General features: G+C 36.2%; 4 protein-coding genes across 11 annotated transcripts; 2 read left to right on the forward strand and 2 right to left on the reverse strand.

Annotated features, from left to right (window-relative positions):
- Positions 1 to 19,082: 19,082 nt before the first annotated feature.
- SEC23A (SEC23 homolog A, COPII coat complex component) lies at positions 19,083 to 74,723 on the reverse strand. 2 transcript variants are annotated; one of them, XM_033108599.1, is made up of 20 exons: positions 74,372 to 74,723; positions 64,407 to 64,654; positions 62,613 to 62,670; positions 62,315 to 62,401; positions 61,175 to 61,411; positions 56,396 to 56,475; positions 55,469 to 55,613; positions 53,237 to 53,395; positions 51,987 to 52,102; positions 48,036 to 48,159; positions 46,453 to 46,533; positions 45,363 to 45,452; positions 44,008 to 44,114; positions 41,582 to 41,735; positions 35,701 to 35,778; positions 33,074 to 33,235; positions 31,054 to 31,140; positions 30,068 to 30,223; positions 28,315 to 28,380; positions 19,083 to 20,493 (listed from the first exon to the last, which is right to left on the reverse strand). In XM_033108599.1, the coding sequence occupies exons 2-20, from the start codon at positions 64,625 to 64,627 to the stop codon at positions 20,404 to 20,406; spliced, it is 2,298 nt and encodes a 765-aa protein (XP_032964490.1). In that variant the 5' UTR covers positions 64,628 to 64,654; positions 74,372 to 74,723; the 3' UTR covers positions 19,083 to 20,403. The 2 variants fall into 2 exon arrangements, with proteins under 2 accessions (XP_032964490.1, XP_032964489.1); XM_033108598.1 differs by lacking the exon at positions 74,372 to 74,723 and adding an exon at positions 68,514 to 68,863.
- A 987-nt stretch (positions 74,724 to 75,710) lies between these two features.
- GEMIN2 (gem nuclear organelle associated protein 2) lies at positions 75,711 to 96,478 on the forward strand. Of its 4 annotated transcripts, none has more exons than XM_033108601.1 (10): positions 75,711 to 75,944; positions 76,344 to 76,428; positions 77,847 to 77,936; positions 78,218 to 78,277; positions 81,119 to 81,232; positions 82,973 to 83,017; positions 84,245 to 84,313; positions 88,740 to 88,850; positions 91,378 to 91,436; positions 95,169 to 96,478. In XM_033108601.1, the coding sequence occupies exons 1-10, from the start codon at positions 75,808 to 75,810 to the stop codon at positions 95,206 to 95,208; spliced, it is 810 nt and encodes a 269-aa protein (XP_032964492.1). In that variant the 5' UTR covers positions 75,711 to 75,807; the 3' UTR covers positions 95,209 to 96,478. The 4 variants fall into 4 exon arrangements, with proteins under 4 accessions (XP_032964492.1, XP_032964493.1, XP_032964491.1 ...); XM_033108600.1 differs by having other exon boundaries at positions 75,716 to 75,944; positions 76,344 to 76,449; XM_033108602.1 differs by lacking the exon at positions 82,973 to 83,017 and having other exon boundaries at positions 75,714 to 75,944; positions 76,344 to 76,449.
- Positions 93,214 to 109,809, reverse strand: TRAPPC6B (trafficking protein particle complex subunit 6B). Of its 4 annotated transcripts, none has more exons than XM_033108607.1 (7): positions 109,398 to 109,809; positions 103,815 to 103,882; positions 102,981 to 103,098; positions 101,871 to 101,954; positions 100,147 to 100,240; positions 99,385 to 99,445; positions 93,214 to 95,336 (listed from the first exon to the last, which is right to left on the reverse strand). In XM_033108607.1, the coding sequence occupies exons 1-6, from the start codon at positions 109,476 to 109,478 to the stop codon at positions 99,414 to 99,416; spliced, it is 477 nt and encodes a 158-aa protein (XP_032964498.1). In that variant the 5' UTR covers positions 109,479 to 109,809; the 3' UTR covers positions 93,214 to 95,336; positions 99,385 to 99,413. The 4 variants fall into 4 exon arrangements, with proteins under 4 accessions (XP_032964498.1, XP_032964496.1, XP_032964499.1 ...); XM_033108605.1 differs by having other exon boundaries at positions 93,214 to 97,813; XM_033108608.1 differs by lacking the exon at positions 99,385 to 99,445.
- Positions 109,810 to 113,606: 3,797 nt separating this feature from the next.
- On the forward strand, positions 113,607 to 120,747 carry PNN (pinin, desmosome associated protein). Its single transcript, XM_033109219.1, has 9 exons — positions 113,607 to 113,797; positions 114,463 to 114,534; positions 114,921 to 114,989; positions 115,685 to 115,757; positions 115,867 to 115,961; positions 116,128 to 116,203; positions 117,237 to 117,392; positions 117,469 to 117,607; positions 118,315 to 120,747. The coding sequence occupies exons 1-9, from the start codon at positions 113,685 to 113,687 to the stop codon at positions 119,685 to 119,687; spliced, it is 2,166 nt and encodes a 721-aa protein (XP_032965110.1). The 5' UTR covers positions 113,607 to 113,684; the 3' UTR covers positions 119,688 to 120,747.
- Positions 120,748 to 127,745: the final 6,998 nt, after the last annotated feature.

Genomic DNA, 127,745 nt, shown 5'->3' on the forward strand with positions numbered 1-127,745 from the left:
GGGGAAGTTATGCTATTTTGGAAATCCACTGTACTATAAGGAAATGGAAATCCAGAGAATTAAGGAACTTAAAGAATCAGAACTTGAACCTAGGTCCTTTGGCTCTAAATGCTTTTTTCTTTCCATGATACTTGTGCAAAGATAGAGATTTTGTGTGTAAAGTCAGGCCCTTTATGAGTATCAAATATCTATGATATGCCTGAAATTTTAAATCCACACATAAAGACAAATACAGAACAATGAGACTATGTCTCTTTGCAAGAACAGAATTTTAAATTGAAAGTCTTCTCTTGGGAAGCAAACAATTCCAAGATTATAAGATAAGCTTATTTGCTGTGCCTTTGGAAAACTCCAACAATGGAAATGCAGGCATCATTCTTGCAGAAGACACAAATACACATCTTCCTACAGGTAGACCTGCCCTGAAATAACAGATGGTCTCATCCCTGCTCCTTCTTTGCCAAGCTTTATCCTCTTTGCTCTTGCCACACATGTACCCACATTTCTTCCCCTCCTGAGCTAACCTCTGCCCAAGAAACCAGAAGTCATCTGATGAATGGTGGTGACCTAGAAAGATTCTAAAACAAAACAGCTATTCAGAAAGGACATCAAACATCCCAGATGTGGAGTATGAAATACTGCAGAGCTCAATGACTGTTGAAGCACAAAGCCCAATGCCTTCCTCCTGGGGAAACTCCTACCCATCTCCCAAGAACCTACCTCATTCACCACACATCCATGACCTTGCCTCAGCACTCTATCCTCATACAGGACTCTTCTCTTAGCATGGATTTGGCACCGATATAAGGCCTGATGGCCTTAATTCAGTATTATTTAATAGTACCCATACCTTCACCATATCTCCAACTAGAATGTAACCTTTTGACATCAGTTTCCCTTCCTTGGATCCTCGCCCCTTTGTCACTATCTACCACAACAGTGGTCATTGTGACAGTCTATTATAATAGCGGCCTCCGATGAACCACAACTCCCAATATTCACACACTTTCCTCTGCTTTCCTCCCCTGCTTTCCTCTCTGTTCAATTAGGGCATATTTAATCATAAAATGCAGTGGAAGTGACACTGTGCCAGCTGCCAGCCTAAGCATTGAAAACTTCCGTTTTTGACCCTGTGCGAGTTCTGCGCTACAATGTAAGACATTGGGCTCCTCCGCTGTAGACAGAGCAGCTTATCTATCATCCCCGGGTCCCAACTCAGTCCAGCCCCCAGCTGACACACAAGTCGAATGAGCCACAGGAGAGACCATTAGTAAGATCAGCAAAAAAACTCTCCAGCTGAGCCCATGTGGCAGAACTATAAAGAAAATAAAGTTTTATTGTTGTAAGCTGCTAAATTTGGGGGTTTATCCTGCAATAATGAATAACTGAAACAGATACTTGGAAACTCTTTGACTGAATAAATGAATGAATGGAATTCTTGATTTTTTTTTTTATTGCTTTTGCTACAAAACTACCATAGCAACAAATGTGACATTAAAAACTCATAAAAAGGGAAGGGAAAATGCATGAAAAAGGGAAATGCATGAAAAAAAGAGAAAATAACATTTATTGAAACTTTCTATATCCTAAGCACTATACCAAGGCATTTTCACACTCACATTTCATTTTCTTAACAACCACTAACAACCACACAACCTGCAACCTGCATTTTTTATTGATGAGAAAACGGAAGCTCTGATAAGTGAATCCACTTGGCCAAGGTCAAACTGTTATAAAATGTAAAAACTTGGATTCAGATACAAACCTTTGTGCTTACAATGCCCATGTTGTTCCACCACATCATACTGCCCTCATAGATGCTCGTAGCCAGTGGGGTACAGCCATCAACTCCATCTTCACCACTGGTTTTCCATGGGATTTTGAGCTTCTTCCATGAACCCATACACTCAAGTTTCAGTTCCCTGTGGATGACACTACTAGGCTGACACTGTCCCCTCTCCCCTAAAATTCATACCAATTCCTGGAAGAGTTACAAAATGCTAGCAACTCCTTAAAAGATAGTTGCTTATTCCTTCAGGACAGTCTGGGTGCAAGAGGGTCTTGGGCTCAGAAAACCAGACCTGAGATGAGACTCAGTGATTCCTGGGCCAGATGTAGACCTATAAGGGCAGTATCCCAGAAGCTTAGAAGAGCAAGAGTGGAAGCATTGTGCCCCAGTCAAATGCATTAATGTATACTAATATCCTGGCACACCATGGACATGCTGGCTCAGTAAGTCTGGGTGTGACACTGATTAAGTATGCATTTTTGACAATCTTCCCAACTGCTACTGATGCAGAGTCAAGTTTGAAAACCACTGTTTGGGTCCACTTAAAAGGGGGTCAAATATATGGTGATGGAAGAGAACTGACTCTGGGTGGTAAACATACAATGCAATGTATAGATGATGTATTACTGAATTGTACACTTGAAACCTATGTAGTTTTGTTGACCATTGTCACCTCCAATAAATTTTAATTAAAAATAGAGAGAGAGAATCCACATAATTAACTGTATCATCTTTTATATACCATTGGTACGACGTGTGTTCTGAGAAGTAAACACTGACAGCTTTCCCTGAATTAGTTATATATATATCTGTCATATATATATATATATATCTTGACGTCTTCAATTCACTAGATGTCATCAACCATCTTTTTTTAATGCTGACTTATATAAAACCAGTTTAATATCTCAAAAGATAAGTTTTTAAAATCTCGGCAGTCATCCTAAAACTGGTACCATTACCCAGTGACAGGGTAGATGTAGGTTTGGTTCTTTGAACAGATACTAAAGTATCTTTACTAAAATATTTCCAGCTGATATAGTTCAGTAGATTTAAGAATATACATTGCCTTCACGGTCCTCTACTTTTCTAATTATATATAAAACATGTTATATATGACTTCCAGAGAGTAGAATCTGGTTGCCATCCTCCATAAAGCTGCTCCTATGTTTGCACTACAGTATCCATAAAACTGTAAGATAAAACCCACCACACAACTAACTGATAATTAACCTCGTGCCAGAAGCTTAGTGGAATCAAACAAAGCCCAAGTCATTGGAAAATGTACTGAGAAAAACCTATTTGCTGTTCACACCACATACTCTGGTTTGCATCGTGAAAAAGAAGCCACTTGGGGGAAAAAATACACAGTGCAAAAAAATTTTATTAACCTTTTTAAACCTTGTTATTAAAGTATGATATAGATGCAGAAAAGCTCATGTATCATAAGTGTATAGCTCATTGAATTTTCACAAACCAAACTCACCAGTGTAATCAGCACCCAGATCAACAGACAATTACCAGCTGCCCAGAGGGTGCCCTCAGGCTCCATCCCAACCACTACCCTAGCCCACCCTCCCAGGGTCTGAAGCTTCATTTAAAAATTCAAAAAAGATGTTTCTAGTCCTCCACTGTTAGTCCCCTGACTCAGAGTCCAAAAGGATGTAGCAAATGGAGAGTAAGGCAGTTGCCCTCTGTGTCTTTGGATACTTCTCTGTGTCAAACACAGTACCACACAAGACTCCCCTTCCATCACCGACCCCCCAAATCAGGGCATCCGGGTACAGACCGCAAATGCAAGAAAGTAATAGGATGGTAGTAGATCGGGTGCTGTAATCACACACAAAAAGTAATGGGATGGTAGTAGATTGGAGGAGGGGCTTTATCACTTTTGTGAGGAGTATAGTACATTGTTTTGTACACCTGAAACTAATTTAAAAAAGAAAGTAATGGGGTGGTTAAGTATGTAAATAGTGGTGGCAGGAGGTGCAGGGAGAGACTGGTGGCAACTAGTGTCTTCAGCCATAGGAACACTAAATGCTGGGGATTATAGTTTTTTTTGCGAATTATGGTGGTTTGCATATCACAGAATTGAGCATTAGAGATAGATGTCATGCTATTTGAATAAATGCCTACTTAGAAATGGGAAATTGGGTTGAAGTTTCAGTGCATTAACCTGCCCTTCACATTTCCTCTGAAAAAGGGATCATATCAATACATCTTTGGACCATATCAATATATCTTTGTGGAAGCTATGGAGCCTATTTACCCTGTCTAATGACAAATACAAAGCCTGGATGCATCTTACCTGTTCAAGGAAAAGAAAGAATAAAAACCAACATGAGTCTATGGAAAACAAATTATAGTATAGAGAAAAAGAGAACAATATTTCAGAGACCTGAGAAAAAGAGCTCTTTTTATTTTGAAAATAAACTCTTTTCATATTCCGGAAGAAAATTTCCGAATTCTGATTAGCCTTCTAAGTACAATATAAAAGAATACAATCTCTAACAAAGAGAAGAAGGGCAAGGAGGAAGAAGGCTGAAATGAGATGGTAAAATGATGAATGATTTCAAGGAAATTAAAAACACTATTTCACACAGCACAATTTTTGGTGAATGATTTGACAATATCGACTAGGTTGATTATATGTGTGCTCTATTAACCAAAAATGTCACAGGGATACCAGGAAACGAAATTCAAGTTAAGAATACTTCACTGAATACTGGACATTTGCTAAGAGTGTAGATTTCAGGTGCTATAATCAAACACAAAAAACCTGACAACTGTGAGGAGATATGTTCATTAGCTTGACTGTAGTAATCATTTCACTATGTACAGCAAATCACTGTGTTGTATACCTTAAATATATACAATTTCTATTTAAAAGTTTTTAAAGAATATTTATAGCAGCATTGTTTGTGTAGCCACAAACCAAGGACAACCCTTCACTGTCCGACTGTGGACAGGATAAGATGGTGGTTTACACAAACAGTGGAATAATAAACAGAATTGAAAGTGAGCAACTATAGCTACTCACCACAACAGAGATGAATGTCACAAATATAATAATTTGTGGAAGAAGCCAGACAAAAACTTTATATTGGTTGATTTCATGTATATAAAGTTCAAAAGCTAAACTACAATATTTAGGGATGCATACTTAGGTAGTCAAACTACTATAAAAAAAAAAGTACGTCAGTGATTATCGTCAAAGTCAGAAGAGTATTACCTTTGAGAAGAACAGAGGGTTTGTGCTTGAGATGAGGCATCTGGGAAGACTGGGAGGTTGCCGTGTCCTATTTCTTAACTGGAGCCGGTACACTCAGTTTATCCTCTTACAAGTTCTCAAATTCAGGATTTATACACTTTTCTCTGCGTGCTTTATATTTCATGACTTTAAAAAGTTTTAGAAACATATTACCAGAATTAAAATCTAGGTTGAAGGAAAAGACAGGTAAGAGAAACTTGCGTATTCTTATAAACTATAGGATACAGACTAAAGATAAAAACAATGAGAGGTAAGATGATGACCATGGAGAAAGAAAAGGGAGAAATTAACATTTAGATAACTGATATACTCAGAAAAAAAAATCCAAAATGAAACAGGAGGGGAAATGAAATAGATAATAATTGAGTAACATAGCAGGTACTAAGCTAAGTACTTCATGTGAATTAACTCGTTGAATTCTTACAAAAAACCCTAGAGTTAAACCCCATCATCCGTTTCCTCCCTTACAGTAGTGAGAAAACCAAGACCTAACTTTCCAAGGGTCGTATGTTAAGTGGGAAGCGGGAAATGGTAGCTACAAGCCTTGAACCTCTTGTCAGTAAAGTACTAAAGTCAGTCCTTTGAACCACGGTACCACACTATCCCTCATTTTATCTTGTTCTGGATTAAAAAATAATGTTCTGCAACATTCAAAACCAAAGGAGAGTGAAAAAAATCTTTGAAACAATTTTTAAATGATTAAAAAACATTGTGATCCAAGAATTTTATACACAGCCAAGTTCAAGCAGTAAAACAAATTCAGATATTTCAGAAAATATATGCACTCACATATAAATCTTTAGACATATATATTTGAAGACAGATTTCAATTGACCAAAAGAAGAAGCCTAGAAGGAGGTAAAAATGAGGGGGTAATAACAGAGAGAGATTGTTCCATAGCTCAGAAAATAACAGGTAGATTTAAATATTGTGGGAATAGTTTAAAAAGAAAAAATTAACTAAAGCAACATCAACACATTCTTGATAAAAACAGTATTTTTTAAAACTTTTACAATAATCAAAATTTAAAAACTCAGATTCCCTTAACAAAACCTCGGTGGGTGAAGGACAATAAGTAGCAAAAAGGTGGAATGTAGGTTAAACAGCTCTGCCATGGTAATCAAAGGAATGGTTTTACCCTTTAATGGTTAGAGAAATGTCAGTTAAAGAATGCTTTTGAAAACTTTGAAACCTAAGTACCACTAGCAGAATTTAAATATGTGTACATAACTATCTCCAAAAGAAGATAAAAGCAAGGAAAATGAAATCCATATTTCAAAACAATGGAAATACATAGAAATAGGAAAACATAACATGAAACAAGACGACAAAACTAAATGCACGTAAGTCACAGGGTTGCAGACTGAATCCAGAATTGCTGTGTTTAAGAGCCCCACCAAAAGCGAAGTGACATAAGTGGGATAAAAGTAAAAGGAAAGAAAAGTGTATGAAAGACACAGGCAAACAAAGAAGAAGTACTGATGAAAAGACTGATATAAAATTAAGAGGAATTTAAGGACAAATGCATTACATAGGACAATAGGATCATTTTATATTAAGAAGTGGGCCTTAGTACCAGAATAACAACCAAATCTTTATATGCTGACCAGAATTGTACTGAAATACATACAGGAAATAAGTCCTTAGAAATGCAAGGATACATTTTCAGCAACTCAGTAATAGTAGGAGACTGACATAGTAGGAGATCTTGACAAATCAAATAGAGTAAATAAATAAATGAAGCAAACAAGGACAATATTTCACGAAACACCGTAAGAACAATTAAATGGATATATACATCAAATTATATATCCCACAAGCCAAACACTATCTCCTAAGAACCTGCTAAGTAAAAGAAAAAAATCGAAGCTATCATTAGGATTAATTGAAAAATAACCAAATACACTACATATAAAAGGATATTGTATCACCAATGAGGCAGAGGAAAGTATTCATAAGCACTTTAAATATTAAGCAAGAAAGCATCAAAACAGATGAACTGATGACTTACAAGAAAGCAATAAAGCAAGTTAAGGATAAGCACGAAGAAGGAATTGATAAAAGAGGAACGTAATAAATAAGAAAACAGAAAAATATTAGAATTAATAAATAACCCCAAAGGTGGTTCTTTGAAAGAACTAATACAACAGGTGAATTTCCGCTGCATCTAACCAGGAAGTAAAGACAGAAGGTACTCACACAGGATCCGGAATCCAGATACAAGACATTTTTAAAAATAAAAGATTGTAACAGTTTCCAAAACCTGGATCAAACAATGAAATCATTTCACACCAGTTAGTCTAGGAAAACTCATAAAAACCTGACAACAACAAATGCCACACATGGGGCGGATGCCCTAGGCTAGCCTGCCGAGGGCTGCTTTAGTGTTGAGGTTAAGCAAGACTGGAGACTTCCGGTAGTTCAAGTTGCTATTATTTTGGTCTGCTGCCAACCCAGCAAATCGCCAGTGCAATGGGTATCGAAGGTGCAGGTGGACGGATGCAACACTCCCTACTTCCTTTGCTTTCCAGGTGGCACACTGGAATTTTGGTCCACCAAGTCAGAGAAATGCAGAACGGAGGGTTCCTAATTTTTTAATGCCCCCAGACGTTTCAAAATCGAGAAACAACTTTTGCTACTCAAGAAGACAAGTTGCCAGTGCCTAATGTTTGGATTCCACACCTTGATAGTCTTACTGTGCCAGCTCTGGAGCAATACCTTGTTTGCACTGCAGGATTCCAGGTGTTTTCCATTTCTGTCCACTCGGGATTTCCATGCCAAGACTTGGCCATCACCTTTCACAGAGTAACACCTAATACTCTGAAAGGTCTATTCAGGTGTTTAGTCATTCATTCATTCCTTCAACAGAGATTTGACAGCCTTTTATGTACCAAGCAATGTAATAAACCCTGGGAATACAAAAATTGGGGGCAAAAGTAACTGCCTTCCATAGGGACAGCACATTCTAGTGGGAAAACAGACACAGTGAAAAACAAAACACAAAACATAAAAAACTGTATAACTGTGTAGGTAGCTATGAGAGCAAGCCATGGGAAGTCAAGGAAGGTTTCACTGGAAAGGTAACTGTAAGAATAGCTACGCAGTATTTGTCTTTCTGTGTCTGGCTTATTTCACTCAGCACAAGTGGCAGGATTCCCTTTTTAAGGCTGGATAGTACTCCTTTGTGTGCATATAATAGTGTATACAGATTTTTAGATATAGTATATAAAATATATACAACTAACCCACATTTGCCACAGTACTGTATTGTATACTTGAAATTTGCTCAGAGGATAGATCTCAATTTAAATCTTCTCACCACACACACACACGTAACAAGAGGTGAAGAATTAGTTCTTTAGCTTGATTGTGGTGATCTTCTCACAATGTATACACGTATGAGAACAACACGTTGCACACCTGAAACACAAACACTTTTTATGTGAAAGGTAGCTCAATAAAGTTAAAAAATAAAGAATAAGCATGAACTCTCGAGCTAAAGAGGCTGCCTGTCTCGTCTCCCTCCCACAACCCATTTCCAGGTCCTGTCACTTCCACCTCCCTCCTCTAAGCATCGTTCCTCTCCCCTCTGCTCTCATTAGTTACACCCAGCATTACGACCCTTCAGACTTTTCCACCCCGATCATACATTGCCTTGCTTAAATCTGCCATCTTTATTTTATTTTAAAGAATTTATTTTATTTTAAAGACAGAATCCTCTGTCTTTAAAATAAAATCTAAACTTCTTAACCCGGCCTACATGGCCCTTAAAGATCTGATCCTTGCTTATCTCACCAGTGTCGTCTACCATATTGTCCCCGGTGTATTCACTGGGAGAAGCAGCAATTACCTAGTTGAAATGAACGCCTAGAATCTTGCAAGTGAATGACTTGTTAGATGTTCTTTCCGGTGGCAACATGGCTAATATAGTGCCAGGGCCGGGATGACAATAATGAGGGAAACAAAGTACATCTCCACTAAAAAATGAAGAAATCAGGGCCCTCCGAGGGCAAAGGAAGCAGGAGATTGGTGGTAGTAAAAGAGGGAGATTTTAGACATGAGTGTGAGGCTTTGCACCTTAACCCAACACCACAATGCTTGGTGGAGGAGATAAATGGCAGAGATTCTGGGTAAGTGTAAATCCCCCATCAAAAGGAACTTTCTTCCTGCCTGGAGTTCTATTCTAACAGGCAATTATAGTAGATAGTGGTGTGGAGAAGGCCTCGGAGAACAGCACATCTACTCAGGTGTACCTGGGTGTGGGCAGGGAGCTGGAAAGAGCCACAAGTGGTTTCAAAACCTTAATAAAGGGTGTAGCACACTGAGCAAGGGGTCACCTCTGCTTGAAGTGACGATGGACAGCCCCACAGCCAGCGGCCAGGGTGAGGACCGCTGGAGTTTAGAAAATCAACAGGACCAGTTTGAGCAGATGTGGGAGCCTGGTCAGTAGGGAGTCACAGTTGAGCTCTGCTAGAGCATCCAAGAGAAACAGCCCACACGTTACAGAAGTGACAGACAGTGAGGAAAAGGCTGATTCAGGCCAAAGACCAAATGGAATAGCCTCTAGACAGAAGACAGGGATGGCTAAATGATGTTTTGTTGGTTCATAAACTGGCCCTGGTACACACAGGGCAAGGAAAGACAGAAGAAAGAGACAGACCTCTCCAGATTGGTTGGTGGCAGTTACAATAAGCAAGGAAACTTACGAGGCTTGCCTTTGGTGACCTCAAGACAAGTAGATCTCTGCACCTGCCCGCCAGAATCTTAAGAGTTATACAGCAGCCTTACTGGGTTCCGTCACATATCCCGTCCGGATGGTCTCAACACCACCTTCCTCTCTCCTGACAGTGCCCTTGAAAATGTCTCCCACTCTGGGGGCGGTGAGCGGAGCATATGTGCCACAGACACAGGAGGTGAGGAGCCTCCAATTACCCAGATCCAGCTTTCGGGTCAACTGGCGGTCACGGCTTCTCCAGCACCTCCTCCAATGCCCTTCCTGATCTCAGGACCCCGCACAATCGCTGTAGGAATTTTAATCACCATCAGGGAAAGAACAGAAAAGGGCATGGATTCTGGAGCAAACTACCTGGACCTACATCTCAATTTACATCTCTACTTAGCTATGTGTCGTGCAGGGTCTCTGGTCCCACTCCCCACAAAGGAACGCAGGATATGGTGAGGCCAAAAAGGAACACCAACGGAGCCATAGATAGGGGATTCATACCACTATAGTCTCACTGGCCGCTGGACTGGAGATACAGGAAGCAGGAGCCACACGATCTGCAATCCGCCGTCCACTTCTCTGCCTGCCAACCATCCAACCAGTGTAGCTACAGCGGTTATATCAGTGGCTAATTGGCTAACTGGTTACAGCTGACGGCCAACTAGTCACAGCTGATGGCCATCTACTACCAAGCTAGCACCTTTCCACGTGAGGCCGAGAACCTGGAAACTGCTCTCTGGGGCTCTGTCCCCACACTACCCCTAAGTAGCTATGTGCTCCTGAGCACGTTATTTACCCAATCTGTGCCTTGATGCAAAATGAGAATAATAATATTGCCTATCTCAAGGTTATCCTTAGCACATAGAACAGTGCCTGGCACAGAGTGAGTACTCAATTCATACTATCAATTCCTATTGATCATATTATTCGTTTGCACTTCATGAAGCATTTGTTGAAATGAACCTGAAATGAATCTGTGACATTATTACGATCTGTACAGTATAATCTGACTTTACTATTTACCAGCTGTTCAAGATTTTATTATAAGGTCTTTAAGTCTTAGTTTCTTCATCCGTAAAAGGCAAATAATACAGGGTGCCTAACAGACAATGAAGAATCAGAGAGGAGTAAGTTTTCCCATGACAATGATGACAGCCAATACAGGGCATTTAATTGCTGCCAGGCAGGGATCTAACATATTACAGGCACTCAACCATTTAATCTTAACCAACCCTAAGAGGTAGGTACTATGATTGTACCCATCTTACAGCTGAGGAAGCAAGTCCAGGAAAGTTAGAAAATGTGCCCAAAGTGATTCTGCTGGGGCATGGGAAAGCTGGGATGCGAACCCAGACAGTGTCCCAGCGCCCGTGCTCCTAAACGGCCCACTCTGCCACCCTCTACTCTGCGTTTGTACTTTAAGTCAACATCCGTGGACTTTTTTCCTAAAGACATAGACTATATCTGTTTTTCCCTCCTTGCTAGATGAAAATACATTTGATTATACTAAAAAAAACAAATAAAACATCTCTGAATCTAAACTCTGTTGGATTACCCCTATTGGAAGTAGCAAGTATTCAAACCTTGATGCTTAAAAATAGATGAAACACTATTTCTAACGTTTACCAAAGCTGTTTCTCTCCACAGAAGGTCTCCACTCATATGACATTCTAAAATGCTAAAAACGTTCTCACTTTTGGTCAGTTTCCATTATTGAGTGAATTACATTCTCACACAAATTTTTCTGGTTATGCTTATTGTGCTTTTGATAAAGAATAGCGTCATGATTTAAATCTCTATTTAGGTTGTGGCCAAAATAGGAATGTGGCCAATATTCTACATGAAATTATAGGTCAAAAATGTGGTCATATCTGGAGATGCCAGGATGATGTGTGACCTCTAAATCCCATCCCACCCTCTCTGACTGTACTGTGGAATCCACAAATGCTGCTTTTAAAAAAATTGATTCACGGAGCAAATAAAAAATTTCATGTGTTTATAATTTTCTTCTGGGAACTCAGACTTTGAAAGCTTTTCATACATGAGGTGGAGCTAAATTCATACTTTCCAATTTTGTACCCTTTCAACAAACTATTTTTTACTTTGGGGTCCAATTATTTCACACAGGAGTATGGATTAGCTTTCAAAAATCAAACACTAAGATATGGGTGTTGATAGAAAAAAAATCACATAAAGAATTAGAAAGTTCAGAATTTAAAGTGGAGAAAGATAAAACGTCACTTGAGTTGCCAGTTATGTAGTAACTACTGCCTCCCTGTGGTGAAAAGGTGTTAGTGCCTCCAAACTATTTTCACCTCTTGCTTGAAATTTATCCTTAGCCTTTTCTGACATGTTTCTCTGAAATGTTTTCCTTCCTATTTTTATTATATCATCCTTTATTTTCTTCCTTTAGTCATTCTCTCCTTTGTTCACTGAAGGCTTATTAATATAAAAAACCAGAATAATTTAAATGTTCACTCAATTCAAAAGCTAGTTCAGCAATTCTATAAATAAGTAAAAAGTGAAAATAATACAGAGAAATGTAATGAAACATCTCGCAGCAGAAAGAAATAGCACAGAATAATTTTTATCTTTGGACAAGTTTTGTTTCACAATCCTTCTAAAATTTAATAGTAAAAAAGACGGCTAGAAATAAAATTCTAATATTAATTTTGTTAAAGAATTCAGAAATAAAAAAATGAATATACTCTAATGTATAAGTCATCTAACACATAGAAAATCTTTTATTGATTATTTGGAATGAAATTATAGTTTTCTTTCAAGGGAGGATAAATCATTAAATACCTCATGCCTCCCTCCCTGCAGATATCTGATTGGTAGGTTAGTTCTTTCTCTAAGTTTCTAGAATCAGCAATTGATATTTTTAGCACGAGGTGCTGCTGTATAAATCATTTTTATCTCTAGTCTATCAGCACTTATGTAACCTACATACTATTGCATATAAAGTGATTGAATGATGATATCTCTGAGTTAGTTTTCCTACAACTGCTGAGAAACACTCATTGATGTTACACAAGGTGTCATAGAATTGTGCAAAGGAGTATTCGTTTTTAGCCCAGACCCAAGCAGAGAGGGACTCTCATTACCAAAACCCCCCTCCCATGCCTATCGCCCACAAATCATCCCCACCCTGCAGAGCAGGCCCAGCAGACAGAGGAGGACATAACCTCACCACATTCTACAGAAAGCTGCAGCATCTTGTCACCATTCCCAAGGCAATCTAGGAACCATCCCCAGCTGGAGTTTGGGAACCTTCACACTAATGTTCCACCATCAGTGTGTCTCTTCCAATCCTTGTTTCATGTTTCCTCTCGTTACAGAATGGCTGCTACTCTCTGAATTTTCCTATTCAACTTTTAGAAGAATATAATCAGTCTAGTTAATTATCATGTCCTTACTGGGGAAATTTTTCATACCAAGTCACTTCATAGGTCAGCAGCCAGCCTATGGATTAGATGCCGTTAGGACACTTGATCCCATTCCTTTGCTTAAGGAAGAGACTGGGGCTGGCCACTTAGCTCAGCAGAGGGATGCAACCGGGGGGACATGGTGAGTGTAGCGGTGTGATGATTGATATGTCTACTATACTATGTTAAGGATTTATTTTTTTCACTCTGTAGAGGTAACTTTAGATTTTATTTGTAAGTGGGTTCTTATCTATGACAGAAACGGGGCCATATATAACAGATAGCATACATCATGATTAAACACATTTTGTGATTACACTCTTTTTAATAAATAAAAGTTAGCTCTGGACATATTTAAACATATCTCTATTTGACAATCACAGCTTCATAATCTATTTAATCATAACAAAATCCCCCATCATTCCATAGAATTCTCATTTTGTGGAAGGCCTTACAGAAAAATGGAGATTTTTTTCAGTTAGTTTCCGTCATTAGATACAGTCAGGTTCTTAAGGGTTATAGACAGTTAATGGTATCAGCTTAAAAGCGAGAAGTGCAGATGGAGAAGCAGATGTAGCTGTCACCCGTGGAGGCTGAGTAAGCACAGCAGGCGCCATGACTGTTCTTGCCAGACAACCAGCAATAAAAAAAAATTAGTTCCCTGAAATCATGCTGGACTTTAGACTCCAAATGGAAACTAATCATTAGAGTCATTTACAACAAGCCATGTCAAAAGTGTGTATGGCACTCAGTGAGTAAACATAATTGAAAAGGCCCACTGTAAATATACTGGGGGCGCCAAAAGAAATGTATACGCATGAATTGTATTCATCTTTTGTTATCAGTATATATTGAGTATTACAATTTTAATACTGTTTTCCCCTTTCTTAAAACATGTATACATTTTTGGGGCACCCTCTGTGTAAGAAGATGAAAAGATGCAACAACACACAAGACAGTGGTCTATTGATCTAGTTAGTTCAGACTGTCAAATTTATGTTTCTACCTCCAGGAAGATCCATATCTATCTAACCCATAATGGTTAGCTAACCAATTAATAAATACACCTAATGAGGAACATTTTATAACATGAGTTGGCAATCTATTTCATGGTCCAAAACAATGGGGCACATATTCCTTCAAATAATTAGACAATTGTTAATTAAGCCATTTCACAGTTTATTACTCAGGATCTCATTTTTCTCAACACCCCTATTAAAATCAGATTCTAAATATTATGAAAACCCAGGATTCAGTGAAAACTTTCTCTGTGGTTACATGATATTGTACTACCATTAATACTTCAGTAACTCAATAGCCTTTTTCATAGAAATACTTCCTTGCTGGAAAAGATATATCTGATAAATCAGTTGGTTTAATGTTCTCATTAAAAATAGAATTTTAGAATTAAACATTGCAAGACACCACACATGAAGGCATAATCCATGCTCAACAGGAGACTGCGTCTGACTCTGCTCCCAACCTACCTTGTTAGCACTTAGTAAATAATTAAATAAGAGCAGTGTCATCTAATCCCGTAACTTAAGCTGTGAATTCTGCGCTTGTGGTTCCCAAACCTGTCTCCTGATTCCAGAATGCGTATTTCCAACTGACTGCTGGACTTCTTCCTCTGAAAATCCCAAAACATGAGGAAAATGTTGCTTTTAGCTGAACTTGCTATGTAAATTGTGGTCCAGAAAGAAGCACTGGTATCACCAGTAGCTTGCTGGAAATGCAAACTCTCAGACTCAGTTTTAAACTGACTTCAAAATCTGCATTTTATCGGTACCCTCCAGGTGATTCTTACGCATGTTCCAATTTCAGAATCACTGCTCTGTGATTCTCTCTTCTCTGTTGAATTTGACTTCTTCACAAATGTTTTCAAACATGCAAAGTACTTGACCTATCAGCCTCTCACAAGGATTTTATGGAGATTAATTTTTAAGCCTCTGCAGATTACATTATTTTAAAATTTTCTTGAAGGCAGGAACTACCTGCTTAAAACCAGTAAGTAAAGTGAAATGTGATCTTTCCTTATTGGAGGTTCTTTAATCAGCACATTTATCACTTCAAAATGACATCTTTACTATAACTCCAAAGTAACCTCCAGATGTGTTATTCTTAGAAACATTTCTAATCCCTACAAAAATTGTGGATTTTATAGATTTCCCTATTTTGCCAAAACAAACAGTATAGTCCCCAGAACAGGTTAAATATATACACAGGATCATTCTGTGGCTGCTTTGCCCTACCTGTCAAGACAGTTGAACAAAATCTTTACACGGACTGGAAAATGGCGTCCCCCACCAGAGCAGGCCACATGTCCTGTAGAAACAGATTCACACCAGCAACGCACTTTCTCTACCGACAAACTCAGGTGATTGCAGCTGGGAAACGTACAGTTCTATTGAAAACTGGGAGCACAACGTTCTGTTTGGAAGCCCATTTCTAAATTAGCAAACCCTCCTGCATGATGGGCTGCTGCACTCTCTAAATGACAGTGTCGGAGTGCCAGATGGCTTTGTAGGTCTGTGGCTATAGTCCCTCTGAATACTGTATTGTATAAAGCAGATTTAAATGTCATCCATCAAACTGTTTGATATGTCACATATTAATCCTTCCTGGTTCACTAACATTATCTTTAAAAGAGTCCCTCGTAGCATTCAGCAATTTACAGATGTCTTGTTTTACTCGTCACTGAAAGTGTTCTACAGAGGTCAGATATCCAACCATCAGAGAGATTATGAGGGAATTCTTAACTTGAGTAAGGAGATAGTGCTTAATGACTTCAATGGACCTTTTTTGACTGCAAAATTCCACAATTTCTCAACTTTGTAACTACTTCTATATTCACGAGTGATAAATGTATGACTGTAACATCACGTCTTCCCTGAAATTCATTAGAAGACCATTTTTAGGTGGCATGGCCATTAAATAACAATTAGGCTTCTTAATTGGCCTGTACAAAAAAAATTTGAATAGTTGCAGTCTAAATCAGGCTTCAACAGTATGCAGTGAAACATTAAGCTCTGAAATTGTTCCTTGAAGATTGGCACACAGAAATTGTAGAGAAGGCTATTAACTATGTAAAAACAAAATGTAAGAAAATAGACATTGACATTGAAGAAAGAGTCACATTTTTAAGAATGCCAGGAAAGCAGCAAAAGATGCTGGTCGTACATGGCCAGAAGAAATTAAAAGAGCAATGTTCAAATGCTCTGATTGCTTTCACAGTAACTGGACATTTGTTCTAAGTCAATGGATCAAACAGTGTCAATGTTCACCGACATGCAGCCACTCTCATTCTTGCAAAAGAAGAAAAACTCTTGACGGTTTTCCCAAATGTAATAGAAATTTATCTTGACTGTCCTAGTTTATGTATTTCAGTGGACAATTTTTTGACCAAGAAGCTTTTGGAAAACCACTAGAATCAACCCTGAAGAAACAGTTTTAAAAATTTAGGAATTCATTGTGAAATGGGATTTTTATCAATTTCTACTAAGCTTATCTCTATGAATTTTCCTATTTGTGTACCTGCTGCTTCAAAGGAAAAAAAAATTTCGAAATTAATAAAAAGTGTTCTTCAATCAACTGAACGAAGATTGTAGAACATGGATATGCGAAAAGATCAATTTTTATGAAGTCTTAAGACAAATTTGCAAAAGGTTCGAACATAGTACATGTAATGTTTGTTCATTACAGTGAAAGGTCAGTATTTTTCCATAATCATAAAATACACTAAAAATATTAATGTTATTTGTTCCTTTTCATGTTATCTACCAGGCTTTCCCTTTGCTCCCTTTTTAATCCTTTTTTCCTTCTCTTTGATCAAATTACTTCTATTGCTTCTTTTCCTTTACTGGTTTGGAAGTTACATATTCTAGTTTTAATGTTATATATCTTGGTTTACTCTTTATCCTTAACTTTTAAAAATATGTAATTCTATGTTGATCTAACAAAGCCTAAAGTTAGTATTTCTATCCATCTTCCAAATGCTTCAGAAGAACTACCATTTACTTATTTTTTTCGAGGTTTCCTTAGGGGAAAAAATCCCCAATTTCCCACCATCCCATCCTCAACCCAAATAACTGGGCTTTATGTCAGTATAATCCACAGAAGGGGAAGAAAAAACAATCTGATTTAGTAATGTAACTTCACTATTTCATACCTGGTATTTCATATCTATTATTGTATTCACCAGATAATACATTAGACCTAGAGCACCTTTTGTTTCAATAGACTAAACAGAGGAAGAATAAACATAAGAATGTTTTAATTTCATAAGGTAAACTATTAAGAAGCAAACAGGAGAAATAGAAGCATCTGTAGAACTTGATAAACTGCTCAAGATGAATACAAATTAAGCACCTACGAGTACAAAATGTATACACGTATATTGGAGACATGGAAAATGAAAATAAAAAATGTAAAGATGGGCATTAGGAAGCAAATAATCCTAATCTGTCCGTGTTGTTTGAAAAATAACTGAAAAAACATGTTCATTTAAAATAAAACCAAGTGCAATAAGCCACAGCACTAAATTTGTAATAGCCAATAAAGAATGCATCTGCTTTTGCATTTAGGATCCCGAAGACCACATTTAGGATTAATGTGTAGGTAGAACTAGAGATCCCTGTCCATTGCTATCTTTTTGACTGTGTCCTCTGTTCTGCTTTTCTAAGGGAGACCTGGGATTCAATTTGATATGGAGTATACAATGTCACCAGGCCAAAGTGTTTGGAATTTATTATGAGGGCAACAGGAGTAACATGATCAGATCTGTATTTCAATGAATTGAAGAGAGGGATGGAGAAAAGCAGCAGACTGGTTTAGGAGGCTGTTTCACCAAACCAGCTTAGGTACGATGAAGATAGAATAACAGGAAGATAGAGAATAAATAGATTAGGGAGATACTGGAGAGGTAGAATTGATAAAAATGTTGAGAAGGGTAAATGGTGAAAATAATTCCTTGGTTTCTGGTCTACACTGGGCACTACATATTCATTACATGCAGTCCCTGAGATAGGGAATATGAGATGGAAGTTTATCAGGTGGGGAACTGGATAGAGAAAATGTCAGCTCACTTTTGGAACCAGTCAATAAAAACAAATTTACCCTGTTACACCAAAATGTAAGAGTGCATAGATGAGGTCTAAGGCAATTTTTAGAGATAGGTCACTCACTAAACGTGGTAGGTTCAAAAATGAATTCCAAAATAGTTGTGGACATACCAAAGCTTCTCAGTGCTACTAGTGATTTAGCAAATATCCTTTATCTACTCAGCATTAAAAGAGTCAAACATTTCTTCCTTCAACAGTCTATTTAAATACCTAGCAATTTAATAATAGCTAAATGATATACACAAATGATCCAGGGTGCTCTTTCCAATGGTAAGCTAAAAGGGCATGATGATATATTTGTTCATCCTTATCCTTTAAATCGAGATACTTTAGCATCTTCAGCTGTAATTAATTAGAAGTAGAGAACAGTTTAGGGGTAAGTACCAAGTTCACTCAAGATAAGAAATAATGCATTCTTAAAGGACATAAGGGGCCAGGCAAAGTAAACATGTAACATCATCAAAACATGGTAACTACAAAACACAATTCCTTATGACAAAAATTAGTAACTATTTTGGGGGCGAAGGGGTGGGTGATAAAAAATGTTCTAAAATTGTGGTGAATATTCTAAAACCCAATGAACTGCATACTTTAAATGGGTAAGTAGTATAGTAGTATAGTACATGAATTATATCTCAATAAAGCTGTTATTTTAACAAATGAATGACTTTTTAATCCACTAACAGCAGATTTACATGCTTTAATTTTACATTAGACTTCTCAGACTTTGCTAGATATCAAAACAAGGAGAAAACAGAGAAAAAGGATAGTTTATTGGTACTTATGCCTAGCACAATTCAATTCAAATAAAATGGAACAGAGCAATTTATTTAATCTAATTGAGTATAACATATAAACAATTTTTTAAGTTTCTGTCTGTTTTACCATCATATGATTGTGTTCATGCAAGTACAATCATCAAAACTGTCCTAAGCTTACATCATAGCACCACCTTTTATTTGATGTAAATTTTATTGTTAAATATATCTGGCTTTAGCAATGTAAACATTTGCTACAAGTAAACTTTAAAAGGTGAAAGTGAATGATATTAATGAATAAATCAAAACAGAATTCAGCATCACCACATGATATAATTCAACAACACATTATATAATACTGTTTCAATAAGAACCACAACTTAATAAATTTCACAAAATGGAAGCAGAAACAAAAAGTAATGTGTAAACTCCCAAAATAGTGTTAAAATACTGAAGTATATAGTGTAAAATATATCTCGGAAAAACAAGGGGAATAACAAAACCATGCTGTGAAAACCAAATTTGGTTTACTAGTTACAATAGTCATTTTTTACTATCCAAGGCTTTTTAAAATGCATTCTCACAAAATGGTTTGTTTTCTATCTGCCTTTTTTAAAAATTATCACGCTTAATCACATAAGTTGGGTACTTTTGGGAATTTCACATTTATTGTCAGTTGTGGGATTGTCACAAAAAAAACTTATATCTAAGCTGTTTTTCCAAGTGACCAAAAACATTAAATTACCTCATGAAAATTACCGTATATAAAGTCAAATAATTCCTAAACAAATAATCATAAAAATAAATCTGCCTTAACAGTACAGAAAAAGTGTAAATATAAGTGCTGAAAATCACAGAAAAATATTCAATGAACAGGCAAAATGTTCACAGTTATCATTACTATTGATGATTTTGTTTACTTTCTAACTGAAATTAAGAAAAGTTTTCGAAAGTCAGCATGGACATTCAGTGCCACTTGGATTTGTCTGCAAATATACAAATGGTTATGTCCCTGTAGTATATGGTACTCTATTTTTACTCTTTTAACATAATTAAGTTATAAAGACCTCAAATTTCCAAAACCAGTTATAATAAATACTGTGGCTAGCAAAACAATTTTGTTCTTAATGCTCTTACATCGCAGCTTAATCTACAAATGTGAACATTTTTCCATATGTTGTTTCAAACCACACTAGTACAAAGAGAGTCTAGAGAGATATCTCTGTTGGTTTCCACAGATGAACTGAAAAAGGGAAAAAATGGAAACTGAAATACTATTTCATCTTCTTCAACGCCCTTAACATGTTTAGCACTTCAAGCTGCACTGGACACAGCAAGTTTCTTCAAATGATCCATAAACACTTGTAAACTAACATCATCAGTGAGAATAGGTGCTCCAGACTCCTAGAAAAACAAAGATATTTGCTATGACTAAAACATAGTGTGATACCTTCAAATCTATCAGCAATGTATAAGCAAATGTTTAACAACCAAGGAAAGTTTATGCTATGAGATGAGATGACTCAGGATGGACAGAGGCCAGTCACCAGAAACATCAAACATGTGATGAAGTTTGGTGCTTTAAGACAGTCTAACGTGCAGGGATGGGAACAGAGGAGCTGGAGATAGAGTTCAAACAGGCACAAAGGATTCAATCAATCATGCCTACAGAAAGGCACCACCCAAAAAAACTCTGGATACCAAAGTTCAGTGGAGTTTCCCAGTTGACAAATACAGAAGGTGCCAAAATCGTAATACTCACTATATACTGATAACAAAAGATGAATACAAGTCATGTGTATATATTTGTTTGGCACCCCCGGTACATCAACGTGCTGAGAAGGTGACACACCCTGATTCCATGGGGAAAGGGCACAGAAGCTGTGTACCTCGGACCCTCTCAGACCTCACTCTGTCTCTTCATTTAGCTGGTCCTAATTTGTAACCTTTATAATAAAACTGTGATCATAAATAAGGTGTTTCCTAGGTTCTATGAGTTGTTCTAGTGAATTACTGAACTTCAGAAGGACATGTGAACCTCCTACACACACATGGATTTGTAGCCAGTTGGCTGAAGTGTGGACATCTAAAGTGCAGGCCCTCTTGTTGTGGACCGTGTCCTTTAACTTGTGAGGTCTGAACTAACTCCAAGTGGTCAGTACCATATCTGTATTGCAATTTACCTACTGGTGTTAGAGTAGGTCCATACTCAACCTACTCTTTAAAGTAGCGTTAATTTTCTTGAATGTATTGGTGCTTTCATCAGTACTAAGGAGTAAGTCTCCTTCTTGCACCCTGTTTACTAAAACTCCAACTGTACATTTTTAACAGAAATGCCAGCAGGAAGGAAGCAAACACATCATTTTTTAAATAAACTATGCTTGTAAGTTATTGAGCCATTTTAATTTATCTCTGCAGGTTCTATAGAATTAACAAGAGTTACAGAAAACTCCTAACTTCTATTTTAATGAAAACAGTGTTGATAGAAGGACCCTGGTAATCCAACCCATTAATAATGAAATTTTATTATAGCAAGAAAAATATTTTATATCAGGATTTTTAGATTGTTCACCTGATATTCAAGTTATTTATTATTAATTGACAAGTATGTAAAGTCTAAAACAGAAATTAAGTAATTTTCAGAGGAGATCAGCAAGTTAGTGGCAAATGTGAGATGAGAATTTATTAGCTCCTGTGGTTCTAGAATGGCATAGCCAGACATGCCATACCGCTCCTGAAAAAAGGAAATTCAGTTTTATTGTGTGTTTTTATATGTTAATTCATAAGACCTTGTAAACCTTACTAATGAAGGGAGGAAACAGCACTAGGATAGAGAGCTTCTTTGAGTTTGGAGCCAGTCTGCCTGGGCTCAAATCCTGGCTCTGCCACTCACTGCCTGTGTGACTTTGAGGAAGCTACTTAACCTCTCTGTCAGCTTCCTCATCTGTAAAATAAAGACAATAACAGGACCTATTTCACATGGTGGTTGGAATGATTAAGTGAGTTAAATTGTGTAAAGCAAATAGAACAACACCTGGCACACAGAGTAGCCATACAACATGTTTTAGCTGTTACTATTACCTCTTTTGAAAACTCTATTATTTTATAACACTGAAATACATTTCCTTAGTCTACATTTATAGTTAACACAGAGAAGCAAAGTTCTCAAGAATGTGACATCCTAACAATAACCTGGTAGCTCTTACTTTTTTCTTCCTATAATTATACCTGATATTTTTCATTTGTACTGATTTTCCACCTCAATTCACTCAACCCCAGATCTACTTTTCTAGTCAAGCCAAAAAATTCACATATGGATCTTCTAATTTATGTAAGTAGAAGATCTTATTTGAAATTATAAGTACTAATGCTCAATTCAAGCTTATCAAAAATTTGCATTGAGTTGATCTCAATCTTTTTTTTTTTCCCCAATCTTTCAAATGCACTCTTTTTCTCTTTGAAATGCCGTGTTTCCCCGAAAATAAGACTGGATCTTATATTAATTTTTACTCCATTAGGGCTTATTTTCAGGGGATGTCTTATTTTTTTCACGTACAACAATCTACATTTATTCAAATACAGTCATGTCATCTTCTCCTGGAACATCGTCATAACGTACTAAATGCGTCCGTCTGGCTGAGATCGTAACCGGGGCTTATTTTTGGGGAAACACGGTCTATCTAAGGTTAAGCAGATAGGTCCAAGCTGTATGTGATCTAGTACAGGAGGCACCACCGCAACAGAGGCCTCCAGCACATCACAAGCAGTGTTGCAGTGCTGCCCTCTTCAGGCCATCCATGGACAAAACTTACCCCTGGCTACTCGATTTTTGACAAAAAGAAAACTAAGGTTATTAGATTCCATAAAAGTTAGTGAAATGCTTGGCTATCAAGTTAATTCCCTACATTGCAATCATCAATTTAGCTCAATGATTTAAGATTCAGATTCTGGAGTCAGACAGGCCTTGGTTCAAATCTGGACCCTGCCACAGTTGGGCTACGTGATCTTGGGTAAGTTAATTAATCTATACAAGCCTCAATTTCTTTTTCTGAAAAGTCGGGTTAATAGTACCTACCTCATAGGAGTGTTTTAATAATTAAATAGGAGTGCATAAAAAGTTTAGCATAGTGACCAAAACATAATACCAATTCAGCTGATTAGTTATGATTATCTATGAAAATATTAACATAATTTCTGTTACAAAAATCATAGTTCAAGAAAAACCTCAGGGCTCTTGTCCATGCCTCTAATACCCCTACTTCCAGGAAGCAAAAACTAAACTTCAAAGTTTAAAATAGCTTTTTCCGCCTTCTGAAATACCTTCAAGGAGAGACTTGTTTTTTCCATTGACGAGGAACACTAACAGCTGACCTTTACCGACTATCACTGTGCGTTATCAAGCACGTATTATTAAACTCGGCAGCAGACAAGGAAGTGAACTCGAAGACAAGTTACGTGACTTGCAAAGTCTGCCTTTGCAACTACCAGCCCAGAAGGACGTCTCTCCACCTCAACAAGTTCTTTACCTGTCTCCCAACTACTTCTCCGTGTTGTAATTTCAACTGAGAAAAAAAACGAGGGACAAGTCAGTATTTCCACCAGCTAAACCACAGGTTTTTAATGCAGAAATTCAGCCACAGAGACATATTGTATTTGGTCTGCATAATGTGGGCTCACAAAATTTTGTTCACTGAATTACGCAAAGGGCAAAAGTCAGCTGGAGGGGAGGAACAGCTAATCCCTTTAGAAGATTCTAAAGATCCTCCCCACGAACCCTACACCACCACAACCCTGTACCCCCAGGTACTGCTTCCTGATACTGAGAATGTCAGGAATTATACTCAGCCAGCTTCACTCAGGTGTTACCAAAATGGCCCCTAAAGGTATTGATATGTGACCCCTGACAAATACTATTTAAAGTATCCTTTAACTTCCACTTTTCCATAGTGATTAACAGCCATTTCCGTGAACTTTATTTATTAGTGCTGTTTCTATTTTCTTTCAATCTTCTTAGCTAAGTCTAAGTTTCTTTGAAATTGTGGGATCCAGGACTGAAACCCATACTCAGATGACTACGTTTAAGTTTAATGGAAAGGCTGGTTTGTAGTACATTCTGTACTCCAAACTTCCACATCATAGTATTATACTTGGCTTTTTGATCCCACAAGAAGGAGAACAGGGTGGGGGTGACAGATTGTAAACAATGTGCGTTATATGGGCATACATTTTTTCTCTCACAGGTGCTACATTCCTTTTCCAAATCTTCCAAGATTAAGCTTCTTTCCTTGCTATAAAAAATCTCCTTCCTTTTCAGGACTTTTAGACCTTGGATCAATTTATTTATCTATATCAGAAAACTTCCTTAACTCCTAATCACCTCCATAAACCTCCCGTACTTTAATCTCTGTTCTCGTCCACATCCACTATATTCAATATATGCTATTTTAAGGTACTGTGGAAAGTCCAAAATGGAAATGATACAGTTATTGTCCTCGAGTAATTTATAATCTAACAGGAGAAATTAAGTACCATTAGAAATGGGTGGGAACAAAAGGGATGAAGAAGCAGGAATATTATACAAATCCAGTCACGCAATCAGAAAAGGTTTCATGGAATCAGTGAGTTCTGAATTGAGCCTTGAGGGATGGCTATGATGTGCCTAAGTGCTGACAGGGACAAAGGAACTGAGGTGGGAACATGTTCAATTTATTCAAAGTGGAATGGCAAGTCCAGTTTGGCTAAAATGACTAAATAGGAGCTAAAAGTAGAAAAAGTTATTTGGATCATACCATAAGGGACCCTCAGTAGCAATATAACAAGTAAACATGTGATATAATAGGGGCTTATTGAAGATTTCTAAACAGTGCTGACTTGAAACTGCTTCTGGGAAACCACTCTGGCCAGAGCCAAAATGGAGGAAAAGGCAGAAGCACTGACACCAGTTAGCAGGAAATTCTAACCAGCTATGTGGACAGTAACAAGGGCTCGACGTGGGTTAGTGACAGGGAAAGGAAGGAACGGACAGGGGCAATAGATCAAACCGTCTGTGAATAATTAGGGGCAGAAGGGATGTAATATAAATGACTAAGGTTCCCAAATGACTTGGGAATTGAGAAAATGGTGGGGGCCTCTGCAAAACTAGGAAAGTCAGGAAGAACAAGATAGTGTGAAAGACACACGTTTAAGTTGGGGCATGCTGCTTATGAAAAGTCTACAGGAAACTCAAGTGCTGTGCAGCACACAGTTATAGCAGAAATTCAAGTTGACAGCTCAGTGTGAGGCCAAACCAAAGGTGGAGATCCACAAGAAAGCTGAAGCCAGAGGAGTGGATACAATCAGCCAGAGAAACAGTGAAGGTAGAGACATCAAAGCCACATTTTCAGGTGCCTCTATATTTAAATGGAAGGGGCCTAAATCCCAATTACTGCTTCATTTATCTCCTACCCAGCCAGGACCTCAGTCTACTGTTTCACTCTGCTCTAAATTATTCTACTCCCTTTAGTGTCCATCTTCCTTAGGTCCAGTTCTAAATTAGCCCCCGAGTCTTTCGTTGATGCAATGCCTGAATTACAAAGCATGGTTAAAGAACATTACGGAAGCACGCTCTAGAAACTGTCAGTAAATAAAAAGGGCCCTCACCTCTGCTGTAAAAGCCTTTTATTCATCCTGTTAATTTCTTACATTTCGTATAGCTGTTTTTAATCTTTTCTATTTTCTATCTTTAACCCCAGCAATTCTCACTTTTAGCAAGTAATCTTCGATGAGTAAAAAGAAACAGACAACTACCCAATGTGAGCTTTCTCTCCACCTCAAAATCTGTTTTCAGCCTTCTTCTCATCCATTGCTTGTGCAGAAATAAATGTCCTGCCTCCTTCCCCATACTTTACTCCCGATACGTAGTGCTGGTGATCACACTGTCTCCTTCTGAGGACCTTGAACATCTCCAAGCCGTTCTTTTGTGTGCCTCCATTAGCTCCTCACATTTAGTCCACAAGTTCTGTACCCTAACCCTAGTAATAGTCATCCTTCTATCCTACTATTCAAACTCAGAATATTTCTGCAAAAGAATCATTTATACTTACAACTTCCATTTCTTCACCACCCACTAATCCCTCACAATCAATTTTCTACTCAACTACCATGTTAAAACCACTTACCACACCGGCCACAAAGGACCCCCTAGTCATCAAATCCATCTACCTTTTTTCAGTCTTCACCCTCCTATTGAAATAATTCTACTTATTGAAATAGTAACCATTCAAGTATCTGTAGCAGCTTGGTGTTTGTTACCCCCATCTTCTTCCTTCTACAAAGTCCTCCCTCACCTGTTATAACATGGTATTCTTTTCGTTTTCCCTCCACCTCTGATTATTTATAAAATATTCCTACCACTCATACTTCAAGGTTTTATCTCACGCCTCTTTTGCCTCTCTACTCTCTCCTTGAACAAACATCCACTGTGATGACTTTAAGTATCACCTTTCTACAGTCAACTTTTCCCTCCTTTCCCTGATCACCAAACACAAATTTCCAATAGCTGGCTCAATATGGACATCTACATGGTATCTCAAACTCAGTGTGTCTCAAGTCAAACATTTCCTCTCCATTCTCCCACTTCTGGCACCTGTTCTCCTTGTTACCTAGTTATCATTACTGTTGATGATTTTGTTTACTTTCTAACTGAAATTAAGAAACAAGTTTTCAAAAGTATCACAACCCCAAATTACTTTGTTCTCCCTAAACTATTTCTTTTTAAAAAAATTCAAACCTACAGACAGAAGTACAATAAATAGCACATACTCTATACCTAAATTCACTGATTAACATTTTGCCACATTTGCTTTATGTTTTTGTATGTTTTCCTTTTCTTTTTCTTCTTCTTGAATCATTTCTGTAAGTTGAAGACATCATGACATTTTACCCTCATACACTTTAGGATATATCTCCTAAGATCAAGGACAATCTCCTACATAACCACAACGCCATTATCACACTCAAGAAATGTGATAATACTGTACTAGGATCTGACATATACTCCACTCGAATTTCACAAATCATCCCAATTATAGTTCTCTCCCCCTCAAATCCAGGGTCCAAAGGTCCAATCAGAACTGTCTTGCCCTGGAGTAACTTTTATTTTCCTGGAACTTCTAATCAAGTTCCATTGCTGTCTACTATGGAAACACCTCCCAAATCGATTCCTTTTCACTACCTTGCATTCATTTCTTCTAACTTGGATTACTTCAATAGATGATAGCTTTAATCTACAGACTGCTCCCGATTAATCTTATCACTCAACTATATTATCAAAGACTCAAATTCACTCTTCTGTCCAAAAACATCCAATAACGTCCCATCATTTAACCAATAAAGACTCCTCAGTCCTCAACCAGGCATTCAAAATGCTCCACCACCTGGTCAGATGACACATTTCCAGCTTGTCTTCTACTGTTCGTCCCTACATGTACTCTACTTCAGCCATTCCACGCTCTACCTAGAATTCCCTTCCTCATGTAATTTCCAACTATTGGCTACAAATAATAATCATTCTAAAAGGAAATGTCCCTTTTTCTGAGCTCTTTTCTGATCACACACCCTCTCCTGCTGCCACCATGTGACCTCCTCCTCTCTTCCTCTTCTAACCTCTGTAATACTTTACATCTCTCTAAAAGCACATATCCCATTCTGCCTTGTATTTTAATTCCTTAGGTATGTATGTTTATCTTTAATAATAGACTACAAGCTCTTCAAAGGCAGCAATGATTGCTGTGTACACTAAAGTACCAATATCGATAAATGTTGATATATTGTACCAAGGGTAAAACATCTACCCAATTAAAATATATTAATAATGATTGTCCAGGCCTCCAGCCTCTCCTACTCAACTCCAGTCCCTACCTCTCCTGGCTGACTATGGCCTTTTGAGGTTCATGGCCTAGCATCAAGTTTAAATCATCACTTCTATCTTATATTATACATTTTATTGCTTTTTTCTCAAGGGTGTGGTGCTAAATTTGAAATATAAAAGAGTTCTACCTATTTCATATGATCACTTTTTTTCCTACGCTGCCACCAAATACTAATTCTATTTTCTACTCCTACTTTTTCATTACTTTTCCAGTAGAAAGTGTTACCAAATACATAGGAAAAAATGTAGCTCTCAGTGAAATAATAAACTATAAATACACAAAGAAATAACTTCCAAGATCTGCTATTTACACTTACCTGTCCCCAGGCATACATGTTATTATGAGTCTGTGAAGGGTTGACTTTTGAAAGCAGAAAACGGGCCTTAAAAGCAAAGAAATAACATTATCCATCAAAAATAGACTTAGTCGATATAAGTTAAACAAATACATTATGCCATCTAAAATCAATTTTATTTAATATGTTGTGGTTAAAATTAATCTCATTGAAATGTAACTTTTTAAAAAATGAACTAAATTTTTAAATATGTAGGCCACTATATGTTACAAATAAATAATAAATGCACCCTCTTCTCTCCAAATCATACATTTATATTAATAACAAATAATAAATTGTTGAATCTAAAACTAAGTATATAAAAATTATGTGTGCCACAATTATGACAAAGCTAGTGTGAAATTTACTAAACATTTGGTCTGAAAAATCATCAGAGGTTTGAAGGTCCAAAAAATGATAAAAATAAAAACCATGAAAATCTATATATTCCGTTTCTTCAAACAATGACTCTCGAACTTTTTTAAACTATAGGCTATATACTATGAGACAACCTACGCAACATTTTACCCGTCTGTCCACTATGCCTTATCAGAATTTAAAAAAAAAAAAAAAAACAGAATAAAAGAGGAAAATAGCACTGCACATGGTGAGACATCAATGAGAGAAACAGTCATAAATTATTATTTCATATTGGAAGAACACAGGCACTCTTACCGTCTGAAATTTAGTACCATACAAAATCTTTTTCTACTCTATATAAGTACACAGTTTAACACAAGATAACTGGCTCTAGAGTCAGAACATGTGGATTCAAATCCCACTTCCTCCATTTACTGTGTTTCTTGGGCCACAAGTAACCTAAGTCTCAGTTTTATTATCTGTATAATGGAGATAATAGGACTATTGTGACGATACAGTGAGATAAGGTACGTAAAGTGCTATCAGCTTGGCAAATTCTCAATACATGGTAGCTATTATAAATATAATAAAACCCTAATAATAATTGCTATCATTTCTGAAGAACAGTTACTGATATTTACTACCTACTTTGTAAAATTGTGCTAGGCACAAGGAACACAGCAAAAAACAAAGCATGACCCACCTTAAAGGAGAAGTCAAATAAACTTCTAACAACTTATAATCAATTTAATACAACTCAAAGAAGAATTACAAGGGAGAACTAAAAAGAGTTTTAAGAATGTGTGTTAAGGGGTCCAACCTAGACTTCGGAAAGGCCCAAAAGGGCCGTGTGTACATGTGTATGCATCTTATTTAATCCTCATAATTCTACAAACCACAAAGCCTTTTATAATGACAGTGCTTTCCTCTTACATGACATTTTCTACAAAACTGGAATGACAGAATGAGGAAAACAGGAAAAATTACATGACCACAAACTTCATATGCATAGACTTAATCAGGAAATAATGGCTTTAAGAAAAGTACACTACGTTATTTCCCGAGCTGTCCATGTCTCCTTGCTCAGCTGAAGTTAGCATTCCATGATGATACTCTCCTGGTTATGAGAGCTGGGCTGGAGGCAGAAAACGGGAGAAACTGCCAGCTTCAGGCAACTAGTCAATAATCTCATTGCTCCACTCTCAAAGCTAAGGCAGAAAGCAAGCATACCTTCTGCTGGATCCATCATCTCCTGCCTATCCCCTTCCTCTTTCGTTTGCCTGGTGAAGCTGTCTATTCAAATTAAAGTCAGAAAGCAGGTAGGAACACCTCACTGCAAAAGTAGGAAGAAATACACACAACTAACAGTACCTACCTGGCTACCCCCGTGTTCGGTGTCGATGTATCTTGGCATTGGAAACCGGGAGTGAAGAATCTCCTGGGCATCATCCACGGGGGCTTGCAGAAGGTGGCGGAAGTTTTCATATTCTGGCATGTCCTGGTATCCTGACTTGCGCCACTGGGCTATGGTCTAATTTTAAAACAATTAAAGGAACTATTATTTTTAATTTGTTACCCATCTGAAGATTTTAAAAGAAGGTATTTTTCAAAGGAAGAAATTTTCGGAAAAATAAGAAAATTATAGAATATTATTCCATTTATCTCAATTTTTAAAGTTAAGAATACTAATTTCTGTATTCTTGAGTAAATAAATGCAAAATTAGTATATTTCTTCTCCTTTAAAAATAAAAAATAATAATTACACCAGAAAACTTAAAAATCCTATGCTTATCAAATTAATGTTGGCTAAAAGCTATTTACCTAAGCTTATGATAAATGAGGGGAATTTTTGTTACAGACGATCTCCCAGAGACTTCTAAATTAATGACCTACTATTATGAAACATTTACCAATGAAGTCACATTCTGGCAAGATATATCAACACAAAAACTTTAATAATAATAGCAATAATATTATACAGATAATATACTTTTAGAAGAGCATCTGAATCAATTCTTTTATTAAGGTAAATGGCTCCAAAAACCATTTAATTAAATCACCCAAAAATTTAAGCATGGCTTAGTTTTAAGTTAACTGAATCAGTCAACATATACTCTATACCGTTTTATAACTCTGTATTTAATAGAGAACAGGCGTCTGCATTTCTGATTTCTCCTTTAAGCACATTAACAAGCTATTTGAAGACACAAACATTATCAAAAAACAAAAGAAAGAAGCAAAAAACCAAAAAGAAGCAAAAAACCTAGTGGTAAATAAAACACCAGCCACAGAGTGAAGGGAAAACATTTGACTGCACCTCCGTGCACAGCTTTAAATGCTTTAAATGCTAGGCCATCTTACCTCACCATGATAAATCAAAATCTGGAAGAATGTGTCCATGAGAAGAATACGATCTGCAAGAATGCTGCTGCTATCAAGGAGAACCGGCTAACGTGAAGGAGAAAATGAGAAAGGAGGAAGAAGAAAAAATAAATTACTCAAAGACACAAAAGATCATTCCAGGATCTATTCATTTAAATTTTTTAAGTTTTAAATTTATAACATATTACTTAAAACCTCTTGCTAATAGGAATTCCCATGGCATATTCTAAGTTAATTTTCTAAGAAGTCTCTAAACTGAGGTAACAATTGAAAAACAGAGTCATGAGAAAATCGAGGCTTACAGTGTGTACTGAGAGAGGAAAGGTGGGGTACAGCAAATGTGGAGCAGACGGAAAAATTGGGACTATGAAATGAAAGGGAGTGGCCTGATCTAATGACGTCAATTTGAGTATCACGTGCATGAAAATGGTAGTCAAAGCTAGGGGATTAGACCATATCACTCAGAGAGAGGGAAGACAGAGAAAAGGCCATAGATAGAGCCCTGGAGCGTGACAACACTTAGAGGTCTGAAAGGGAGAAGCCAGCAAAAGGAGACTGAGAAGAACGAGGTAGTGACTAGGAGGAAAACCAGCAGAACTGTAGGTGTCAGCGAAGTCTGGAGCAAAAGTTTCTCAAGGCGAGTCCTCCCTAGGAAAATACCACTGAGAGTTCTGGCAAGACGTACAACACTAGGAGCCTTGATAAGAGCTGTTTCAGTATGATGATAGGGGCAAGAGTCTGACTTGTACAGGCTAAGAAAATATGAGGTGAGAAAGTGCAAACAACAAGTAACTTAAATTCTGAGTTTAGCTGGGAGCAGGACCAGAGAAATGGGGTGGCAATTAGAAAAAATGTGAGGTTGAGGGTTTCTTTTTGTTTATTTTAACATGGTGCTGTTAACGCTTCTATGTTAATAAGAATGATCCAGACAGAGAGAAAAATTATAATGCAAGAAACAAAGAAGGTAACTCCAAAAGCAAAGCCTTAAGAAAATGAAGCTAATGGGATTCATGGAATAAATGGAAAGGTTGGATTTTGACAGGAGAGGCACTAGGGATGGTGGGATTCCAATTTTCTTCTAAACACCATTCTACATTTTCCAAATGTCTACAATTTACATATTTTACTCCGAGATTTTTTTAAAGTTATTTCTTAAACTTTCTTTCCTGATTCAAATAATTAAGAGACAGCTAGATCAACATGTTAAAAATACATTTTTTCCTAGAAAAGTAGAAACCATCAAGTAAGTTACTAAAACAATTATAGTAACAAAATAAAACATTTTACCTTCAATTTTTTACAAAATAGTAAATAAAGGCCTCATGAGGGATCATTAATTAAGATATTATAAATATTCTCTTTATACTGACTTTTCCAACAGTATTAATTTCAAATACACTGTTTTTTAAACTTACTTTTAAGTGGTAAAACAGATAATTTTGACTACAGAATGAAAATAAAACAGCAGTTTATTTGATAATAGGTTAAAAAATAAGTGGGACAGTTTGGTAAGGAGGCTAAATGAATACTTTATCCTTTTTCTAAGTATACATCTTTATGATCAACTGTATCTTATATTCAAAAAAGATTTGAGGAAAATGAGATTATATTAAAGCAAGAGACTTTATTCGGACACTAAACTCTGGAAGAAGCTACAAATTCTAGAATTATCATCACCCCCAGACACTGTTAAAGACATAAGAATCCTAAGCCCTACAGGAATTGAACAACCAAACGATTGGAAAAACTGATCTTAAAAGTCTCTTCCACTTTATTATCTCATTATTTTGTTAATGATTTCCTAATATGGCCTAGCATAATGTCTAGCACACAATAAGCACTCCTATGTATTTTTAAGTGAATATGTGAGCAACTTAAGATAATTATAATTGAATTAAATTCTTATATTTAGTACCTCTACTTGAAGAAAAAGTTGTTTCCACTTTTTAATGGCATAAATCACAGTAAAAAGCCAATTTTTTTTTAAAGCCCCTCTTACCTCTGGTGGTCCACTAAAAGAATACGCGTACAGAATAGGCTGAATCATGATTAGAGACTGGGTCAGATCTTGACGCATAAAATGGTGACGATAATATGAACTCTCATCAGGACTATTGTTAAAAATTTGCAAGAAAGGAGACCTTCTTAAATGAAACATAAACTGCAAGATAAAACGTGAGATAGCTTTTACTGATTTTCGTATTACAATAGGAGTTTACTATTATAAACAGCATTTGATTACAACTACTAAACCCACAGTGTAACCAGTTATAATAACATTCTCAATTGTATTCCTCAGAATCTTACTCGTGATATTTCAGTTACTTGAAAATATAATTCAACAATAAAAAAAGTAAAGCAAAAGAGGTGACTCAAAAGAAAAACAAGAACAGACAAAAACCTCTAGCTGAGTTCTAAGTTATTCAGAGGCTGACGCCAGTTGGTACATCATCAGCATTCTTTTTGTTCCTCATCTCTCTGGCCACGTCTCCAGGCTTTTTTATTACTACTCATTACCACCACCAAAAAACTAAGAGAACATAAAAATAGATTAGCAGATTTTCTACTTTTTGTATAGCTCCCAAAAATTGCACTGGAAAGGGCCTGCATTGGTTTATTTTAAAAGGACTCACATACACTCAATTTGTTACCTCTAAGTATCCTGCTTCCCCGAAAATAAGACCTAGCTGGACAATCAGCTCTAATGCGTCCTTTGGAGCAAAAATTAATGTAAGATCCGGTATTTATTATATTATATATTATATTATATCATATCACATCACATCATATCATATATTGTATTATAGCCAGTCTTATATTATAGTAAAATAAGATTGGGTTCTTGTATTAATTTTTACTCCAAGACACATTGGAGCTGATTGTCCGGCTAGGTCTTATTTTCCGGGAAACATGGTCGCATTCTCTACACTTTGTTTCATTTATTCTTTCTCCTTTCACTTTCGCCTCTTCCAGCACTCCTCATATGAAAGAGATCAGAAAGGGGGAGAGTCAGGCCGAATGAAGGAGAGCTACACTGTCCTGACACAACACTAAGACCCTGATACAATCAACAGGATCAGCTCCGAAGTACTCCCATTTGTGCCATTTGTCTTTTCCGTTATTTCTCTCACCTCCCTCAGTCCGCAGGTCTCAAGTACCTACATGTTGCTCCCTGGCCTGGGACTCGCTCCACAGATCTCTCCGAAAACATGAAATTCTCATTCCTTTTCTTTTGGTAATGATCCACAGTGCACTGACAGCCTCTCTCATCCCTTTACCACTTCAAGCCATTCCTGTTTATTCACAGGAATGTGTAATTGGTAAATTTGGGGTTAAATATGTGAGATGAAGATCTCCCTTGAATTTAGTCTATGCCACTTTTTAGAACATCATCAGGCTTTGAAAATCCAAAGACAGAAGTATTTCCGGGTTCTCTGTTCTCCATTTCCAGTAGAGGGGAAAAGATGGGATACCCATATTTCTCAGAATCTAAAAGCCTAAAGAGCACTTAATTAAATACTTGGACTAATGCCCTCACTCCATTTCCTATTAGTTTCTGCTATGCAGAGGCGGCCTGAAAATTCCCAAAACAGAAAGGGTTTTTGCCTGCCTTAAGATAAGTGGACTCTGCCTTTTTCTAGTTCTCCAAAACCTCAACAGAAGTTTAGGAAAGTCTCCCTCCATAAACAAGGAGTTTCTAGGTCACATATCAATGAAAGATTATCCAAAAAATGTAAGAGGAACTCTAAAAAGAAAGTCGAAGCTTTAAACAAAGTTTTCATGGTCAAAAATCAGAATTTCCACATCTCAATATTAATCATCCTCCCAGGCTAAGTTAAAATACCACCTTTTCTATAAATATGTATCCAACTATCCGTTTGGAAGGATCCTTTTAAGTTTACTTTAAATTCTGTGTATCTGTCACAGCATTCCTCACTTTCTGTTATGTGTTGTTTATGTATATTTCAGATTTCACCCTTCAAACTGAAAGCTCCTTGAAAATAGGATTCATGTCTGTCATCTTTATTCTCCCCCAGTTCCGTGCACACAGCACTTAGTTGAATAATTACCTCTGTTACTTATTATATAAACAACCTACACTTTGAAAAACATCTATTAAAACAACAGCTAGAGGGATAGATTCCACTGCCCAAGAGAAAAAAGTTTCTGGAAGATAAATCCAATTAGCTTATTTTCTATTTATCTGGTATGTCCCCATAAAACTGTTCTCCCGTGATGATACCATGCTGCGAGATTAGTTGACTGATAAAATTACTTCAAATGAAGTTCTTTTGGTACCAGTATACTTAGATCCCTTATATCAGATGGAAAGCTAATCTGCCCTATACCTAATTCTACTCCACAGTAGGGTTCTAGTATAAATTTCTACTCACCTGAAACAAATGACTATTTGCAAGGCTAACATAAAAATATTATATACTTTTTTCACTGACTACTCACAGCACAATATTAATTTCTTGAGCTATCCCAAAACTTAACTACCAAAAGAATAACCCAATATGATAGATTCTGTAAGATGAATAATAAAAGACAAATGACAAGAAAAATGAGACCCAAGGCTATTGTCAACACAAAGAAAAGAACATAAAACTTTTACTTACTCACCTGTGGATAAAGGGAGAAAGTTTCTGAAAATCTGAAAGAACTTGGATCATCTTTGTGATACTCTCCAAATTTCTGACACTGAATAAAATACATGTTAGTTATTACTTCCTGGCAGAGAATTAAAACTGTTGCATATACATATTCTATTTTAAAGTGTTATTACCCTGTAGGAGGCAAATACTTGATATAGGATAAAATTAGATTACTTATAGACTTACCAAGAGACTGATCACAACCAAAGAAATACTGAATTTCAAAGAAAAATTCAAAGAAAATCTGAATTTCAAAAGTAAGTAATACCCTGCTCCAATACAGCAACAACTCATCTTTACATGTCTGGATTTTTTTAAAACTATCTCTGATAGCTCTTAAATAATGACCAAAAGAGCTCAACATGTGCTCCCTAATATTGTGCCTAAGAAAAGACAACAGCCAATGACAGGAAGATACATTATCAAAATATCATAGTGGCACATAGTGGCACAAAATATCATATAAAAGCAAGTTGCTGTATGAAATTTGGCACACCAGAAGCAATACCAAAAAGAAGGACAGATTGAGGAAACAAAATCAGAGACCGACAAACTGGTAAATAAAGAAGAAACACAAAGGCAGAAATTAGAAGGAAATAAAGAAGACACATACTCTGGCAAGAGAGAAGAAAGTCCTCTATGATAATGGGACCAAAGGCATCTAAATAATTGAGAAAATCCACATGAAAAAGTGCTTAGCACAATGACTGACACTAAGCACTCAATAAATGTTAACTTCCTCTCCCTGTTCTTGAGCAAAGTCTCCGCTCTGAAAAGTTTTTATGTAACCGGTCCAGTTTCTGACAATGTTATCATAGTAGTTGCACATGATCCAGGGAAAAACTAAAAAGAAAAAAATAACAAAGGGCAAACTGATAGAAGTAGTGCCGAACTTTTGCTGGAATGTTCAACTATATCATTTATGTATGTATCTATGCCTTATAGAACACATAAAAGGGATAACTGATTTGATCACATTTTTGGCTTCCAGGAAAAGTCATTTCAGAACCAGTTATCCAAAAGATAGAAATGCTACAGTTGTAGAATGAATCCTCAGAACACAGATCTTGGTATATGGGAATAAGAGTTTGGCAGTCTTCAATGCCCCCTAATTATACATCACTGATAAAATTTACAGATTAAGATAATAATCTTCACTGTCTAATATCACAACCACCAGCTATGTAGCAATTTAAAGAAAGTAAAATTAAAGGAAAATTCAGTTCCTCAGTTGCGTTAGCCATATTTCAGGTGCTCCACAGCCACCTGTGGGTAGTAGTTCCATAATGGACAACGCAGACTATAGATATTTGCACCACTGCGGAAAGCTGTGCTGGACAGTACAAATCTGGAATATCAAATATACTTGAAAAGATCTAGACTATCAAATACATTGAAAAAATTTTGTGAAAGAGCCGACATGTCATGCATTACTCAGAAATATTGATCACATTATATTAGATACACACATTTTAAATTGCAAATTAGGCAAATCTGATATTATGGCTAATGATGACAACAAAAAGACTTTTATGCTTGGGTAACTGCGCATTTGGATATCCAAAAGGTTAATTTCCAGAGTGGGATGTATGTGATACTTATATCCAAAATTTTTGCTTTTATTATGAATTTTTTTCGTATCATTAAATACTCTATTACTTCATTTTTAATGGCTGACTAGCATTCCTCTTATTGATATATATACCATAACTATCTTAACTAATCCTTCATTATTAGCATTTACATTAGTCCTATTATATCTTTAGGATAAATTCGTAGAGGCAGAATTTCTGAGTAAAAGGTAGTTTTCAAAGTTCTGATATATATCACCAACTGTCCTCTATATATAAAGTTATACAGAGGTTTACAAAGGTTGTACAGATTCATACACCAACCTATAAGCTATGAAGCTGTCCATCTCCCTGAATACTAACCAACTCTAAGCATTATCCTGTTTTTGTCATGTTTACCAGTTTGACAGATAAAAATTGTTGTCTCGTTCTATTTTACTACTTTGATTATAAGATTGGCAATGTTTTCATGTTTACTGGTCACTTGCATTCCTTCTTTTGTTAATTCCTTATTCATGACCTTTGCTCATTTTTTGCCCAAATCTTACTGATTTGTAAAAACTTACACATGAAAAATTTCACATTCTATCATACATATAACAATAATAAACAAATGATATAGTCTATACTTTACCACAGATAACATAAAATTTGTATAATAAACACAAACATAAATTTCTAATCTTTCAGCTACTTCCTAAAAATTTTTCTAAACTTATCAAATGCCCTAGCATTAATTTATCATGAGGAGTAGTCTTTATTTAAAAACCCAGCCAAAACACTAATGAGAAAAAAAACTGATGCATAAAGGATCTACCAAAGATCCACTGTTTGAGTTCTTCAGAAGTAATATGATTGGGCAGACAAAGCAACAATAACACAGTTTTCTTGAGGTAAATGACAACACTGCAAGAAGGCTAGTCCTGTCTTTAACACAGTAATAATTTATGCATCAAAGCAGCCCTATGAAAGAGCCCTAAGGATCACAGTCTAAGCTCTGTAAGAAAATGGTAACAGTAAAAACAGAACAACTAAAGGGCTTGGTCCCACTGGTGTAGCAAGAAAATCCTGGCTGGGGTAAATACTACAAGGAAAGCCCTGAGTATCTTAAACAAGAGATATCTCCTGGGCCAGGTCTAATCAGATGAAGTGTTTATCCACTGGGCTAGCTGCACAGCTAAAGGAAGAATACAATTAATGGTTAGTGGGTAAACCAAAGGTCAAAGATGAAATAAAAATCAAATATCAATCTTAAGTTGTAAGAGAATGTCATTCAATAGAAAGGTCAAGAGTCAAAAAGGTAAGGAGCAAACCCATGAAGGTGAACACAAAAGTGACCCAAACAAGAAACAGAATGGAGGTGGCAAACGGTGTGTTGGTGCCGGTACCCTAAGTGATGCCAACCACGGGGAGCAAAGGCTTATATTTAAGGTGTCAGAAGCAAATGTGGTACCAGCACCAACCAATGTGGCCCTATAATGCCCATTATCTAAAAATCAGTTCTTAAATAGATGTTTATTTTAACTTAAACTACTCTGAATCATCAAGGGGAAAAAAACAATGATATTCACTATGCCAAATTAAAGCAAAGAACTTTGTTAGTATAATTTCACAGCTTTTTCACTAAGAAAAACTTATAGAAAAGTGTAGTACCTGAAAGGTATTAACCCTTTCTCTATTCATGTTGCTATTAGGTTGGTCCAAAAGTAATTGTGGTTTTTGCAATTATTTTTAACCGTTTAAACCGCGATTACTTTTGCACCAACCTAATATCATTGTTATAGGTGAAAATTCAACAGTATGGAATCAGTACAAAAAATGAAACTATACTTATTAGCTACTTAGAATAAGTTCTTATAACTAGGGTTCATTTGTCATCACCTGAAGCTTCACTTCAATTGTACACTAATTTGATTCAATCAATTAAAGAAAAGAATGTAAAGATCACATTCTCACCACTTCTACCATCTATGAGGGGTTCTTATTCACTAGGGTTTCTATAAGAGACTGAATTTTTAAAAAATGGTTTTTTGAGCTTTGCATACCAAAGGATACCAGCCACAGTGATGGACAGTTGCCAAGTTATCCTGTTAGCAATTTCTTTAGAAATCCTCCAGTCCCATGTGGCAGTATGCAGCAGGACTGTTCACTTGGATATCTTCTTTTTTAGTTTTGCACACAAGGGAGTCCACAGACAGTCAGTGAAAGTTGACTTGTACAGGAAGCAGTGCGGTAATCTGACAACATCAGCCTCTCCCTCTCAAATGACCTCCACCACTTCCTCTTACATACGGTTGCCAACCGACTCAGGAGAACAGAAAAGCTCTACTGTTGTGACAGAAGATCGGAGGAAGTTTCATTGTGCCCTGACTCACCTGTCCTCTAGTCCCAGCAGCCTTGCTGCTGCTGGAAACGCTGCAAACTGCAGAATGTGTAGATTAGAAGTGAAATATACTGTGAGGTTTCTGTAACTGTGTACCCTTTGCAAGTAGTTCATTTTGTTATTTACAAGCCCATTCTATTTTATATTTTATTAGTGTTTGTGTTTTATAAGCATGTCAGACATTATGACAATTTCTGAAGGTGAAGTGTGAGGTAAGAGAGAAGGATTCTAGAAATAAACCTACAGAGAATTCCGAAGAATTACAATCTTCTGAGTCATTTCACTACTCTCATGCAGCAAGAGACACAGAAAAAGTTCAACTTCACAAAAAGCTACTTATCAGTGATTTTTACATGGGCTGATAACCCAAGTTGTACTATTCAATTTTGTGTCATATGTAATAATCTACAAATGCAGTAATAGTTCCAGAAAAACGGAAAAAGCACTACAAATCACAGCCATTTGACAAATAAAAGTGCTGATTCCTTCAAACAGCTTTCAGAACCTCAGAACAAGAAAGCATTTGTTAAAGTCACATTCAGTGAGAAGGCTCGGGAAGCTATTTCAAAGCACAACTCATCACCCAGAAAAGAGAAAGGCACACAGTTGGTGAGAAACTAAAAAAGCCAACATGTAAAATTACACTAAGTCAAATGCTGGGACAAGATACAATCTGAGAAACTGAAAAAGTTCCATCTTAATATAACAAGTGAAAGTACTGATGACGTGTCACATGATGCAGAGAGCTTTGTGTAATAATAAAAATAAGAAAAATAACAGCTTCTCTATTCAGGTTGATGAGTCAACAGACTTCACCAACGTCATGTCAAGTTGCTAAATGATAGTGAAATTCAAGAAAACTTTTCTGCTGCCCTAAGGAAGCAAAGATCAAAATATATTTAATGTTCTATCTTTCTATCTCGAAACAAAAGGTCTGTCTTGGAGGAACTGTGTTGGCATTTGTACTGATGGTGTACAATCAATGGTTGACTCTATGACAGGTATTATGTCTCTTGTTAAAAAGAAAAAGATATGCTGATGCTGTCATAACACTGCTTTCTTCACAGACAGGTGCCAGGAGAAAAACACTCTTGGGGATTAAATGAAAAAAAAGCTCTGAATGATTCTATAAAAATGACTAACTTTATTAAACAAACACTAGTTCACTTAAGAATATTTTAAAAACTACATGAAAATCTAGACACAGAGCACAAAAGCCTCCTGCTACAAACAGAAACCCAATAGCTTCGCAGAACGAGTTCTCAACGGGGTGTTTGAGCTGAAGACTCAGGTAAGGAATTGAAGAAGCGCTTTCAAGGAAATGATAGGTCAGAGTTTGCTGAGTAAAAGTGGAACATTAGGAAAAGAACTTAAGCATTCTAGGTCATAATGTAAGTAGTAAGTTTCTGAAATGCTAACCATCATTATCAATAACTACTAACACACATTTTGGTAACTTAGATCTAAATAATCGAGACTTGTCTGTATTTTTCCATAATTGTATTGTGTATAATTCTTATATTCCAATGCATTTCTCTTAAAAATTTCCATTAAAATGAAAACAGAAAACTAAAACCATAGCAGTGAACAAAAATACGCAAAAAAAAAAAAAAATAGCAAAAACAGTTACAGTGATTTAGTATTATATTTAAAACTAATTTGGTAACAGCCAAAAGAAAAAAATAATAGGTTACATAATTGTCATTTTCATTTTAAGGAAAAAAGGCATTTTAGTTCACCAGAAAAGTAAATTCTACTATTCATTATTATGCCTTACTCAGCAACTTGATTCATTCAGTTACACTATTAACTACTTTGAAAGACATTACCAGCAACAAGGATTTACTACAAATAAAAGCAGAAGAATTTAGAAAAGCGTGATGTTCCCTTCTTACCAGTCGAATCAGCTGTCTGTCCAGCCACCTAAGCACATCTGGTCCTTCCTCTGTTTCTGCTCTATATATCGCCAGCCTGGCCATGAGAATGGCAGCTGCCTCCTGGTCAAAAGATGCAGCAATGCTTTGGATTTGAGTTTGAGCATCTGCCCAGCTAAAGAGAAAAGAAAGCAAAGAAATGCTGATGAACAATTATAATCACAGTATCATAGGTGGCTATCACATAGATTTAAATTAAAAAGGCACAGAAAATTTCTCCAATATTTCAAAATTCCAATGTTACTTAGAAAAAATAGCATTTCTAATGGCAGTTTCATTACAGCATTATTTTTCAGAAAATTAATCCAAACCTAATGAAATCTTCTACAGTAACTGTAAAGGGAGATCTCCAAACTGTTCCTTAAAACATGAAGAATTTTACCAAAAAAAAAAATAATAGCGTAGGTCTGTGCATGTACATGTGCACATAGATACACAAGTCTCTCAGAGTTTAAAATTTTATTTCTTTAATTTTGTAAAAGCAGAAATATGGAAATATAAAAACAAAGGTTTTCTGACAAGCAATTCTCATTTACTAAACTGGAAAATGAATAAAATATAAGAATATTTTTTCTCATTGGTCTTTTTTAATGAGCTGACAAGAGCTAGTTTACTTTTTTACATCAATTTTTAAAATTAAATTTATTAGGGTGACATTGATTAACAAAATTATAGGTTTTGAGTGTAAAATTCTATGTCATCTGTATGTTACACTGTATGTTCACCACCCAGAGTCAATTCTACTTCTGTCACCATGTATTTGACTCCCTTTCCCCTCTCCCACCTTTCTCTCTGGTAACCACTAAATTATTGTATGTGTCTGTGGGTTTTTGCTTGTCTTGTTTGTTGCTTTCAGTTTTATATGTCACATATGAGTGAAATCATTTGGTTCTTGACTTTTCCATCTGATTTATTTTGCTTAGCATGATATTCTCAAGATCCATTCACTGGTCTTTAATTCAATTATTAGTGATAAAAATTACATAATTAAAATTACTATGTATTCTTTTTTCTCCTTTAATGCACTGACTAAAACTAACTAAAAGTTAGTAAATGAAAATTTTAGTCTAAGGGATTAATTTGATATTATGTATAAAATTGCAGCAATTTATTAAATTATTAAACATATTCTATAAATCCAATCCAATTAAATTGATCCTGGGTAGATCCAGCAATAGTTCTTGTTTGTTCAACATTTCAGAGACAGAGTTTTGTAATACTTCAGTTTATCTTGGTTCTAAAGTACCTCACTTTAAGCAAGTCTGACAATACTTACAGACTTCTTGAAAAGCTGAACCACGTTTACATGACTCAAATATGTAAGAAATGATCCCAAGGGAATTCAGGCAGTGACATGTTCAAAATTCTTCTCCCTTCTTTCTCTAATTTAAGTTGATTTCAAATAGACAAACAATCTTTTAATATTTTCCAAATACTGATAACTGTGAATTATCTCAATCTGTGCCTAATTATTCCCTTTTGGAAACTGAACTGTATCAACAAATACAGGAAATAACTATGCTACACAAAATACTACCCTATGATATTAACTGTTAAGAGACGTTATCTTTTGTGGTCTCAACCAGTGCTAGTCACAGTGTGGTACGCGAACCCGGTACCAATTCTCCATGAGGTAAGAACGGAAACTGAGAGTGTTTAGAGACTTTTGAGCTCTTGAAGAAAATAATTTTAAGTATGATGAATCTAATAAAAATAGGGATTTGTATTTTGAATGATTTTTAAAATTTCATTTTCCTAGTAATTCATTTTATTGCATTTAATAAAAATATTAGTCTCCAAAGGATGGGGTGGTGGGGGGAACCACTGGCCTTCACCAGACAGTATGAGGACTGACCAATCCCACATCATCATTAGCAGACCAAGTATGTTCAAATCTTTTGCATTCCACACTCTCCCCCAAAAGTAGTACCCAGTCTCCAAAACAGATACCAAATAAAGGCTTCATAAATGAATAAAATGACTAATAACACTTGAAAAAATACACAATGATAAAAGTAGCTAAGAACTTTATTATCAATCAAAAACTAATGCTATTAATTACTGGACTATTATTATAAATAATGGATCATAATATTATTATTGCCAATTAAAGGATAATGATTCTTAGTTTTTCTCCTCTCAGGGGAATAAGGTAAGTAAAAGAATATTTTAAGAATGTGTCTTAGGAATAGTTTTTTAAATTGCTTTAAAGTTCTTAACAATGAATATTTTAACAAATAAGCTGGGCTAGAAAGAAGTAAAATGCTATTAGTCATATATGTTCATTTTCTAGCCAAGGATGTCACTTAAAATAGGAACCCAGCTTGGGAGCACAAACCAGAATAATTTTGGTATGTAAATTAAATCGGCTAACAAATACAACTTACTTCCTCGCAATGGTGGTCACTCGGATGCGTCTCTGCCCACTTGAATGCTGATACTGAGTCACAAACTGGATTGCCCCACGCCCTCCTTGAGGAATTGGAGCATTATGCTGTGTAAAAGTAAAAATAAAAACTAAGCAAACTCTATTATGTTGTTGTCACACAGTCACAGGCTTCATATCCTGGGTCTAATAGAATTCACTTTAGTATCAGTTAGAAGGACATTTTTCACAGTGCATACAAAACAGTTGTGATTTGCCACATAAAAGAGAAATGGACTTGGGAGAGAGGGAAAAAATGACAAAGGATAAGAAAAATGAGTCCAGCTAGGAAATCAATTTCAAGTAATATATAATTCAGAGGGATATGAAAGAACAAAATGAAGGGAGAAAAGTGAAGAAATTAACAGATAAACAAAGGTGTAAGTGAGGCAATTTTGCCTAATAGTAATCTATGGATAGAGAAACTGAGCTAAGTACTATTCCCTTATGTATATAAAATGAAAACACAACTTTTAGGAAGATAATCACATGATGAACAGATGACCAACAGAAAACCATTAAAAAAGAGACCAACAGTAATATATAGTAGTGATCCTCAGAAAGAAATAGCAAGTGGACAATAGGAAAACTTTCTTCATGCCCTTTGACAATAGATACTCTTGCTTTAGTTTTTTTGTTTGTTCATTTTGGTCAATAAGAGCCATTATCTTTTTCACAGATTTTAATTGTTAAAAAAAAAAATTCTTGCACCTGTCTTAGGAAGGCTGACTATTAACAGCTGATAGTTCATTTTATGCCTAATAACTATTGCAACATAAGTCAATAATTTATACATGAAATCATTCTTTAATATGATAATTTCCTTCTGCAGCAGAAAAAAAAATGGTTCCAAATATTGGAGTCTTTACCTTCCAATTTTTTTCTATGGATTTTGACATATTAAACTTTCTTGTAGGACTCATATCATTACATGACATATGTACCATGATATATGTAGTTGTACCTTGTGACAACTAGGAGGAGCTAGATACCGAATTACAAAAATGCATAGCTAGAACAAAATTTAAGATTTTATTTATGCTTCAATTTTATATTAAAAAAAAGAAAACTGAGACTAAAAGTTGGGTTGCCCAAGGTTGGGCATTTGCAGGTTTTCCTGATATCTCTTTTCTATTACAGTATGTCCTCCCACCAAGGAGCATAAGTTTGAGAAATAGAAAATGACAAACAAAAACTCCAAAAGAAAGTAAGCTTTGGGTCATATTTACTATTGAAGAATAACTATGAAATATTCATGGCCTAAATTAAGTACTTGTTCAACTACACATTGTTATATTCAAATATAAAAAGTCATACCTGATTGACAACCTCAAAATATATGGCTACGGTTGTAGTGGGACTAAGCCCACATATCTTCCATTGACAAGTGCCACCTGTTCCTATCTCCTGTAAAAATAAAACACAGTATGTCTAAAAGCTGGAAATACAATTTATCATTATAATATATACCAAGATGAAAAGAAAAAAAAATCTATTTCAAGTTTATACCTAATTCATTGAATGTTGAAAGATTAAGGTTTTTTTAAGACCATACAAAATATGTCATGAAATAAAATTAAGCAATTTTTACACAATATAATTATAAAATAATTCAAATTCTTGCTAAGGAAATTACAAAAGTACTGATATAAGTTCTTCATATTGTAGACTTCAAAAATATATACTACCATTTAATGAAGTAATTACAACTAACATTATCCTCCTATCCAACTATTTGATATGTGTAAAGAGATATTGATTTAACACATAATATATGCACATATGAATACAGGTTCTCTGGATCAGAACTACATAATTTAAGCAGTCTGATTCCCAAGAAAACTTGTAAGATATAAATTTTGACCATGCAAACTGATTAAAATTAATTTTTAACTCTGCCATTTTAAAGATGATTACCCACTTGGTGTTATTTGTCCCATCATCCTCTCTACAGCGGTAGTACATAATTCTACCATTTTTAAATGTATTCTACATCTACCAGGTGGAATAATAAAACATGAAAGGAAACTTAAATCTAGCTAATTTGGTTACTTTGTTGTAAATTCTACTAACAAAAAGAAATTAGGAATTAATTTTGACTTTTAGAAGTCTCCAAATTCCCAAATCACAGCACAAGGGGGCAAGGAATAACTTAGGAATAAAAAAATGAAAAAAAAAGACTGGTGACAATACAAAAGTTTTAATTTAGGGGTGGGTGGGAAAAAGCATATTGGGAAAGAGCTACCACAAACAGAGCTATACTGATGGTAGGTGAACCACAATCTACTGAAAAACTTAGTCCACACCATAATTTTGAAAGGAATGCAGTAGGCTGCCAGCCCAGGTCTCTGTTGGTTCTGCCCTGAAAATTAAACTGTACTTTCTTTTTAGAATAAAGGTGACTTACATTTTCAGACACGCAGGGTCCTTTAGAATTGAGAGACACACAGGGTCCAATGGCTCCTGAAACCTTTATTTCCCTTGAGGTCTGCAAAATAAGAACACAATAAATACACTTTGGTGTGCTCAAAGATAAGCTCAAATAGTTGACTATAAGTGTATAAGAATAAAGATATCATTCCACATGTAAAACTCATAAGACAATGAAAATACACCAATGTTAAAAAATAATCAATCAATGGGCACTTCCGTGTTAACTCCCAAATTTAAAATCTAGCCCTGACATAACTTTACCCTCTATTTCCAGCTGCCCAGAGGAGGTCTCTCCCTTTGGGAACTCCCCCTCAATTCAAAATCATACCATATCCAGAAGTCACATGTCCTAACCCAAAAGCTTAAACACCATCTTCTATTTTTTCTCCCACAGAAAATCTGTTACTGAGATTGGTTTTTTTCCAATCTCCACTGATACCGAAATTTAAGCTATTATTACCTTCTACCTAAAAAACTTAGAAAGCCTAACTCAGTTTTCTTACTTGAGATTGTTTTTCCTGACAAATCCTGAATTCTACTGTCAGACAAATTCTACCCAAAACACTGTTCTTCATCAACCTACAATGTTTCTGCTTACACATGCATCTCCAAACAACCTACACACAGACTTAAAACTACTGCCCTTACATTCCAATGCAAACCATCCACTCTCACTGGGCAGTTTTCCCCAACACACCACGCTGATTCTCACCTCTGGGCCTCTCCTCACACTGACTAAAACATAGTCTCTTCAACCAACATAAATTCTGCCATCTTTCAAAAACCAGTGTAAGTCGCTATCAAACCATTTATCTTCTAGGATAAATTGTATCTTGCATACATTCATTTTCTTCCCTAAATCTCTATAGCACTTTTATAATCTACTATTATTTCATTCTATCACATGTGTTAATCTTGTCTTTCTATCAAGACTAAGTTTCTTTATAAGCAGACCTGTGCCTTAGATGTCCCTTGAGATCACTACAATTTCTGAGCTTAATGCTGGACATATAGCGAACATTCAATAACATAACAAGATTAACAAGAAATATTTAATGAAATTCAAAATCCACACACTTGTAACTGACACTTAACCTTTGGTTTTTTAAAACTCAAATTTGAAATGAATGACAGAACTGAATAATATCAACAACCTACCAACCATAAAACAATTACAGGTTTCTCTTAAGTTAGATACCAATTCCCGCAAATAAAAAAATCTAGCACTAACATAAGCAAATTTAGCACTGAAAAAGATCGAACACACTTAAGAAGTTAAATCTTATATAAATAGGGTTAAAAAAGAGTTAAAACAAATTTTACCTATCTAATATCTTCTTTTCTAACAATTATTCAGAAATGCTCAAATAAAATTTCACTGTACATTTAATAATGACACATTTTTCTAATGAAGAAAATCTCTAACTCTGGATTTCAATATAAAATAACCACTATTTTTAAATCATATGTTGAATTTGATTAATGATACTTTAAAATAATGATCAAACCTATAAATTTCTCTTAAACATACCACACGTGTCAAGTTTTGGTTCTTACCTTTATTTCTAATGTACCACCAAAGCCCATTTTAAACTGTCCATTTATATCTTTGGTAAAGACTCTTTGAAAAGTTTGCTTGAACAAGGAAGTGTTGAAAGAGTCGCCCATTACCATGTATCCTCTGCATGGAAAGAACAAAAAGCAATGTGACACAAGTAGTGAGTTTGACACATGTTAAAAAAAAATTACCTCTCAGTTCTACTAACAAATTTTAAAGATATTTCCCAAAATGTGCAACATTATCATTAATTTTTAAAACTCAAATATATGAGACTACCCCCCATGGCACAAATAATCGCAATCCTGAGGGTACCTGAGTGCCTCTACTATTTGCATTTGTCCTCAGTAATTTAAAAAAAATTCTTCTTTAAACAAATAATATATCCACACATTACAAAATTCAAAAGATGCAAAAGAGTACACAGTAATAGATATGTTTCTCCTACTCCAGCCACCCTGCTCTCCATACTTGTGAAAATAACTAACACTTTACACCATGCATTTATCATTCTTAAAAACAAATACATGTGTATATGTGCATATGAATATATTGTCTGTGTGTGTGTTATATCAAACTTAGTTTTACACCCAGTGAATGAGAATAAAGAGACACTGAGGAAGAGACACTGAGTTGAATTTTGTACATTGACCTTGACCTAGAAGTACTGACAAGTTAACATATTAATTCTAACAGTTTGTATGTAATTTGTATTTAGATCCTTTCAGATTTTCTACTATTGCAAACATGTCATTTGTGTTATCGATAAACATGGTAATGCATCCTACACTAACGACAACTTACACCGCCCCACTTATCTGTTTCTTAGTATAGCAAACCTCTGTGAAAGAGCTCTCTATATCCTTACTAATCAGTGTGGCCTTTGGTCCAGCAATATCAGTCCGCATCACTAAGGGTCTTTTAGGAAAAGCAGAATTTCAAGTCCCATCCTTTGCATTCTAAATCCAGAATCTGTATTTTAACAATATACCCTGTGCTGTACACCTGGAACTAATATAAAATAATCCTGAATGTCAACTATAATGATGTGTATAGTTATATAGTCACTGGATGTAAATTATAGCATAGGGAATATAGTCAATGGTATTGAAATAGCTATGTACAGTGTCAGATGGGTAGTAAACTTGGGGTTATCACTTTGTGAGAGGTGTAAATATCTAATCATTATATTGTTTTGTACACCTGAAACTAGTAAAAGAAGAAGCAGCAGCAGAAAAAGAAAAAGCAATGAGCTAAAGGAAAAAAATATATATATGTATGTGTATGCATATATGCATATATATACAGACACACACACACACACACACATACATACACACACATACCCAGCTGATTTATACGTGTGAAAGTTTGAGAAGCTCTGGTCTGTATCAGCTGCTTCCAATCCCCTCCGCCTGTTCTTTTTCTAACTCGCTCTAAGTCAACGTTCACTGCTCTTAGGAAAGTCACCAATGACCTTCACAGTGTCACAGTGCACAATCTTACAATCTCAACCATTTTTATTGCTTTAAAAAGCCACTAATATTCTGACAATTCCCAAATTTATATTTCCAGCCCAGACCTATCTCCTGCATTCTAAATTGTAAAACCAACTGCCTACTCAACGTCTCCTCATGCATGTCTACTGGCATCTTAAACCAAACATGTTCAGAACTGAACTTTTTCCCAAATACTCTTCCTCCCAGTCTTATTCATTTAAATAAAAGGAAACTCAATCCTTCTAGTAGACACCTTTGGTTTTCTCAAACCCCAGATCCAATCTATCAGCAAATCCTCTACCTACTAAATATATCCAAAATCCAATCACTTCTCACCATCTGTGAGGTTACCACTTGGTATTCCTGTATGAGTAAATCCTCATATAATGTCATCAATAGGTTCTTGGAAACTGCAACTTCAGAAAAGTGACTATAACAAAACCAATTTTACCACAGGCTAATTGATATAAACAAAAGTTAAGTTCCTAAGGCATAATTCTGGTCACAAAACACCACTAAACTTCTTAAATAAAAACCCAAAACACCTCTAATGTTATATATTGAAATAAACGTGAACTATACATACATTTAAGAAAGATTAGTAAAAACAAGATAATTATAATTCCAACCCCCTCCTTATTCCAGTTCAGTCAGGGTCGTGGGTGGCTGGAATCTATCCTAGCAGCTCAGGGTACAAAGCAAAAGAGAACCAACCCTGGACAGGACACCCTTCCATCCCAGGGCCACACACACACTAGCTCAGACTGGGATATTTGGACACATCAATTCACCTGACTGCACATCTCTGAGATGTGAGAGGAAACTGGAGTTCCTGGAGAAAACCCACGCAGACATGGAGAGAATGTGCAAACTACACATAGACAGTGGCCCTGGCCAGGATTCAATTTTTTTTCTCATCAACATTGTAACAAAACAATGTTGAACAAAACCACATATTGGAGGATCTGTTGAACTCTACTGAAGACAAATGAAGTCAGATGATCCTTTCAAACATTAAGTCAGATCACATCACTTTCTACTAAAAACTTTCCAATGGCTTCCCATCTCACTCAAAGTAAAATCCAAAGCCCTAACAATAGTCAAAAGACCTTGTCAATCTATCCCCCTGACTTACCCCACTCCAGCTACTTTGGCCTCCTTGCTGTCTCTCAAATACCCCAGGTTAGGTTCTCAACTTTGCATTTGCTATTTGGAACCTTTTCACTCTTCCTTCATTATGCACATGGCTCACTCTCTCACTTCCTTAAGTCTTTGCTACAATGTCACCTTCAATAAGGACTTCCCCTCTCACCCTTTAGAACTGCAAATCCCTATCCTCATTTCCTGACTTATTTTTCTCCCTAACATTTATCACCATCTGACATACTATCTACTTTACTTGTCTCATCTCCTCTCACTAGAACTGTGCATCTAACATGTGGCTATCTAAATTTAAATGTTAATTAATTAATATTAAATAAAATTAAAAACTCAATTCCTAAGTCACACTCATCACATTTCAGTGAGACAACACAGAGAACATTTCCAATAAAAACATTACACCGAATGGTCCTGCACTAAGATGATAAGCTACATGAGGGCAAATTTTTATGTGTGGTTCACTGCTATATCTCCAATACTTTAAACAGTTAGATACACAGTAGGTGTTCATTAATATGTATTAGATTAATGAATTACAAAAATAAACCTGAGAAATGAGTTGACATACTAACAAATCAAATCTGGCAATATATACAAAGAATTATTCAGAAGTTAGATTCATCCCAGGAATGCAAGGTTGGTTTAACACATGAAAATTCTCTGTAATAAACTCAACAAATTACGAACAGGTAGGAAATTCTTCAACCTGATAAAGGCATTTACAAAAACCTACAGCTAACATCATTCTTAATGGTGAAAGATGGAATGTTTTCCCACTAAGATCAAGAATAGGGATATCTATATAGACAGAAAGTAGATTTGTGGTTGTCTAGGCTTGCGGTTGGGGTGGCGGGGAGTGGGGGTTGACAAAGGAAAAATGGGGAGTGACTACTAGTGGACAGAGTTTCTTTCTGCAGTAATATAAATGTTCTAAAACTAAACTATGGTGATAGTTGTTCAACCTGTCAATACACGAAAAAACACATTACATTGTACATTTAAACAGGTAAATTTTATTGTATATGAATTACATCTCAAAAAGCTGCTAAAAGATAACTGCAAGATATTATGGTAAGCTTTTCAAACAGACCTGTGCCTTTATAACTATATTTTAGAAAAAAATTTAAAGTGAGTTTTACTGAAAGGAGTATCAAAAACTGTTAATAGCTGTTGCCCTGGAGTGGGAAGATGATGACTGGCTTTTTTCCTAAACTGTCATTATTGTTTTATATTTGCAAACTGTCATTATTAGTTTATATGTGCAAAAATTGTAAAAATTCAAATACATACCCAGTAAGATTGGGACAGCATTTCATCTCCAGGAGACCTGTCTGATCTAATGCGCATGCATAGATATCAATAACATGACCAGTCGTAGCAGCTCGATTAGCCAATGCTTCAAAATGCTGCAAAATATTTTTTTATCAAATAAAATCAAAGTAATGTACAAACTTAATCATCCTATTTTTCCAATTAATATATCAAAATGATCTAATACTAAAAGATTAATCCATAATAATTTAAATGTGACTTGTTATAATTTGCTAAAATGTCTCAGAAAATGATACAATAACTTCTATAAGTCTGATACTTTCACATCCTTTTCTTTAAAAGCCATTTTTTCCAAAGATAGTAGTCCCCCCTTATCCACAGGGGATAATATAAACTCCTAAAATACGCTAAACTTGAAGACAGGCATACTGAACATCTTGCCCTCGGTACATAAATTTGGTAGAACAACAACACAGAAGTTTTTCCTGGCTAAATCCAACCCAAATAACAAAAACATCAAACATAGGCAAAAACAAAAGCAGTAAGATAAACAAATATGAAACATTTTTTGAAGCTCTAAAAATTCCAAGCTCAAAGGGAAATTAGGTGGCAGGAAAAAAACGCATCCATTAATGGTGAGAAAAATTATTTGTTATCAATTACACTTTAAAAAATATAACAATGACTATCAAAAACAAATGAGATAATATAGCACAACTAAATTAAAATTACGAACTCCAGAGGATTTTTTAAAAGGGGGGTGGGGGGGCATTAACAAGGAAAACCAATACAAGAGAGTCAAAAATCAACATTAATGAAAAATGTACTGTCACAAACACAAAATTAAAGTTACATAAACAGACAACAACTCACAAAAAAATAATAAGACCATTCAAGCTATGAAAAATATATATATCTAAAGTACAGCCTTTTGGAAATGAAAAATTAGAAAATTCAAGATATTTTTCCTTAATGGAAAAACATTCTTTAACGTGAATATTAAAAAAGGTGCACACAGGGTTTCCCTCAGGAGTAATCTTTAAAGAGATACCTATTGGTGTCTACTATTAAGTTCTTAAACATTTAAAACCAGAAAAATTTTAACTTAAATTATCAAATAGGAAAAACAGACTATTTCTCCAATTTTGAACAACAGCTACAGTATGACTTCGCAATATCGGATTTCTTATTGTAAAATATTTGTATTCTTCCTCTTCTATCAAATGAATTTTTCTAATAAGGAAATAAGACTTAAAAACCAAAATTACCTTAGTTCCCTTTTTAACATATTTGGCATTGTCTTTTTCAATGTCGTGCCATGATCTTATAGGTGTCTTCAATTCATCTCCAACCACCATTCCAGGCCCCTGAGTTGCTGGACCGCCGATGAACATCATGATACGAGCACCAGTGTTGGGAAAAGTACACTGTCAGAAAAAAGCAACTTGTCAGAGCGTTTAAAGAAAACAAATGGATGTACATTTCTGATAATGAATTCAGAGATACTCTTTCTAAAAAACAGGAAAGCATACATTTTCCAAGAAATAAAATAATCAAATGCTTAAAATTTAAAAACGAGGTGTTTGTTTAAATATCTTTCTCTTAAAATCCTCTTCTAAATAGTATACCTCCCAAATTTTAAAATAAAACCTGACCGACACCACTCTAACCAAGTGATCAAAGCTAACTAACATCAGCAGTAATAAAACAAATTGACATCATGGGTTCCCTGATGTGTTGCTCTAAACAGAACACAAATCAGTTCTGTAATATTCCTGGAAAAGTACATAACTTAAATGTACTCATTAGGAAAGATATGATAAACCCAAATTTAGAGTCATACTACAAAATAACTGGCCTATACCAGTAAAAAAACACCAATGTCATGAAACACAAGAAAAACTGAGAAACTAGTCCAGGTTAAAGGACCCTAAAGAGACACAACAACTGAATATAATGCATAATCCAGGATTTTCTTTTGCTATAAATGGGTATTATTGGGGTAACTGGTGAAATCTGAATAAAGTTTACAGATTAGAAAATTGTATTCCATCAATGTCAATTTCCTGATTTTGTTAACTGAACTACAGTTATGCAAAAGATTTTTTTTCTGTAATTAAGAAATACCCCCTGAAGTATTCAGAAGGAGCTCATGTTTGTAACTGACTTTCAAATGGTTTTTTAATATTTATATATGTGTTAGGGAGCATTTAAGATCTGGCTTCCTGGCAATTATTGTCAGTTTTTGCTCAAATAAACTTATAAAAATTCTTAAAATACAATAACAAAATTTATACATGTGTGATATATAAATAGATATCTATACAGATCTATATAAATATCGAGACAGAGAAGGACAAAGAAAATGTAATAAAACATTAACATTTGAGGAATCTGTATAGAAGTTCAATTAATCTTTGAACTATTCTCATAATTTTTCCATATGTTTGGAACTAAGTAGAAAGTTAAAAGAATGACAGTAACAGATTATAACTCACTGTATAAAACAGGAAACCATGAATCCATAGTGATGTTAATAAATGAATTGAAAGTTTGATGAGTAATGGAATATTTGCCAGTTTCAAAGATCCTCACCATCTAGTGCTTATTAATTACAAAGGGAGGGGAAATAAAGAGTAATTTTACAGTGGAGAACCTAACAGATACAACGTCAATGAGTGATCACAGTGATCATCAGTAATGGGGCGAATGAGAATCAGGTGCCACCTGATTGGATGCCACAAGACACAGTATTACTTCTGTGATATATGCAAGACCTGAATCTAATTGTGAGGATACATCAAGACAAACCTAAATTGAAAGACATTCTAAAAATCTTCCAGTGTCAAGATTATGAAAGTCAAGGAAAGGCTGAGGAACTGTTCTAGACTGTAGGAGACTCAATAGATGTAACCACTAACTGTACACTTCTGAAATAAATCTTTTTAGTAAAAGAAATATTGGAATAAACAGGCAAATTGAACGAGGTCTGAGAATTACATGGTAGTAATGTATCAGAGTTAATATTATGATTTTAGTAGTTATACTGTGGTTACATAAGAGAATATCCTGGTTTACAGTAAATACAACCGAAGTATTCAAGGGGTTGGGAACATTATGTCAGCAACTTAATATCAAATAATTCAAAGGGGGTAAAAAGTTCTTTGCAACTCTTGTATAAATTTGATAGCATTTCAAATTTTTAAAAAACATTTTTTAAACTCTCTTTTCTAATTATAAAGCAAAGATATGTGTGGTACAAAATTTTCAAATTCTACTTAAAAGTAAAATTCTCCTTATCCTACCATTGTTAATATTTGGGTAAACATCCTTCCAGAAGCCTCTCTATACACAAAAGGATATATTGCAGATCAAACGTTAAATAAAATCATGTACTTTTGCTCCAATGACCTGATTTTTTTTCACTCAACATTATCTTGTACATATCTTTCCATACACACATACACATTTACATCTCAAAACAAAGCTATTGTCACTACCTCAAGTAGTCCTACAGCTATGGAAAGTGCCACCCCAGAGGAACGCAAAGGTCTCTTTCCCTGTGGTACAGGCCAAGGGTCTCGCTGCAGTTCTCCCAGAAGATCTGTGAGATTCATGTCTATTTTCTGAACTGGCTGCAAGAATCTGCAAAACAAAGTTAAAGAACAAGCCATTTATTTGCGGGTCAGGGTTTAAGAAACAAACTGTCTACTTTCTTAAAAATAGAGAAAAATAATTTGAATACACGGTAGACCAATAGTTCTCAAAACTACTAGGTACATCAGAATCAGTAGGAGGGCTTGTTTTAACAGATTGCTGGTTCCAGAGTGTCATTTCAGGAGGTAAGGGGTGGGGCCCAGGAATGTGCATTTCAAGTAAGTTGCCAGGTAATGCTGACACTACCGGTCCAGGAACCACACTTTGAGTACAACTGCTATAAATGAGTCAAACCAACTATTACTTCAGGAACTGCATCTTTCATTTTCCAGCCTAGGAAGTTTTAAGGCTACTGAAATAATTATGAGAAGATACATCAACTCAATTTTAGTAATACCACCTCGTATTAGAGAGTTTAGGGGGGGAAGCTACCTCTAAGGGTAAGACGGCAAAATGAAAAGTTTCTGAGGCCCTATTATTGCTTGGCTGCCCTCAACCACAAAAATTAAGTTTTTTCTGAACTTAAAAACAGAAAATCAGGAATATATCAAAATTGAAGTAACCCCTTACATTATAATGATGAGAAACCAACCATTTCAGTGACATGATTCTGCCTCAACTCTTTAAAAAGTATACTAACATAACGTATATTCCTAAAAATATTTATCCATATAGTATTATTGAATGTCTATATTCAAGTTAATGGGATAAGATGCTTAAAATAGCTTCATGAACTGTCAAATTCTCTGCCATATTCAATTATTTATTACCTATTGGAAGGAGGTGGCTGCTGTACCTGAGGACCACGTGTTGCTTGAGTAACAGGTACTTTAGAGAGGCCCAGCATTTCCTGTGAAGAGATAATCTCTGTGATATCCATTTCACTACTCCTACAAAGATGTATCAACTATTTACCATCCACAAGGTGCTGTGCTAGGCATTAGGAACACAAGAACAAAGAATGCAAAGTCTCCTTCCTCAGAAAGCCAAAGGTCCAGTGGGGAGACTGTCATTTAAACAATAACAACACAGTGAAATAATCAAAAACCAAAAGTCTAAGATGCTATGTGAGCAAAGAGAGACACCAGCTCAGAAATATTTTTTCTAATTAATAGTCAAATTAAGTTACTGTGCAACTTAAATGTCTATATTTCTTAACTTGTATTCATTCATCCCTTTCAGCAACTGTTATCTCAAGTACCTGTTATGTGCCAGGCATCTAATGGTGAAAAAATATATAGTTCCTGACCTTAAGGAAATTAAAATCTGGTGAAAGAGACAGGAGTTAATCGAATATTTAAGTGTAAAATTTCAATTATTATAAGTGTTATGTAAGAGGGGTACACGGCATCGTATTAAAGGGGGACTATAAGGTACATATACTTTGTATATCTATACTTGTTAATTTTCGGACTTAATACCTAGCCAAACTGCCAGGTTTGTTTTGAATTTTAGAAGTGTGAATTATTCCTCTCTAAACATATGAAAATAATGTTATTTTACTAAAGTTTGGTTGAATCTAGAAACACTCAGTCATGAATAGAGTAAAAGTATGTAACAGAAAATCAGAACGTCTACAGATTTGCAAAGAAAAAGTTATTGAACTAATACTGCAGTATTTCCTACTGCTACCAGGCACAGCAACTTTGTACTGAAGACTTATTATGTGCTAAACTCTATATATATACTATTTCCACACACAACAATAATGAAGTAGATTCCTTAATCCCCGCTTTACAAATGAAAACTGACACTCAGAAAGGCTAAGTAATTAGCCTAAGATTACACAACTAGTAAGTGACAAAGCAAGATATTAATCCAGGTTTTGCTACAAAGCCCTATAATAGTTTACACTATACTGAGTATTCTCACTTACATTATTTTATTTAGTAGTAATAACAACGTTGCAAAGTAGATACAGTTTATAGCTTTCCGTAGAGCATGAAAAAAACAAGCACAGAGATCAACCCAAGATCACACAACTAAAAGAGTTTAAGATTTGAATCCAGGATCATTTGGGGAGCAAAGACCAGACTCCTTTCAACGAGATGGTTAGAGATGGAAGACAAAAACACTTTAAGGGAGCAAAAAAACTTTAGTCTGCAGGCATTCATTGTCTGTTTAAAAAATGCAGATGTTTTCTGTGTTATATATGTATTATATTATTTAGGTAAAATGTACTCTATAATCAGAACATTAAACCACTTTAATTGGGGGGGGTTGATAGTTTGATCTTTTTTTAATTTATTAAAGTTATTGGGGTAACACTGGTTAATTATATAAGTTTCAAGTGTGAATTTCTATAATACATCATCTATATAGCACATTGTGTGCTCACCACCCAGAGCCAGTTCTCTTTCCATCACCATATACTTGAGCCACTTTCTTCCCTCTTCTAACACCCTCCCCCCTTACCCTGTGGTAATCACTGAAGTGTTGTGGTCTATGAGTTTTTCTTTGTTTGTTTTGTTCCTTTGTTGCTTTCAGTTTTATATCCCACATATGAGTGAAATCATATGGTTCACAACTTTTTCTGACTTAATTCGCTTAGCATGATAATCTCAAGATCCATCCATGTTGTCGCAAATGGCAGTATTTCATCTTTTCTCATGGCCAAGTAATATTCCATTATATATATATACCACATCTTCTTTATCCAAGCATCTATCGAAGGACTCTTTGGTTGTTTCCATGTCTTGCAATGAACATAGGGGTACATATATCTTTACAGATAAATGTTTTAAAATTTTTGGGGTAGATACCCAGAAGAGGGATTACTGAGTCGTATGGTAATTCTGTTAATTTTCTGAGGAACCTCCATACTGTTTTCCAGTGGCCATTTACATGTACCCATTTACATTCCCACCAGCAGGGTTCCTTTTTCTCCACAACCTCTCCAATACTTTTATTATTTGTCTCGTTGATAACAGCCATTCTCACAGGTGTGAGGTGGTATCTCATTGTGGTTTTTATTTGCATTTCCCTAATAACTAGTAAAGTTGAGCATCTTTTCATATAGTTATTGGCCATTTATATGCCTTCTTGGGAGAAGTGTCTGTTCGTGTCCTCTGCCCATTTTTTAATTGTATTGTTTTTGTTGTTGTTGTTGACTTATATGAGTTCTTTATATATTTGGGGTATTATCCCCTTATCGGAGGTGTTCTTTGCAAATATCTTCGCCCATTCGGTTGGTTGCTGCATTGTTTTGTTGATGGTTTCTTTTGCTGTGCAGAAGCTTTTTAATTTGATATAGTTCTATTTATTTATTTTAGCTTTTACTTCCCTTGCCTTTGAGGTCAGATTCATAAAATTAACTCTGAGCCCCAGGTCCATAAGTTTAGTACCTATGCTTTCTTCTATGTAGTTTATTATTTCAGATCTTAGGTCCATTTTGAGTTAACTTTGGAATATGGTGACAGCAGTTAGTTTCATTCTTTTGCACATGGCTTTCCAGTTTTCCCAGCAACATTTATTGAAGAGGCTTTCTTTTCTCCTTTGTATGTTTTTGGCTCCTTTGTTGAAAATGATCTGTATGTATACATAAACACACAAATACACATACACACGCGCGCGCGCGCGTTTATTTCTGGGTTCTAAATTCTATCCCATAGATCTGTGTCTGTTTTTCTGCTGATATCATGCTGTTTTGATTACTGTCGTTTTGTGGTATAAACTGAAGTCAGGGAGTGCAATACATCCAGCCTTGTTCTTTTTTCTTAGAACTGCTTTGGCTACTTTTGTGATTCCATGCAAATCTGATTATTTTTTGTTCTATTTCTTTAAAAAATGCCATTGGGATTTTGATGGGGATTGCGTTACATTTGAATATTGCTTTGGGTAATATGGCTATTTTAACTATGTTGATTCTTCCAATCCATAAACACGGAATATCTTTCCATTTCTTTGTGTCTTCTTCAATTTCTTTTTAAAATGTCTTACAGTTTTCAGTGTAGGTCCTTCACATCCTTTGTTAAATTTATTCCTAGGTATTTTATTCTTTTTGTTGCAATTGCAAAGAAATTTTTTTTCGTTTCTTTTTCTTAAATTTCATTATTAGTATATAGGAATGCAATGCATTTTTGTACATTGATTTTATATCCTGCAACTTTACTGGATTTGTTTATTGTTTCTAATAGTTTTTTGGTGGCGTCTTTAGGGTTTTCTATCTAAAGAATAAATCACTTTAAATAAACTTACAATTTAAAAATAACAATAGCAAACACTTAAAGGCACATCCATTTAATTCTCATGACCACCCTATAAGAATACTATTAACTATTCTTATCTATCTCCCTTTTACAGATGAAAAAACTAAGGCACAGAGAAGTTACAACTTGCCCTCTTTCTCTCCTGTCTCATGGAAATACATGATCCTCCAAAGTAATCCGTTTTCTGTGCTCCTGAAGGAATCCCCACCTCACTGCCCTCATCTCACTCTTGCTTTCACAAACCCTCTTTAGTGTCTTTCTCTTCCGTTCATAAACATAATCAAGTGTCCCTCCGAAATGAAAGCGCTTTCACTCAGTTATCTCTCAGATCTCCACACTGTCACTTTCCTTACTTATCTTCCACAACCACAACTGGAAAGAACACAGACACTAATTTTCTCCACTTCCTTAAATGTTATTTCCTACTCACTCACTGTCTTATTCACTGTGCACTACCCTCCTCATCCAAACCTGCAAATTCCTCCAGTTGTTCTATATCCATTAACTTCAGCACTACTACCCCAGCCTACCAAGCTTCAAATTAGAGTCATCCTCGAAATCTTTTCTTTTTCATTTTGCGCTACCTGGGTGCCTCCGAAGTCTGATTTCATGTCTGTCTACTTTATGCGAGGTTTATGTACCATCTTCTAGAGTAACAGTTCTCAAGTGGGAGTTGTATCAGAAGCATTTAGAAAGTTTTTCAAAATACTTACATGAGCAATCCTACCCTCCCAACCACCTCCCAATATAAGCACATATTCACTCACTCTCTCATGGTCTATCAAAATCTCTGGGCAGAGAAAAAAATTTTGAAAAATGTTCCCAGATGATCCTAGTATGCTACACATAACTCCCCTGTCTTGAAAGCTAAAGCTTCGATTTGCCCCAAAGATAAAAATGTTGTACTAGTGTATGAAAAAAATATACATACTCATAGTTCTTATATTAAAAACTCTGAAGCCTTAAAATATTTCCCTTTGCCAAACATAATGAAAGTGTTTAGTTCTTAAGTAAGAAATCAAGACACGAAAGCTAATATTCTGTGGTTGCTTTCTCTCAGTCTTTAGCATGACTCTTCTATAAGACCTTCAAATCTCTAGTAAAATACTTTCACTTTTACTCTAAATGTTAAAGATACCGAGAAAAGCGCAAGATCTTCAATCTGTATGACAACGTAAGGCAACTGAAAGAAAACTGACACTAAATGTAAAGCCTCTGTTACAATTATATTAGTCAATTATAATAAAAATATTTTCTAGAAACTTATATCCAGAAGGCTTTTACACACATATATAGAGTGATGCTCACAGATAGGTGGAAACTACCAATCTTGTGGTTTACCTGCAGTTGTTTGGCAGACAGATCTTTTGTTCCTCTGAAGACATAGCTTTTTGAAATGCCTTCACATCCAAGTTCATGAACCTGCACCATTCTCCCAAAAGTAATAAGTCCAACCAAAGCTGTAGGTGGTAAAAGACTTAAGGACATCTGCATAGATTCTTTCAGGGCTTGTAAATCTTCATCTTCCATACAAGTATCAACCACATAGAGGAATATCAAAGGCATCTGAGGACCACGCTGTTAAAACATGTTGCCATAAGAAAAAAAAAATGTTGTTTTAGAAGTATTAACACTTCAGCACAATATATAAGGATCATCAATAAAGGACTAATTAAATAATTTATGGTACATTCATACAATAGAATCCTAATAAAGCCATTTCAGCAATAAAACAGGTTATATATGCATGGACAGACATCCAAGGCAAATCATCAAGTGAAAAATTAAGTTTAAAAACATTATTTACAGTTACACAGAGGAGACATTCATTTTTTATTATTATAGAAACTAGCCAGGCTGGACAAATTACTGACTGGCTTAAGTGAACCATATTCTGCTTTCTCTACATTTACAAAGCATATTATTATTTTTGATCTTAAATATAGAGACAATTACATAAAGCTAGTTGTTGCGAAAGAGGAAAAAAAATGATTTTCCTATCAAGGGCCAAAGCAACAATTATTTCATTAACTAGACTTGGGAATATATCATCATATTCCAGTATCATATTTACTGAGTATTAGGTTGATGCAAAAGTAATTGCGGTTTAAAGGGTAAAAACAATTGTGAAAACCAAAATTAGTTTTGCACCAACCTAATATTTGTAAACTGATCTTCTATCTACAAAGCAAAATTGGTCTTTTAGTGTTTACTGATCTACTCAATATAGCAAATCACACCATCCCATCTAATATCCTGGCCATCCACTAAATATCTACAACAGAAATTAATATCCTGTTTAAATACCTTGCTTAAAATGACCTTGAGAGGTTGAGGTCTTACCTTTGAAATGCTCCATCAATTCAATGTGAAAATCAAGAATGATGCCTTTTAAGTCATCTCAATTTAACAATTATTTTGGTATAAAGCAAATTACTAGATATTTAAAACTTCCTTAAAGATTTATTTGTATGTTCTTACCAGAACTACATATTCAATGCTAGAAAACTGAGGTAAAAGTTCAGCGGGCTGATTCAGTTCCGATATACCAGCGTAAGTAGGTGGAAACTACAAATAGAAAAAAAATTTTTTTAATGTAACAAATTATTTGCCAGAAAGAATAATGAAATTTTAAACTAAAGATAAATATATCCTGATCATTCAATTATTTTTAAAAATGGGTATTTTTATCATATAAAAAAAGATTTCATCTTTCTTTTTAAATATACATATTTAGACCAATATTACAGCATTAACATCTGCAATGGGGTTTTCTTACCTGATTCCTTTGATAACAAAAGTTGCAAGCCCAGAGTTTTGCTCGATAATCCACTTGACTGTTTTAAGAAAAGATACAATAGCTCATGTTTCAGTTCAATTTTACAATGATTCTAATCTCAATAAAATTTCTTTCTAAAACATGAATGCATTAACTTGATAGTCAAAGTGTTCTTTAAAAGCCATGTATTTTTTAAATGTTGTCAATACCTATGCCACACTTTAAACATATACAAGTTCACCTAAATGCATATTATAACTTTTAGTAATATAGCAAATATAGATAAAATTAAGATAATCCTATTTTTTTCCTTAAATGACTTAATGACTTCTACTCAGATCTAGAAAACATTAACTCAATTCAAAAATATATTTACTGACTGCTTAGTATGAACCAGGTACTATTTTAAGTGCTGGTGACAGTAAACAAGACAGCAAAGGCCCCTGATCTCATTAAGCATATATTCTAGAAGAGAAAGACAGGTAATAGACAAGTAGATACATAAACACAAAAGATACTTTTAGATAGTGATAATAGTTAAGATTAAAGAAACAAAGCAGGAATGTGACAGTGTGTTTGGGAGGGCTACTTTAAAGGAAGGCCTCCTTAAACAACTGAAGTATGACCTAAAAAAGAACTCAGGGGGCCGGCCCAGTGGCTCAGGCGGTTGGAGCTCCGTGCTGCTAATGCTGAAGGCTGCCGGTTCGATTCCCACATAAGCCCGTGGGCTCTCAATCACAAGGTTGCCGGGTTCGACTCCTTAACTCCTGCAAGGGATGGTGGGCTGCACCCCCTGCAACTAACAATGGCAACAGGACCTGGAGCTGGGATGCGCCCTTCACAACTAAGATTGAAAGAACAACAACTTAACTTGGGAAAAATCATGGAAGTACACACTTAAGTCCCCAATAAAGTCCTGTTCCCCTTCCCCAATTAAAATCTTAAAAAAAAAAAAACAAACCTCAGCCCCAAGAATATCTGGGGGGGCAGAGCAATCAAGGCAGAATACACAGCTATTGCACAAGTTCCAAGGTAGGAATAAGTATTAGTGTATTCAAAAATCTGAAAGAGGGTAAGGTATCATATAGATGAGAATAAGGAAAATGGATGATACAAGATGAAGGCAGAAATACATAGAGGCTAGATAGTGTAGGGCTTTAGAGGTCTTCATAAGGGATTTGGATTTTTCATTCCAACTATGGTAAGAAACTACTGAAGGATTTTAATAATCTGATACCATTTGCAAAACCCTAGCTTTTGGGTGAAGAGACTAGGGAGACCAGTTAGAAGATAATGAAACTAGCCAGGAAAAAGATAGTGTATTTGAAGTATTAATAGAGTATACTAACAGAGATGAGTATGAGACAGAACTAGTAATACTCTGGAGGTGGAATCAACCAGATTGGCTAGTGGTCTGGTCGGGGAAAGAGAGAGTAGAAAGAAGAATATAAGATGATTCCTGAAGTTCTGCTTATGCAACAAGAAATCATAAGATTTTTCAAACACCATAACATTTTTCAATTATGACTTTTCTAATGACATGAAATGGGTTGATACACAGCCAGTACCAGTATCTAGAGAATACTGATATAATCTAATGGCGTATATAGGGACAGTTTTACATTTGGTCTCTCAACACCTCACTTCTCCTCATTACTCTTTGGATTAGACTACCCTAATTTGAAAAAAATAACTACAAACAAAAACAAAGACATTTGTATATAAATGAGCAAGAAAGAAATTACATTTTTAAATCAGACTGTCACATTAGCTTTTTCTATACATTTTAATTACCATAAAGGATTCAAAACGGCACGGCAAGTGGTCCTACTACACAAAACAGGTTCATATTGAATAGGTGGTAAATCGGGTCTCTCCTTCAGTGGAGTAAACAGGGCTGCTACCGGAACAACCATTCTTGTAGCTTCTAGTCGGCTTGATGGCCAAACATTCCAACTAAATCGGACTCCATCGCGTTCTTCATTTTGTTGGATGAATTCCAAATAGGTTGTCATTGTAGAGCTTGATTCTTATTTCTGTAACTAAATTAAAAGACATTTTCAAATTCTTTTAATAAAATTGAAAATAAGTTTTTCCCACTTTTAGCACTATTAATCCATTAGAAATCATGACCAAATTAAAATACTTACCTCAGAAAAAAATTAGCAAGCAACAATAACCCCACTGATAACAAAACACTAAAAGACTCTACTGAACCCAATGCTCAGTAGGCCCAATAAGAGGTAGTAAAATTTACTACCGGGGGAGGGGGATACCACTCTGCTTAGGAGCCAGTATCAAGAAACACCTCCATCTTGTTACTCTCTACCTGCCTATCCAGGATGCCAGCTTTCCTACCTAGGCAACAATTCTATATCCGGCTCTCAAACTGCAACAGTGGTTAGTGATGGAAAGAAACTGTAAAAATTAAAGATCTGAAAGGATAATTTCAAGTGCTATGTGGCTGGCATAAGATTTGTGAGAAAGATGAAGGACATTAAGGACTGAAGAATTATGAAGGTACAGTACCAAAGCAGCCAATCTGGATGCTGAAGTTGTTAAGAACAATGACGGATGAGGAACTGATTCTCAAATACAAGTGAGGGAAGAAACAGTATAATTTGATAAAAGTATATGATACAATAATAACTTTAATTTTAGAAAAATTTTCAGATAGATTTTGATAATACGAGTTACAAAAAGTGAAGCTTAACAAATCTAAGTGTCTTAAGCAGCTAAGAACTTTTTCTTCTTTAAAAGAAATAATATGCCAATTATACCTCCATTAATAATGAAATAAGAATTAAACACTATTTCCTATCAGAATCTGAAAGACAAGTAGAGAATCTTACGCTAATCAACAGTAACCATGGGTTGTCCAAAGGTTGATAAAGAATAAAGAGAAATGTTAAGATAACTAAATTTGTTATCGTGAAGGTAAATATAGGAGATAGCTTTAAGAAGGATGGTATGAGCTTTCAAGAAAAAGTGGCTGTTGAAAGATAATGGTAAAAAGTGTCTGTTGAAAGATAGAGGGAAATTAGAAGATGCCAACCTCAATTCTAACACAGGGAACCGACAGGAGAGAAACCCAGTTTTCAGCAACAGCTTCCATGCTACAGATGTGACTATAAATTCTAGGACTATGCAATCCCTCTCATTATTTCTACAGACAATAAAGCAAATGAAGTTTTCTGTTCATTATTTAATTATACCTATAATCTAAGATGCATCTAAAATGCATCACCAAAAAGCATTAAAATATATCAGACCAATCAGGAACCACAAAATACAAAAAATGTTTTGAGTGATTATTTTCTCAATTCTCCAAGAAATTTTCTCAATTTCTCAAATACATTAGGTATCCGTAATACATTGTCTCAAAAACTGGTAAGTGAGGCTGTCACCTGGAAAATAATTCATAGTATTTGTCGCCAGTGATAAAATTTGAGGTTTCAAGCAAATATTAAAAATTTTGAAAACTTGTATCCACTACCTTGAGCTTTACAGTTTCCTAATAGGTAATGATTTTTTTGTTGATCAGTGATGATATGTGTTTTTTTTTAATATTGTATAATGAAACGTCATTATTTGAGAGATATACATTCTTCAGGGCAGCAATATCTCCCAAATGATCATGTCATGTTACAAAATCATGCATGGGTAAATGATCCATGCAAAATGCAGTACAGACCAATGGGTTTTAATGCAACAGAAAAGTTCACTTCTAAGGTTTCACATTCCACACTGCAATTAACCCTTGATTTCTTAATTAAAACTGTTCAGTTTTTGATATAATATCAAAGAAGAATATGCCCATCTGAAAAAGCTATTAAAATAGCCCTCCTTTTTTCAGCTACATATCTATGAGAGCCAGATTTCCTTCATACAATTTAACCAAAACAACATATCACAATAGATTGAATGCAGAAGCAGATATGAAAATCCACCTGTCTTCCAATGAGCTAGGTTTGGTGTATAGTGTGTGTTTGTTTTGAATCCTCAATAATGTTTAAAGGGTTCACTGCCTTTGGGACATTAGGGCTTAATTGAATCAGGGAGCCTAGTAGAGAAAGGCTCTATGAGACTTAGTATGAAGACATTTACACACAGGCAATAGGCAGGTTTAAGTTTCTACAACAGGTAACAATGCTGGATTGTAATTCCACTCCTTTTTATTAGGACAAACTAAATATCACCTGAGTGATACTTGAGCACAATTCCCTTCCTCTTTCTCACTATCTCTCTGCTCTAAGGTCATATTTGCTCCTAAATCACATTTATTTCTTACGTTCTCACTTTCCAGCAGTATTTTGAAAAACACCCCATCTGTTTCTTCTTAACTGGTCCAATTATATAGTCATGCAATTGTTCAATACTAAAATCACCAATTCTAGTATAAAATTTGCTAGGATTGGTCTCATATCCAACAATGACACACGTGAAATAAAGTCCTTTTAACAAACTAGCTTTTTTATAAAATGCCATTATTTGATAAGCACTCTCTCCCCTATTATGTTTTCATAAAAGCTTAAACCCAAATGAATATGACACAAACACTGTATTAACATGCAGACTTTAACATACTAGTCATTACACATTTTTTTAAAGTGGTACAAAAGACCATTCTAAACAAATGTGTCATTTTTCAGCACAATTTATAATCCGCGGGAGTTACTTTAGCTAGATAATTTGTCATGGTAAAACTAAAAGCAAAGCAAAGCAGTTATATGACTTTAACCTAGCTTATCTAATATACCAGCGCACAGTACTTTAAACGGCTTTACCTACGATAGTTTTTCAATATTCCCATTTTAGCCCTTTTATAGATACCTAAGTGAAAACCAAGTAAAATATAGTTCCTCCCAATCAGATGTATTTGTTAACAATTAAATGTGCCTGCTACTTTTTTCAGTTGTAAAATCCTCAATGAAGTGTCCTCAACTACTTCGGATGACTAGCTTTGTATTAGACAAATAACATCTCTGATTCTCAATTTCTCATCGATAAGATGAGGGCTATGGGCTAGAAAACTACAAGGCCCTTTTCTAACTCTAAAATTCTATGAGTCAATTAAAAACAATTGGACTTCCAAAATATTAAGACTACTGGAGAAGGACAAAAAGGAAACTTAACATGTATTTATATTTAAATCTAAAACATTTTTTAACCAAGTTAATTTGACAAGTTATCCCAGGCTTTGAAGAGTGGGGGCTGGGGAAGTTCAAGTGGAAACGTTAATTCGACAAACACTCTCACTAGTGGTTATGTGTAGGTTTACTATGACTTTTCCTTTCCCACCAAAACGGGAAAACACTAAGGCCGAATTGGAAGCACAACAGGTAAGATTGGTCAGATCTGAACTCTGTAATGAAGGCCCAAGGCGTCATCTTTTCTTGACTTTTCTCCCTTTCCCTTTTAACTCCCAAGGCCGAAGTACGGGTGACCAAATCACCTCGGTTCAAAGTCTAGAGCATTTCAGATCTGGCAAGTAATGAACCAAGAAATCCAAGTGCCCAGTAGCGATGGGCTGGGAAGGGCTGGGATGGGGAAAGCAGAGAGCCCCGGGGCGTGGGTGGGATGCTGGGCGAGATGCTCGAACACCCGTTTCTCACTCGATTCCCCCCACCGTGATCCAGGGGAGCTGGGTGAAAAGCCCCGGGAGAAAGAAGCAAAGGGTAGTAGGTGAAAGGGTGACAGATTCAGGGCTCAAGGCTGCCCCGCCGGGCCCGGGCGCGCCCCGCCTGCCCCGAGGCACCAAGAGAGCAGAGCGGGCACCACCCTAGGGACCCCCGCCCGCCAGCCAGCCAGCCGCCGCACAGCCGTCCCTTCCCCGCTTCCCGCTGAGGCCCGCGGCCCCGAGAGGAGCCGGGAGAAGGCAGTCCTGAAGTCGGTCCTTACCTCAGTGTCCCCTTACGAGACCCTCGCCTGTCGCAGACTCGGCCTTGCAAAATCAGTCCTATCCGCCGAGCTAAAGCAGCCGTGGCAGTGCAATCAAGGCCGGCGCCGCCCCGCCTCCGCCCTCTGAGCACAATTCCGCGGGGTCAACACGGCTGGTGCCGCCTCTGCCACGTCAAGGGGGCGGGGCGTGAGGAGAAAGGGCCGGGGTCGGAGCCGAGGGGCGGGGCGACCCGGCCAGGAAACTGAACGGGAGGGTGAGGACGCCCGCGGAATCGACCTCGGGGTGGAGACGTGGAGTGAGAAGGGGCAGGGAGCGTAACCAAGCTGGAGGTGCAGAGCGACAGGGGTAGGAAACTGTAGGGCGCGGTGCTGGACTCAGCGGAGCGGGCTCGGGGAGGGGCCGAGCAGGAGGGAATAGAGCGGAAGGGGCAGGGACGGACGGGAGGGGCGGGGCGACGGAGACAAACCCCACAGAGGGACGTGGATGGGGCGCGAGAGCCTGGCGGTGTTGGAGCTGCAGAGTGGGGTTGCGGAGTCGAGCGCCTTTCCCCTCTCCCCGGAGCTACTGCGGATCCCACCCTCTGCGGGCCCCAGGGAGAATTGGAATTTCTTCCATCGCCACTCAGACTCCTTTGCTCGCCAGGAGAAATGGAGACGTCCTCTAGGACATCCTCTCCTCTAGGGCCCTGATTGATTCCTAGACTACAAACCATATCTCCCCTTAAAAAAAACAAAGTGAGAAGTTCGTTTTTACACTTAGTGCAACGATATTTGCTGAACAGCTAATGTGTGCCAGGCACTGTTGCGGTGCTGGTGATATGACGTAGGCAACAGAGGCCAAAATTCCGGGTCTGTAAGAATTTACGTACTATTTGTGTATTCCTAGTCGGTTTACCTCTTTCCTTCTACACTGCCTCTGCCACCCCTACACACACACACACACACACACACACAAAACCACAATCTTTGGCTGATTAATCTTAATGCATTTTCTTCTCTTTTCAAGAAAAGAGCTGAGCAAAATGGGACACAAATAGGTTGGAAGATACTTGGAGCTTGGCGATCTAAGACGAACTCCATCCTTCGGTGAGGGGTTGCTCACAGAATTAATTCCGGATATAACAATACCTAAAATCCTGAAAAGCTTAGCCTTATAAGCATTTTACAGAATAGAAGAAATGATCAAATCCTTGTTCTTCAAAGCTTGTATTCATGAAAAGTCAGATACTCACCATTTTCTTTCTGTAATGTATATGCTAAGGTTGTTTGGTAAGGTAGAAGAGGAGTTTGCTTGTCAAAATTTTTAATACAATCCTGAAGAGGAAATGGAAATCAAAAGCCAAAATTTATAGAGGCTTGCAAATAAAGTGGGCTCAGTGGCTACCTTAATGAGGATTCTTGACAGAAAACACAGCAAGTAAATAGTTGTGGGCAATGGTATAAAGGTAAAATGAGGACATCTGCAAAAACAAATAAGATCCAAGAAGGAGTAGGGTAATTAGACACAGATGAGAGGATCCTCAAGGTATAGCACCTTTGGAAATTGTATTCATTTCATGGTCCCCAAAACGGCATCTTTTCCATCCAGCTCAGTGAAGACTAGGAAGTCATAATACCTTTCAGGTGAACAAAGGCTTTTGTCCCCTATTACAATGAAATAAATGTTAGGATGGGTAACAAACTCATTTATATCTGTCTTTATGTACTTTAGGGTGAATGAGTTTAAGAATTAAACTCTCAGATATGTCATCAATATCTATTGTACTGACCTTTAGTTTTCTGAGGGGTTTTTTTTGTAGTTCTATTTGTAAGAATTGATATTTCATGACTTTTATTCTTTCTTAGATGTCTTCCAAAGAACAAAGAGAAAACCCATGGAATTTTGTTAAAGAGAAAATAGCCATCTTCTTTGCTTGCTCCCTAATTGTAAAACATTTGTAGTTTTAGTTTTAAAAATGATCAATCCAAATAATTTTTGATTTCTGGGTTACCTATTTCCTTCCCATCATCTTTGTATATACAACTTCCACTAGTATTTGTCCACTTCAGAATCATCAAGTAAAATTATCCACATAAAGATCATGAAAGATGAAAAATACTGCTCTTAGCAAAACAAGATTGTCCCAGTTTCTCCATCTTAAAATGAAAATAACAATAGGACCTGCCACTTAGGATAACAATATATTGTAGTGATTAAATGAGAAATCTGTATAAAACATTTAGCCTTGAGAAAGAGAAAAGGAGCCTCTGAGAACCGGAAATTGGCCTGGCTCTATCAACTGGGCCTAGCTGTTGTTAGGAGCTGTCCTGGCATTCACAGTCAGATCACACTGTTCTCCTGTTGAATATACACCATTTCACAGCACACCAATATCAGACAAGGCCACTCAGTGACGCTGAAGGATAAAGACAAAAACAAGACCACTCAATAATCATATCTGAACTCAGACAAAATCAGGAAGATTGTCCAAACGACAGAATGACCACATACCTCCCTAATGGGGCTAATCTGAGTAACTGCTGATTCTTTACCAAGTAATACCAATAGTTTCCTTCTTCCTTGTACCTTCTATATAAAAATTATTAAGACACGTTCAAAAATTATTAAGAATTTGTCAAGTGCTCAGACGAGCTGGATAGAAAGCTGGACTACCAGGCGTCAGATAAGGCAATTAAAGCAACAACGAGCCAAAGTGGAAGTAACAGTGAAGCCTCTAATCACTTGTTGAGATTGCACAAGGAAGAGTCTAAACCTGGTGAAAGCGCTAACTCTCCCTGTTCTGTTACCCCCATGGAATGGCGCACTGGTTGAGGGTCAGGTGGATGGGCACAAATGTGGAAGTCTGGAGATCTCTCACTCTTGAAGAAGCCCCAAACAAAAAGCTCCTGCAGATTTATGGAATGGGGATGGAGAGGTATTAGGAATAGAAAAGTCTGGATACTGAGTCTGGAAAGTTTCCAGGTAAGGAGACCTCCAAATAGAGACACCTGGGCCAGGAATGCAGCTATGCATAAGAGCATGGCGGGTTAGTGGGGCCTGAGCCCTTGACTGCAATTCCCTTCAGAGACCGCCATGCACTGGCTGGATGCACCAAGTCTGGTGTGGGGAGGGCAGTTTTCCCCTGTGAAGCCTGCCAGGTAAAGCCTTTGTAATTGCATAAAGTCAGGCCTGAAAAATCACACATAAGTTTTTAACCAGGAGCTTACTGCTCAGAATTATCCCCATTTCCTGACAGCAAAGCTCCACTGTCCCCAAATCACCAAACAAAGCCCAAATCCTATAATAAATATGTTAGTTCTAACACCCTCTTACTGAGACATCTTCCAGTTTCAGTAATCATGTGACTAAGGAGTGTTCTGGTGGAAAGAGGATGCTCCATAAGTATTAACTATATACATACAGCTCCATTTCTCAGAACCCTGTCCAGCACCATCCATCCCCTACTTTCTATGCATCAACCATACTGACCTTTTTCCAATTTTTCCAACAGAACCTACTTCCTCCAGCAATTAAGGCCTTGAACAAACTCTCCTCTACCTGCTGAGACTGAATATACAAATGGGCAATGGTCAGACCATAAGTGGAAAACTAGAACTCCGACCCACAGTCTGCAGCAACCATCCCAGGAAATCAAACCAGTGTTCTACAGTAACTAGCCTGGGAAACCAGCCTGCAATAAGTCAAACTTACAGGAAGTCAGAGTGGTATCTCCAGCAACAATCCAAGAAGCCAAACAATAACCCCTGTAATAATTGTCCCAAAATAGTCAGGATTTGATTAATAATTGACAGATTTCCTAATTTTTTTCCCTGTTTCCAATTTAGGACCAACCAAAGAAAACCAAATACACACCCTTAACCAATTTCATAGGGTGTCCCACTTCTAAGTAGAATAGGGGTTCAGAGCATGCCACCCCAAAATATGCCACTTTGACATATTATTTTAAGTTAAAGGTACTTGGAAAACAGCAGATGCAAGATGGGTGCTTGGACCTTCCTTTTTCTTCCTGAAAGCAGGAGATAATACTCCCATGTGAAAGGTACACCTCCCTATACCAGAAGGAAGGAAAACATTCTTACCATTAGAAATGGAGATTCAAGGCCAAGATAAAGCTATACAAACAAATCTTATTCAACTAACCCTTATCTTCTTAGTTACTTTTCCAGAATTATAATAACTTCCCTAGCACAACCCCCTTTGTCATGTTACATGTTCACAATTTACTATTCTTTGTCCAACCTAGTATGTAAGCTTTGGGCCCTAACTTCTTTGGGCCTGGATTTTTCTTGTGAAGGCTCCCATGTACATGTTAAAATTACTGAATAGAATTTGTGTGCTTTTCTAATGTTAATCTGTCTTATATCAGTTTAATTCTTATGCCCCGCCAGAAGCCCTAAGAGGATAGAGGAAAAGTATTTTTACCTCCCCTATAGTAGCCCACCTCCAACTTCCCCAAGCCAAGAGCCTCCAACCAGCGCATACACAGTCTTCCCCTTTTTCCAGTATAAAGCTTTCCTACTCCTCTTCCTGACTTTGAGTCTTTGCCAAAATTCAAGTAGCAGTGGCTGACTCCCTTTCTATAGCAAGCTCTGAATAAATAGCCTTTGCTTGTTCTTATTCCTTAGTCTTCATTTATTTCCCTACCACAAGACTCCTCCATACCCCATCCCCTCAAGATTTTCCTTAATAGTTCTTATCACAGTTAACATTTAAAATTCATTTGTATCATTGTTTAACATCTCTCTGTCCACTAGACTGTAAGCACTAGGAGAGAAGAAGATCATTGTAATTCCCAATGCCTACCATAGTGCCTGGCACATAAGAGAAAACTGATAAATATTAATTGGATGACTGAATTAAATTTTCATGGTATAAAAAGGCAAGTGAAATTTTAGACTGTGGCCAAAGTAAAAAGAACTGAGAAAGTACGCTTAGAAGAAATTCTAGTGCGGTAGATATTGAATAGGAAGGGAAAGAATAAAATGGATGGCCTAAGCTGTGTCTCTCACTTGGAATGCTTCTTAAAATGTCAATTTCAGAGCCCCACATCCAATCAACAGAATCAGACCTCTCTGGAGGAGAGAGTTATAGAACCCAGGAGTCTGTATTGTAAATAATTTCTTCCAGATAATTCTTATATACACTAAAATTTGAGAATAACTGGGTTGCTTAAGGGGATATAAAACACAGCGACAAATTTGCACTTACCTGTGTAAGGATGACTTAACAGATGCCACCATCATCAATAAACAGTGTTGATTGTTCTCATAACCCTCATATAACTCCTACAACCAACCACCAATGTAAGAAATACTGAAATACAAAAAAATCTTTCCGTTGTAAACTGAGAAGTAACTGGAAATCTTTGAAAACGGCACCAGAAATAGTTCAGAATCTTAGGAATGGTTCTTCTTAGGGAGAGCTTAGATGAAATAGTTATTATTTTAAAAGTTCAGCTTTCCAAAAATTAAGCATTTTTTTCAGAATAACTTCATCAACCAAATATAGCTACTCCTCCGCTGTCCCATATCTTACTGAAACTATCAAAAATATTTAATTCAATTTCCAACTTATAACCATATTAAAATTTGTTCCAAAACTCGTTATTCATTCTTTTAAGTCAGATTAGTTTTGAAGTAACAAAAAGCAAAGCTTATAAATTTTTAATTTACTTTCCTCTCTCCTGAATGAATTCATGCCTGTGTATTTAAAATTTTAGAATCATTTCAGAATCATTCATTTATTACTTACGTCTTTTGTAAAATAGTGTATTATTATTTCCCAGAACAACCTTTGTTCATTCTGCTATTCCTCTCTTTTCTTCCTTCATCCATGTGTAGTTCTGTCACGTACTTACCAGTCGTATATATGCAGCCCAGTGTTAAGCATTGTTCCACTGGTCGTTGGTCTACTTGGTAATTACCTGTTCTTTATTTCCAGAAAAATGGGTGAGGGGAAGTGAATTGCTAATAAGTTAGCTTCCCCAAAAAAAAATATTTATAAGAAAACCCAGAAATAAAGTCGCTGCTCATTTTTTCTTATTTTGTTCTTGATTATTACCAAAAAGTTTGGGGATGGGAGTATTTCTCCATAATCCTTCCCTCTAAGTCTGTTTCTTCCAAAATCAGTAACATTTTTAACCAAATAACTTCTACTTTGACTGCTGTGAGGCAATGTCTTTCCATGTCTCCCAATTGCTTAGTAACCATTCATACACACTAAGTCTTTCGTTTTTAACATAAGGACTAGCCTCACTATTTATCTTCAATTAAGTAAGTTACATTCTGGTTTCTAAATCAATTGCTAAAGGCAGTGCTTTAAAAAGAAAAAAAAAGCAACGCCTTAGTCATAAATATAAACGTTAGAAATAAGTCAATTGTATTCACTCAGAGCTTGTTTAGAAAGATTGAGATAGAATATTTTCATTATTTCTTGCAATTTATGACCCAGTTAAAGTTAAACTAGTTCTGCTTTAAACAAAGCAGAACGTGTAAAATGGAGACAATAGTGTAAAATGGAGACAATAGTATTCGCCTCACAAGATTGGCCCTAAGATTAATAATGGTGATTTCTGGGTATTGGCATTAGCTTTATCCTTTGCACTACTTATATTTCAGCAAAGAGATCTTTCTGAGGGGGTAAAAAAAGCGATGGCTACTCTAGGAGTGATATTCATTTCAGACAAATATAAAGTGATCTTTGAAATAGCCAAGCACAAGAAATTCCTCTGGAAAATCGGTTTTTCGTTTACTCGGCGTCAGAAAAATCTGGGTTGGAACTGGCTCTTCCCCTTTGGGAAAAAGTCACGGTTGTAGTACTTAACCACTCTTTCGGTCGATTTTTCTCCCTTACGAAACCGGTATGATACCTACTTCAAGAGGTTGTAAAACTTAAGTGAGGAAATGTGACCTGTCTGCCAGGGTTTAAGAATTGAGAGATCAATAAAAGATAATTACAGTAATGTTGCTCATTAATTAAAAAAAAAATTTAAGAATCCCTCGCTACTAGGGATACCTAAAGGCTAGTAAGCCCCAGTCTTTACCCTACCTAGCCTTGGAAGAGAGAACAGGACAAAAGAGGGAACACGCAGAAACATCTCAGAACCACTCCCGCAAGGAACTAAATTCGCAGTCTTCCTTACACCACCGGAGCCTTAACCTTGAGACAATGAGCAGGTTTGCTCATGCGCATTAACACTCCCTAAGCCTCGCCGCTTGCTCCACTCTGCGCCAAAGATGCCTACTTGTGCGCCTGCGCTGTGACCTAAACGTGGGACTGGCTGGATTGGAAACTATGGCGTGGGTACCAGCGGAGTCTGCAGTGGAAGAGTTGATGCCCCGGCTGTTGCCAGTGGATCCCTGCGACTTGACAGAAAGTTTCGATCCCTCCGTACCCCCGAGGACGCCTCAGGAATACTTGAAGCGGGTCCAGTGAGTGATTTGGCTTGTGCGGGTGGGCTGTTCGTCCTTCCTGCTCCAGAGCACAGCGCCCGGTGCTTTGCGGGACCCCTAGGTTTGCTAAAGCCCCGCCTCTGTTCCGGTCCCCAACCTCCTGCAAGTTCGGATCGGAGCAAGATCACTTGTTAGCATTTTTAGGTGGACGAGTTTCAGTGAACTTAATTATATTAAACTTGATTATACATGGCAAGATGTGTGCTCTTAGATTTCCTTGCTTTCAATATAATTTCAGAAATACATTAATTAGTACCTCAATTGCAATTCTGAACTTTTTGTCTGATATCATAATAAACTTTAGAAATGGATAGCTTGTTTAACTGCAGATGAGCAAAACTCAATAGTAATTACATTTCTTGCATTTATTATTTATAGGATCGAAGCAGCTCAATGTCCAGATGTCGTGGTTGCGCAAATTGACCCAAAGAAGTTGAAAAGGAAGCAAAGTGTGAATATTTCCGTGAGTTTTATTACCCGTCAGGTGACTTTTTTACCACTACAAATGAAAAAAACAAAGCTGTTCCTATAGTATCCAACAGTATCAATTACGATGTAGGTCAAATTTGACTGCCCCTACGAAGTTAGACATTTGTTTGTATTACTTTTTCCCCTTCAAGGACAGTTGACATTTACTGCCGCCAAAGAGGCTTTAAGTAACCCTGGCATTCATGGAGATTTGCTCTTCATACTTTCAGGACATGATCCAATCCTAAAGAAGTCTTTAAATAGGTTACTTATGCTGTCCTTTATTTTGAAGTAACCTTTTTCCAGTTGTCTTCATAATTATTGTTGGACTGTTTAATCTTAGTGCAGTTTGCATGGTCTAATTTTCATTATGTTTTGTTTTTTAAGACTTAGAAACCCAAATATCTTACACTTTTTTTAGCTACTTGCACACTGTAAACATTTTCATTCATTTATCCAGCACATTTTTTACTAAGCAAGTAGGTTGTGCCAGGCACTAGAAATATAACCAGGGATGATGAAACAGAAAAGGTCCCTACCCTTGTGGAGTTTACATTCTCCTGAGGAAGACAGGGTAAACCAGCAAACAAGTGAAATAATTACATATTGTGACTATTGATATGAAGAAAATTAACATATAATGATCAATAAATAACAAGAAGAATTACTTTTCTTTTTTTTCAGGTAGAACTACTTTAGATTGTCACAGAAGGTCTCTCCCAGGAGGCAGTATTTAATTTAAAGTCAAAGGAAAGCAGCAGTTTTAAATTGTGATTATTCCTTTTCGTTTTATGTTCTAAGTAATTCCCTTATCAGATGTTTATAATTAGGAAATTTTAATATTTCATATAATTCCTTTTTAGAAGTTTTTAGTTGGTGGGAGATGATGTCTTATATACCTGGCTTTAAAAAGTGACCTCACAAAGTTTTATTTCAAGGCAGTGTGTGATCAGTTGTGAACTGTATGCTGTTTTTGGAAAAAGAAGTAGACATTTTAAAGTCAGATATCTTAAATTATTTGAGTACATTCTGACTATACCAAAATTTTTTATCTGGGATATAGCTCTTTTTTTTTATAGCAAACTGTTTTTGCTGTTATAGAAAGGTAGGGCTAGATTGTGTCTTCAAGACTCATATCATTTAGATTTCTTAGAAACTGCAACTGTAAACCATTCCAGATTGCTGTTATTAAAGTGACTCTATAAGGATCTTTTCCTAACATTTTAAACTCACACAGAAATAGTAAAATGAAATTCCTGCTCTTTTGCATGAGCAAGAAGTACTTTATTTTTCTTGTACAGTCTTAATCATTTACTTTCTTGTTCACTGTTCATATTGATTTTACTTGGCAGGGGCATGAGACTCTAGTTATAACACTAACATTGATGGTAAAAATTATGAACTGATCTCTAGCTTTCAGGATGCCAACCTGCTCCTGAAGGATATTCCCCCACACTTCAGTGGCAACAGCAGCAAGTGGCACAGTTTTCAGTTGTTCGACAGGTAAGTGTACCTTAATCTTTTAATCAAATTAAACACTACCCCTCCCTCCCTCAGATTTATTTCTGTTCTTAGATTTTAGTTGGGAAAATGAGGTTCATGATTCTGAAGAATAAAGAAAAGAATATTTAAGAATCAATTACCAAATTATTATTATAATGACTAGATGTAATAGTTTGAAACATATCTTCCCAGTTGTAGAATTGTTAGAATGTTGTGCAGCACTTTATTTCTTTTCAGTTATCCATTCTCTGAAGATCACTGTCTACCTCTTCTTCCTTTAGAGTGTGAACAGACATAGAAATCACTGGAAATCACAGCAGTTGGATAGTAACGTGACCATGGTATGTAAGTTTCTCTGTTGAAGTTATACAGTGTATACCTATTTGAAATTGTCCATATTTACTTCCAGTCTTTAAAAATTACTTACCTAGTCCATATAATTTTCATTCCCTCCCATCTACCATTAATAGTAACAATTTCATTATATTAGTAGCCTGAAAAGTATAGAATCAGCAATGCAAGCTTTTATTTTTATGACACTTTTAATCCACAACATCTTCAGAGACTTTGGATGGGTAATTGTTAGGCCCCTACAAGTTTTTAAGTTTCTTCTAGACAGTTGTTTTTTAGGAAATAAACACATTTTCAGTATTTACAAAAAGATTGAATAAAGGCTCATTGGATTTTCCTGGTGAAAGAATGGTGCCAATACCAGTGACTTTTTACTGAAGCCTGTCATGCATACCGGAAAGTAGTATTTCCTACATTTTATCAGCTTAGATATAATATTAAGCTCTCCAGTAGATATGTTACATCTGGACTACTGAATGAAAAAGGGAGTTGGAGAAAAGATGAAAACGCTCTTCCAGGGCAATACTGTTTTTGTTGGGTTTTTGTCTGTGAGAGTTTTTTAATTTTTGTTTTTTACATTTCCCTCTTTTTTAAATTTTTCAATTATAGTCGACATACAATATTAATTTCAGGTGTACTTCAGGGCAATACTTGAACATTTTAGGGAGTCTTCCTATTCTTCCTGAGAATTAAATAAAAGCTGTTTATCTTCAGAGGAAAAAAATGCGCCTACGCACACAATTTTGTTCACAGTTTCAGATATTTCATAGATTTCAGATTTTAGAAGCTTCCTGTAGGCCATGCTTCCTAACATGTTTACATGATGACACATTGGGATAAATGAGGCCACTTGCATCTTGCGTAGTCTTCCTGACACTACCAGCTGAAATCTGAGAGGTTTAATATATGGCCTCTCTATGTGCTTTTCCATACCATCTGGAAGCTGTGCTCTAGGAAAAGTATGAAGGGGACTGACATCACCTGCCCAAGACCACTTAATTCATAAAAGGTATAGTTGGGAGCCACTGAAGTTTGTCTGACTCTAAAGCCTTTCGCTATGCTGTGAGGCCTCTTAGTGAGAAGGGAGTGAGGGAGAGAGAGAGATTTTTTTTTCTTGCTCAATGTAAGTACTTTGGGTACATACATGCTTACTAAATCAAAAAGAAACCACATCAGTAGCATTATGATATAATTTTGTCAGAAATGGAAATGACCTAACATAATTGATTCGATAAATTATGATCCATAAAAACTGGAATATTATATAACAATTAACATGGCAAATGTAAACATTATTAAAATAATAAAATGAAAATTTTTTAAAGCACACTCTGGTGTCAACTATGTAAATGTAAACATTTATTTATTGATTTTTAAGCACCTGCTATATTTAATAACCAGGATATTCATTGCTACCTGAAGCGGAAACAGTCTCTGAGCTAATGGAGTAATGGGAAAAGGTAGATACATTGTTCCAGGACAATAGGTTTTAACCTTTAAGGGTCTCATATTCATCCTGAGACTCTAATGAAAGCTTTCCTCGGGGTCAGCCCAGTGGTTCAGGTGGTTGGAGCACCAGGCTCCTAACACCAAGGTCGCCGATTCTATTCCCACATGGGCCAGTGAGTTGCGCCCTCTACAGCTAAGATTGTGAACAACAGCTCTCCCTGGCGCTGGGCTGCCATGAGCAGCTAGAGGTTGGCGTGAGCTCCTGTGTGCTGCTGTGGGCTACCGTGTGTGGCCGTGAGAGCTGCTGGGAGCAGCCGAGGCTACGGGTGACCAACTGCCTCAGCATGGTCCTGTACACAGGGCCAGGGTACTGTGTCCTACACAACTAGACTGAGAAACAATGGCTTGAACTGGAGTGGCGGGGGAGGGGGGAAGGCGGAAGAAAGGGGCGAGGGGAGTAGGGGGGAGAAAGCTATCCTCAGGGGGTAAAACTTCACCTTTGCAAAGGAATGTGCAAGGTGATGTGTATAAATAAAAATTATTTTGTAAAGATACATGGAGCTGAATGCTTCTCCCCACTGGCCCTGCTTTTTCTATCTGGTGATGTAGAATAAATCTATTCCTTCTTTGACTGGCCAGCCCATCAAGTATGTGAATGAAGTATGTAATCATGTCTCCTTTTCTGGAATAAACATCCTTCATTCTTGTAAGTGTTCTTATTGCGGTTTACTTTCCCATACTAATTTCCACCTGTAACATCCTTTTTTGAACACACCCGTTCTTGTCAGTGTCCATTACAGTGTGATCCAAACTAAACATGTCCCACATGTAGTGTGACCACTTGGGACTGTATTAGTTTCCTAGGGCTGCCCTAGCAAAATACCACAAACTGGGTAGCTTAACAAATAGTAGTTTATTTTCTCACAATTCTTTAGGCTAGAAGTCTAAGATCAAGGAGTCAATAGGTTTGGTTTCTTCTGAGGCCTCTCTCTCCTTGGCTTGCAGATGGCCACCTTCTCACTGTGTCCTAATATGGTCTTTCCTCTGTGCACGCACATCTTTAGTGTCTCTCTGTGTCCAAATTTCCTTCTCTTACGAGGACCCTGATCAGATTGGATTTGGGCCCACACTGTAGCCTCACTTTTACTAAATCACCTTGATAAAGACCCTATCTCCAAGCACAGTCACAATCTGAGGTACTGGGGGGTTAAGGCTTCGACGTATGAATTTTGGGGGGACATAATTCAGTCCATAATAGGCACCACATCTTTGTGTTGAGGTGGTGGGAATATAGAGGAATCCTCATTTCTTTTTTCATAGTTCAGTATTTAAAAAAATACATAGGAATAAGTAAGTTTGGTTTTTTGCTTTTTGTTTTTTAGCCAAAATCTGAAGATGAAGAAGGCTGGAAAAAATTTTGTCTGGGTGAACGGCAATGTGCTGAAGGGGCTCTTGGACCAACTAAAAACGAAAATCCTGAAATAGATTATATACAAGTAGGTGATAAATGGCTAAACAAAGCAAAGTATCCTAATGTTTGTGCATCATTTAATATAAAGGGTCCACAAGCTACAGCCTGGGCCAAATCCAGCCCACAGCCTGTTTTTGTACAGCTAAGAATGGTTTTCATGAGCTAAGAATGGTTTTTAAAGCATAAAAAGCAAACTAACAATATGTGACTAAGACAGTGTGTGGCCTGAAATATTTAGTTTGATTGTTTACAGAAAATGTTTGCCAACCCCGACTTACATTATTAGCTCTTTAATTTAAAAACAGCAGCCTAGTCTCTAAAACAGTGTACTATGACCTTTTTCAGGTTGGCTTCACGTCTTTTATGTTTTAGCTGTGTAATAGTTTCGTGAGTTCGATAGGATTTTTTTTTTTTTTTTTTGTCATGAATAGGCATGGGTTGAACAATGAGTGATGAGTAGTCAGGGAAACAGGAAAACATATGACAATTGGAGAAGTACTTAAAAATGATTGGTAAATTGCATATTCTGGAAATGAAGTGTTGAGTGTATATTTAAATTTCACATGGCTTTATTTTAATCACAAATTATGTGGACAACTCCTTGTCCTTCAGGATTCACCTGCCATCAAGTTTGCCGATGTTTTTATGGAACCTTCTATATACATCTGCATTACTGCTAACTCCTTATATATATTATGTTGTTCTGTTCTGTTGAATAGGTATTTATTATTTGCTATGTGGTAGCACATTGTGTTTTTCCATTTAAAACTAATTTATCCCAAAAGTGTAAAAGGTCCAAAAATCACTAAAAAGACCAAGAATCCAATTAAAAAAAGAAAGAAAAAACAGTCAAAGGATTTGAATAGACATCTCACAGAAAGGAAATACAAATTGTACTTACATAAGAAGATGCACAAACTCACTTGTAATGGAAATGTAACATACCTACACTAAACTGCTATTTTTTCAGATAATATGTTGGCAAAGAAAGCCTGATATACTGTGTTGATAAGTGGTTAAAACAGGCACTCTTACACACGTGGGGGAAGTGGAAATAGATTCAGATCTCTAGGGGAGCTGTTTGGCTCTGTTTCTTATACAACCTATTTTTCTTTTGGGATAATCCCTAATGTATGTTACATTTCAAAAATGTGTTTTAATTGAGAATTAAAATTTATTTATTTATCTTCTCATTACAAAATATCTACAAGTCACATATACCATATGATAAAACCATTTAAAGATGCAAGAGTTTAATACATGTATTCTTAAGTTTCTCACAAGTTAGTGCTATTTTCATAATCAAGGCTCCCAGTGTTAAACTCCAAAGTAGCTTTTTAAAAATTGAATCAGATTAGGTTTGAAAAAAGTCATTCTAATTCAAATGCCTTAATTCCTGAAAATGTTAGCTTTAGCTCAAGATTTTCAAAAAGGATCATACGTTAATGTTATAGCATCAATAGTATCAGTATCATTTTTAAAAATTTCATACTTTAACATTTTTAATTACTAAAATCATTCTTTATTTTTAAATTTACTTTTCAAATTTTAAGCATTATTTTCTTGGCCATTACCAATGTATTATAATAGTTCATGGAACATTTTATTGTCAGGGGCAATGAAGGAATTTTGTTTCATCCATTCTTTGTTTCTAAATAATAGTGTGATGAGAAATTCACCAGTTTGGGAATAAAAAAAAAAAAATGAAGCTCCCCACCCCCCCAATAATACCATTTAGTAAATTTCAATCTCATTTTTCTTTCAGATTGGTTTTCCTCCCTTGCTTAGTATTGTTAGCAGAATGAATCAGGTAAAATCCATCTAATAATAAGAATGTATACATTCTTTTGTTTGCTTTGTGAATGAAAGTATTTGAATACATTTCCTGAGTATTTATAGTATGCAAGACCCTGTTCTAAGCTGTTTAACAGTTCTTATTTAATCCTTACTGCAACCCTATATAGAGAGTTATTATTAATATCCCTTTTTTAGAGATGAGGAGATAAAATTAGAGGTTAAGTAACTTGCAGGTAGTTTTTCAGCAAGTTTTAATGGCAACAATGGGTTTAATCCTAGATTGACCTAATTCTAGAACTGATGGTCCTAAACTATTCAGTTGTGTACCTTTCAGTTATAAGTCTTAGATTCTGGGGTTTGAAGTAAATACTAAGGTTAGATTGCTATTTCTAGTTCCAGATATACTACATATCTCATTAGGAATGAAATGCAGTTGAGCCGTGAACAACATGGGGGTTAGGGACACTGACCCCACACACAGTCAAAAATCCACATGTAACTTTTGACTCCCCTGGAACTTAATTTAAGTACTACATAAATTTCTTGGATAAAAGGGGAGAAATACGGACTTTGGTTCAGTTTTTTAATATTAGGAACTCTGTTAATCTATTTAAAGAGCAAATAAAAATTTTGATGGTTTTGTCTTCAGATAGCATTGAATATGTGAAGATACTTTTTTCTTTTTGGTCATACTCTGTTGTAAATCATACTGGTTGACAATTTCACTTACTTGATATTTGCATTAAGATAACTTTAGTGGTCATACTAAATTCAATAAGTGTTTTTTTCAAGTGTCCAACTATATTCGAATAAGCCAGAGAACATTTTCAACAATTTGATAAATTCTAGTTGTATAGTTTTAAAACAGATCCTTCTCTAGCTACCTTTATATTTGTACTTTGTTTTAATGAAAATACTCTGGAAGTATTTATGCAAAGACTTTTAAAAGCATATGGAATTCTTCAAGTAGTTATAAACTAAATTAGTAGTTACGAACTAAATCCTAGGATTTAAACCAAGCTATTGATACTTGAAAGTGTGTATTTGTCTTAAAAGCCTTTTCTCACTGAGTGAATCATCTGATCAAATTACTAAAGTCATGATTTTCTCTGGAAGTCTAAAGAATGGGGCCATTTTAAACATCAGAATTGCTTTCTTACTAAACTTAATGAAACTCTTGTTGAATCTATCAGTATTTTATTACTAATGCATTTCTTCCCCCTCCTTCCCCTTTTTTTAGGCAACAGTAACCAGTGTCTTGGAGTATCTGAGTAATTGGTTTGGAGAAAGAGACTTTACTCCAGAATTGGTAGTATTACATCTTTTTATTTTCATAATGAAGCAAAATTATATATACTTATATATGAGACATGACTACAGTATTTATAGATATGTATGTATTATGTGTGTATGTTTAACTATGTGTAACGCAAATTATGTTTGTTTCCAGTGAAATAAGGAAGTTACACAAGAATGTAAATCAACATACTACTTACTTCACTGAGAAAGCCTTGCTTTGGAGGGAAAAAAAGTGTCAGCTAAACAGTTGATTTCTATCCTGGACAAGCTGTTTCTCTTGTTACAGACTAGGAAGAAACAGGTCACAGACTAGCAGCCAATTTGCAGACCCCATTTTGAGCGGCATTGGTTTAAAGAAGTTTGAAATACATTTTCTAAAAGGCCTTGAAATCCGATTCACAAAAGCATATCAGAAATGACAATAGCAAGCACTTTTTGTCAGGCATTGTTCTAAGGACTTTGTATATAACTCCTTGAATCCTGTAAATCAACTAATAATTTCCATTTTACAGATAAGGAAACTGGAGCACATAGAGATTCAGTAACTTGCTTAAGGTCACACAGATTGTAACTGGCAGAGCTGAGACTCATGCCCAGACAATCTGACTATACTCTAACAAGCATGCTACACCGCCCATTTTATCGCTTTATATTCACAGCTCATTTTTCACCTTCAAAATTAGGTAATTTGGATGGACATTATATAAATAAATTATCTATTTAATACCTCAATAAAAAGTTTTATCTAAAGTTAGATTTATTTTATTTATTTATTTATTTTTTTTAAGAAGGGTGCAGCTCACGGTGGCCCATATGGGGATCGAACCAGTAACCTTGGTGTTATTAACACCACGCTCTAACCAACTGAGCTAACCGGCTACCCCAGATTTCCTTTTCAAAAACAAATATTTTTCACATTTGCGTATATTTGCAAAAGAGTGTATCTGAGGCTCCAAAGCTCCCTGTGAAATCATGAGATATAATCTCTGCCTTCCAGAAGCTTATAGTCAGCTGGGAGAAACCAACAATGCCGCACAGTGTGTAAGTTTCCCAGCCTGCCATTCAAACAAGTGCTTAGAAAAGTCTCTTCCGTAAGTAGAATGACCATATTCTTTATCACTCGATTTTCGGTTTAGATTTTTATACTTTCTTTTAAATCTCTACTATATAACATGTACTTTTTAAGGAAAAAAAAAATTCATTTTTAAATCACCGTTTCTGGTTCAGTGATCCTACATATCTTTTGCATAGTTATAATTAATGTACATATTCTGGTTTTTCTGGCTCATATTTCATATACATGTTTCTGTGTGATAATGTAATTCACATAAATGCCATTGTCTTAATATCTCATAGTTTACTTTGATTCTCATTACGGATCATGACTAAATGATAAGCATTTATACTAATTTCTTAGGATATTTCTAGAGTAGAATTACTGGATGAAGGTTTTATAAGCCTTTGTTACATTCTGCCAGATTGCTTTCAGAAGAAATGAATGAGTTTATAATGCATCAGCAATGGATGCGTCAAGTTAGTTCTCTTCCCTGCAGTCTTACATTAAGTAGAACCATATGAAATGGCCATTTCTGCAGGAGAAAAACATTTGAGGGGCAGCCAGATGGCTCAGTTGGTTAGAGCGCGAGCTCTGAAAAACAGGGTTGCGAGTTCTATTCCCACATGGGCCAGTGAGCTGCACCCTCCACAAATAGATTGAAGAAAACAAGCTGCCTCTGAGCTGCCAGAGGGCTGGGTGGCCGGATGGCTCAGGTGGTTAGAGCAAGAGCTCTCAACAACAAGGTTGCGGGTTCAATTTCTGCATGGGATGGTGCACTGCGCCCCCTGCAACTAAAGACTGAAAACAGCGACTGGACTTGGAGCTGAGCTGCGCCCTCCACAACTACATTGAAGGACAATGACTTGGAGGCGATGGACCCTGGAGAAACACACTGTCCCTCAATATCCCCCAATAAAATTTATAAAACAATAACAAACAAACAAGAAAACATTTGATTATAAGTAATTCCATATGATTCAATCCAACATTTTATGTAGTGAATTTATAGTAGTACATCAAAGTAAATGTAATTTACATTTCTTTCAATATAAGTAAAACAATATTTTTCCCAAGCATTGGTATATTAGCTATACCTTCAATAGATAACTTGTTGGGGCAGCCGGTTAGCTCAGTTGGTTAGAGCATGGTGCTAATAACACCAAGGTTGCCGGTTTGATCCCTGCATGAGCCACTGTGAGATGTGCCCTCATTTAAAAAAAAAAAAAAAGATAACTTGTTCAGATTCTTAGGCTACTTAATTCACTGGAATCTAATATTGAATTTTAAATTTTAGATCAGTTCTTTCTCAATAGTGACCTTTTGTCAGTATTATTTATCTGATCTGTTTTCCTTCTCTTCCTTTAACACTCATTTTTAACTCTTTGTTGTAAGATTTTTTGGATTTTTAAAAAAACTTGTAAAGGTTACTCACTCAAGAGGATGATAAGTTTGGCTTTTCTTATTAATTAGTGAAAGCATATTACTAAAAAGCTATATTTTCCAGAGGAAGCATTAAAGTGTTTCTGAACCACTGACAACTGGTTTACTAAACTTTAACTTGATTAATCCTTAGAGTCTTAATTTGAGTAATTTGTCTCTTAAATCAAGAGTATTGAATTCCCCTATCCAAGTAACCATACCATCAGAACTCTTACTATTAAGAATGTCAGGGTTTTAAAGTAAAAATCTGTGTCACAGGAAGTTTGCATATAAACCAGCAAAATGATAAAGGGACCTTTTTAAAATTACTTGTTATTACTTGTCTTTTTTGAGAAGTACAGCTTTATTTTGGATTTTGCTTTTATCATTTAGTGTTGTCACAGTGTACTCACTAACTTTGAGGAAAGGGAACCTTTCAGCATAGGTACATCTTTGATAATCAGTAGAGGTTTAAGCAACTTCTAAGTGGAGACCATTTGAATGCCTGAATACTGCTAGCTTTACGTAGTAAATGTATGCCTGAAAATTTGAGTCAAGTTGAAATGTCTAATAGCTTTTTTAATGTAGAAGAAAATTTTGCTCACTATTTGTATAAGAAACCTGGATGTGGATCTTTTTAAGAAAAATTCTTATTGATTTTTGTGGTTCCTCGAGGACCTAACTTTGTGTGTTGTTTAAATTTAAAATTTGTTGTAATAGTCTTCAGTTTTCTCCAAAGTGATACCTTGCTCAGAATACACTGAGTCATATACACTGCTGATGAAAATATAATTTGATATGTTTCCGAGGTACAAGCTAGTGATTATATCTCAGAAACTTTTATGATCATATGTACCCTTTGACACCACCATTTCATGTCTAAGAATTTAGTCCAAGAAATCAGAGATGCTCTAAAACTTATGTTCAAGAATATTTATCACACTATTTTTTATTACAACAGCAACAAATTAAACATCCTAAGTGCTCAACAATAGGAAATTGGTTAAGTAAATTATGGTGCATGCACAATGGAACATTCATTCCACAAATATTTTAATTAAGCTCCTTTTATGTTCTAAATCTAGACTGAGTTCTAGGGTTATAATATCTGTCATTATACTGTCACAGAATTTTGGTAAAGAAAAAATAAACCAGCAGTGACAGGAAAGTATGGTAAGTGCTTGGTTAAAGAGTATTTATATAAGCACCATGTTGAAACTAACATCTCTTGTTAATCGAATTTAACATCTTGGGAAATGTTTATTATGTATTACAAGTAAAAAATATGGCTACAAAGTGGTTACTTTATTAATATTATTCAGTGATGAAACTTTGTTTTTAAAAGCTGTATGTCTACATAGGAAAAAGATAAACATTTAAAAAATTAGCAGAAAGTTTATCTGGATGGTGGAATTGCAGGTTCATTTTTCCTTTGTGCTTTGTGTATTTAGTTTTTCTGCATTAAGTATATATAACTTTTGTAATTGAAAAGAAAAACTCCTTTTAAAATGGGATGGGGATAAATTTAGCTTGCCATGGTATTTATAGTATCAAAAGAGTTCCTTTGTATAGATCCTGGGACAGTTATAAAATTAAAAAATGATTTGTATACCTGTCTATAGAGGGCAAAGAAAACAATGTATCTTAATTTTTACAAGGATTTATACAGATCTTAATGTAGTTTTCTACTATAAATTAGGGCTTTAATTGTAATAAGAATCTCCAAAATGAACTCTTTGCGGGTAAAAATATTTTGAAGTATCTAATGTTCTGTATCTATAGTTAGAAGATACAAAAGCTATCACGTGGCTTTTTTGTCTGTATCCAAACATAATACAGTTAAATGTTCTGTGAATTTATTCATAGCAAATAACCAGACACACATAAGACATTTTAAAAAATAAGTTAAAACATATGGTACAATATATGCCTACTTCTTACTTTTTAAAATTCTATTTAGGGAAGATGGCTTTATGCTTTATTGGCTTGTCTTGAAAAACCTTTATTACCTGAGGCTCACTCACTGATTCGGCAGCTTGCAAGAAGGTGCTCTGAAGTCAGGCTCTTAGTGGTAAGTTGCAATATGGTGATAAAGAAGGGTTCCAATGAAATAGGAAAACATGGAATATTTTATTAGTCAGAATTACTTTTGGCTACATAATAGAAAGCCCAAAATAACAGTAGCTTAAATAAAATGGAAAATTTTCTCAGATACAGAAAGTCTGAAGGTAGGCTGATCAGATTTAAGATGGCAGTAACCCAGGCCTTTAGTTCTGCCACATGTGGCTTCCATCTTCTAGCTCACCTCACCATCCAAGGTGGCTGCTGGAGCTTCCGCCATTATATTTCATTATAGGCCCTTGGAAAGAAGAGAAGAAGGCCATCCTATTTAAAGAAGAAGGCCATCCAGATGTGCAGAGATTCCACTGTACATCTGGCTATAAGTAGCTCATTGGCCAAAATTTAGTCACATGGCCATAAGAAACTATGGGGAATGTTTGTTTACTTTTAGCAGGGTGGCAGTGCCCAGCTAAAAATGAGCTTCAGTTGCTAAATAGTAAGGGAAGACAAGAAGCTGGAGTGGTCAACTAGCAGTCTCAGGCCCAATGATTGTTTTGAATTTCTGCAGTCAGACCCTTCCTCCAACTCATACCTGCAACATTACAATCTATGTAAATTAAAGCCAGGTTAAACCCACTTCTGATTTTTTTTCATCCCTCCTTTCCCCTCCACAAAATGTATACTTCTTGTTCTCCACTGACTACTCCAAAGTACTTTTATTTTTTCAGTTTTTATTAGTTTCAAGTGCGTAAAACAACATGATTAGACATTTACACCCCTCACAAAGTGATATAACCCCATCAAGTCCACTTGACACCATTCATAGTTATTAAAATACTATTGACTATATTTCCTATGCTGTACTTTACATCCTGTGACTATATATTTTTTTTAAGTTATAGTTGACATTCAATATTATTTTATATTAGTTGCAAGTGTACAGCACAGTGGTTAGGCATTTATATAATTTATGTAGTGATCGCCCCTGATAAGTCTAGTACACACCTGACACTATACATAGTTTTTACAATATTATTGACTATGTTCCCCACACTGTATTTCACATCCCTGTTTCGTGACTACCAATTTGTACTTTCTAATCCTTCACCTTTCTCACCCATCCCCCCAACCACCCTCCCATCTAACCACGATCTTTGTTCTCTATCTCTGAGTCTATTCCTGTTTTGTTTGCTCATTTATTATGTTCTTTAAATTCCACACATAAATGAGATCATATGATATTTGTCTTTCTCCATCTGACTTATTTCACTTAGCATCATATTGTCTAGGTGCATCCATGTTGTTGCAAATGGTTAAGATTTCATTCTTTTTTATGGCAGAGTAATATGCCATTGTATATGTACACCACAGTTTCTTTATCCAGTCTATTGATGGCGAATTCAGTTGCTTCCTTTTCTTGGCTATTGTGAATAATGCTGCAGTAAACATAGGGGTGCATCTATTTTTTCAAATTAGTATTTTGGATTTCTTTTCATTGAACAACCATGATATGGCCCAAACTAACTTAGATGGCCTGTACTCCAAGCAAAATGTTCTTGCTACTCACTAAATATTCCCTATGCTTTGATCCTACTTTATTCCCTCTGCAAAAGAGCCTGTTTATTCCAGTTTGCATGTAAATACCGTTTATTTTTCACAGTTTGGCTCTCATTCCACTATTTTCTATGATAACTTTCCCTTATCCTAACAACTAAAAAGAATCTCTCCATCATCCTCTGTGTTTCCAGTATACTTTGTATGTTTTTTATGACACTTCACACATTTTTCCTTTCATTAAAGCTAATATGTGGATGTGTCATCTTCTGTGCTATTAGCAGGTAATATGTTTTATTCAGCTTTGTTCCATATAGTGCTTAGCACAGAGAAGAATTGAGTACAGTAACATCACAGACGTATGTCCCAAGTGTGAATTAACATATGACATGTCTGTTATAACCTTAATAGGTTATTGTGACTATTCCTTGAAATGTATAAAAATAAATTTTATACTCTAAGACTATTTTTACGTATCAGTCATTTTAACAGATATTTAAAGTGAACTTTCTAAAATCTATAGTTCAGGAACTACTTCCATCATAATTGAGAGCCCTGATCTGGAATATTTTCTGGTATATCTTATGCCTGAAGCCAGGATTTTACTCCTTCTCAACTGTAAGTTCCTTAAAATATTTTTGTACACTTTTCATCACTGTCCAGTTAGGGCATAGGCTCTTCTTGCTGCTCTACTTGGAACTAGGGAAAAAATTCTCCCAAGTTATCCTCCTCAGAGCCCTCAATTCTTATTTCTTTTTCCTTTTCAGGATATTTCTTTAATAGATGATCTTAGATGTTTCTCAAGGGATCATTAACTCTACAGTTTTCTCCTTTTTCTTTGAGGTTTCCTATTTCTGTGTGATTCTTACTATCATCTAATAAAAATTACGTTTTGCATCTTAAAAGGAAATTTGTTTCAAAAATAATGGAACAGACTGCGTTTTGACTTCTGCCACATGTGGCTTCCTTTTTTTTTTTTTTAGGACAGCAAAGATGATGAGAGGGTTCCTGCTTTGAATTTATTAATCTGCTTGGTTAGTAGGTAAGTAATCCTTGGCTTTTTGCTTTGTAATAGTATTAATAATGGTGGTACAGAGTATTATTTCCATTTTACAGTAGAGGAAATTGAGGTGTGAGGAAACAATATTATATGTATCATAGTTCCCTTAGTTTTTCTCTGTAAGTAATGCTGCAGTGAAGACCCTTCTACATAGAGCTCCGTAATTTCCTAAGGGTATATTCCTAGAAGTAAGTCACAGGGCATGTATAGTCATGGACTGCTTAAAGATGGTGATGCATTCTGAGAAATGCATTCTTAGGTGCTACCGTCATTATACGAACGTACAGTGCACTTTTACAAACAGGTGGAATAGCCTGCTGCATACCTACGTTATATGGTGTGCTACCATTGTATATGAGGTGCATCGTTGAGTGAAACGTCTTCATTTCGGCGCATGACTGTACTTTTGAAACTGAGATATTTACTGAGTTTGCCTTCTAGAAGGCCTGTCCCGTTTTGTGTTCCCACCTGTGTCTGAGAGTGCCCATCGCCTCGTCAACACTGGGCATCTTCAGTTGACATAAGTACTTCCATTCTAATATTAAAAAATACAATCAAATTATTTTTATTTGCATTTGTTTGTTTACCAGTGAAGGTAGAACATGTTTCATTTTATTGCAGTTGTATTTTTTTAACTGCCTGTGTCACTTGTTCATTTTCAGTTGGGGCCTATTTTTATTTGTGTGGGCTTGATTTTATTTCTTACATTGAAGTTTCACCTAGAATTTAATTGAAAATTTTTTTGTATTCTAAATTCTTGTCTCTGTGTGTATACTTACACATACACACCACATTTATTTTAGGTCTCTTCCTGGACTTAATATTTTTGTCCCATTGTTCAGTGTTATTTCAATGCTGATACAGTTTTAAAGATTTGTAATATATTTAAATATTGGGAAGGTAAGTAAGACTGTGTCCATTTTTCCCTCCCCCACATAAGACACTTTTTCAGAGTACACACATATTCAACATCTAGTTTCTTGATCTGCAATAATTATGCTGCTGATGATAATTAACACTTAATGGGCACTTTGTGCCAAGCCTTTTTAAGATTCAGTAACTGATGTTTCAGTAAACTAGTACCTAATGGAGCCCGAGACCTCAACTTATCATCTTCCTGCTAATCCACGGATATTTTACAATATTATGCAGTTCTGAGAAGAGAAATATCCAACTGTACTGGTCATGATTATTTTTTTCCTCAAAAAGTTAGGTAAAACTGGAAAAATGTTTAAGACTATAGGCTTCACTTAGGAAAATTTATAGAAGATTATTGCAAGTTTGGGAAAAAAATATAGGCCATTACTCTTTGCAGCTTCAATATAAGTATCAGATATTATTATAAGTCTCGTGTTTTTTGTTGTTTTGTTTTGGTAGCTTTAAGGCAATAACTTAATTCATAACAATACCTACTCAGATGAGTGGAATCCCATTCAAACAGGATCCAATAACTACATCTTAGCCACCTTAATTATCTTACCAATAATAATTATTTTTTTAAGCTTTTTATTGAGATTTTCAAACATACACAAATAAATGTAGTAGAATAAACCCCCCAGACCAATTCATCACCCAACTTCAACAATTATTAACTCTTCACCAGAATGTTTAATTTATCCCACCTTTTAATGTATTTTAAACAAACCTCAGGCATGTCATTCCTCCTTTCAGTATGTATCTGTAAGGATTTTTTAAAAACATGACTATAATACTAATAGCACACCTGATAAATTTAATAACTCCACAGTATCATCTGATGTCCAGTCCATGTGTTCTATTCCCTAATTGTCCCAAAAATGTCTTTTTAATTTTGAATTGTTTAAATCGGGATCCAAGTAAGATGCATTCATTGCGTTTGTTTGATGTGTCTTTTAAGTCTCCCCATCACCTCCTGGGGTTTTTTTCCTTTGTTTTGTTGCTTTTCTTTGCTTATTTGAAGAAACTGGGTCCTTTGACCTATAAAATCTCCCATATTTTGGTTTTGGCAACTATATCCTCATGGTGATATTTAATGTGTTTATGTGTCCATTTTCTGTAAACTGGTAGGTAGGTATAGACGCTTAATTATAGTGGTGTTTGTTTGTTTGGTTGGTTTGACAAGACTCCGTGAGTTCTATTGTGTTGCTTCGGGAGGCACATGTCTAGTTGTCCCACATTTAGTGGTGATCAGGTCGATCAGTGCACTCAGGTAAAGTCCATACCTTTTACCTGTTGGTTTTGTCGGCCATTCATAATTGTTGCATAGATCCATTATTTTATTAGGATTCAAAAATGCTGGTTTTTCTATTATTCCCTATTTATCTGTAGCTAAAATTTTTGTAAAACATAACTTCCCTTGTTTTATTTGGTTACCTTGAAATATAATTTATCCAAAAACAAAACAAAACAGAATACATGCTAGATCCTTTTCCCATTATTTACTAATTTTTAGAATAATGAATTGTGGCCTAGGAGTCCCCAAAGTTGACCAATAAGGTTTTCTGGTTTTAGATTATCATTTTGAATTTAGGTGTTTTAACACTTGATATATTTCAGTCCATTGCAGTCATTATTCTTTTTGAAGCTCAGATTGTTCGATCTTTGGCCAGTGGGAGCCCCTTAGGTTGACTCCTGTGCTTTTTGTTATATAATCCTAGTAGCCCTTTGTAGTTTTCTTTCTTTGTGGTATGTCAAGGTGATTCCTGTGTATCTTGGACTTTGTGGATCTGGAATCAGTCTTTCCTCCTGGAGGTGCTGGTTCCTCTTTTAAAGTAGAAAATAGTATTTAGAGTCCACAAATCTGGACATTAGGGAAGCTAGTTGTATTAGGTTGGTCATTGCATTTACGCCTTATCAGTGACCAGAGCTAGGAACTATATATTTTTAGAAAGAGAAAAATAAAATCCTGAGTTAAAATTGGTATTTCAGTTCTAATTTAAGATTACATGATTTTTCTTTAATGTTATATTTCTTTTCATCTATGCTGAAAGTTCTGGTTTCTAATAACATTAACATAATGATTCGCTTTTTCCTGTAGTATGCACATAATAGTTTCAGAATAACAATACTAAGTTTCCCTAACAGTAAAAATACTGAAATCATTTTAAGAATTCTTTGCAGTTCTTTTTGTCCCTGGAAAACCCACTAGGGACATGTATCAGAACACCGTGTTTAAGGTCACCTGAAATTATTCCCCTGTGTGGCATTGCCACTAACTGGATATAAGATTCATTTGGTAGAGTTTGGTTCATGATTTTATTTTTTGTTTTATAATTACATAAAATATTTACATTGTTCCAAAGTTAAAATTATAATTTGAGATGCATTTTGGAGTATTTTAGAATCCACCTGTATCTTCTCTAGCCTCTTTTCTCCCTTCCATAGTTATCTATCCATTTTATTATTTTTCAGTTTATCCTTCCATTGTTTCTTTTTAAAAGTATAAGCAAATATATCTGCATTCCTACACATGCTTATAAAAGGTACCATACTAAACATACCATTCTATACCTTGTTTTTTTCACTTAATAAATCCTGGAATTCACACTGTAGCAGTGTAGTCTCCTCATTCCTTTTTTGTAAAAACTTCAGTCTTCCACTGTGTAAATGTACTGTAGTTTATTCAACCAGTCCCCTTATTGATGAATATTTGAGTTGTTTGCAGTCTTTTCCTATTATTATAACTAGTGCTGCAATTAGTATTTTTAAGCATGCATTCAATTATTTCTTTACTAGGTATTTTGACCAACGTGATTTAGCTGATGAGCCATCTTGACGTAGCTGATCTCTCTCAGGGATAGAAGATACGTGTGATGAAGGCAGCCGAACTCTGAGGAAGTACAATGCCAATTCAAGTAGATTGCATCACATCTTCAACATTATGTGAGGGGTCTTCATCTTAAACTGTGCAACACAGAAGATAGCTTGTATGGATTTGAATATCTGAAGTATCTTAGGAAAAACTCACCTAGTTTCTAATGACAAGTTTTAAAGTTTTTCTATAACTACATGCAATGCTGTATGATGGAATTTTACAAATGTCCTTGGTGCTGTTTCATTGTTTTATATGAATACACATAAAATTTTATTGGAAATGTTCTGGTTACTAAAATTTTGTTTGACTCTTGAACAAAAGACAATGGAGAAAGGTTCTTAGTGTTGGAATTAAAATAATCTAGATTAAATGGCAAATCTGTTCATAGCAACAAAATTAAGCAAACGTTTTAAAACCCTTTCAGCTCAGTACTTTTATTTAAATGCCTTATTGCACAAAACTTTTCTTAACAAATCTTTTTTAATAATACCCTAATAGATTAACTATTTAATTTTTCTGTCAAATCTTCTGTTCATTTCACTTATAATTTATATATCAGGTACAGATGTTTCCTACTTTAAGTACAGAAGATCCAAGTAGCAATGGTTCTTCAAATAGGGGTTTATTTTTCTCACATAACGAGATGTGAAGAGGAGCTGGCTGCTGGCATTGGTTCAGTGACTCTGCAATACCAAGGTCTCTGATCTTTCAGCCTTTCCCTCATGGTAACAAGATATGGCCACTGCAGATCAAAGAAATATGTCTATATTCTGAGAGGAAAGGGGCTGAAGAAAGCAGAGCCTTCCACATCTGATTCTTTTCTCATAAAAGCAAAACCTTCTCCACAAATCCCAAAATCTATGTTCATCTGTTGGCTACAACGTATAAGATAAACACCTCTGCTCCAAGAAAGGTTGGGAAATGAAATTGTAAGCCTTTCCAGGCTTTCCAATAGAGGTTGAAAAGGAAAAGGGGATTGGGAATAACTGTGGATTAGGCAACCAATAGTTTTGCCACTAGTTATAAATAGAGCAGATACAATTTTACATTTGATCTTACGTTTTCATAAAAAGCTGATTTTTAAATGTGAGCTTAATAGTCCAAGTTGTTTTTTATCATAATTTACACATTCTTTCATTGTCGGATACCTAATCTGTTCTCTGTTAATCCGATATAAAAACACTACCATAAGTTTCCAAGAGTGCACCTGAAACTAATAAAAAAAAAAAAAGTGTCCAAGAGTACGGTTGCAACTCATAAGAATCTTATCCGTTAGTACTGCATTTGAAAACTTCACTGAAATTTTAAAAATTAGAAATTTTTGTTTCTCATCTGATAATTCTGGTATAAGAAGTTCAGGGCTGGTGCAGCAACTCCACAATATGTTAAATATCCTGGGCTGCATCTAGATTTCTCTTTTATCCATTTTAGTGTGTAGCTTTCATCTTTTTAGTCATGGTATGGGTTGCTTTGTCTCGTGCCTCATATCTACATTCCAAGTATAAAAAAGCACAACGCTTGTCTATATCAAGGGAGCAAAGCATTACAAGAAACCCACAACTTACATATCATTTGCCCAAGTTATGACATTTTCTCACTGTAAAGAAAGCTGGAAATAATTTTTTAGCTGAGTACATTGCTATTCCTATCAAAAATGGGGTTCTGGTAGAAAAGTGGGGAAGAGTGGATACTGGGTAGACAGCCAGCAGTGTCTACTACAAAGAGTTTAGATTTCCAATCTATACCACACAACTAGCTGTATTAGAGCCTCACATTTTTTTGTTGATTTGATGCTGGCGTGGGAGGGCAGGGCTGGGGGCTGATTCAATAAAGGGTCAATTGTTGTAATTTACATTTCTTACATAACTGTGTAGCTATGCACACTACTCACACAGAAAAAAATTCTGACTGGATAGCATAACGAAGGTAAGTTTGCATGCGCAGAAGACGAGTAGTATAAGAAATTATTTTAATACAGTTATACCTCTATTTTCTAGCAAGCTAGAGGGTCTCTAATAGGTAACAGAACCCATTTTTATAATGACTCAAGTTGGCATAAGGCTATTTTTCAGAAACGTAGACACAAAAGACATTTTAACCACTAATATAAGAAAAATTAAGTGTGCAAGTAACCATTATAGCCGTAGTTTATCAAGGCGTTCACAATTAAAAGTATCTTCTGATTTTAATGGAAAATTGAAGAGTAAAAGTTCCCCAACTCTTAACACAGGTAGAGAGCCTTAAGTTTGTTGAGAAATTATATATTTTAAATAGAGAATTTAGAAGTAGTTATTTTGAAAATAATAGTTACCAAGTGGTAGTTTAATCAGGTCTGAGGGACAGTGACAAAGTAAATTAGATTGCATGTGTATTTCTTTTCACATAAAAGATACATTACTTCTTTTGGTCAGGATTATACAGTTATTAACTTATGACAGTACTTTATTAAAAATGTATTCATTTCTACTAATTTTTTAAAATAAGCTTATTTCATCTGTATCTCTTAGAATAAACCAATTAGAAGCTGAATTATATTAAAATTGATTCAGATTATCAGTTCCACCACCTGGGGACAGACAGAAAAATGTTTTAGAAATTATAGAAAGGTTTATTTGACCTGTGTCCATACCACAATTATATTTTGCTACACATGTTACCAAGTCCCAACAAATTTCTAAAAAAAAGTTTCCCAAATTGCCCTAGGATGTTGGTTTATTTGAGCTGTTAGTGTTTCTTGAAGAATGCTATTGTGATAAAATACTAAGTTAAACAAAATTGTTTAAATTTTTTCAGAACCTGTAACATGCCATTAATATGCGTTAAAAATCTACAAAAAAGGATGGATTTCCAAAGTGTATTTGATCATAGTTGTCATTTTTCAAAGAACACTTTGAAAACTTGTAGGTTCTATCTAGTTTCTTTCTTAACTTCTATGACTCCCCCAATTTGTGCTGATCCTAATTTATGTAGTCTGATGCCTGAGTTTAACTCCCATCTTATAGCTTTATTTTAGTGGGACTGGGAAAGAATTCATCAGGTAATCCTGGCTATAGGATTCTGTTTTCCCTTAGTCACCACATGTCACTTTTGCTATGGACTGAATATTTGTGTCCCCCCCCAAAATGTAAATGTTCAAATCTTAACCCCCAATCCTCCTTATACTATCACAGAAAGTGATTATTAGGCCATGATGGCAAAGCCCTCGAGTGGGGTTATAAAAAGAGACCCCAGAGAGTTAGCCAGTCCCCTTAACACCAAGTGAGGATACAGTTAAAAGACATCCCTCTGGGAACTATTATAGGAAGCAGACCTTCACTAGACGCTGAATCTATTCTAGAGCAAGGAAGAGTAAATAAGGGAATAAAGATACAGAAGGTTAGAAACTTCACCAGCAACTCCACACACAGAAAAGTTGAGAGTGTAACAGGAGTTAAATATAAAACTTCCTTCCTAAAATACCTAATATTCTTTGGCCCTGGAGTCACTGAATTCACATGTAAACTAATTTATATTTCATTTTTATTACATTAATGGGAGCTCTCAAGGACTGAATTCTATTAAAGTGAAATTAAGTTTTTTAAGCAATTTAGGCAGTCAGATATGACATCTCACATACACAATGTATATCTTTACATAGGCATAAAAATTCTTAATAGAAATAAATTATAAGCAATAAAATAAAAATTAAGTCTAATTTAGTATGCTGTTTGATTTTTTTATAACTAAAATTCATATAATCAAAATTTATTTATTCTTACATAAATGATTCTGACTAGTACATACTTTTCCTTATGCTAATTTATCAAACCCTGAGTTTTGCTTCTCCATCTATGGTTAAATACCCATCACTCTCAGCAAATAAAAATGTTTAAAACAAGGGTCCTACACCTTGGTGTTTATTTGAAATCAGATTTTTTTCATTCTGAATAGTTTCAGTAAAGTGTATGTTATGGTAGAATGTCTCCATCTGCTTTAACTTGGTCTGTGTTCAATTGATAAAATACAACCTTATTCCTGCTTAACTACATCTTTCATCATGTAAGTTAGCAAATAGCTTATATCAACACAAATGTCCAACAATGTAATTAAATCATTGCTACATGAAGTACTTTATACATGAATAATTTAACTCTTTACACTGTTGAAGCCTTGCATTTCAGTATGTTCTACAGCTTCTGTATCATCACCTGAAATTTACCTTAAAAAAAAAAAGGACATGAAAAATCACTTTGATTTGTAAATACAAAGAAAACAAGCCTAAACATCAAGTTTTCTGCTCTATTTAGGAAGCAGTGTCAAACCAAGAAACTTGCTATGTCAAACAACTTTTCATAATATTCAATAAAGTCAATTCCATTTTTAGGAGATGATTATCTGATTGGTGAATAGGTGCCTTCGTTTCTCTGTTATTCCTACCTTTGGGTATTTCACTGCTAATTATTGTGAATAGAAAGGAAATATTGTGAATAGGAAATACAGTGAAGCTCAAGTCAATTTTATTCTTGGTTGATAGCTCTAGTGGAAAGATCTTTCTAAAGGAGTTTAGTGGTAAAAGATCAGTTGGCTTTATCTAGCTTTATATAATATATTCCAGAAAACCAGAAAGTTTTTTTCAATGCTATAGGGAAATTTACTATCTTAGAAGAATACTACAGAAAATTTTCCTTTAAATGTTAATTATCCCTTGTCTTATAAATTTGGATTTCTTTACCTCATTTTCTTAAATCATTGTCCATTATGAATTCAAAAATCCCCGAATATGAATATAAGTATGCTACATATTACTACATTGTTAAAACTGGTCAAAGTAAAATGAAATGATGTTAGCATTTTATTAATAAATTTCCCCAAAAACACCAGACCTGAAAAATAATCTCTAAAAATGTGAATTCAACTTACAGGCAGGCATTGAAGACACTTCAGCTGTTACAATACTTTTTATCCCCAAGTTTGATAAGCCACCTCTGATTAAGCCACATGTAAATGCTAAATACTAAAAGGAACAGAAAAATGTAAAAAATATTAAAAATTTACTAAGAGAGTAAAGCTATGGATAAATATAACATTTAGTTCAGCCTTACTATATAATTTAGTTCAGCCTTAACTTATTGCCATTTAAAAAAAGGGTTGTAGTACTTTTCAAATTAGTGAAAATTCTGATTGTTACAAGATTTTCCAGCTCCTTGGCAACTAAAACATGGACACGTGACTTAAGCTCTGCCAATTGTGTGCTCCAGTCCAGGACTCTGAATCTAGAGTGACAAAATCAAGCTGGAAACAGGTTAGAATTAGTTTTAGAGGCAGCAAAGGTGGCTTGTGTCTAATGTCAGTGCTGCCTGAAGAATTCTAACCAGACCCTCCCTGTGGAGTGACTGGGCTGCTTTCTTGCTGCTTTAACCTCCCAGAATTCTTGCCTGTTTTCTGAGTCTTCGCATCGATTCTGAAAACTATATTCCATTCAATCAGAGTTGGTTTCTGCTTTCTACAACCAAGAATCTTGATTTGTTCAAGACGTATTAGCCCGCCACAACAAAAGATTATTCAGTTCAAAATATCAATAGTGCGGACACTGAGAAACCCTTTCATATAGAAACAAGGAAAGGGAAAGGGACTGAACTACAGCAGAGCAGGCCAGGACAAGAATGGGAACTAAAAAAACAATAATCGAAGGATCTTTCGATTATCTATATTTTTTGTATTGTATGATAGTCAACAATACTACATATCTATGAATAAAAATATTTTATAATTAATATACATAAATGGGTACTGATAAGCAATTTGATCTGGAGACATGAAATTCTGAGCTAGAAGAGACCTTAGAGATTGTTTATAATATGGGGATTATTGTAACCAGTTTTATTAATGAAGAAACTAAGGTCCGGAGGGGTTAGGTAACTTACCCAATGTCACAAACCTATAAGTTTTGGAGCTTAGCTTAAATATAGATTGAGTTGGTCCCAAGTCCATGTTCTTTCCATTATACCTACACTGCCTTTGTGTTAGGTAATTTAGGTATGAACACATTTTTACGGATAAATAGCAACTTCTACTGCCCCAGATATTTTAATCACTTCAAAGGAACCCTTACATTAAAACTTGTCATCTTTCTTTAGTGCATCTGTCTACTTCTTGATTCCTACATAAGACTGAAAAAGAAAAACTACACAAAACCCAGAAACACAGATATATTTAACACAAAACATGTATCCTTAGAAACAAATATTAACTGTTTAAAACAATTTTTTTAATCTGCTAAAGGAGATGGTAAATATAAACTCTGAGGTCAATAATTCTGAACAGGTAATATGAATTTTATAAGTTTGAGTATCTTTTCTGACATATCTATGCTATATCCAAAAATCTACCATTAATCTATTTTTCATTGTTATTTAGTTAGTATTTCTTTAATTGGTCATCATAAGCCTAATTAGCTACAGTTTAATGTTATTTTAAAATGATGAACATCTGTCTCCTCTTTCGCAGAGAAGTGTTTAAACAAAAAAGAACACCTGTAAAACCTATTTGAAATTCAAAATTCTGTTGTGATTGGCATTGTGCTTTTCCCTATGGTTCTACTCTTTTCATAATAAAAACCCTCAATCTTCTATTCCATTAAATACCTTAGATGCATGTTCTAAATACTGTTTTCCTGCAGACATCTGAGTAAGCAGACGAAATTTGTTGTCTTGAAGTACATAGATGCCCTGTTCCAAAAACAGAGAAAACCCAAAGTCACTGTAGTCTGAGTCCTTAAAAATTTTCTCTTCAAAACTATTTAAGAGTTTTTTAAGTTATTAAAACTCTCCTTTCCATGTCAAATTTTCTTTAAGTGAAGAAGTTTTGCAATGTTCAAGCTGAACAACTGTTCGACATTTTATAACACTAATATTTATTGAATTCTTTTAGATACTGAAGATATAAAGATGCCTAAGACATAGTCATGATCCTTAACTCACAGTCTAGGGCAGAGGAATCAGAAATACTTGTCCAGGTGAAGTTAGCAGTTATATATTATTATCATATATCTCTGTATATCATATCTATAAAACCAATAATCAGAGTTATGTCTTCCTATTAGCATTTCAAGTACTTCCAAAGTAAGGTTGGTATTGTTCCATGAAAAAATGAATTCTATAAGTAGCTACTAGATACACTCTTTTCATTTTTTTATACTTAATCAAAGGGCCAAATCCACTTTAAATATTTCCTTGGGTTTTATAAAATAAATCTATTTCAATATATAATTTCCATGCAATCTATTAATTTCTATATTAAGAAAATATTTTAAGAATAGAAAATATGACAGCAACTAAATAATGCAAGTTATTTAAGAGTTAAATATGCTGTATAAATTAGACTTCAGAAATTACTCTAAAGACATAAATGTGATATATCTGTGGTTCTGCATATCATCACCACTAAGGAATAACAACCAAGAAACCAAATCCTAAAACCTGTATCATTCTGACATTTGCTACTTTTTAAAACTTAACTTATTTAATTGGAGGAAAGAAACAGTTACGGTATCATTACTAATAATTGTCCCTTTGTCTTTACTCTTTAAGTCCGATTAGAGAAATAAAGTAGTGACTTATTAACAACATATAAGAGAAACATTCCAAAGTTGACTAGAAATTATTTTAAGGTTTAAATAATAAGTAAAGCACTAAAATAGTACATTTATATTAAGTTAAAAGACTTAAAAGATAGGCCTTAATTTATCTAAATACCTGATGATTTGTCCTTAGATTGTCGATTTGTTTCTTGAACACTGTAGTCCAGAAATCTTTACAAATGAACTTCATGATATCTAACTCATCCTTGAACCTTGCAGTATCTTTTGTAAACCTAAAAAGATCAACTAGAAGTAATGCAGTATTTTCCCTCCAAAAAAAGTAGGAGGGGCAAATTATTAACTCATTTCCAAATGCCAGAACAGTACTGAACATTGACAGTCATAAAGTGATCAGCATCAAGCAAAGTAAAGCCCATCTCAACAGATTCACATTCTGTTATACAATTACGGGGCTAAATTTGGTCTAACAGTAAGCTGCAATTTTAGGTACAATTTATTCTAGCATACCAAAAAAAAGCTAAAGGATGATCATGGTATTGTTATATAAAACACAAAGTTCAAATACTCAGATAGTGAGAAAGTAATACTAAATAGAATTTTTCTATAAATTGGAAGATTATTGCATGCATAAACATAGACTCTAAGTCATTTCCATTCCTATGCATTGAAACAAAATTACATTTAGGTTAAAGAACCTATGGACCTTAAGTAGGAAATGCAGTAAGATTTTAGATAGTTGTTTCAGTACACTGAAGTTTTCAGGAAGCAAAAGTCTAAAACATAAAATATATTTTTTCTGTGAATATTAAAACATAAAAATTTGAAAATAATATCAAACCTAAAAAGAAATTACAATCTGAATTAACGAACAGAGAATAGAATTTGGGAATTAAAATTAACGTAACACAAGTTTTATGCAATCTTTTGAAATGGACCATCGTTGTTCATAACCTACCTGGAAGAAAATTTTCAAATCCATACTGCTCACCTTTCTATCAGTCCTTGCCCCACTCGAAACCCCATGTTTTCCAGCTTAGTAATACAGCGTCCGTTTTCCTGTTTTAAAAAATAATAGCATTGAATGCTTTTAGGATGCCAGAATATTGGTATTCAAAATTGTTTTAAAATGTTGGCTAAAAATAGTAGTGTAAATATTTATACTTTTTTCACTGAAACATTGTAAGAAAAAGTGAATTATAAGTCATACTTGAATTTTCTTAGTACTAATCATTAAGGCAATACGCGCCAGTCTCTTCCTAATTACTTTCTACCCACTTTTTTCTACATTTTGAACAATTCCTCTTCTCTCCTCAGTTATAAAACTTTATATTATCTTTGCCTTTTTTCTGTCAGTCATTCCCTTTGTGCTATCACTAAGTTCTATTGTTCCTTGCTTCAAACCATCTCTTAGTCATCCAGATGGCTTTCTAGTTCTCAGTGTGTCTAAGTTGATGACCCTACCATCATAAGCCGGGAATCATGCAATTGCTTTGCTCTTCCTTTGGCAATTTCATCCAGTCTTTTTTTTTTTTTTAATTGGGGAATATTGGGGAACAGTGTGTTTTTCCAGGACCCATCAGCTCCAAGTCAAGTCGTTCGTTTTTTTTGTCAATCTAGTTGTGGAGGGCGCAGCTCACCGGCCCATGTGGGAATCGAACCAGCAACCTGGGTGAGCACTGCGGCACTGCGCTCTAACCAACTAAGCCAACCAGTCCACCCTCATACAGTCTTAAGGCTTTAAATACCACCCTTATGCTGAAGACTCCCCAAATCCTCTGGATGACCTACAAAGTCCTGTACAATCCACACCCCTGTACCTCTGGAACCTCAACCTGCTACTTTTCTTCACTCACTCTGCTCCAGCTACACTGGTCTCCTCGCTGTCCTTAAACATGCCAGACATGCTCTTATCTCATGGCTCTCGCACAGGAAGCAATTCCTCCAGATATTCACAAGACCAACTCCCTCACTCTAAGTCTTCGCTCCCATGTCACCATCTCAAATGAGTCCAATTTCAACCACCTTCTTTAAAATTGCAACATCATTCCCCTTCAGCAACTCTCTATCATAGTGATTTTCACAGTGGGCCCCAAAACCAGCAACACTAGCATTGCATGGAAACTTGTAAAAATAGCGAATTCTGTAATTCCACTCCCATTTACTGAATCAGAAATTGTGGGTATGGGATCAGTAATGTGTTTTAAGAAGCCCCCTAAAAGTGATTCTGATGCCCTTCCCACTTCCCTGCTGAAGTTGTCTCCAAAGAATTTCTTTCACCATTTAACGTACTATATACATATTACTAATTTTAGAGTGCTATGTCCCTCCATCCCCCAGCCACTGCTAGAATACAGCTCCAGGAGGGAGGGGTTTTTATATATTCTGAAGCCTGTTTGTCTCGCACTAAGAAGTACACCACAGGCCTCATTATTTGCTGACCTTTCTTCTAAGGAACCATGTACTCCACTTACAGGGCTGGCACTACTAAATTTGTATTTCTAGGGCAGACTTTATTCGACATAGCCATGTTGCTAGAGGTCCCACAGGCCCCTCAAATTAGGCATATTCAAAATGACATTCATTATCTTAATGTCCTCAGCCTGCTCTGCCGCCAGAATTCCCTAACTTTATTAATGGCACCACTATCCACCTAGTTATTCCAAACAGAAAACTCATTTTCTTCACCTCTTTGCTCCCAACCTCTCCACACACACTGCAGTCCAGCCCTGTGGAGCCTAACATCTCCATGCTTTCCAAAATACATCTTCTCTCTCCGTCCTTATTGCTTAAGTTAGCCCTTACCATTTCTCTCCTGGTTTTCAGTCAGAGTCTTCCAACTCATCTCCTTGTCTCAAGTTTTTCTTCCCTTGATTTGTTTTCAGTATTTCTGGTATAGACTTTCTAAAAAAACAAATCATGTTGTTTCTCTACTAGAACTTTCAGCGTCCCCTCCCCTTTCTTCAAAATAAAATCCAAACTCATCAGCATGGTATTATGTGCCTTTCCTTAAATAATACCTAGTTAACCAAATTCTCTAACAGCCACATACACACAAACGCCCTTCCTTCTACCAAGCTGAAACTTCTGCAGCACCTCCAGAGTGCCATGCTTTCTTCTGCCTCCCTGCCTTTGCACATACTGTCCCCTAACTGCACATCCTTTCAAAGCAGCTCAAGTATCACATCCTCCCAGAAACCTTTCCTGGTGCTCCTTTGGGCCCTGCGCCATCATAACACTCTGCACATACATCTGTTATTGTATATATCACTATCCTTGATTTTTCTGTTCTTCTCCACACTCATTCCCAAATATGATCAGGTGGCATGAGTACCTGTCAGTCACAATGCTCTTTGTAAAACAATCTGCTCTTTGTAGAATCACCCAGGAACATTGTGATTAGTAGGAAATGTGCTTATATTTGCAGACATTCTCAAATCCTAACTACAATCATATGAGCTTTTCAATTAATCCCTAGTAAATACCTTCTGATGTTACTACTTATTCATTCACTTTGGCATCTGTGAGTGCTCACTAGCAGGTATCAATTTTTAAAAAAAATTAAACTTGAAAATATTTTATCCATTAACTTTTCTAAAAAAATCTATTCTCCATAAATTGGCAAATACCCAATTGTTCAGTTTTTAGAAATTTAATTCCTCTTCAAGCATAGTTTGAAAATCATTTATTTGGAGGGTGACAACACCGGTTTTTCCTTTATTTCATTTCAAAACTTACGACTTTATGTCAAAAAGATATATAAAAGCCATTTCTGGATGACAGGATTATGTGTCTTTCACATTTTTTATTATGAAAAATTTGAAATACACTCAAAGTAGAGACACTAACACAATGAACCCTCTGGATTCTAATCATCAAGACTGCCACATAACTTTTTAAAAATCACTTTTGTTTTTATGCACTTTACATTTTTTCCCCACAATAAACAAACTGCAATAGGAAAAGAAAGTTATTTTTAGTTTAAATGATTCAAAACTTACGCATTTCCTTTCTCTTATATGACTAGCACACCTGTTCAAGTTATCAGTCATGATTACAACAGCTCTGTTTTGTTTAATTTTGGGTTAATCCACTCAGAAAAAGGATTTAAAAAAAAGGATGATTTTCCTGGGCAAAGGTTGGAAAAGGGGAAGAAAGTAAAGAAAATTGGGATGGCCGGATGGCTCAGTTGGTTAGAGCCCAAGCTCTTGGCAACGGGGATGCCAGTTCGATTCCCACATGGGCCAGTGACGTGCGCCCTCCACAGTTGGATTGAAGGACGACTTGGAGCTAATGGGTCCTGGAGAAACACACTGTTCTCCAATATTCTCCAATAAATTTTTTAAAAAAAGAAAGTAAAAAAAAATGAAGAGAACAGATTGCACACATTGGGGGTTGGAGGAACAAGGATTTTATGATAAAGAATAAAATGGGTGCGTTGCTAACTACTCTTTGGGGAAAAGGAAGGCTAGCTCTGCACAAACAGCAAATGTCTGCTACTCAGCACAGATGCTACACATTAATAATTATTGGTTTTGATGATGATGAAGTTGAAATTTTGTAATTTGAAAAAAAACAAACCTCAATTACAGATGGGTTTGAGTATGACTAGAATTTACTTCATTTCCAGTACTCTTCCTAATGTTTTCCTAATGATATCTCCAAATGCATCATGCCTGCATGCCATAGAGTGAATGTTTGTGTCCCCCCAAAATTCATACACTGAAATCCTAATCCCCAATGCGATGGTATTAGGAGGTGGGGCCCTTGGGAGGTGATTTCATCATGAGGATGGAGCCCTGAAGAATAAGATTAGTACCCTTAAAAAAGAGACCCCAGAGAGCTAGCTAGCCCCCTTCTAACAAGTGAGGACACAGCCAAAAGACATCCATCTATGAACCAAGAGCAGGCCTTCACCAGACACCTTGATCATGGACTTCCTAGTCTTCAGAACTGTTAGAAATAAATTTCTGTAGTTTTATAAACTACATTCAGTCTATGGTATTTTGTTACAGCAACCAGAGTGGACTAAGAAAATATCCTTGTAGATTACAAACTGGCAGTACCTTTTCCTGGATGTCCTACAAATATCTCAAAATTTCAGCCTATCCAAAAATAATTCATTATCCTCATCTATTTCTTCTCCTTTATTCCTTCCACCCAACCCAGCTACTCAAGCTAAAAACCTGGAAATAATTCTCAACTCTCACTTCTATTTCTAACCACGTCCTAGAGAATCTATCGCCTACTTCTCAAACCTGTTTCCTCCTCTTTTTCTCTCTATCCCTGCTTAATTCAGAATTTCATCACCCCTTGCCTCTACTTCAACATAACAGATCTTCCCACTACAAGAATCTTCCCTCTCCAACCCAGCCTCTCTTTCTACAATGCAAATGGGTCATGGCATTCCCCTTCTTAAAAATCCTTAAAACCCTCTACTAAGAAGGTCCAAATCACACAAGGCTCATTCTGGCTATAGCTCTCTAAACTTCTCACTCTCCACCCAGTGAATCTAGTCGCAGTGAAATGCTTAAGCATATTTAAATACATCACACTTTTTCATACCTTTATGTCTTTACCTTTGCCTAGGATGCTTTTCCTACCCCCACGTTCCACCCCTCTTTATTAACAGCATTATAGAAAGGATTTCTGCCTTGAACATGACTTTAGAATATCTCATTTATAAAATTTGTTACAACTCCATGATTCTATACCGAATTACCATCCGATACCTTAATTATTCATTGAGCCCCTATTACTCAAGGACTGTGAGGCAGGGGTTTTATTTTATTCATCTAGCACAGTATCAGGCCCACAACACACGCTAAATAGTGAGTGAATGAAGACTGCCACATATTTGAAGTAACCTCCAAGAGAATGGGGTCATTGTTTCCTTCATTACTATCTATATCTATATCTATCTATCTATCTATCTATATCTAGCTAGCTAGCTAGCTATATCTATCTATCTATGTCTCTACCTATCTATCTATCTATCTATCTATCCCCAGCACCTAGAACTAGCTCTGACAGATATAATGGGCATTAAATAAAAAAAATTTTACATTAATTGATTTGTTTCCTAAATATAGTAATGACTGAAAACTTTGCTTTGACCTCAAATGTTATTAGGCTTCTGTCTTCAAGTTTTGTGGAGTGGTATTGAGGGTTAGGGATAAGGAGGGAGGGACAAGATTCTCAGGCTGGACGGGTCTGTGCAGTGGACGGCTCAGAAGTGCTGGAAGTGGCAGAACTAAGTAGGGGGTCCGAAATAAAGATGTTAACCCTGCCTTTAATCATGGTAGAGACAACACTAAAAGTAAGAAAACTTGCGGCCTGCAGGATACAAGTACGGGAATTGACAAAAAAGTACCAAATAGTAGAAGATGCGAGGGAGAAGAGGATAAAAGACCGAGGACAGCTGAAAGGTTCGAGGCCTTAGGATACCTGCAGGTAGAACAGCTTGTCTACACCACGGGAGGCGTGGGGTGGCGATGGGACAGGGATCGAAGGAAAGAACTGAGGGGAAACTGTCATCGCAGAAGGACCTCAAGGGTGTGTTGACAGCACTCACCACCTCCCCATGCTCCGCGGACTTGTACACTCCAGACACCATCTCGTTGTGGAGAAGCAAAAACAACGCCTCGTCCGCCATTTCCTGCTTATTCTTCCAAGCTCTGGTTTTCGGCTCCCGTTTGGGCCAGGCTCGGGGGTTCCGGCCAGCGCCTGAGCGATTCGGGCTGCACCGCCGCTCCCTCAGTCCGCAGCCCGTCCCTCGTTGCTAGGAGACCGAAGAATTCACTCCGCTTCCGGAAGGCTGGTACTGGACTGAGCCCAGTACCAGGGCGAGCGCACCCCACCCCAGGGCCACCAAGCCCTCGGGAGGAACGAGATAGTGTAACACTTGCGGGAACCAAACCGAACCCACGAAGCCTGTATGTGGCCACAGGGCTAGCGGCGAAACCAACAACTTCCGGTCCCCTCTACCCCGGCATTCCGCCAGCTCTATGATCGCAGAGTTCCTCCTCGGCGGGGGCGGGGGGCGGTGGCGGGGGACTGCTTGGCGCCCTTGAGATACTGGGGAAGGAGGGGCAGCTGTCAAAATAAGACAAAGAAGCTCCTCCTGCCATCTCTGAGTTAATTACTTATGAGTTAGTTAAACTTTAAAGAATGTCTATTCACTTCATCAAAAGCTTCCACTTCCTGCCATCATGTTCCTCAATATGAAAAACTGTAGAAAGAATGAATAACTCAAAAATCTTCAGGCTATAAATTTTAAATATATATGAGAAATTATCCTGGATTCAGCCTAGGTATGCAAAAAGATTTAAAGCCATTTTGGCCCCCAAGAAATTTACGGGGAGTGGGGTGTAAGGGACAAGGCAGATGGAGTAAAGAAAGAACAGGATACTCTTGAACCAGAAAATGCAAATTAATCAGAGGATTAGGTGAAGGGAAAAAGTGCTATAAACTTCAGAAAAGCTATGTCATTTTGGGATGGAGTTCGTATAAATTTATGACACATGGGCAATTTAACTCCTACAGAGGTGCAAATACATATCTTAGATCATATGCACCTCTTAAATTTGGCAAATCTGGCTTAAACCTGTTGCTTAGCATGTGATTAGTTCTTAGTAATTCACAAAGCCAATTTTCTTCCCAATTAATTCATTGCTTCCCCAAAATTAACATATTGAGTTTCCTCAAATTGTTAACAACCTCTCAACTCTTTATATTCTTTCACAGGAATTTAAGATCATGTTTCATAACTAGAATTATGGTAGGTTTTTGTTTGTTTTTTGTTTGTTTTTTTACATATCCCTTCTAATGTTTGGATCAGTCTATTTGATCATATAAATCAAGCATAAAAGTTCCACTTAAGCCTTTGAAAATACTAAATAGTGTAATTTTGTAACCATAATCTTAATTTTTTCAGAAGTCAGGTCCTTTATGTCCCAATTGCACTCTCCCTTCATCACCACCGTCGAGGAACAGAAGTCCAAATTCACCATTGAGGTCAAAGAGTAAGCAACTGACCAACTTACTAAGATTGATTTCTCAAACTACAATAACAGGGGTTTCATAGAATATTCTGGAGAATAGAGGGGAAACTAATATTTATTGAGCACCTACTAAATGTTGAACACAGCATCCCACTGATTCTCCCCCATAAAGCAGACTATGTTAAATTGCCCAGGATCCTAGTATTAGATCCTATGGAAGCCTACTTTTGGTTAGATCCTGTTTTTTTATTAACTCTAAAAGCATTCTGTCATGGAAACACTGTTATAATTGGTAGTTAGGATCTACTGTTACCACATTTGGTGCTTCATGTACTGCCTACCACATAGGATTGTAATATGGATCGAGATTAAGTATGCTCACAATCAGAATGAAATAATTATTTATCAATCCTCATCCCTCTTACCTAGCTTTACTTTTTCTGTTTTCAATAGCACTTCTGTTTCTAATGTTGGAGTGGAAAAGTTTTCCTTCTACCCTTCTAGGTATTTTGGATGATCTAATAATTGACATAAAATAGATTAACAAATTTAATTCTATGCATATGGGCGCCCCATGAAAACATGAGACCTCAAAGGTAGTCAGGCAACTGAGGCTTATTTGCCATCCTGAGCTAAGGAATGAAATACTAGGGACCTGGTGCTATAAATGAAAGTAAGGCAATTCACAAGAAGAGCAGATGTTTGCTCTGCTATGCAGGTCTTTCAAATAAAAAGTTATCTCTGGTAATATCTCTCTTTCTGGACCAGGCCCCCTAACTAAATTATTTTAGGCAGTTAAAGGGAAAGTAAAAGTTTTTGTTGAGTCTGCTGGGTCTTGATTGCCTTCAACCCAAAATAATCCACATGCCAAAATGGCACATTTTGGGGAGTCATATTCTGCTCTCTTTCACTAACATGCTACACAACATACTGATTTTTGTCTCCACATTCTTTCTGCCCCCAACCTCCTTGAGGGCAGAGATCTTTATTGCACACTGAGGTATCTAAGTGCTTGAAATAGTGCCTGGCACATAGAAATAACAGGCACACAACAAATATTTGTTGAATGAATGAACGAGTACATGAGTGATCTTTGCTCCCTGAAGAGCTTATAAACTCCAGGGAAACTATAACCACAGCTATCTTGCTCTAGGCTTTATGCTGATAGCCTAGGTTACCGCTTATACACAGAAGGAGTTTTTAAAAGTGGTTGGATGAATTAAAATGGTAGCTTGAGTTAAATACAATTGGCCTGCTAATGCTTGGTGCAAGTAGGACGCCTGGTAGTCAGATGGAAAATAAGAATCCAAAGGTTATTCATAACACTGTTTCTGTGGGAAAATGTTTTCTGAACTGTAATTTGCAAATATATTTCTGGAATAAAACTGGTTCCCATGTTGGCAGTCCAGGTAGAGCAGAACCAGAAGTTGGACAATACTCTTTCTCACACACAACCAACAATAGCACTGATTCCCTAACCCTATTTTAAACTAACCAGCTCTAGGCCAGGTAGAGAGGCTAATGCCTGCCTCATCTGTTTCACCGTCACTTTCTTTCTTCTAGTACAGTCTTGCACAGGGTCTGATCTGATGGTGATTCTAGGCTGGCAAGACCTAGGGGCAGTTACTGAATCCCCAGACTCAATTTCCTCACCAGTAAAAACTGGTATTTTATTTCAGCTTTTGAGAGGCATAGGGCATGCAAAGCGTTTCACACAGTGTTGTGTTGCGGTTTTTTGCTTTTTGTTTTAATCTTTTTAAAAGATTTTATTAAAGGTCTTCAGAGCAACTTCCAGACTCCAGATCCAGCCGCCAAGGAGATCCTGTTATGCTGTGGGTACTGGCTGGGGCATGGCAGGCGACTCTGGCTTCCTACCTTTCTGTTCCGAGATGGGGGTGGTTGGTAGTATCTCATCTCTGGGTTCCACAATGCTCACATGGTCAGGCAGGAGCTTCTTAGGGCCAATCTTACTTACCACTTGGGTCCCAAGGAAGCATATCTTTACTTTGATGTCCAGCACACCCTGCCTGAGCAGCACATGGGCACGGCAGTGTCAATATATAGTTAACAGGGTCCCATCAACAATCTTCATGGGGTTTCCCAGGCACCATGACCTCGCAGCCTTTGGCCCTACCCTACTCTCCCTGATGAACCACAGGACACCATAGCATGCCTGCCACCCAACAAGGTTTCCTAGGAATTTGTAAAGCAGAGACTCTGCCTGGGCAATGACACATAGACCACAGTGTTATTTTCACACCGAAAATAACTGTTAGCTATAACGATTAATGACTTTTCCTGTTTCTTCATTCTTTACTTCCCTCTGCTCATTTTGGTTTAATCTGATCAAGGGAAGCGCGCACCTCCACACACTCCTTCTGGGCATGCGCACCAACAGAACTGTCGCATCTTATCCTAATCTCCATACTGGACGGGGGAGGATAGACTTGCCTCGGTCTTACTCTGATGTGATTAGGTGGTTAAAACGACGTAAGGCACGTCATATCACAGGTTAAAAAGGTTGCAAAACTCCACGCTATGGGACAGAAGAGCAGGCCCGCAAGCTCGCGTCTCCCAGGACGCAAGGACTCACAAACCCGCCCCAGCTCTGCGCTAGACTCTGAGCCCAGCCACTCGCAGCTAATTGGGGAGGGAGGTGACCGCCTTAGCGGACTTCTCATTGGCCCAGAGTCACAAAGGCCGGTAGTTTCTCCCCTTCCGGTTGCTGAATGGTTGAGGCCGAAAAACAACGCCTACCGTCATTGGCTGAACCCAGCTGTCAATCCCCACGCGTCTAGCGGCGCGGCACAGGCAGGCGCGGCCTGTGGAGCAGTCTCGAATCCTGCTGCGGGGAGAAGATGGCGGTCGCAGTGAGAACTTTACAGGAGCAGCTAGAAAAGGCCAAAGAAAGCCTAAAGAACGTGGATGAGAATATTCGCAAGCTCACCGGGCGGGATCCGAATGACGTGAGGTAAAGACGGGATGGGAAATGCCGGCTCCGAGAGGCAGCCATCAAGCCGGGTGAATGGGGGGCGGGGAGGGCGACCAGCTACCTTAGGAGAAGGCTGGAACATCGAGGCCTCTTCCCGGGGCGGCGATAGAACCCGGTCCTCGGTGAGGTGGGGTAGTCTCCAAGGCCCCCGCTAAAGGTTCCCGGGCTCAGGTGCGTGAGGAAGGAAAACCGGGCCTGCGTGCGGCGGGATGGCTTCCCGGCCTGTGGGAAGGCCCGGACTGCGGATTCCCGCCCTCGGCCCTGCAGGCCCGGAACTGCAGCACAAAGCCCCTTCTCCCTCCGGCGGCCACTGACCCGGAGACCCTCCCGGGACACGGTTCGCCCCCTCGTCCCAGGTTCTTGCCCACGTGCAGCTTCCTTGGAATTGGCGAAATTAGGACATGATCCAAGCTTGTTAATGTCTAGTGGCATCGAGGTAAATACAATTTGTGCTACTGATCTTGAAAGAGCAAGGAAGTTAAAATAGTACTTCCTGTTCGTTTTCAAACACGTGGATTTGATTCGTATGTTTAGAACTTTTCTGTTTATTTTCTCCGTATGATGAACCGCACTGGTGAACGTTATTTGGGGCCATTAGATGTGTCCACATGTGATTTTTGTACTGATTTGTAAATATTTTGTAGGCCCATCCAAGCCAGATTGCTGGCCCTTTCTGGTCCTGGTGGAGGTAGAGGACGTGGTAGTTTATTGCTGAGGTAAGATTTCCTTAGGACTTAATTCGTATGTTAAAACTGTTGGTGCTTTTTGTACTAAATTAATGTATCTTTTTAAACAAAATTTGTGGTAGAACCAATGTTACAAATGTTTGTTTAAAGCTATGATTAACTGTAGTTTTCTGGGTAGTTATACTTGGAGCTTCACTTACATGTAAAACTAGAGATTGGAGAATGTAACTGTACCAGTTTTGTGCGAACTTAATTTTTTTGTTGTTTTTTAAAAAATGCTATAAAAGCATCTTGGAGTGAATGTCCATTTAAGGTTGCTTTCATTGAAAGGATATTTAAACTTTTAATTTTTCTTGCTAAATGGAAATATTTACATTAAATTTCAAGTACTTTGTGTTGGACATTTTTAATTGCAGGCGTGGATTCTCAGATAGTGGAGGAGGACCCCCAGCCAAACAGAGAGACCTTGAAGGGGCAGTCAGTAGGTATGTTGGAAAAAAAGATTGTGAAGGCACACTTACATGCTCTGTCTTCTGAGGTAGCATATATATATATATTTAACGAATATTGTCAAAGAAAGAATGTCCAGCCTGCAGAAAAGTTTTTTAAGCGTTTGAACCAAAATTTTGAGGACATGCCCTGAAGCAAAACTTCAGCATTTTAAGAAAATGCTTGGGAGAATGGCCATTTTGCAGCTTATTTTATACATTCGAATCAAAGGAGAAGACATAGGGAGGGTTATATGAAATCTATTGGTGGTAGATTAAGGACGTGAGAGAAAGCAAAACAGATCTGTAGGATTGGGTAGAAAGGAAAATGGAGAGACTTACATCGGTGGGTATAGGATAGTTAGTAATTAACATTTATAGTACAGAGACTATGCGAGGAGTAAGATAACAATGAGGGATACTGTGGTCTTGTGCTCTAGAGTCTTGTGCCTCTGTCTTTCGGGAGGGTGAGGTCTAGAAAATTACTTTAACATTTCAAAGATATGTTATTCTAGATGCATAGGAGCTCACTGAAGGTTTTGTCTTTTCACTAATGGAGCAAAGAATAAAATGGGATGGAGATAATAGAATAAGGCTTCTGGAAATGAGTCTTAGAAAAAGGAGTCATTTGGCCTTGGTAGGCAACTAAGTCAGATTCTGTGGTGGTTACTTAAATTATTTTCCTATGACAGGCTGGGCGGGGAGCGTCGGACACGGAGAGAATCACGCCAAGAAAGCGACCCAGAAGATGATGATGTTAAAAAGGTAATTGAGATTAAAAGAACTTAGACGATGAATATAGTATTTTCATGTTACTGCAAAGAGTACCACCCATGTGCTTGTTAAATTACTGAGATTTTCTTTTCTCCTGTAGCCAGCTTTGCAGTCTTCAGTTGTAGCTACCTCCAAAGAACGCACACGGAGAGACCTTATCCAGGATCAAAATATGGATGAAAAGGGAAAGCAAAGGTATCTTTAGTTACTTTTTGTGGGGAAAGAATTCCTGTTAAATAATGCAATTTTAAGAAAACTTAAGCAATTGTCCAAATGGCTATAGTACATTTCTTTTTAGGAAATGGCAGGTTTAAATGAAGTAGATCCTATTGAAATTGAATTTTCTTTTTCTGTTCTTTAGGAACCGGCGAATATTTGGCTTGTTGATGGGCACCCTTCAGAAATTTAAACAAGAATCTACTGTTGCTACTGAAAGGGTATTTATGCAGTTTCTCCTTTGCTTTGTTAACTTATCAAAGTAGTTGGCTTAAACATGCTTTTAAAAAGAGCGGAAAAGCTCTCTTAAGGTGTAATTGCAAGCCTAAAATGAATCCAAGGATAAACTTACATAACTTTCTGGAATTGTTAGATGATCTTTTTCTGAGGTACTTGGAAGTAATTGAGTGAACTTCTCTGTAGAGTTAAGCACCCTGGTCTGTGACTCAGGAGAACTTGAGCTCTGGCCTCAGCTCTGTTAACAGTCTTATTTTGTGGTCTTGGACAAGTCACTTCATTTCTTTACCCCAGTGCTTTTTCTTCAGCAAGGGAATTAAACTCATTGATCATTACTAAAAACTAGTAATTCTAATTTTTAGACTTATTTACACACTCAGAAGCAATACTTAGTATTCTAGAAGCAAAAGCATAAATGTTTACTGCCCTCCACAGTTTAACTGTCGTCTTTCTAGAAGTTATTTTGCTAAAGGTGCAAAATTGTATCTGTGGAGTTAAACACCAAGCTACTGCTTGGGAGAACTAGAGTGGAAAAGGAGATAATTCAGTTATAGGAGATTAATAAGCTTTTATTTCAATTTTTATGTATTAACTTTACTGGAGGATATAAAAGGCTTAAAGGAATTTTAATGTGTGAAGAGTAAGTATAGTTTTTTAAAATAGATGGAAAGTATAACTGGTTATTAGGACATCACTTCTGTCATTTTTTGATGTAGAAAGAATAACTGAAGATAGTCTATAAAGACAGTGCTCTTTTTGTGGTTAATTTAAGAAAAAAACCTTACCTAAAAAGTTACATTGGAATGGAAGTACTGATATTATGGCTAATGGCTTTAAAATTTATATTTTTGCATGAGAAAGATGCAGTCCCATTTTCTAGAAGAAATTGCAATCACCCTCAAATGCTGTTTGAATTAGTTGGCATCCTGACTTGCAAATGTGAAATGTTTGTAGATAACTTAGTAAAACTAATGTTTCACATAATCAGGATGTGTAAATATCATTATTTATCTTTAGCAAAAGAGACGCCAGGAAATTGAACAAAAACTTGAAGTGCAGGCAGAAGAAGAGAGAAAGCAGGTTGAAAACGAGAGGCGAGAACTATTTGAGGAGAGGCGTGCTAAACAGACAGAACTGCGACTTTTGGAACAGAAGGTTGAGCTTGCACAGCTGGTGAGTAGTGTTTTGGAATTCTAAGATTGGTGATCTTTCATATGTACAAAGGCATGACCTTTTACCTTTTCTTTAGCAAGAAGAATGGAATGAGCATAATGCCAAGATAATTAAATATATAAGAACTAAGACAAAGCCCCATTTGTTCTATATTCCTGGAAGAATGTGTCCAGCTACCCAAAAACTAATAGAAGAGTCACAGAGAAAAATGAATGGTAAGTGTACATGAAGAGGTCCTTTGAAATTTTCCTAATGGGTAAAGTAATACACTCACACATACATATTTGTTTGTTTCCTATAATAGTTGTGATTTAATAGTTGATTTTTAAAATAAGATGCTAATGTGTTCGGAATGTAGTATTTTTTTTATCACGGAGTATAGCTGGAAACTTACGTTTTGTAGGCAGTACTTAATACATGTGTATTTCTTAAATATTTGACGTGACTTTTTGTTTGATACTTTTAGTAGCCAGACAAAAATACTAATGAAAAAGAAAAAGTGATTATTAGTGTAGTCCATAGAGGGAACACACATGGGAGTGTAGACGCTAAGGCGGTGATTAAATTTATTTCTCCTTGGGATCAGAAAAATTTATGATATCCCATAAAACTGGTTCTGTTTGAAAGTTTTGTTCTTTTTCATGTAGCATAAAGTTAAACAGCAAAAGGTTGTCCTTTTTGCCCATCACTTAAATAACATGGTAGTTTTGCCTGCTACTAATTATATAGGTTTCCAGTGGATCATTGCTTTTATCATTTTAGGTCAAATTGTAATTACTAACTATAATGAGTCTTTTGTCATTTTCTCTTTACAAAAAGGCATTTAGATAAAGCTCAGTGATAGTTTGTGGCCAGATGTCAAATTGTGGCTGAATTTTCTTATTCATAGTAAATTTTACACACGTAAATTTTTATTCTTTAGCTTTATTTGAAGGTAGACGCATCGAATTTGCAGAACAAATAAATAAAATGGAGGCTAGGCCTAGAAGACAATCAATGAAGGAAAAAGAGCATCAGGTGGTGCGTAATGAAGAACAGAAGGCGGAACAAGAAGAGGGTAAGGTGGCTCAGCGAGAGGAAGAGTTGGAGGAGACAGGTAATCAGCACAATGACGTAGAAATAGAGGAAGCAGGCGAGGAAGAGGAAAAGGAAATAAGTATAGTTCATAGCGATGCAGAAAAAGAACAGGAGGAGGAGGAACAAAAACGGGAAATGGAGGTTAAGATGGAAGAGGAAACTGAGGTAAGAGAAAGTGAGAAGCAGCAAGATAGTCAGCCTGAGGAAGTTATGGATGTGCTAGAGATGGTGGAGAGTGTCAAAAATGTAATTGCTGAGCAGGAGGTAATGGAAACCAATCAAGTCGAAAGTGTAGAACCTTCAGAAAGTGAAACTAACAAAGAATTGGAGCCAGAAATGGAATTTGAAGTTGAGCCAGATAAAGAATGTAAATCTCTTTCTCCTGCAAAAGAGAGTGCTAGTGTTCTAGAAATGGAAAATGAGCCTGAGGACAAAGAAGAGAAAGAATCTGAGCCCCAACCTGAGCCTGTGGCTCAGCCTCAGCCCCTGCCTCAGCCTCAGCCCCTGCCTCAGTCCCAGCCCCAGTCTCAGTCCCAGCCAGTACTCCAGCCCCAGACTCTATCTCAACCCGAGACTGTGCCATTAGCTGTTTTACAGTCATCACCTCAGGTTATTCAGGAGCAAGGGCATTTACTACCTGAGAGGAAGGAGTTTCCTGTAGAAACTGTAAAACTCACCGAGGTGACAGTAGAGCCAGTCTCGACAGTACATCCGGAGAGCAAATCCAAAACCAAAACTAGGAGCAGAAGTAGAGGTCGAGCTAGAAATAAAACAAGCAAGAGTAGAAGTCGGAGCAGCAGCAGCAGTAGTTCTAGTAGCAGTTCAACAAGTAGCAGCAGTGGAAGCAGTTCTAGCAGTGGCAGTAGTAGTAGTCGGAGTAGTTCCAGTAGCAGCACCAGTACAAGTGGCAGTAGCAGCAGAGACAGTAGCAGCAGCACTACTAGTAGTAGTGAGAGTAGAAGTCGGAGTAGGGGCCGGGGACATAATAGAGATAGAAAGCACAGAAGGAGCGTGGATCGAAAGCGAAGGGATACTTCAGGACTAGAAAGAAGTCACAAGTCTTCAAAAGGTGGTAGTAGTAGAGATACAAAAGGATCAAAGGATAAGAATTCCCGGTCTGACAGAAAGAGGTCTATATCAGAGAGTAGTCGATCAGGCAAAAGATCTTCAAGAAGTGAAAGAGACCGAAAATCAGACAGGAAAGACAAAAGGCGTTAATGGAAGAAGCCAGGCTTTCTTAGCCTATTTGCAGCAGAAGATTTCTTGATGAGTAAAAGGATTACCTTTCCTTGTAAGGAGGATGCTGCCTTAAGAATGCATGCTGTAAAAAATCTTTTTGGAAAATACAGACTGTTTGTTTACCAGACATTCTTGTACTTTTTGCATAATTTTGTAAGAGTTATTTATCAAAATTATGTGAGGTTCCAAAATATGTAAAAATTATAATAATAAAAAAAGATTAACATCCTTTGTCATCTTTTTTAAATACCCTATACTCTTCAGTAAGAATCTGTATATTTTAATAGGTAAATCTTTAAGTCTGTTCCCTTCTAATTCTGTATCATACATTGCTTTTGTAGAAATAAATGTGCATTTCTTTCATTAGTTTTGGGATGTCTTCGACACTTGTATAATATCCTCTTGATATTTTCAGCTTTTATTATTAGATTTTGAACATGATTAGAATGACTTTGAAAGTTTTCTCACTTTTATTCGCCTTAGACAATTTTGAGTTGTCAGATCTTTGCAGCTTTCAGAGGCATAGTTCTTAACATCATTTACTATTTTTTCTAATCTCCCTTGTTACTTTCATCTAATCATTTCCTCCTATTTCTCGTATGTACACCATATTTTTGGTAGGTACATTAAAATGGTATGATTTGATTGGCATTTTCTTCACAATTATGGGAGCACCATTTTTTCGTTTCCATGGTTTCTTATGTGATACAGCATATACATTTGTTAAAATAATCACTTTCCAGGGGAGGGAGGTAAAATATATTCTAAACTTGGGTTTTTTTGAGTTTGTGGTCTTGTCTTAACTTTTGTGTTGGCTCTAACTGAAACATGCCAATGTGTTTTCAAGAATTTTTGTTTAAGTATTGTATGAAAGTTTACAAAATAAAGGAAGTTCATTTACACTTGAATCTGTAAACAAGAACACAAGTGTACCAAGTGATTAACTGTTGTTTTATAAATTTGTATGAATTTGGAGTATCTGTTGCCCATTACATGTGCAAATAAATGTGGCTTAGACTTGTGTGACTGCTTAAGACTAGTACTTGTATTAACTTTGATGCTTTATTCAAGAGAGCGTTTAAATTGTAAATGGCCTCTTTAGAGTTCAGAATTTAACATTGACTCTAGTTTCAGGCTTGACTGACTATTCATTATGCCTGCCTTTGACAAGTAAATGGTAACGGTGAAAATGTTGACAAGCATTTCCAGCGTTGTATAAATGTAAATGAACATGTTAAAAGAAAGAACTCTTAAAAAATAAAAAATCCTTTCTTGCATTAATTATTAAACAGTAAATGAACAGAGCCGCTACCTGCATCCCTGGACCAGTGGTTCCCACCAAGAGTAGCTTTATCCAAGAATTTTAATCTACAATAGGAAGTATAGTAGTTACCCCTTATTCGCAAGGGATATGCTCCACGACACCCAGTGGATGCCTGAAACCGTGGATAATAGTACCGTAGTACATAGGCTATGTTTTTTGCTATAGATACATAAAACTCTGTAAGTTAGGCACAAAGATTAACAATAGGAATACAGAACAAAACTATAATAAAAGTTATGTGAATGTAGTTTCAGGGGACCCCTTGCTGTTTAATATTTTTGGCCACAGTTAACCACAGATAGGAGGGACTAATGTACAAATTTTATTTCCCTGTGTTCCATGATAAAAAGATAAAAGGGACGACAACCTGGTTCTTAAGTCATTTGACGATTCTAAAGCACATTAAGGAATGGAGTCACCACTCCACAATAAAGACCCCCCCTTACCCAAGCCCACACAAAAAGGCATATATGAAGATCCTTTATACAAATTATTTTGTTCACTCATTTTTATTTGCAACATTTGAAACAATTTTTATGGTGCTTATAGAAAAGATCACTTGTTTTGGCTTTAAGCTCAGTTGCTGGGAATGGTGATGGTGTAATGCATGGAGAGAAACCTGGAATATGAAGAGCAATTTTCAGTTCTGATGTATGTGGAAAGAATTCTAAACTAATTTTACTAACTTAGTGGTATGTATGCATTTATAAATTGGAAGGTTTCATTTCTAAATGAATTTTTCTCATTTCCAATTAATGCTTTATCTTTAGGAATGAAATTTTACGGAGTTTATATCCAGAGAATCATGCAATTGGTCACTTGCAAAGATAGGAATGGTAGAATGTAAAAGGAACGGTTTCCTGGGGGAAGGTGAGGTGGGGACATTACTGGGGTCCTACTAAAGGTTACAGGTTAGTGTTGATGGAAAATTTAGAAGCTGAAGAGGGATAGGGCTAGTGACTAAAGACTGAAAATAGTGGGAACTCTTAATTAGCAAAAGCATCTAAGGGGGTGTTTAGAAGACATCTTGTTTACTGTTCCATTCCAAGAGTAGTTTGCAGAACCACAGAAATTAGAAGATAGTTTGGTCTTCAGTGAGCTGTTTCCAATCTAGGGCTCATCTGCATTTTCTAGAACTCGTAATCACATTTCTAGAGCTAGTAATTTGGACTAAGCTGTCGCGTCCAGTGCAACACGGGCAGTGAGGGTACGAGAAGGGGTGGCTTTGGGTTAAGTTTTTAAGAAAGAAACAGAGAGACAATGCTGTTAAATCTCAGAAAGCCAGGGGTCTCACAGTTCTGAAAGATGAGCCCAGAACAAAGCCGACCGGAGGTTTTTATTGGTAAGTTATACAAGGGAGTAGCAGTGTTTTTGGCACGGTCTGTGAGATTCAATTATGTTATAGAAACAACCCAAACCAATTATGTTGATCTTCAAACAGCTGAAGCAGAAAGTACTTGAGGTGAGGTATGCACATATATGTTGAAATTGTTTCACAGAGCTGAGCAGAGAGAGTTTAATCTTACCACTCTCAAGACTTCTCCCAATTAGGTGAGAAGGGAAAGCCAGAGTCAGCAGCCGCTTTTCTCAGGCAGGGGGAAGGGGAGAGACAAGGCCCCTTCCCAAATCTTTCTAAGGCAGCTCATGGGGGTCTCCATGGGGTTCCGCCTGGCTTAGGTTGTCCCCCGCCCCCCGTGGGGGATCTTACTCGTCTTTGGCCGCAAACCCTCTTTTGAAGACTAGAAATATTAAGTCCCAGAGATGCGCAGTCTCACAGACTCTTAAGACACGGGGCGGGGGCAGTCTGCTAGGCTGTTGTGTGACAACACTAAGCAAACCCACCAAAGCAATAAATTGAATGAATCTATAAATTGACATAAATTTAAAAGAAAGTCTACTAGTGATTACAGGGTAATATGGATCAGTGCTGTCAGATAAATTGAATGAATTTATAAATTGACATTTAAAAGGAAAGCTAGTGATTACAGGGTAATATGGGTCAGTGCTGTCAGAATAACAAGTCATTAAAATGCTTTGGGGTTCAGTCAACATGGATTTTTTTAAAAACTCTGTTGAAATCATTGAATAAAAGTCTTACCTAGTTTCCCTTATTGAGGTAATGCCATTAAAGTGCTTACCCCAGAAAAAGATGTTACCTATTTACATGGTTGGGCCTTCTTTAATAAATCCAAGGGGTAGATTGGTAAATTTCTTACTTTTCTTTGTCTCACCTATCACCTAATATGATCTTTAAAAAAAGAAAAGAAACACTCAAATACCTACAACTGGGCTTCCAGTGGTCATTTCAATACCCTATTTAACCATTTGCTTTTACTGTCCCTTTTTTTTGCTTTATTTTCTTTCGTAACATTTAGTATTGTATACAGGTACACCATACTTTTGGTTTATTGTCTACCAAATATAACTTGTTATATAACAAAATATAACAAATGTAAACAAAAAATATGACAAATATAAACAAAAACAAATTTGGCTTATTGTCTAGAATGCAAGTTCCAGGAGAGCCAATATATTTTTTTTTAAACCCCATTTATTTCAAATACCTAGGATAGGACCTTGCACAGTATAGGCAATATTAACCATAGAATGAATTATGACAGGTCCTTAATGTGGTTCCATCTCTGTCTTAGTTGCCTCTTCCAAGGAGCCATTGTGGCTGGAGCAGAGTAAGCAAGGGAGAAAAGTTAAAAAGTTGAGAGGTTATAGGCGGGCCAGCTTATAGGGTCTTCCAGGCGATTTTAAGTCCTTTAGTTTTTATCTATTAGAAGTTATTAGAGGGTTTGAACAGAAGAGTGAAGTGATAGAATTTGTTTTAACAGAATTAACTGGCTGTTGTGCTGAGAAAAGAAAGACTAAACTGGGACCGAGGATAAGAACAGAAACAGTTAAGGGTGCTAGTGTAATAATCAGGCAAAATGTAGTGACTTAGGCCAGGGTGGTAGCAGTGGAAGTGATCAGATTCTGGATATATTTTGAAGTCTCCAAGTGATTTGTTGGTGGATTGTATGTGGTGTGAGAATTCAAGGATGAAAGATTTTACCTGAGCAACTAGAAAGGAATTGCCATTAGCCAAGATTGGAAAACCTAGAATGAACAGGTAGGGGGATAATGGAGGTGAGTTAGGAGCTTAGTTTGAGATTCGTAGGAGACATTCAAGTGAAGATGTGAAGTGAAGGTAGACATACCTTTTGGGTTCAAGAGACAGTTCTGTGCTAGAAATACAAATTAGAGAGTTCTGAGCATGTCAATGGTAAGATCACCAAGGAGTGAGTAGATACGGAAGAGGTCTAACAACAATCCTTGGCACTTCAGCTTTTAAGAGAATGAGGACCTGAAGAACCAGCAAAAGAGGAGTATCAGAAGAACAGAAGAGAGATGTTTTTCACGGTAAGAAAAGAAAATGTTTCAAGGAAGTAGTAATCATGTGCTGAAGTGATGCTGATTGGTTAATGAAAATGAACAGAACCATTGGCTTTAGCAGCAGGTCATTTGAAGGTCATTAGTGACCTTCAAAAGCAGTTTCAGGAGAGTGATGGGGGCAAGAGGCTGATAGAGGATTTAAGAAATGGAGGTAAGCATCACTCCCAGTTACTTTAGTTAAATTGGACCAATCTTCCCACTGAGAAGAATTAGAAAAGCTGGAGACAACATGCACTTCAGAGAACCATTAAGGTACTGAATTACAGGGCTATGAGCTGAGAAGGAAACCCAGAGAGGCGCCTGCCATTTTTTTTTTTTTTTTTGGCTACTACTGCCTACATCCCCAATTTACTTCTTCCAAAAGGAAAAAATCTTAGACTTTCTCCAAAATTGCACAGCAAACAATATTTGTCATTGTAGGTACATACTTGTTCATGAAATGAACACTTACTACCCCCACAGGAGACATTCCATGATGTGACCATTAGATTCTTAGTTTTAGAGAATATTTTTGTGAAAATTCTGTAGAAGCTAAAACCACAAGGCATTATAAACATTTGAATATTGACTATTCTCTGGAAAGCAGTAGGATCTGTGTGACTGGTCTATTTGAAGGTACTGAGTTCAGGAAAAACAAAAAAACTTTTTAACTTTAACCTAGGATATCATTTCATCTTTGCTTTTTCCTCTGAAATGTTAAAATAAATGGCTCCCTTTCTATTACCACTCAATTTCCAGCTCCTAACTTATGCAACCTGGCATATAGTATATGCTTGAAAAGTATTTGTAGAATGAAAGACCATGATCAATCCTTAAGAAAGTAAAAGAAATCAGCTTAAAGTTTTTCTCTCAGTAATAGAAGGGAGGGACTAACTACCATTCGATCTCTAATGCCTCAGATGTCTTTCTTTCACTTAGTAAATAGGCTTTTGATAAATGTTTCCTAAATTGAGTAACTCAAAAGATAACTGGGATTTTTAACATTGAGAGACTAACATGTTTGGGTTGAGTTAAAAGTAATCTATAAGAGTGGTTGAGATGGCCTTATGTGTACCAGTTCAAGAAAAGTGCACAAGTCATAGCTATATGAGTATAACTGGATTCGAACAAAGTGTAACCTTGAGCCAGGTTGTGCAGGTGAGTTACAAAATTATAGGCCTCATTAGCTATACTACTGACAATGTCGTGGTCTCCAGTTGTATTGTTCCTGATAATGCACATGCTTAAAAGTTCAAGAGGACTGATCACAAGGGCCTTTAATGCTGAAAGGTGCAGTTTCTGCACTAAGGCCTTTGAGAATAAGATACTTAAGATGGCATAGATATGAGAACTTGAAAACATATTAGAAGTTATAATAGAGTCAAGCTTAGTCATTGTACCTAATGGTCGTATGTGAATTTTTACTTCTGTGATTATTTGCAGGAAATTTAAAGTTCCAGCCAAATTTCTGTTGCCCCCAAGATTACCTTCAAGGTGTTTTTTTTGTTTGTTTTTTGCCATCAGTTCACATGTGTACAGAGAAATGTAAATTCATTTTAATGTAAATTTATGAAAAAATTTACCAGAAAAGTAATGATAATTATTTCCCAGGATCTTATGTTCTGAATCCAAATACCAATTGCTCAGTTATTCTCATTATTAATGAGGTTAACTGAGAGTTGATATCATATGTTCTTCCACTTAGAGAAGATCACTTAGTCCAGAGCGGAATGAAAACTACTAAGAACAGTAAAGTTAATATATAAGTGGAGACCCTTTGGAGTCTCTGACAGAGGTATCAAGATCTAAAAGTGAACAAGGACATAATTAACATGCTTTTAAAATTTGTAACTAGAAAGGAAATTTGTCATTCGTCGGCCAACCATAATAATCACAATATTCAGATAAATATAAAAACTTCCAAAATAGTGTGGCTGTGAAGATGATATCTCCACCAATATCTCCAATATCCACCAATATCTCCACCACGTTGTAGGAGACAAAGAAATAAAACATAATTCTACATGACTCAGGAAAAAAAATCACAAGTCAGTTTCTCAGACTGGACAGGATGACATTATGCCACAAATTTCTGGGATCTCAACTAGCAATCTTGCCTAACCAAAGCTTTATCGTTAGTAAAAATCTCCCCGGGTACTACTGATCTGATTTAAGGTAAAATATTACTTGGTGGAGGAAACACATTTAAGAAGGTTGTGCTGTGAAATCTTATGGTAATGAAAAGTGTAGACTCATATACATCATAAATGGTAAATAATGTTTGAAGATATTTTGTCTTGAGGAAGTGTAAAATGAACTCCTAAAGTGATAGAAATACAAAATGCTTGAGGCATTGGTTATGTGATTGCTTTCTATGAAGCTATGGTGAGCTCGAATCATGGTTTCTCCTGAGGCTAAAATGGGTGAAGGTAGTAATATAATTGTAGTGAATTCCACAGATTAATTCTGTGGTGAGCAAAGCCTTGGAGAGCACCTTCTGAAATGATTTCTTGTCTTCATCATCAGCAGTACATTCTTAACAGAGTTTGATTAATTACTCTTGAGGTTAGACTACATTTTTGTTGTTTTTTTTTAGGCCAAATGGTAAGCTTGTGTGTAGTGAGGCAATGAGTGTTATCCTGTCGATACAAGCTTGAGAGAAGAATAAGCATCTGCTTGAATTTCATCTTCCCTAGTCCCTGCTGTTCCTTGAGGCTGCCCCGGGAGGCGGGGCCAGTGGCCAGTATTCAGGGCCCAGAGACAGGCTGCACTCACTTTACCACATTCAGCCCTAATCTCAGGCTGCAGGAACTAGGCTTCTGCTTTTCACCTCTTCCTAACTTTCCTGTTGCTTCTCTCTTCCTATCCCAATGCCACCTTCTGCCACTACTTCATGAGGAGTCAAACCTAGTTAGACAGTTATTTCTGTAAAAGCAGATGAAGTTTTCTGGCAGTGTATTGGAACTAGAATGGATCATGGAAATTATTTTTGTGAGAAACATCTTTTTCAAAATCAGTTATAAGTACTTTGTTTCCAAGTGTATTTTAATTAAATTTGATGAGTCTTATAACTGACTCTCTTTGCATATCTTTTTGTATATTCAATGTCAGATTTGTGTGAGTGATCTAATCCTTGACTAATGAAAAAAATGTCTCAAGAGATACATCTGTTTGTTTAAGCATTCTTAACTTTGAACTGGCAGAGAGTCTCAAAGGTAATTTTTATTGGAGTTTTGTCTTGCAAAGATTAAAAGATATTTATTTTGCTTTCGATTATCTTATATACTAAGTAA

Source organism: Rhinolophus ferrumequinum, chromosome 6, assembly GCF_004115265.2.
Source record: "Rhinolophus ferrumequinum isolate MPI-CBG mRhiFer1 chromosome 6, mRhiFer1_v1.p, whole genome shotgun sequence".
Lineage (NCBI taxonomy): Eukaryota > Metazoa > Chordata > Mammalia > Chiroptera > Rhinolophidae > Rhinolophus > Rhinolophus ferrumequinum.

Coding starts and splice junctions, on each gene's coding strand:
- SEC23A (XM_033108599.1), bottom strand. CDS start 64,627: ATGACAACCTATTTGGAATTCATCCAACAAAATGAAGAACGCGATGGA. Junction 53,396..55,468: donor TAGCTGTAGGACTACTTGAG/GTAGTGACAATA, acceptor TTTTTCTGACAG/TGTACTTTTCCCAACACTGG. Junction 48,160..51,986: donor TGCTGTCCCAATCTTACTGG/GTATGTATTTGA, acceptor CTTTCCATGCAG/AGGATACATGGTAATGGGCG.
- GEMIN2 (XM_033108600.1), top strand. CDS start 75,808: ATGGCGTGGGTACCAGCGGAGTCTGCAGTGGAAGAGTTGATGCCCCGG. Junction 75,945..76,343: donor GAATACTTGAAGCGGGTCCA/GTGAGTGATTTG, acceptor TATTATTTATAG/GATCGAAGCAGCTCAATGTC. Junction 76,450..77,846: donor TGAGTTTTATTACCCGTCAG/GTGACTTTTTTA, acceptor ACTGATCTCTAG/CTTTCAGGATGCCAACCTGC.
- TRAPPC6B (XM_033108607.1), bottom strand. CDS start 109,478: ATGGCGGACGAGGCGTTGTTTTTGCTTCTCCACAACGAGATGGTGTCT. Junction 103,883..109,397: donor CCGCGGAGCATGGGGAGGTG/GTGAGTGCTGTC, acceptor TTTTTAAAACAG/GAAAACGGACGCTGTATTAC. Junction 100,241..101,870: donor ATTTAGAACATGCATCTAAG/GTATTTAATGGA, acceptor TGTTCCTTTTAG/TATTTAGCATTTACATGTGG.
- PNN (XM_033109219.1), top strand. CDS start 113,685: ATGGCGGTCGCAGTGAGAACTTTACAGGAGCAGCTAGAAAAGGCCAAA. Junction 113,798..114,462: donor CGGGATCCGAATGACGTGAG/GTAAAGACGGGA, acceptor AATATTTTGTAG/GCCCATCCAAGCCAGATTGC. Junction 117,393..117,468: donor AGGTTGAGCTTGCACAGCTG/GTGAGTAGTGTT, acceptor CCTTTTCTTTAG/CAAGAAGAATGGAATGAGCA.